The following is a 121,896-nucleotide window of genomic DNA, read 5'->3' as shown; positions in this document are numbered from 1 at the left end:
GACCAAAGGCACACTGGTGTGAAGGCAAAGACCGTTTGCACATTTTATTTCAAAGGAAATGCTGTAAGATAAAAGGGCATGTTTTCTTTATTGTAAAGGCAAAAAAGAAGTAATAAATATGTCATTAGGATTTTCTGTTTGTTTGTTAAAAAATACAACCCTCTGCTATTTGTGAGAAATCCCAAGAACTCACAAGGTACAAAAATCTGCCCCATAAGTGACAATACTCTTTGGAGCTGATGCTAGGCACAGGAAGGTTGCCATTACTTCAGGGATTTCAAGAGACCTTGGATGAGTCACTTGAGTGAAATTTTAGGGGTCCTCACTGATTTGCATAGGGTCAAATGACAGATATCCTTTGCTCAATATTACTACTTCTAAGAATTCTTTCATTCTTACAGTAGGTGTAGGAAAATGGCTGAAATGGGAAGAAAAGAATTGGGGGGGGGGGACGAGAAGGTGGGCATTGTTAGGGGCCAGGAGACAACAGTTGGAGCTAGTCCCCAGTTGGAGAGGGCATAGGTAATGACCCTCAAGTCCTACCATCACACTGGGATGGAAGACGGTGAAAAAGAAGTTAATGGACTCTGACTAAGGACAGGAAGAGGCACGCTGGCCAGGAAACACCACAAGGATCACCGGGAAAAAAAACACCCGAGAAGATGTCCTCTGAGGACCGTAGATGGACAGAACTTGCTGATGTAGAACTATGTAGGGGCAAGGATAGTTTCCAAGAAGAAACAAGTCTCGGCTGCAGATACCGGCAGAGGAGTGGCGGCTGGAAAGGATGAAAACAGTCGCTGGTTATCCAGAAGCGCTAAGAAACAGGCCTGGGGCCTTGAGGGGAAGGTCATTCAGGCAGAGCAGCCCTGGGGCCTTGAGGGGGAGGCCAGTCAGGCAGAGCAGCCCTGGGGCCTTGAGGGGTAGGTCATTCAGAGAGAGGGCAGCAGGGATAAAAATGTGAAAATCCCGGTCGTCTCCTCCAGCGCGGCAGGCGGTAAGGCACTGCTGTGGGCGTGGGTTGGTCAGGCAGCCCGCTATGCACTGAAAGCAGCCCTGAGCTCCCGGAAAGCTGCCTGGCGGAGCCTCCTGGCCTCCTCCTCTCGTTTTCGCTCATCTTGCTCAGCTTTTAACTCAGCTTCAAATTTACTGGAGCATGCCAAGGCCTGGGCCTAGTAGAGAAATAGCAAACAGATAAAACCGTGAGGGCAGGGAAGGGTAAGGGGATGCCTTTGCAGTGGCCATGCTGAGTAGGCTGGCTGGTTAGCTGGCTAGGGAGGCCAAGAATCTGTATACAACACTGTGCCTGAGTTCAGGGGACTGAACTCAGGTCTTCATGCTTGCAAGGCAAATGCTTTGCCAATTACACTCCAGCCCTACATACCACTTTCTATGGGGTTGGGGGGAGCAGGTAACATTTTTACGTCAGAGATTTCTGGAACCAACCCCCTTCATGTACACAAAAGGCCAACTACACCTTCAACTCCCCAGCTGTATTTCTGCCTGGTACACGAAGCACATCTGCCCACACCCCTCAGTAAGGCCTACCCTCGCTGACGTGATTCAGTAAGAAATCTCTTCGGTCTGGAGAGAAGCCTTGGTAGTTAAGAGCACTTGCAGAGGACCAAAGATCAGATCCCAGCACCCCCATGACAGCCTATAACCATCCAAACCTCTAGTTCCAAGAATTCTGGAAACCCTCTTCTGGACTCTGCAGGCATGTGGTACACATGTATGCAGGCAAAACACTCACACACATAAAAACAATTAAAAAAATATATAATTTTTTTAAAAACAAATTTTTATTTTTTTAATTAATTAATTTATTATATATACAATGTTTTGCCTGCATGTACACCTGAACATCAGAAGAGGGCATCAGACCTCATTATAGATATTTGTGAGCCACATGTGGTTGCTGGGAATTGAACTCAGGACCTCTGAAAGAGCAGTCAGTGGCCTTAACCTCTGAGCCATCTCTCCAGCCCAAAATATAATTCTTAAGAAACAAAAATCCCTCATAAGGATAGTTGCTAACACTCCTGGGACTTGGGATTTCTGACCAGAGCTGGGTCTTCAATGGCTTCCTTCCTCACCTCTCTCACGCTAGTCACTGGTCGCTCCCATCTCTGCCTCCTTCAACTGGAAGAAAACAGAAATGTCTTTCCCCTACCAACTGTTTCAGATTTTTAACTTGTCTGAATCTGTAACCAACTGCACCAAAAGCAAATGGTGAGTAGTGAAGGGGCCATCACCTTCTGCTTATCTCATTACATTTTGCTGTCATCTGCCAGGCCTGTGTCCTCAGTGTGGGAATACAGGGTAATGACATGATGACTGTGAACAGGTTCCTGGCTCCATGTGTGTCCGCTGTCCACTGGGAGCTTGAACTCAGTCTCAGTGTGAAAATTTAGACCACGTTAAAGAGCCGGCTTTACACATTTAGTCTACACGATCTTGTCAGAATGCACTAGGGAAAATGTTTAAAATGCAGGTAAGGCCTGGGGTGGGGGAGGCTGGGGGTAGGGGGAGTTGGGGGATAGAGGGATGGTTGCACACGCCTTTAATCCCAGCACTCAAGGAGGCAGAAACAGGCAGATCTCTGTGAGTTTGAGGCCAGCCTGGTCTACAAAGCTAGTGTAGGACAGCCAGGGAAACACAGAGAAACGCTGTCTTGAAAAAAACAAAAAAACAAAAATAAAGCAAATAAACAGGGCTGGAGAGATGGCTTAGAGTTAAGAGCACTGTTTGTTCTTCCAAAGGTCCTGAGTTCAATTTCCAGCAACCACATGGTGGCTCACAACCATCCATGAGATCTGGTGCCCTCTCCTGGCCTGCAGATGTACATTCAGGCAAACCACTAAATACATAATTAAAAAAAAAATAAACTTTATTATTTTCTTTTTTATAAATAAACTTTAAATAAACAAATAAAATCCTGCAGGTAAGGCCAGGCGTGGTGGTGCCCACCTTGAATCCCAGAGCTCAGGAGGCAGAGGCAGGTGGATCACTGTGAGTTCAAGGCCAGCCCGGTCTACAAAGTGAATCCAGGACAGCCAAGACTACACAGAGAAACCCTGTCTCGAAAAAACCAAACCAAACCAACCGAACAAACAAAAAACAAAACCTGCAGGTAAAACTTTAAATGTGTTGTCTGTTGCCTTTACACTATGAAGTGTCCCAAAACACTGAGAAGATGGCCTCTTGGTACTTGAAATCATCAGTAAGAAATTGCCCAGCAAGTCAAGCAATGAAGCTGAAGTTTTTCTCCTCCTCCCTCCCTCCTCTCTGTGTCTCTGCCTGTGTGTGCCTCTCTGCCTCACTTCTGCGGTGGTGCATGTGTGTGGAAGTCAGAGGGCAGCCTCAGGTGCTGGCCTTTGCCCTCACCTTGTTGGAGACAAAGTTTCTTTCTTGTTCACTTCTCTGTATCCAGGTTCCCTGGTTTGCTACTTTCTGGGGATTGCTTCTTTCCACCTTCCTGTCACAAGAGTACTGAGACTATAGATGTGTGCTAACATGGCCTGCTTGACAAGGCTTCTGGGTATCTGAACTCGGGCCCTCAGGCAGCAAACACTTTAACCACTGGGTTATCTCTTAAGCTTCCCCCCCCCCCCAAGGTAAAAGATCTGAGTGCACTTCCTGGTTTGAAAACCCACCAATCCCTGGGTTTGCCCCAAGTTCAGGACTTGAAATCCCACCAATCCTCACCCTGGAAAACACACACACACACACACACACACACACACACACACACACACACACACACACACACACACACACACACACCTCTATATAACCCTATCTTTTGCTCAGTTCCCTGAAATAAACCCTGTGTCCTTCCCAATAAATCTCTTGTGTGAGGTTTGTTGTGCTGGGCGACTTTGTGGTACTCCCTGGCGCCTGACTGCCAGTATGCCTTTGCCCTCAGAGCTGCAACACGTCCATCCAGGAAGCCCTTTCCCATAGAGGTGTATCTCTCTCTCTCTCTCTCTCTCTCTCTCTCTCTCTCTCTCTCTCACACACACACACACACACACACACACACACATCTTGAGACACAATCACTATGTAGCTTTGACAGACTTGGTACTTGCTATGTAACCTGGGATAGCCTCAAATTTGCAGCAAACCTCCTGCATCAGCTTCTTAAGAAAACAGGATTACAGGCATGCACCATCATACCCAGCCTGAGGTTTCGGCACTCATTCTTTCATTTTTTTTCTTTAAGAATTATCTTAAACTATGAATATTAAATATTAAAACTATTTTAAAATTATATTTGTATGTGTTTAAGCATTTTGCGTGCATGTAAGTCTGTGTGCCCACATGCACGCCTGCTACCTGCAGAGGCCAGGAGGAATTAAAGCTACAGGCTGTTGTAAATGGCTGTGTGGGTGCTAGGAATCAAACCCAGGCTCTCTGGAAGAGCAGCCAGTGCTCTTAACCACTGAGCCATCTTTCCGGACCTAAAAACTACTTTCACTTGTGCATTGTAACCACAAGCTGGCAAAAGTCCAGAAGAAAAAAAAAGTACCTCTCTGTGGAGAGGTGGAGTCTGTGGAGTCTGATGAACGCTGAAAAGCATTTATAGGCGGTATAACAAAGAAGGAGGAAGCAGTGGCTAAGAGCACTTGCTACTCTTCTTGAGGTCTTGTGTTCAATTCCCGGTACCCACATGGTAGCTCACAGCTGTCTGTAACTCCAGTTTTAGAGGATGCGACAAACATTCTCACAGACATACATGCAGGCAAAACACCAATGCAAATAAATACATTATTTTTTTTAAAGGAGTAAGCATATGTAGTGTGTGGCTTTAACACAGGGTATCCTGTAGCTTAGACAGATCCTGAGTCCCACACATAGTAGACAGGGGCCTTGAACTCTTGACCTTCCTACCTCAGCCTCCTGAATGCCAGGATTACTAGTATGGTAGTTTACCAAGGAACCACTGTCAAAGCTTCAACATCCTTATCTTCAAGATGGGACAATGGTTGGGTCTGCTGTCAAATGCCTGGACTCCCAGCACTAGGGTGGTGATAGTAGGAGAGTCAAAAGCTCAAGGTCAGCCCACACCACAAGGACTGTCTCTCAAGCCCAACACACACACACACACACACACACACACACACACACACACACGGGACTATATCAGGTACCTCCGGGTGTTGGTGTATGAAGCTGAAACATCTGAAGAGGGTCTGAGACAGCACACACACTCCCCCTCCCCACCATTCCTATCTAGGACAGCAGGAGAGGGAAATGTGCCATCTCTCCACCCAGGAATCTTTTATCTCCTCCACCACAAAGTTCATCTGCTCTCTGGGTTCTATAACCCACCCCTGACCCTAACCCCACTACCACCCCCACCACCCATGTCCTATCTTCTCAGCCATCTTGCTTTGTATTTCCACGTTTCCTAGACCGCCTCTCACTGATATACAAACATGCTGGCTTCTCTCAGAAGCTGCAAAGTTAAGAAAAAAAAAAATGTCCTTACTTGGCCCCAAGCTAACCCTCTCACCTGTCCAGGCATCTGCAATGGACACCTGGCTCCCAGGGTTCCTCCTACCAGGTCTGTTCTTGTCCAATCCCAGTGCAATCAGCTCACCGGGGGTGAATCTGATCCCTTAAACACCTCTGCTGAGGGCGTGCCAGATGGCTGGCTGCCAAATTTGGCATCCCGAGTTCAATCTGTAGGACCCACATGGTGGAAGCAGAGACCCACTAGGGCTGGAAACATGGTTCAGGGGTCGGGAGTACATACTACTCTTCCAGATGGACCTAAGTTCGATTCCCAGCACCCACATCAGGAGGCTCAAAACCACCTGGAAGTCCAGGAACACCTGATACCTCTTGCCTCTTTGGGCACCTGCATGCATGATCACACTGATGGGTACAGGTGAGTACAGGAAATAGAAGAATAGTTTCATGATCCATTCTTTTTTTTTTTTTTTTTAAGATTTGTTTATTTATTATGTATACAGTGCACATCAGATCATATTACAGATGGCTGTGAGCCACCATGTGGTTGCTGGGAATTGAACTCAGGACCTCTGGAAGAGCAGTCAGTGCTCTTAACCACTAAGCCATCTCTCCAGGCCCTCATGATCCATTCTTATAGCAAGACACACAGACCTCTAAGGAAGACAATTTCATAGCCTCCCCCTGGAAGCCCCTGGAGACCACCTTCGCGTGGCCATGACTGAAGGACCCTTTGCAGCCATTACCATAACTGTCAAATCCATGCATGCCATTACTGTGCCTGAAGTTATCTTGGACTTCACACCAAAGCCCAGTTCATCACTTTTCCTCCTCAATCTACTCGCACTCAGGTGAGAGGGGCTGTCTCAGTAGAAAAATCCCAGCTCCCCTCCTCAATGCATGCCTCATGTTGGTCTTCCCAAAACTCCCAATAAGGTGGGTCACAAACACTGTAGTTCTAAAGTTGTGTGTCTTTGTGTTGTCCCTGGTCCCACTGTCACAATGCTTGACAAACTGATATTCCTCCCCATGCACCTGTGGAACCCTCACCTGGTGCATCTGCCCTCCTACCATCAGACCCGCTCAATCACCTCTGAGTGCTTGCCAGCCTTGGCAGCTGTGCAAGCCTAGCCTGGCTGTACATGGCACCACCACCAGGGGTTCTGGATTGACCACTGTCTCCTGACAACTCCCCCTCCCCCTCACACACCCAAACAAGTTTTTAAAGAGCCCTGGGTTGGGCCTGGGAAGCCAGTCTATAGGTGTCCCTCAGCCTGGGGGTTATAGCCAGGGACCATGTCATCTCAGAGTCAGTACCTCATGACAAAGGGTAGGAACTGGTGGCCCACCCTACGTCTCCAGAATTGCATCTTGGCTTGCTTTCCAGCTGTGGCACCAGCCTTGCCCCCTCACTCACCCCCACGTCTTCCCTAGCCTCCAACCCCACTCCAGGCCTTGGAGCCTTCACTTGCAGTTTCCCATGACCAGAACACCTCCCATCCATGATTACAAGGTGAATCCCCATTCATCTTGGAACATCTGTCACCAGTGTCATCTCCTTTATGGCCTCTCCCAAATCCAAGCCAGGCTGCCCTGCATTCATCATTAATGCAAACCTTTATTGAGGGCCATTACACACCAGGCGCTGTAATTACAAAGATAGCACGCCTACTCTGCCTTTGAGTCTAGTTGGGGAGGCAGACATATAAACATAGCAAGTAGGAAAAAGTTTATTGGTTTTTTTTAAATTTGCGTTTCATCTTCTCTCCTTATAAAAATAACTCACACCAATTCTCCAACACTTTAGAAATATAAAAATGAGTCCCTTGACGTAACGATTACTAATACTTTGCTTTTTTACGCAATTATCTAGGCTGTTTTCAGTATTTACAATCAGGTGTCACATATTATTTTGCTTGATTTATTTTGGGCATCTGTCTACACATATTAAACAGCCTCATCTTAATCGTTGATGGCCACAAGGTGAGCAAACATATGGCCACACCATGATGGACACATCTCTGACGATGGAAGTTCAGGTTGTGCCCAGTTTCCTTCTACTCCAGCAGTGTTATAAGAAAATCCTTGCCAGAAAAAGAAAAGAAAAGAAAAATCCTTGCCAGGTATGCAAGTGCCTCAGAAAGGAGCCGTTCCTGAGGCAGAATATTAACTGCTCCACAGACAGACCAATCAGTACTCTCCTGCAAGTGTCCAAGAGCACTTGGAACAGACACAAAATGGTGCCACTTGTGCATGGAATGCAGGTACTAAGGAGAGGGGCCTTTCCAGGCCTGGTTAGCCAGGAATGGGCTGCCCTAGGAGGTAGGTCCAAAGGGAACAGAGTTTTCTTCCTCAAGCAGAGCTCTTCAGGGAGAGCTCTGGGCAAGAGGAGCTACAGGTTCTGAGAATTGGTTGTGAACATTTCCAGCAACATCTGAAAGACTGGATGAGGCTGGAGCAAGGAATCACATGCAAGTCATGACAGGTCCTGCAAGCACAGATGATACAGTCACAGAAGGACTCATGGGCTTTGCTTAGGGCACTTGGCCCAGTGCACCACTGCAGTGAACTGTCCTGCAGCTCTTAGGCCTCAACCCTAGGACCTCCCCAAGGAGTCTCAAGAGATTGCAAATGTGACAGTACTGATGGCTAAAAAGGCTAGATCATAGAAGAAGGAACCCCTTCTTCGTCTCTACCCTCTTGTGTCATGGAGTCACTGGCTTTCCGCCCCCCCATACTGTGTGGGCCACCTGAGGAGGGCAACTGTCCTGTTCCCTTCTTCCTGGGTTTCAGAAGTCAAAGCACTGGCTTGTCTTTGCTGACACAGCCTATCTCCAAACAGCATGATAGAGATAGTAAGAACAGAGTCCTGTTTAAGAGCTCTAAGGAGGCCAGGATGTCACCAAGGTCACGCTGGCCTTGGGTAAGCCCCTGGATGAAACTCAAAGTCTCCCAGAGGCTGGAAACTGCCTCAAGAAGCATGCAATCCTTGGCTAGCTCGGATGCCATGCTGACTGCTCCCCACAAGCGCAACTGCCTAACACTATACATGTAAACTCACTTAATCCTGTTGTTACCTCAGCTGTACAAATACAAACAGGGCCAGAGCAGCAAGCGATGGATGTAAGCGCAAGAGGCAGATCTACCCTTGGGTTATGTGGTGGGGAGGGTGTGCTCCCTTCACGGCACCCTGCTCTGCTGGGCAGCAAGGTGTGGAGGGCTCCCCTGTCTGAGTGTCTGCAGGTGTGCTCTGCAAGAGACAAGGATGCACAGCTAGCTTTGGAGAGGTATCTTGGTGTTCAATGTGAACTTCCAGGGCTGTGGGGCCTTCCCATACCTGGACCACTTTCAGTGATGCAGACATTGATGTGGGACAGGCTGTAGCACTGAGCCCTCTTCCCTGACTTTTTTTTTTTTTGGTAAGATTTGCAGAAATAGTTTATTTGTATTCCATGTACATTGGTGCTTTGCCTGCATGTATGTCTGGTGAATGTGTTGGGTCCCCTGGAACTGGTGTTATAGACAGTTGTGAGCTGCCATGTGGGTGCTGGGAATTGAACCTAGGTCCTCTGGAAGAGTAGTTAGTGTATTTTTTCTTTCTTTCTTTCTTTCTTTCTTTCTTTCTTTCTTTCTTTCTTTCTTCTTTTTTTTTTTTTTTTTTTGGTTTTTCGAGACAGCATGTAGTCAGTGCTTTTAACTGCTGAGCCATCTCTCTAGCCCCTAAGATTTGTTTTTACTGATATTCATTTTAAAGTGTATGTATGTGCTGGGCATGGTGGTGCATGCCTTTGATCCTAGCACTCTAGAGGCAGAGGCAGGTAGCCACTGTGAGCTGGAGGCCAGCCTGGTCTACAAAGTGAGTCCAGGACAGTCTGTACAGAGAAACCCTGTCTCAAAAAAAAAAAAAAAAGTGTGTGTGTGTGTGTGTGTGTCCATGTCCATCCAGAGGCCAGAAGAGGGTGTCAGATTCCCTGGAAATTAGAGGAGTTGTGAGCTGCCTAGCAATGGTGCTGGGAACCAAACTCCAGTCCTCTGCAAGACAGGCATCGCTCCAGCCCTCCAGGCCTAATGTGTATGCTGTAAGAAGAGGGGAGCTACAGAAACAACCCAACTGGTTATGGAGACAGAAAGGAACCCTTAGCAAAGTCTATATGGAGAGTATGTCTCAGGGCCTGGGACCAACAAACCCTCTGGAGTCTGTGAACAGGTGTCTTCTGTCCTGTGTCTATTTCCAGATAGTGTGAGGACACACCCTCACTTCCCAGTATATGTATAGACTATACAGCCTTGTCCTGAGGGAGCTAATGGGTCTTGGCCCAAGCAGCACCAGCCACAAGAGCAGGGTAAAAGAAGAGTGGTGACTGGGTAGGAAAGGAACAGGCTAAGTTTACCTTGGCTTCGAAGAAGTTCTTGGCACCTCTGACACCCTCCAGGGCAACATCGATCTCAGAAAGCTTGGCCAATGCCAACAGCCCACTGTCCTCCTGCAACTCACCAGCAGCGGCCTTGTGAAAGATGAGCAGGAACTACAGGCAGGAGAACGACAAAAGGGTTATTACTATTCTACCGTTCTGTTGCATTCCCGAGTCATCCATAACCCACCCTCTGGCCCCAGCCAAACGACATCTTGCCAAGCATTTGAAAAGGGTGGGATTTTGTCAGGTGGCTGTGGCGCACACCTTTAATCCCAGCACCAGGGAAGCAGAGGCAGGCAGATCTCTGTGAGTTCGAGACCAGCCTGGTCAACAAAAGTGAGTCCAGGATGGCCAAGGCTACACAGAGAAACTCTGCCTCAAAAAGCCAAAAAACACTTTTTGTAAAAACTTTTAATTAAGTGTATATGGGGGGAGGATGTACATGTGTGCATGTGTGAGTGCAGGTGTCCACAGATTTCAGAAGAAGGCGTTCGAGCTGGGCGTGGTGGCACATGCCTTTAATCCCAGCACCAGGGAGGCAGATGAGTTCGAGGGCAGCCTGGTCTACAAAGTGAGTATCGGACAGCCAAGACTACACAGAGAAACTCTGTCTGGGAGGGGGGGGCAGGAGAAGGAGGAGAAGGAGGAGGAGGAGGAGAAGAAGAAGGCGTTCGAGCCCGTTGAGCTAGAGTTATTGGCAGCTGTAAGCTGCCTGATATGGGTACTAGAAAACAAACTTGGATCCTCTGCAAGAGCAGCAAGCATTCTTAACCATCTCTCCAAGCTGGAAAAGGATGTTTATGTCTATGTGGAGACTTATTTTGTCCCTTACCAGATCATTAAAACCAAAAGCACAGGGTTAAGGGCACAGCTCAGCAGTAAAGCGCATGGTTGGTATGTATAAGGATGTGAGTCCAATCCCCAACACCAAATACATTAATCAAATTAAATATTGTTCTCTCTTCCATCTATTAACACCACTGTTGGGAATTTATCCCTCAGAAACCCCTCCAGTTGGGCTGCAGATTAGCCCAGTTCAAAGAAAGCCTTGTGTTCAGACCCTAGTAAGTACTGCATAAAATAGATATGGTGGGCGTAGGCCTGTAATCCTTACATTTATTAATTTATTTTCTTGCATTTTTCTCTTTTTTTGAAGATTTATTTATTATTATGTTCTGCCTACACATACTCAAGTGTGCCAGATCAGGGTACCAGAGCTCATGATAGGTGGTGCTGGGAACTGAACTCAGGACCTTTGGAAGAGCAGCCAGTGCTCTTAACCTCTGAGCCATCTCTCCAGCCCTGGCCTGTATTTCTTTCTTTGAGACAAGGTCGTGCTATGTAGCCTTGGCTGGACTAGACCAGGCTATGTAGGTCAGAAAGGCTTCAAACTCATAGAAATCCATCTGCCTCTGCCTCCTGAGTGTTGGGATTGAAGGCATATGGCTAGCTCACACTTATTTGTTTGTATGAGTATAGGCTTGCACATTCCACAGCATACATGTGGCAATCAGAGGTCAACTCTCAGGCATCAGTTCTTGCCTTCCACCTTATTGAGGCAGGGTGTGTCTTGTTTCTGCCACTGCTGTCTGCTTAAGACTAGCTGGCCCTCCAACTTCTCTGCCTCCCATCTCCCTGTAGGAGCGCTGGGATTACAGATATATGCAAATACACTCAGTTTTCTACACATGTTCTGGGCCTTAAACTTCAGCTGTCAGGCTTGCACGACTCATACAGCTAGAGCTCAGGTGGAGATCAGAGGACAGCCTGCCAGGGTCAGTTCTCGCCTTCCACCCTGTGGGTCCCTGGTTTTGAACTCAGGCTGGCAGGCTTGACATCAGCTGTCTTTACCCACGGAGCCACTTCATCGAGCCTGCTTATTATTTTTGTTTGCTGTTTTTTGAGACAAGGTTTCCCTGTGTAGCTTTGGCTGTCCTGGGGACTCACTCTGTAGACCTCAAACTCTCAGAGATCCACTTGCCTCTGCCTTCTGAGTGTTGGGATGAAGGGAATTCAAACCACATTGGCTCTGCTTATTAAATTTGAGATTTGAGGGTCTCACTATGTCACTGGTCTCAATTGATACTCCAGGTTGGCCTCCAGAGTAAATGGGACCACCGGTGCGAGCTGCTATTTCTGGCTTCTTTATAGCATTTTTAAATTAAAAAAAAAAATTTTTTTTTTGGACTGGGGGAAAATGTTACATAAAGTCTGTCAAATTCTTTCTTTCCTCTTACCAGAAGCAGGCTTAGGACAACCTTCCTCAACACCAAGGTTACATAAACAGTCAGGTATGTTTCTGCCTAGCATTTTTATGGCTTTCTTTTTTAAATCGTGTAAATATTTAATCTCTGAAATGTATTCTGTTCTATTGGGAGGGTAATCATTAACCTTATTTTCCTCCAAATAGTTAGTAAGACCCACATTTATTGTGTAATCCAGTGTCTTCTTCCACATTTAAAACGTGTGACCCGAACAAAGTAATCTTTGAGGGCAATTGTGTAAAGGCCTCCACAGAATAAATTCCTAAACACCAGTCACTCCTCTTCCTACCCTTCTCGCCCACGGTTACGTTCTGATTATTTAGTTCCCTTCTTTGTAATTTTTATAAAGCTAGCATGGCGGCTCATATGCATATGTGACGGGAGGCTGAGGTAGGAGGACTGCCCACAGTTACAGGCTAGCCTGGGCTATGGTGTGAGACTCTAGCCCCCAACAAATGGAAAAACCCTAGGAATTTTTTTAAAAGTTATATTAGCCTCCAACAAATAAAAAACCCCATGAATTAAAAAAAAAAAAGTTATTACATTTATTTTGTGTATGTGCACGCGGTGGTGCATGTGCGGAGGTCAGAGAAGAGCTCCGTTGGTTCTCTTTTACCACGTGAGCCCCAGGGATCGAATTCAGGTTGCTAGGTTTTGAAGGGGCAAAGGGGGAGGGGAGGGGAGACGTGCAGCTGTGATTAAGAGCACTTGTACTTTCCCAACACCAACACAGTGGCTCATCTATAGCTCCAGTTCCTGGCTCCAACAACCTCTTCTGGCCTCTGTGAGCACTGGGCATGCGTGTGGTACACATGCACACATGCGAAGCATTTATACACATAAAATAAAATAACTTTTTTAAAGTTACAAATTTATCTGCCTAAGACCCCGCTGGGCAATATCTATGAATACCACCATCCCTCACTTATAAACAGATGGACCCCAACCACCGAAAGGAGTTTCCCTAGGCTTTCAGCATTTACAGAAGGAAGATGTCACCTTTCCACCGCTTGTTTAACAGCCACCTTCCCTAAAGAATGCCTTATCTGAAAGACAGACACCATGACAACAGGCTCCCCGGGGTCCCAGCTCCCAAGGCTGGGACTCCAGGCCTCGGGGGCCTCGTGCTCCTCATCACTCTGCTGTGGGCACTGGTGAACGCTAATCCAAGAGAGGAAGTGAGATGTGCAGACGCTTGTGGCTTCTCTGAGGTCTCCAGGGGCTGTCTGGATTAACACAAGTGCCGTGCTCAGCCACCTGTAGCTCCCAACTCTCTCACTAGAGGCCGGCAAAGACTCGCCTTGCAGCCCTTCTTATAGCCAGCACATTGGCTGGAGTGAAAACAAGCCAGGCCCCCAGGCCAGGAGGGTGGGGACAATGGTGGCTGCTGAGGTTCTCAAGACTTTGGCACTGCAGATGTGAGCTATGGATGACATAAATGCCGTCCCCCTCAGTACCTGGCTCCTACGATGCTTCATCTCTAGGCCAAAAATGTTGAGAGGTGGTAGCCTTAGGAAGACAAATAGGGCCGGGCAGTGGTAACGCACACCTTTAATTCCAAGCACTAGGGAGGCAGAGGCAGGCGGATGGCTGTGAATTCGAGGCCAGCCTGGTCTACAAAGAGAGTCCAGGACAGCCAAGGCTACACATATAAACCCTGTCTCAGGAAAAAAACAAAACAAAACAAAACAAACCACAAACAGGCCCCTGAAAGGGAGGATACTTTTCAGGGTCTGCGTATCATGAAGGGAGCTTAGTTGTTCCCTGTTCTTCTCCCACCATGATGCTCTCTCCTACCCCCACCCCACCCCCATACTTTCTACCCTGAGTTCGAGCAGCACACAGCCTGCACCAGGAGCTAGGCAGAGGCCAGTGCCATGCCCTTGAACTGCAGGCCAGTTCTAAATAATCCAGGCTGGGACGTTCTGTTACTGCAGCAGACACCAGGCTGAACATCTAGCCAACCTTAAAGCACTTCATTTACTGGAGGTTCCCACGAGGAGCTGCCTTCCACAGCAGCACTTCTCAGCGACCCAAGGAGACCACTCAGGAAAGAGGGCGTGTCGTCCCAGCTCAGTATCCAGGGATTCTCCCTTCCCCAAGATTCAGTTTCCTCCCCTCTAAAGTAAGAGGGCTAGTGTCACCAAGCCCGACACACTGAGTTTGATACCCCACGGCCCACATGTTGGAAGTTGCCCTCTGACCGCCATAGGTGTGCTGTGGCACCCATGTACCCCTTTCCTCAGCAGAAAACAAATAAATACAACAGAGTTTTAAAAGTTGAAATGGAGGGGATGCCGTTGACAGACCCAGACGGGCATTATGAGCCTGAGGCATGAGTGAACTCCTTGGGCCTTTCCACGCACTGTTTGCTCTGAGCCTTGAGGTCCAAGACTGTACAAGCTCACTTTGCCAGTTCAAAAGATGACCGACAGCATCCCCCCTGACCCCCACCATAACTCAGGGTCTCCCAACCCCAGCCAGCCAAAAAGGAAATTAAAAAAAAAAAAAAAAAAGCCAGTTCAACTTGAACACACCCAGCATACCAGGCACTCCCATCTCACCCATTATACTTGCTACCCCTTCACTGCCCAACCTTGTTTGCTTTCGTATTTATAGTCCACAAAGACTGGCATGGTGTTGAGTTGGAAAACGTCCAAGCTCTGACTCTGGGGAAAGGGGAGGTGGTGGGTAAGGAGACGTTGAGAACAAAGAGAAGGCAGAGGGAGCTAGCACAGCTCAGAAGCTCCTCAAGTCACAAGCCCATCTCAGGCCATTTTGGGCTAAGACTGAGGGCTAGAGCTGTACAAATATTTCCTGTGTCAGAGCTCTTCATTTGTAAGTGACAGACGGAAAGTTCTTGTTTTAGAACAAACGAAGTAACTCGCTATAGGAAAAGGGTGTGCCAAGAACCCAAGGGTGGGCTGATGAGATGGCTCAACAGGTCAAGATGCTTGCTGCCAAGACTGACGACCTGAGTTCAAGGCCTGGACTGACATGGCATATATGTCCCCATACAATAAAGGTAAAAATTAAAAATTAAAAAAGAACTCCTTTAAAAAAAAAAAAAAAAAAAAAGAACTCCTGGGGCTGTGTGTGGTGGTGCACGCCTTTAATCCCAGGACTCGGGGAAGCAAAGGCAGGTGGATCTCCGTGAGTTTGAGGTCAGCACACACACACACACACACACACACACACACACAAAGCCCAAACAAACAAACAAACAAAAAAACCTACATAAGGCCAGGCATCGTGGGCACACATCTGTAATCCCAGCACTTGGGAGGCAAAGGCAGGTAAATCATTGTGAGTTCAAGACCAGCCTGGTCTAGAAAGCAAGTCCAGGATAGCCAATAGCCAAGGCTACACAGAGAAACTCTGCCTTGAAAAACAAAACAACAAAAACAAAAAAGCTTACATAAGAAGTCAGGCATAGAGCCTCATGGGCAGAGACTCATAGCAATCCTCTTACTCCGGCCATCATGTACTGGGATCACACACATAAGCTACCACAAAAGATTTTTTTTTTATTTATTTTTTGAGTCAGGGTCTTATGTAATTCACTATGTAGCTGAGGCTAGCCTTGAACTCATGACCCTCCTCTGTCTCTTGAGGGTTGAAATTATAGTAGCACGCCACCCACACAGCTTACAAAAGATATATTTAAAAGCTAAGCTGAAGATTAAATATCCAACCAAAGAGCATTCTCAGGAGGCAAACCCATTAGCACTCAGGGGCTGTGGGCCAGGGCGGTCCTCCCAGGCTCGGCAAGCCAGATACCTCCCGGAAGCTGAGCTTGCCATCGAAGTCTTCATCCACCTCCTTAATCATCCTCTTCAGGCCCAGGTGGGTCTGGGGGGCCCCCAGCTTCTCCATCATGAGCTTGAGCTCCATCAGGTCGATGAAGCCATCCCTGCCAGCATCATACCTGCATGGTCCAAGGAGGCAAGGTCAGGACAAAGTGAAACCTGTTAGTTTCCCAGTGTGACATTTTTAAAAAGAAGACTTTTTATTTATTACATATACAGTGTTCTCCCTATATATATATACCTGCACACCAGATCTCATTGTAGATGGCTGTCAGCCACCATGTGGTTGCTGGGAATTGAACTCAGGACCTGTGGAAGAGCAGCCAGTGCTCTTAACCTCTCAGCCACCCCACCCCCAGTATAACTCTTTTGGTTTCATCTACTAAAAAGGAACTCAACTGTCTCCCGCTTTGCAAGGCTCTTCAGGCTACTTCACCATAAGGGACCTCTCAAGGCTACCTCATCAGAAGAGGCTCCCTCTTTTAGTTTAAAAAACAACAACAGTCTGTCCTTGTGCTTTGCACACTCAAAATGGACTTCGTTCAAAATGTTGATTTTCATGTATTTTATCTCCTTCAATTTAGTCAACCAACATGGACCCACCCCTTGCAAATGCTGGACTCTGGGAATATATAGTGTCGCATGCTCTGAAACCTAACACATGCTACACCGAATGATGTACTGTTCTGGTGGTCACCCTCCTGGTGTCTCTGCCACACCCATTCCCGGCAACCCCCTCACCCTCCTACTCTTCTGTCTTGTTCGGTTGGTCTTTGAAAGCTGCGTTCTAGCCCAAGGTTGGCTGTGAAGTAGGCATGTTCTCGCCTCGGGGCTGTGTGCTTCTACTTCCAGGTCTGAGTAGTCACAGCTGTGTGAGTGGCTGCTCTCCCCGTGTGGCTGGCCCCTCTGCCCGCTGTCACTCTTCCCATGGACCCTTGCCTGGAAATAAGGCCAGTTTCACTAAGTGAGAGGTCTATCTTTGACCCCTTCTCCTTGGGCCAGCACTCAGGGAGGCAGAGGCAGGGGGATCACTGAGAGTTAGAGGCCAGCCTGGTCTACAAAGTGAGTCCAGAATAGCCAAGGCTACACAGAGAACCCTGTCTGGGGGTGGGGTGAGGGTGGGAGCAAAGAACATATCAGAGGTCCCTGCACTCTGGAGGCAGAGGCAGACATATCTCTATGAGTTCCAGGGACACCTAGGCCTATGTAGAGAGACCCTGTCTCAAAACACAAATAAAATGAATAAAAAAATAAAAAGAGGCTTGGGATGAAACTCCAGGAAGAAAACTTTCATGACGTTAGGCAGGAGGCCCCAGTTCCACAGCCCAGCACCACACAGGTACACAGAAACAAGCAGCAAGAGTCCAGGGACAGATGAGCTGGTAAACACAATGGACTCACCCATGTAGTGTAGTGTGGAATAAGCTCCAGCAATAAAAACAGAGGATGCGAAGCTGGGCGTGGTGGCGCACACCTTTAATCCCAGCACTCGGGAGGCAGAGGCAGGCAGATTGCTGTGAGTTCGAGGCCAGCCTGGTCTACAAAGTGAGTCGAGGACAATCAAGGCTAACACAGAGAGATCCTACCCTGTCTTGAAAACACGCCCCCCCAAAAAAACCAAAACAAAAAACAAAAACACCAAAAAACAAACAACAACAACAACAAAAAACGAAGGATGCATGCTGCAACCTGGGTGACCCTCAGGGATGCCACAGTCATCGATTCAAGTCAGCCCCAAAAGGAAAGTGGTCAAAAATCACATAGAAGGCTGAAGGGTTTTTTCTGGGGTTGGAGGGAATGGCTTAATGGATAAAGATTCAATCTGGGATAAGGAAAAGGCCAAGTTTCTGGTGTCACACTGTGTACACGCTTAATGTCCCTTATCTGTGTCTACATAAGCGGTTAAAATGCTCATTTTCCTTCCTTTGTCTTTTTATTTTTATTACTTTTAATTACGCGCACCCATACGGATCTGTGTGTGGGTATGTGCACGTGAGTGCAGAGGCCCCAGGGGCCAGGGAGTTCAGGAGGATGGAGTTACAAGAGGTTGTAAAATACCTGATGTGGGTGCTGAGAACCAAATTTGGGTCCTCTAAGAGTTCAGCACTCACTCTTAACCACTGAAGCATGCATAGGTCCAGCCCCTCTGTGTATCTTCCTCCTCTCCCTCCACTTCCCGCCACGTGTGAGCATATGCTCGCTCACATTTAGACTGGGTTCTACTCTGTGGCTCAGACAGCCCTCAAATTCACTCTGACCCTCCCAAGTGCTGGGTTACAGGTGTGTGCAACTATTCTACCTCCAAGTGGTCACTTTTGTTATGCACATTTTACCATATTTTTTGAAAAATTCTATTCAGTCTTTTTCACTGTCCATCTGGCCCCCCACCCCCATAAAGAAAAAGCACCTCTGTAGAGAACCACTACTATTCACTAAGAAATGTAGCCTGTGGGCAAATGGAAATCTAAGCCGTGGGCAGTGGCATTTAAAGTCCACACTGTCATGCTGAGGAAGGGCCCAGGACTCCCTGACACACTGACACACTCCATTCCAGCCACAGTGGCTGACTCAGGCTGTCCCACCCATTGCTGACACAGGCACCCCTCCCTCCTCGCCTCTGAGCCTTCCTGCTCCCCAATAGCATCCATTGTTATGTCCTCCTCTGGTGCCAAAATTTGCTGCCCTCTTCTATTGGCTATTTTTTCCTCAAGCCCTCTGAGCTCCCACTGGGCACAGCCTTGCTGCTGGAGGAGTTACTCTACAAAGGACACAGGCAAGATTTCTGTGTCACTGGTGGATGACCTCTGAGAACCCCGTAATATGAATGGCCCATGTCTGGAAATTAACAGGGTGCCTCCAGGTCTCCAGATGGTCCAGCCCAGGACCTTGAGGAATCAAAGGATGATGTGTGAGTGCTTAATAACGCAGGTCCCCAGGCAGCCAATGCCTGTAATCCCAAACACTCTAGAAGTAGGAATATCTCAATGAGTTTAAGACCAACCTGGGATACATAGCTTGAGACCCTATCTCAAAATAAGGAAATAAACAATGATTTCCATGGTTTTGCCAAAGCCCAGTGTAAGCCTCATTTGCCTAAAATCAAAGCTCTGGGGCTGGGAACGTAACTCCATGCATGTAACGGCCCTTGCCAGCACTGTGTGAGGAATTACCCTTCTAGAGCCAGAGCCATGAAAACAGATGTTTGAAGCTGGGAGCAGTGGCATACATCTTTAATCCCAGCATTCGGGGAGGCAGAGGCAGGAGGATCGCTATGAGTTTGAGGCCAGCTTGGTCTACAAAGTGAGTCCAGGACAGCCAAGGCTACACAGAGAAACCCTGTCTCAAAAAAACAAAAAAGAAAAAGAAAAACCAAGGAAAGAAAGAGATGTTTGAGCTATTACCCCACCTCTTTTTTTGTTATCACAAATGATGCCACTTAGGGGTGTGGCACAGTGGTTAAGGGCATGCATTGTTTTTGCAGAGGATCCAAGTTCCCAGCACCCACAGCAGAAGGCCTACATTCCACCTATAATTCCAGTTCTGGGCGACCCAGTACCTTCTTCTGGCCTCTATGGATATGAGCACATACGTGGCAGGCATGTACATACAAATAAATAAAAATAAGCTGTAAAAACATGAATCTTAAAACAGAAACTCTTCAGAAGTCTAACCCATTTCTTGGAAAATGATGCCATGCTGAAGATACCATATACTTGAGAACAGGGGGAGATCAGGCTGGTGCTAACCTGGAAGCTTCATCCCTTTCCCTACCAGCTAGCTTTCACTGTGCTGGAAGGTGCTACGGCCGCTAATGGGAGAAAAGGAATTATCCGTCTTACCCAACTGAGTTAAATGACCTTCCTGGCAAGACTTGCCCATTAGTGCAATAGTGGCACAAATGTATGGGAGTAACCAACCACCTTTTCATTGGACTTTTGGGCCCATTCCACAGGTTTAAACCTGTAGCTTAGCACCGTTATGTGGGCCAAGAACCTGTGGCTAAATAGTCCATGGGCCCTAGGGAGAATTTGCTATGATCTCTCTGCTAAATGTACATAATATTAAACTGACTCCTAGTGATGTATTGTTTTACCCCTATATTAGTGTTATCAGCAACTGTCATCAGGGAAGCTTCTTCTTGCAGCAGATGGTGGTTAACACAGAGACCTGCAACTGATCAAGGAACACAGTAAGAAACTACAGAATGCTCGGTCCTAAATGGGATCTCTGCATCACACCCCCTCCTCCCAAGGCTCAAGGATCATGGTGGAAGAGGGGGCAGAAAGATTGTAAGAGTTCTAGGGAATGGCTGACTATAAGGGAACAGTGGGTTGGGACACAGCAGCAGGGAAGCTGTGTGTGTGAACTAAGGGTATTTTAAGCATCATGAATAAGACCTATGCAGACTCAGGCCAGACAAAATTCCAGCACAAAGAGGAGAGGTGGCCATGAAATACCATCCCTAAGGAGGTGCTGGCAGTTGATAGTTGATAGTTTTCCTTAAGGGTGCGACCCCTGGTGGGTAGATGTGTCCCCAATATGAGCTACATATCCAAGACCGAGAGCATATGGGCAACATAAACTCTACTTGTACTTGACGGATTAAAAAAAAAAAAAAAAAAAAAAAAAGACACAAAGTTGGTTGGGTAGGGAAGTGGATCTGATGGAGTTAGGAGAGGAGTAAATATTATCAAATGTGCCAGGTGTGGTAGCACACACTTTTAATTCCAGCACTCAGGAAGGCAGAGGCAGGCAAATCTCCAAGTTCGAGGTCAGCCTGGTCTGCAAAATAGAGCCCAGGACAGTCAGAGCTCTGTTACACACAGAAACCTTGCCTCAAAAGACAAAACAAAACAAAAATCAGAATGCATTGTATGAATAAAAGTGATCCCACTTTGACTCTTGGCGTTCAAGTGTCCCTGTGTTCCAGTTTGCTTGGGTCTATGCCCCAAGGTGAACTGCTGGGATAGCATACACTCACCTACTTTTGAAACACAGATATCAAGCTGGTCCACTAGAAAACCATGGCCACCCTGAGGCCACTGCTCAGGTAAGCATGGCTCCCCATCAGGTGCTTGTGGGAGACTCAGGGGTGCATTTGCCTGAGTCATATCAAGGGAACTGTTTCTGAGCCATCCAGGGAAGGAGGTCTCAGGTCTTGCTGGGGCATATCTGTCAAGGAGAATCTAGGCCCAAAGCACCTCACTGAGTTGGTCCAGTTGAGATGGCTCAGTGGGTCAAGACCTTGTCATACAGCCTGACATCCCCAAAACTACATGAAGGTGGGGGAGAAAGCCGACTCTTCTAATTTATCTTGTGACCTCCACATGAGTGCCACACACATGCACACACATGTGCACACATGTACACACATGTGCACACACGGAACACTAATAAAAAAAAGATATAATTAGGAGGGAAAGGAAGGAATAACACACAGTGAGAGTCCAAAGTTCTAAACAGAGAGTCACCATATAACCCAGTCCAAAACAATTCCCTTTCTTTTTCATTTTTTTTCCTCTCTCAGTACTGCAGATCGAACCGAGGGCCTCACACTATACTTTCTGTGAACATAGAAGCACTGTTTTCATACCTTATCTAGATACTTGTGTTTGAAGGCACACCACAGCACTACCCACAACAGTTAAATGGTTGAGGGACCCCAAGTGTCCATCAGTCCATGAACGGATATGGAAAATGAGGTGGGGGTCCATGCAACAGGCTGAAAGGGAAGTTCTGACCTTGATGAACTTGAAGTAACTTTAAAAGTTATGTGAATTAACTCATGCTAAGTGAGACAAGGTGTAGGATACACACTGCAGGACTCCACCTCTATGAGGCAGCCAAGACAGAAGCCCTGTGGGGGTGGCCAGCATCTAGGGGAGAGGTGAGGAAACCGTCAGCGCATTGCCAGATAAAAAAGCTCACCATGTGTGGCAATGGCTACGCCACAGTGCACATGGACCTAACACCACTGAAGTGAGTGTTTGAAGCCAGGACGCTTACCTAGAGAGCACAAGGCCCTGAACTTGATCCCAAGTGGAGTGATGGGGGGAGGTTAAATTTCATATGTACCTATTGTGCAGGGTCAGCCTCTGAGCCAAAGTGCTCCTTGTTCATGAGTTCAGCCATGCCTGCTTGCAAACTATCATCCAGCTGGGCTTGTGGACTATCCCCTCATAGAAACAGGGTGGGAGGGTCGCGGCATATAGTGGTTTGAATAGGAATGGCCCCCATATATTTGAACACTTGGCCATTAGGGAGTGGCACTACTTGACAGGGATTAAGAGGTATGACCTTGTTGGAGTTAGGGGTGGCCTTGTTGGAGGAAGTGTGTCACTGGGTGGGGGGGGGAGGAGTTGGGCTTTGGGGATCTTAAATGCTCAAGCCAGGCCTAGTTCCCTCCCCCTCTCTCTTCCTGCTGCCTGTCTATCTGGAGGTAGAACTCTCAGCTACCTCTCCAGCACCATGTCTGCCTGCACGCTGCCATGATGATAATGGACTAAACCCTCTGACCTGTAAGCCAGCCCCAGTGAAATGCTTTCCTTTATAAGGGCTGGTGTGGTCATGATGTCTCTTCACAGCAATAGCACGTTGCCTAGGACATGAGACCTCACGTGGGATATCCCGCTACTCCTTTAACCAGTTGCGTGCTGTTATTCTGCCTGCCGAAAGGGGCTAGAATCCACAGAAGTGAAAGGAGTAAGGGACAGGGATCCGTCTACATAGCCACACAGAAGCCTCCATCCATTCTGACTGCAGATCTTTCAGTGGGTCACTCAAACTTGTGCCCAGACACCCTCACCCATGGGCAGCGAGTAACCCTAATAAACCCATTGGTCACCCATGATAAACTTTGGTCCTTTGGATACAGAGTGCTGTCCACAAGCCCAGCTGGGGTGATCTTTACATGCAAGCCTAGCTGAGCTCACGGAAATTCTCTTAGCTTTCTCTTACCACAGTTTTCAAAAGCCACCCTGGGGCTAGAGAGATGATGGCTCAGCGGTTAAGAATACCGCTACGCTACCCTTGCAGAGCCCTGGGGTTCTGTTCCTATCTCCCATACCGCAGTCCACAATCACTTCTAACTTGCTCTGCTAGCTTCTGAAGGCATCATACACGTAAGGTGCACAGATATAATACACCCATACATATACATTTTTAATAGAAAAAAAAAAAGGTCACCTGGGTGTGGTAGCGCATGCCTTTAATCCCAGCACTCCGGAGGCAGAGGCAGGCAGATTGCTGTAAATTCCAGGCCAGCCTGGTCTACAAAGTGAGCCCAGGATAGCCAAAGCTGCACAGAGAAACCCTGTCTGGAAAAACCAAACGGGGGGGGGGGGGCAAGATCCTCTCGTCCACTCCCAGACCAACTTTTTAAGCGTTGGCTTCAGACAGGGCAGAGTCCTGCAGTGTGACTTTGGATATCTGTTGCACAGCAGAGAGCCCAGGGGGCTTTGGCCACAGTCAACAGTGGCAAGGAAGGCTACAAAGTCCTAAAACCCCACAAAGGCAGCCACCCTCTCATCACTTCCATGATGCTCTGATTCCACCCTGTGCAGACCCTGAACTCCTGAGAGGCTGAGGCTAAAATCCCATTCAGACAGTGGTAGCTGGAACCTGTGGTGAGGGGTGGGGTGGCTAAAAGGGGGGTGGGGTGGGTATCTGACAGGGAAGCAAAGAGCTGTCTGCAGATGCTGCCCCAGAGCCCAAAGATGATAGGAGACAGCTTCAGATGCAGACAGGAGCTTCTCTGAGAGCTCTTGAGACTGACCCTGCAAACCTAATCTCTTACAAACAGGCTAGAATGCGATGTCTCTGTTACAAAGTGTCCTGGTCAAAAGCTTCTACAGTGTGGAACTTTCCTGAACCCCATCCATCAGGTGATGTGTCCAAAGCTTACAAGAGGGAACCAGATCACTCAGGTTTATCCCAAGCTCACAATCCTCCACATCTGGGGATTTTCCATGGGAGAAGGGTGGCAATACTGTACGAGCAGCGTTGGGCCTTAGGCTTGAGGTTGTGGTGTCAAGGCACCTGCTTCGAATGTACCTACCAAACCTTAAATTCCACCCCCAACTACACAGAAAAGGCGGGGGAAGTGGCCTAGTTAGGGCCCACTAAAGTGACTTTGATGCCGAGATGAAGAGAACTGTCCTCTGTTCACACTACCCATTCCAACATTTACAAAGAAGCCTGGAGCCACGGAGGATAGTGCGGTCACGGCACAGTCAGTCCGGACATTAACAGAGGGTCCAATGCTGGTTGAACAGAGGAGGGGGGAGGAGCAGCTGAAAGGAATAGGTGTAAGCAGAGGGGTACGCTGGAGGATGAGGGTGATAAGTAAAGGTCAACAGACAAGGCAGAGACTTGTCTTCAGCCACTGGCGGGGGTGGGGGGGCCTTCCCCATGCTCACCTAGAGAGAGCTGCCAATGAGGCCGGTCTGAGCAGGGGCTCCCCATTAGACACAGAGACTGGTTCAGTAAAACAGGCCTTCTGTCTCCTCTGGGATCCTGACCTGGAAAATCTTCTAACATCCCCGAAGTCCGAAGTGCCTTCTAGGTCTAACAGAGAGCTCACCTAGTTCACAGAGGACCCCAGGAAGCCCTAAGCTCAGGTTAACACAATACCAATTTATTTTATAATTGTACGCGCTTGCACATATGTGTGTGGGGGTGTGTGTATACATATCTGCATGTATGGTGTGTATGTTAGAAGACAGTATCGGGGGTTAGTCCTTGCTTTCCACCCTGTTTCAGGCGGTTGCTAACATTCGTCACTGTGTATGCCAAGCTAGCTGACTGTTTCTGGGGATACCCCTGTGTCTCCACCCCCCACCTCACAGTAGGAGTGAATGATTTATCCACTAGCCTCTAAATTATTTATTTTATTTTCTTTTTTAAAATTTTATTTAGGGCTGGAGAGACGGGTCAGTGGTTAAGACCATTGTCTGCTCTTCCAGAGGTCATGAGTTCAATTCTCAGCAACCACATGGTGGCTCACAACCATCTATAATGTGATCTGATGTCCTCCTCTGCCTGCAGATGTACATGCCGGCAGAGCACTGTATACATGATAATAAATAAATAAATATATAAAAAAACAAAAATAATAATAATAAAATAATTTTAAAAATTTATTTAATTTTGGCCAGGCATGGTGCACTGGTTAGGCAGAGGCAGGTGGATCGCTGTGAGTTTGAGGCCAGCCTGGTCTACAAAGTGAGTCCAGGACTGCCAGGGCTACACACAGAGAAACCCTGTCTCAAAAAAAAAACCAAAAAAAAAAAACAAACTAAAAATTATTTTTATTTTATATGCATTGGTGTGAGGTCACATCCCCTGGAACTCAAGTTAAGGCAGTTGTGAGCTGCCATGTGGGTGCTGGGAATTGAACTTAGGTCCTCTAGAAGAGCAGTCAGAGCTCTTAACCACTGAGCCACCTCTCTGGGACTTCTCCCCTCAGCATTCTTTTTAAATAAGAGAAGAGAGCAGAGCACAGGGATACAAATCTATAATCTATAACCCAACAGCTGGGAGGTAGAGGCAGAGAGATTAGGAATTCAAGGCTGAGGCTATATCAAGAGCTGGAGGCCAGACTGAACGTAACAGACTCGTCTCCAAACCAAAATGATGATTAAGAACTAAAACAGAAGGGGCGGGGGCTGAGATTAGAGACCCAGCCCCTTTGAAAAGTAAGTGCTGGGAAGCAGAAGGCCACCACCTCAGAGGGTTATCCCAGGCAGGAAAAGAAGCCGGTGAAGCAAGAGTGGCCAGACTCTGCTCTGTGGGAGGCCACCTGATTGACACCGGAATAAAGCACTCTGTAGATGTGAAGGGGTATCTCTGAAACCAAGACAGCAGGGAAGAAAAGAGGCAGCAGCCAGCTGCCCTTCCCCGCCCAGGTGGTCAGTCAGGGCTGCCCTCTTTGTTCCTCCTAGAAACATCGGCCTGGTGGCATCTACTGAAGTCCCGGCTATAAAGTGACCACATCAGTGACATCCTCTTCCCCTGTGGAGCTTCAAAGTGACCCTTCACAGGAGCCTGTCTGCAAGTCACTTCCTTCAGAGACGGGAGGTTTTCAAAGCAGGGACAACAAAACTTCACCAGGATGCTTTCATTTTTCCATTTTATCTGCTCCCTCAAAGTGGGAAGTGACTTAACGAAGCTTCGTGGTACCAAAAGGGGACTCGAGGCAGCAACTCCAACTGCTGTTTTGCATGTGTCATCTCAGTGAAAGCCGCCTGGTCTTTGGGCGACCCTGTAACAAATTAATAATGGCTGCTTGCCCTCCCTGTTAATTAAGAGTTCACTGAGGGCCTTACCTCACTGGGGGGAGGCAATTAGTGGCCTCACTCAATGGATGATGAAAACGGCCATGTGGATCTGAATTAAGCTAATGGGACTTCTCCTCCCTCCTCTATTATATTTTTGGTTGTGAGCCTCCTTTAGCGGCTGAGCCATCTCTCTAGCCCCTTCCCTCTTCTCTTTTTCCTCTCCCCTCTCTTCTTTTTTCTTCTCACCTTCCTCCTCATCTTTCTCCTTTACATTGTCTCACTACCTAGCCCAGGTCAGCCTCAAATTGGTGGGTGAGCCCCTTGTCTTAGCCTCCCAAGCACTGGCATTATAGGCCTAAAACCACCATGAACAATTTATTTATTTTTATATTACGTTCATTTATTCATGGGGTGGGGGCTCAGTGGTTAAGAGCAGTGGCTGCTCTTTGAGAGGACCCAGATTCAATTCCCAGCACCCACATGGAGGCTCACAACCAACCACAAGTCCAGTTCCAGGAGATCCAAGGCCCTCTTCTGCCGCCCACAGGTCCCTCGGGCATGTGGTACACAGAGCCATGTGCATGCAAGGCAAAACACTCACACATGTAAAAAGAAAATAAATCTTAGCAAGACTTAAAGGGCGAAAGGGAGGAAGAGGAAGAAGAAATCGGAACAGCCTCAAGCCCTTCTGCCGCTGTTTCTTGAAGCTTCCATCTAGATGCGTGATGTTTCCCATTTTCTCTGTCCCTTCCCTCTTCACAGTCTCTGGGATCTGATGGAGGTGGACTCTAAGCCCTCCAGACGGCTCTGAAGACCTGGGCACCAGCTCCACCCTACTAAGCACCTGAGAGATTTGACTGTCTCTGTGGAGAAGTGCAAAGGCACTATGACTGGTGCCTGGGGCTCTTTTTACGAAGGAGTCACTACCCACAGACAAGACAAGGCAGTAAATGGCTTCCAGGCTTCTGCCTCAAAGAGATGCCCATACTCATCTTGGTCCCAGTCTTCACCATCTCTGGCATTTGAAATAAAGGCAACCCACTGCCCTGGCCCCTGTTCTGGGTCTGAAGAGACTGTGCCAACCCACTGGGGACAAGGGCAGGGTCCCAGAGCCACCGGCAAAGGTTCTCTGCTGTTTGCTGCTTGTGCACCAATGTCGGCTAAGTGAGGGAGGCAGACAGTTGGTTCCTAGTGTCCGCCCAATTCTGGACACCTCCTCCTTGGCTCATGAATTGCTTATTCTTCTGGCCTGCATTGCACAGAGCCCCTGGGTTTTCTTGGTTTTCACCTCACCAGGATAACCCTGACATTAATGAAGAAAGAAAGAAGCCAGGTAACCTTTGTCCAGAGGCTCCGCCATCAGAAACTCCCCAGAGACCCCCCCCTTCTCAGGAGGGTGGTGGTGCCCAAAAAGTGCCTTGGGAGTGGGGGTGGGTGGGAGTGGGGGGGCCCTGTGTCTCAGCAAGGACAACCTTTTGACACTGCAACGTGATGTCATCTACAAAGTCATGCTTGAGAAGCTCGCAATCAAGTTACAAAAATAATTGCTCCCTCCCTGCAAAAAAAAAAAATATATATATATATATATATATATGTGTGTGTGTGTGTGTGTGTGTGTGTGTGTGTGTGTGTGTGTGTGTGTGTGTTTAAGTAATTTTATGATTTTTTTCTGTTGGGACACATTCATGGCTTCTCTTTGGGGTGCTTGTGGCGCACAGGCTGCACCTGCACACCTGCAGACGCACAAGCGCACCACACAGCCAGGCCTTGGTTGAAATGCGTGTCTTTTCAAAGGAACAGAGCCAGGAAGACAGGAGAACAAGAGCATTGTGGGATTGTCAGAATCGCTGTCTGTCCCAGTCCAGCTGGTGAAGAGCCTGCATGTCACCAGCTCCTGTGTGACCCCAAAGTCAGGGAGGGCACTGCAATTTCCACCCCCAGCAGGTGGTCATTCAGATGCCCAACCTGATGGCCCCAAATGGACCAGTCTAGATTAGCCTCAGGGACTTCCTGAGGCCACAGGCCCAGAGTCCATCTGTCCAGTTCTCTGGGTCTTCCCTAGCTATCCTATCACCCGTTCTTCCAGCCTTCCCAGCCGCAGCAGGATGGGCAACCAGATCTTCAGTGTGTTAACATGGCCTCCAAAGGCAAGGTGCTCAGGGTTAGGACAGCCCTGGCTCTCAGGGGGTGAGTGCAAGGACAGAATTAAGACATAAAACCTCAGATGTCCAGGCTGCTCAGGGTCCCATCTGTCCCACAGCTCTTGGCTTTTTTTGAGCTCCCAATACTCCCTCAATCACTAGGCTCAGATGTAGTGGGGCCTCTCCAGGGCAGAAGGGAAACACAAAGGCAGTCCCAGAAGGGACGAAGACACACGGAAGGTGGCGGTACAGAGAGTCACTTGCCGCACAGGACTTTGCAGAGAGGCAAATGTGCAGAGAGCCCAGTAAGGGGACTTCTGTTGCCACGTGGTCTTGGGGTACCAGAATATTCTGAAAAGGGAGAGGCAGGCCAACTCTGCACAAGGCATTCTGGAAGACCTGTGGTCTCCTCAGGGAAGGTGGCACCATCAGACGTCTGTCTCAGGAAGCCATTTCCTCTGGGTGCCAGCACAGGATAGACTTATGGAGGGCATGATCCAGCTCGTGAGGATATGCATTCCTAGCCAAGACTGGGGGAGTTAGGGAGGGTGGCCTGGATGCGACGTAGCACAAAGCAGTTTCACCTGCTCTCACACAGCCAGTGCCTCGGGGCTCCCTTCTGGCAAAGTCTGTTCCTTTTCTGGTCAAAGATCAAAATAAAAAAAAATTTTTTAAAGGCTGCAGAAGACCAGTGCAGGTTGGAAACCTTGCCCCTTAGTTAGCCACAGCACCCTGTGCTTCTGCATATTGTGTCTAGAAATCTACAAAGAAACGTAGGAGGCAGGAGGAGCTGGGGGACTACCCACATTATCCCTGGGTACTCACTGTGCGCTCATCACTCTGCAGGACTACTAGCAGTAGCTGGGCCTTCAATACTAACAGCCTCCAGCTCAGCTTTATCCAAGTGCATACAGTGACAGCGTACCCACCGCCCATGCTAGGAACTGTCCCACGGGGTTAAAGGGAGAGGGGCAGTGGGTGATCACACAGGATAGCCACTCGGTACACCAAAGTGCCCAAGCTTCCTGTCCCCAAACTCGCCTCTGGGGGCTGCCCTGACTCACACAGCAGAGAAACCTCCTGTGGGGAAGCTATGTGTGAATTCTCCCACTGATATCAGGTATACAGTGTGGAAACAAGGTACGGTGGCCTCTAGGGCCACCCTAGGGGAGCATGGCAAAGACCTAGCAAGTTAGCCACACGAACTGCTTCTCATGAAATGCCAAGGACCTGTCAGGATGGTGCAGAGGGAACTTCCTTGGGAAGCTAGCAATGCAAATGTGACTGGGCACAATTTGGCCTCAGTGCTCTTCCAAAGGAAGATATGGGTTCCTGGGGGTCACTGGCTCAAAGCCCAGACACCATCATGTGCTTGTTTCTCTAGTCATCCAATCCTTTCTTTTTCCAGATGTTGCCAAGATTACAGGGAGGGGAGCTAGAGACATAGCTTAGCAGTTAAGAGCACATCCTTCTCTTCCAAAAGACCCGAGTTTTGAGTCATAGAACCCCAAGCAGATGGCTTAGCAAGGCCTGTAACTCCAGCCCCCTCTTCTGGCTTCTGAGGGTATGTACACTCATGTACATACTCCCCTCCCCCCACATAATTAAAAATCACAATAAAAGCTCTTAAGGTGGCACACGTCTTTAATCCTAGCACTCAGGGAGGCAGAGGCAGGCGGATCGCTGTGAGTTCAAGGTCAGCCTAATCTACAAAGCAAGTCCAGGACAGCCAAGTCTACACAAAGAAACCCTGTCTCGAAAAACCAAAAGAGAGAGAGAGAGAGAGAGAGAGAGAGAGAGAGAGAGAGAGAGAGAGAGAGAAACTGCAGGAAAATAAGTGTGGACAGAGAAAAACAAACAAACAAACAAAAAGAGGAAAATAAGCGTGCTGCACCCAGCACACAGAAAGAACTCCCTTTGTTAGTGACCAGCTATTACTCCATGAGAAGGAAGACCCTGACCCCAGGTCCTTTTTGAAAGGGGTCTGAGCCGGCCCAGGCATGCTGGCCTGTGGTTTGGCACAGGGAACAGAAAACAAACAAACAAACAAACAAAAAACCCCAGAGGTTTAGAGTTCTAGGTGATTCGATCAGAAGAAAAGGCCTAGATGAAGAAGGCAGAGGCTCTGGTGGCCTGTAGGATGCCAACCTGGAGCAGCCCCAGACCGTGGGGTGGGAGGGTACAGAGGGAAAGCTTGGGGCTTTTTCTCTCTTTTTGTTGGTCACCAGCGGTTACCTCAGGGTCCCTCATGCAAGTTAGACAAGCGCGCTGTCACTGAGCTACATCTCCAGCTGGTCTTGAACTCAATTTGTAGCTCAAGCGGGCTCTGAACTTGAGAGCTTCTTTTTGTTGTTGTTGGTGGTGTGTTTGTTTGTTTGTTTTATCTTGAGACAGGGTTTCTCTGCGTAGCACTGGCTGTGTCCTGGAACTCTCTGTAGACCAGGCCGGTCTTTGACGTGAGAGATCTGCCTGCCTCTGCCTCAGGAGTGCTGTGATTAAAGGCGTACACCACCACACCCACCCGGCTACTAGAGAGCTCCTTGGCCTTTGGAGGAACTGGGCTTACAGGCCTGATCCACCACACTCGGTTCAGAGGGAGGGCTCTTCCAACCAGAGTGGCCGAAGGAGAGGGCTGTGCTTCAGCCTAGAGGCATCCAGAGGGGGTAGGCCCCAGGATAGGGGTGTCCTTGGGACTAGTCCTGTTGGAGACTAGGGGGATGATGCCCCTAAACACTAGAGGCTTTCCCATTAGGGTTCATCAGGCAGTGCCCACCCCTCCTGATTCCCAGGTCTTGAAATTCATCAGGAAGAAAAGAGCCTAGGGAGGTACTGGGTGAAAGATAGTACTGCAGCCAGCTGGAGATGGGGGGGGGGGGGGGTGGGGTAGGGCGGGGCTTGGAGACAGCCAAGGGCCACAGCCCAGCTTAGGTGTAAGGTGAGGACTAACTTATGGCTCCAAAAGGGAAGGGAGCAACACCCAGGCTGTCATCCTCCTGTCCTCAGCCTCAGTGACCATATCTGCTCCCCGCCTCCCTGCAACAAGGCCTCTTCCCGGGTCCCCTTCTAGGCTAGCACCACCTTAAACCCGGCAGCCTTCAGTGTCTAGAGCACCCGGCTAGAACCGGTGACCTAATTAAGGCCTCAGCTGCACACTCAGTGGTCACGCGATCTTGAGCACAACCTGAGAAGTGGTCATTTGCCTTTTTCCACGTCTCACTTACAGGTGTGTGCCTGAGTGGGTCAGTGGCTCTGCTGAAGGGAACTGCAGGACCCCGCACCACAGGGTCGAGTTACTTCCTAGCAGTGTATAGGGTCCTCATGCAGTTGTAGCTGACTGAGCCCAGAACCTCTCTGGAGGCGAGCAAGGCACCTGCTGCGTCTGTGCCCCCTGAGGCCGGCCAAGAAGACCACAGAGAAGTGTTGGTTACACTCAACTACAAAGAATTAAGTTGGTAGAATGCTTACCTAGCACGCACGACACCCTGGGTTCAGTCCCTAGCACCACATAAATATAGCACGGTGGCATCTACCTGTCTATAATCCCAATACCTCCACTTGGAGGGAGAGACAGGAGTATCAGTATCCTTGGCTACATACCAAAGTTTGAGGGCAGCCTGAAATGCATGGGACCCTGTCTTTTTTTTTTTTTTTTTTCTTTTAAAACTCTAGGCAGGCGGTGGTGGCACACACTTTTAATGCCAGCACTGAGGAGGCAGAGGCAGGAGGATCTCTGAGATCAAGGCCAGCCTGGTCTCTATAGTGAGTTCCAGACCAGACAGGAATACATAGAGAAACCCTGTTTCAAAGAGCAAACAAACAGATGAGTTATATATATGGCTGATTTCCCAGGAGAAGGAGGAGAAGGGGAGGGAAGAGACAATAACAGAAAGATCCAAGTATTGTTGGCTAGAAGCTGACTAGAGGTCACTACAGAGGCTGTGGGGAGATTAGCCCAGTAAAGGCAGGGACAGGCTACAAGAACTCCTGAGAGAAGGTCGGGGTGGGCCTTCATGGTTAGTGACGAGGAGTCTGGGCTTTGCTTCACAAATGTTCTACGCTGCCTCTAATCTGCAAGGACCTCTGAAAAGGGAAGCGAGTAATGAGATTGGAGTTCAGGCAAGGTCCCTGTGGCTACGACACGTAGGATGGATGGACGGGGCCAAGTATGACATGAGGTGGGTGGTCCAGTGGGACCTGGAGTTCAGGCAGTCTGCAGAGGCAAGACGTGCGGTGATCTGTGTCAAGGGTGGCTGTGGTTTAGAGCCTGGGGCCTGGAAGTGACATTAAAGGAGGCAGGTCTTGATACAGGGGACCATAACGCAAGCCATCTGGGTTTAAACTATGCCACTTATAGGGCCAGTCCTCTGGCTTCTCCGTGATTCCATTTCCTTGCGGCTGGCACCCAATTCAGAGCACCCAAAGGAAGGAGTGAATCCCCATGTGTGCGTGACCACAAACTGAGTCTGTATATGACTCCTATGCACAGAGCACCGCTGGGGCCCCCCAGCACTCAGTACCACTGGCTACTCTGCAAAGGGAAGCCTGAAGCACTTAGGGAGGGGCAGAGAAAGGCACTGCCAAGACCAAGCTGGGCAGAATCCAGGGCCAGCTTCCCCCAAGGGCATGACTGAACTCAGCAGGTCCCCATGGCCAAAGAGCTGGGGCTGTCAGCAGTGAGGTAGTTTTGGCAAGAACTGTCCCCAAGGCACAATGGGTACACTGTAAGCAGTGTGGCAGGGAGGAGGGAGGGGAGAGACTAAGGGAGGGCTGGGGGGGCTGTCCTGGTGTTTCACCATCAGGAAAGGTTGGAAGGACCAGCACACAACAGCCCGAAGGTCCCGAACATTGTTCTCCTGTTTCCTACAGTCCTAAGCCAAGTTGGCAGTAGGCTGAGGGTGGGTCTGTGACCTAACACTGGCCTTGGGTAGGGAGAGCAGGCGGCCACCACACCCACCAGAGATGAGGGTCACTAGATTGGAATCAGACCCTAGCACAGCTACAGAGAGCCCCCTGACACTCCAGTAGGTCTCCACCCTGTCTGCCACCCTGTCCCCAAGGCCCTGCTTAGCCTAAGACTAGAAGGAGGTCTGCTGCTATCACCAGCAACCAAGCCCTAGCTTTATCAAACAAACAAAAAACAACCCAGCCTTCATTCAGAAGCAAGGGACTGATTCCAGGCTCAAACAAACAAACAAGGCCGGTGTGATGCCTCAGCAGGTAAAATACATCTCATGCAAGTCTGAAGACCTGAATTCAATGCCCCCTGGACCCACATAAAAGTGAAAAGAGCAAACTGACTCCTTGTCTTTTGACCTCCACACGTGTGTGCCACACATGATAATTTGTTTTAGAAGTAATTAAAACAGCCCAGGAGTTGAGCGTCCCTCAGTGGTAAAAATACTTTCCTAGCACATACAAAGTCCTGGCCTCTATCTTCAGCACCCGGAAACAAGACACAGACAGGCAGGCAGGCAGGCAGGCAGGCAGACAGACAGACAGACAGACACACACACACACACACACACACACACACACACACACACACACACCCTTACACAAAGGCCTTTAAGCCTCCAAGCCAAGGGTTAGGGACCTTCCTAGGCGGCAAAACCACATGCCACTGCTCTTCAGTAGGACAAGTCCCATTGCTGGAGGTTGACTCCACACACTGCTGGCTTTCAGAGGGGGAGGAAGTCAGAGGCATGACCACCCGCCCCCAAGATGCGCTTGGTGACGAGAACAGAGGAGGCTGAGGGTGGAGGGAGGCAGGGAAAGGGAGGAGGCATCCCCAAAAGCAGTTCTCAAGGATAGGAGGCAGGCAGGAGTGGACGTGGTCCGTCACCCGGGCCCTTCGAAGCCAGAGGAGTGTGGTGGAGGGTCACCTGAAAGAAGGCTCAGGAGATGGTGGACATAACATCCTACACAGCCCCGCCCAGTAGTCCGTATTCTAGCCTGCCCCATGACCTATACCCACAGGCAAGCAGAACAGCCAGGAGACTGACATGGATTGCAGAGACAGACTTGGGTACCCCAGGAGAACAACAGACTCCCAGAGCCCCCCTTCCCCTTCATGATAGGATTCTCTATGACCGTTGCCCTTGCTGCGCATGCCCGCACTTCCCTCTCTGAAAGTCTCAGCCAATCTAGAAGAGCTGAGGCTGTAGCTTCACGGTACAGGGTATGCTTGACACGCACAGGCATGGAGCTCTAGCCCCAGAACCAAACTAAGAAAGAAAGAAAACCCAGTCATCTACACCCCGCATCCCCTTTCTTCCTCCTGCCCTGTCTCCTGCTAGACAGACTGAGGAGGAAGAAAATGAGGCAGGAGAGATGAAGGAAGTCTACATCTTTAGTGGCCAATGATGTCCTGGTGGTGGGGAATGTGGCCTTGGCAGGGCATCATGACATCAGCATTTCAGATTCTTCATAAAAACCGGCATCCTGCCGGCCAACACTCCAGTTCCCACCCTCTCTTTGGGGAGTTGAAACCCAAGCTCTCACTGCTGTGCTGGGCTGCATGTTAAGCTGCTGTGCTTGGGCCCTGCCTGCAAGCGGCTGAAGTGACTGTCCTCATTACCTCCCCATTGCCAGGGGCCTCTGGAACAGCCTGGGTAATTAAAGTTTCCTGTCTAACCTTGACTGCACAGCCAGCTCTGATCACATTTCAGCCGCGCACACACACTATAGGGTCAGTTTCTTCTGGGCGCTTCTCACCCTTCCTTTAAAATCAGGCCACTATTCCTCCGGCTCCAGCTATCCAGTGGCACATTTACACGCTTGGAAACAGAGAGGCAACTAGCTCTGGCCAGGCTGCTGATGCCTCTGGCTTCCCACACTCATTAGAAAGTTGTCTTTCTTCTCCGGTGCACCATTTAGGACTCAGGACACTTGACACCTACTCCAAAAACTGAGCAAGCTCCCCAGGGGGCGCGGGCGGGGAAACCACCCCCCTACCTCCCCATCCCCCCACACTCACCCCACCCCCCCACGCCAAGCTTTGAAAACGCAAGGAACCCTTATGCCAAGTCATTTAAAACAGGAAAATAAAATATAAAAGACCGGAGAATTTTATTTTCCTTCTGCGTCTGAGTGAATCTATCTAGCCTTGCTTCCTGACAAAGAGTGGTTGGGCTTTGTGTGTGCTGGACTAATCAGGTTACACCCTGCAAAGGGGCCTGGGGAGAGAAGGCGACATCAGAATGCACATCTAGAAACTACTGAAAAGTGAAATTCTGGCAGGCCGGTTGAAGCCAGAGCTCTCCTGGCACAGGTGAGGCTGGGCTCCGCTGGCTGGCTTTTCTACAGGACTATGGGTTTTGAGAAGGCTAGTCTGTGGGGATGGAGGTGGGCCACAGGGGCATAGCGCTGGCTTTAAGTAAGTCTGAGATTCCTGCCTTCCTAAAAAGCTCAGGTCCTCCTTGGAAGTCTCTCTCCAGAGTGTTTTGAGTACTGAGTGGCTTGTCTCCCTCAATCTCCTGCGTTAAGTAGTGCCCCTTCCCTCTCTTTCCATATCCACTCAGGAACGCCACAAAGTGACCTTGGTTGGAAACAGAGTCTTTGCAGAGGTAATAAGTTAAACTATGATGAAGTTGTTTTGGATTAGTCAGCGACTAGAAGCCTCTGAGCAGACAGACAGACAGGCAGATAGATGGATGGAGAGAGGGAGGGAGGGAGAGAGAAGGGGGACAGGAAGATTCCCTCTCACCTGGAGCCAGCAGCAGAGCAGGCATCATGCAGCCAACTCCTGTCCTGCAGGCTTTCAGAGCTATGAAGAATGAAGTGTGGCTGCCTTCGGCTACCTAGGGTACTGAACTGAGTTCTGTAGTCATATAAAGAAAACCTGTGAGTAAAGCCAGGTGTGGAGGCTCATTTCTGTAATCCCAGCACTTAGGCTGAGGCAGGAGCCTGGCTTTGAGTTCAAGGATTCAGAGTGAGACACTACTTGCAAAAGCCAAAATAATCATAAAAAACAATAAATAAATATTTGAAAGTCAGTGGCTGAAACCAACCCAGGAAGCCTTCCCAGCAAATGTCAGAGAACTGCTTCCCACATAACATAGGAGAAGACAGCCCCACAAAGGATTTTTAAACCAGTTGCCCAAAGGAACTCTCCTGGGATGGGAGTGGGGGAGGGAGGAGAGGGGAGGGGAGGTTTGAACCTCAGAAGTCCCACTATAATTTTCTATTTTCTTTTAAAAGTCATGCGGAAGGATGGGGGTATAGCTTGGTTGGTAAAGTACTCGCCTAGCATACACAAAGCCTTGGGTTTAAACCCGGTATTGCATAGATGGATATGGTGGTGTAAGTCTGCTATCCTGGCACTTGGGAGCTAGAGACAGGAGGATCAGAAGTTCAAAGTCACTGGGTGTGGTTGTGCACGCCTTTAATCCCAGCACTTGAGAGGCAGAGGCAGAGGATTGCTGTGAGTGCGAATCTGGGACAGCCAAGGCTACAAGAGAAACCCTGTATCGAAAAACAAAACAAAAAAGAAGAAGAAGGAGAAGGAGAAGTTGTTCAAAGTCAGCTTTGGCTACATCATGAGTTCAAGGCTAGCCTAAGATATATGAAATTCTCTCTCAAAGAGAAGAAAAAAGGGGGGCTGGAGAGATGGCTCAGAGGTTAAGAGCACTGACTGCTCTTCCAAAGGCCATGAGTTCAATTCCCAGGAACCACATGGTGCCTCACAACCATCTATAATGAGGTTTGGTCCCCTCTTTTGGCTTGCAGGCAGAATACTGTATACATAATAAATAAATCTCTAAACAAAGAAAGAAAGAAAGAAAGAAAGAAAGAAAAGAAAAAGGTAATACAGAGCCAAAGGGGCAGGCACACACATACTTCTCAACACGTGGAAGGCTGAAGCAGGAGCAATGCCACGAGTTCCAAACCAGCTTGGTTATTCTGTTAAAAAAAAGACAAAACAAACAAACAAAAACCTTATCTCAATAAATAAAATCAAGCAATACTGTAGGCAGAGGAAAGGAACCTTAACTGCCTATAAGACAGGTGACACGGCCAGGCCAGAGCAGATCTGCAAATCACCAAGCCCCAGTGGCTTTGACAGAAGGGTGGAAGGGGGCTCCGGGCCTGCGCTTGCCTGGGAAAGGGCAGTGGAGCTCAGGCACACACCTGTAAGTGCACACAAATACCAGCTGATGGAATAGACAGAGGGGAGGACTCCAACCAAGCCAGCTGGCCAGCCCGAGGCACCTCTGGACTCTTCAGAAAGTGAGGTTAGGGCTTCGTGTCCCCCTGGGACACCAGGCTGGATGAGTGCTAAAACCAGCGTATATTAGGAGAATCTAGACAGTGAAATCTCCTAGACGTGGAGGCCCTGACTGTGTGGGGTGGGGAGAGGATGAAGTTCCTGCTGCCTCAGGAATGGGAGACCCAGCAGAAGCACCTGATGAAAAAGAGAATTCAGCTGGGGATATCAGCTTTTATTACTGGGTCTCATGGATCCTGCCTGAGGAAGGTCTGAGCTGAGCAAGCCCTGTTTCTATTAGGCATGGGGAGCCTGAGGTAGGTAGGGAGAGCTGGGTGCAGATGTGGGAAAAACATGTGCATCCTTTGGAGAAAGGGAAGGCACCAGGCTCAGTCCTGGCCAATGAGAGCAAATGGATTCACCCTGAACAACTGGCTAAGAGCCCATTAAAAATAGTAATCTCTGTCTCTCTGTCTCTGTGTATCTCTGTGTCTCTCTGTATGTCTCTCTGTCTCTGTCTCTCTCTGTCTCTCTCTCACACACACACACACACACCTAAAAAGGGCACATACAAAGGCTGCTACTATGACCTTTTTTTTTTTTTTTTTTTTTTGAGCTTCTCTGGACCAACTGTGGCCACATCTTCTGCAACTGCAAGGAGCCATCTGAGAGTAAGAACAGAAAAGAAAGGACAGGAAGATGGCTTAGAAACCAAGAGCTGCGCTGGCCTTGTTGGTGTACACTAGTAATGTCAAGAGTTGGAGCCCAGTCTGGACTACAGAATGAGACCCTATCTTGGAAAGAAAGAGATGGCACCGTGGACCAGCCTCAGCTACATAGTGTATTCGAGGCTGGCTTGGGCTATATAAGATGCCATATAAATCAAGAAACAAAGAGGGAGGGAGAGAATGAGGAAGAGAAGACAAACGAAACACCGCTGACTACATCATCACCTGAGTCTCACAGATCCAGCCATACCTGAGGCAGGCGCTGGCTTCATTTTAGGAGCCAGATCACTTCCCTTTATTGTTTATGCTAAGTTTTATTGCAGGTGAAAAAAGATCTAACCTAGAATTCAGATGGACAGTACAGCTCTGTAGAAACACCCTGTACAGTTTGAGCTGTCAGCTCTCCCGGGACTCCTGGGTACATACACACTGCCTTCCCCTTAGCTTGACACTGGAGCAATGCCTGCTCTTTGCCAGGACCAACATTACTCAGTCCCACAAGATAAATGGACTTGAAGCCTCTTCGGCAGTGGACAAACTTAACCTTCCTAAGTGTGTTTCCCAGTAAAAACAAAATCTGGAGAGACCATAGAGCAAGGTGAGGAAGAATCTGCCAGGACTGGAGGCACTCATACACCGGGGAGCATCCAGGCTAAAGCAGCCATTCCCCTCAAATGTAAAACCCACAGAAAACATTCTGGGGGGGATTGGGGTGGGATGTTTGTCTCTGTCAAGCCAATGTGTCTTCCTTGGCTTTTCCGCCTTCGCCCCAGTCTCATTCTTTAGTCCCAACTCCACCTTCCTCAGTTGCCCAAATCCTGTTTGGAGACAGGGACTGAGAGAGGTGGTGAGTGTTGCAGGTGCCAGCTCTTCGGACCTGGAATCATGAGTAGCAGAGGCTGTAGCGCCTTTAAATAGAGCCTCCTTGCAGGAGGGCAAACACATTCCAAGCGCACTTAAAGACGCCCAAGCATGACCCGGCCAGTGGCCTTCGCTCCCCCAGCCATTTTTCCGGACCCGGCCCAATTCTGGAAATAATATTAATAGCTTAGTGAGGCATTTTTGGTGTACAGATTACTTTGTGGCCTTAGAAGGCAAAGGTGGGCCCCGGCGAGTTGGTAAGCATTTGCTACCAGGTCTGACCACCTGAGTTCCATCCCGACATATACAGGGTGAAGGGAGAGAACGGATTCTCACAACTTGTCCTCTGACTTCCATGAGTGTGCTGTAGCACTTCCTCACACATGCACACTCACAGTAAATATATAAATGTGATTTTTTTTTTTTTTTTTTTGAGCCTGGGTAGCCATGGCTGGCCTCAAATTCTCAGATAGCATTTGCCTGCCTCTACTTCCCAAATCCAAATGGGACTAAATGGGAGTGTCACCACTTAGAAAGAAAGCCTAAAACTAAAAACAAAACAAAGAAGAAGAGGAGGAGGAGGAGGAGGGGAGGAGGAGGAGAAAGAGGAAGAAAAGCAAGGGTCTTTACTGCTTCTTTCCCACTTCAAGTGGGAGAAATGAGGGGCCAGGGAAGAGACTTCTCACGCGCCAGACCACCTATTGGGTCTTTGCACTCCTCTTGCATCCCAGTGACTAGCAGGAGGCACCAGTCCCGAGGCAGCGGCATCTGCAACTCAACCGGCTGGAAGGGGTAATTGAATAGGCGATGCCCCTAGGAGGCTCCTGGCCCCGCATTGGTCTAGGGGACTTCCTCGTGTATTCCGACTTTAACGCAACCAAGTTCCCAGCCTTGGTTCATCTCTCAGACTCCGTGAGGAAGACAAGGGCCAACTTTCTCCTTTGTTTTAAAAGATAAAAGGACAATCCAGCTAATTTCTCCCTTGAGGCTTGATAAAGTTAAGGCTGGCAGCTGAGATGCACCTCGGGCTCGCTTCCTAGAAGTTGCTCAGAGCAAATCTCTGGAACTGTGAATGGAGGGGGACGGGGACGGGGGAGGGGCGCGGGAGGGCGCGGGGGCTAGGAGGAGCAGGGGGTAGGGGCGGGTTCCGCCCTGAGGAGCAGGGGACTCAAGGAAGGGGGCTTTTTAATGGGAACTTCTGAGCTCCGCCCAGGACAGAAGGCCCCTAATTCTCACATCCCCCAAAGCGCGTTATGAACTTGGTGCGCATGATCTCACTGCGCTGGGCCAGACTTTCAGTGCACCCAGGACGCCTGCACCTCCTTCCCGCAACTTCCCACCCGCGGCGCGGCAAGCCCCTGACTCTGTTCCCGATCTCCCGGTCCTCGGAGACGAAGGACCACCGCTCACATTTTGAACATGCTCTCCAGATCCTTGATTAGGCGGCGGCTGAACTCCGGGAACTCGGTGTAGGGGTTGAAGACCTTGGAGCGGCGGGACCGCGCTGCGCCTAGGTGGACGTCTAGCCTGCGGCTCAGCCGGGCGCTCAGCTCGGCGTCCGCGGTGGCCGCGGGCGGGTGGGCAAGCGGTACTGGCTCACCGTACCCTTCTGGGACAGCGCGGGGTGTGGGCTGGAAGCCGCCCAGGTCGGTCTCTGCCGGCGCCTCTAGTCTCAGCCGGCGCTGCAGCTTGCGGGCCAGTTCCTCGCCGGACATGGTGGCGGGCGGTGGTGGCGGAGCTGGGATGCGCGATTCGGCACGCGGACGCAGAGAGCTGTGCGCTCTTTACAGGCTCGTGGCTTTGTGACGCTTGGTGAAGACATTCGGGACCCGGCGGTTGGGTAGAACAGCAGGTAGGCGGGGCGGGGTGGAGCTGTGGGGTGGAGCGGCTTTAAGGAGGCGCGGGAGCAGTGGGACCGACCCCTTGCTGGACAGAGGACGAGCGAGTGTCTGCGCGTCCTAGGGGTCGTGTCTGCCTAGCCCTCCCAGAGGCTGGGGACTGGATCCTGCTCAGTCCCCCAGTCTAGTCTTGAACCCTGAAATTAACTGACCTTGCGGCCAGAATCCGCCGTCGGGGATCTGGGGAACCTTGCGGTCCCCTGGAGACCTGGAGCAAGGGAGTTAAGTTTGGCATCCTGGTGACATCTCTACCCCCCTACGTGTGTTAGCGACAGTCATCGCCTTGAGGCCCCGGATTAAGAGATGCCCCCGGCAGAGCAGAGCTACTTTTCTGTAGCATTGAAATGTTTCCACAACAAACTAAAAATATTAAACACAAATAAACAAATTGAGAAAAACCTCCTGATTCTTGATTCCCCAGAGGAAAGAGACCAATACAGCAGATATCTTGGCTTTTTCATCCTTTCCCTTTTTTTTTTCTTTCTTTCTTTTAGAACAAGCGATTGAAGTAAAAACAAGTAGAGCCTCCATCATTCTCCCTAAGGAAAGATGTGGTGCGAATGGGGGTTACATCAGCCAAACGTGGTGGAGAAGCAGCTTGTAAACACGATAGTGGCTACACTAGGGACCAGCTCTGCATTTGTGGGCTGAGGACTGGGGTGTGTCTGTGGTGTGTGCCTCAGAAATGGATGATCTGGTAGCTTGTGCATCTTAGGGGCCATAGGGGAGATTCAGAGCCTGCGTGTGCTCTGATGAAAGCATAATTTGATTAGCTAGGCGAGGGGCACATGCCTATAGCCCCAGCACTCAGGAGACAGAGACAAGAGAATGCCAGGGCCGGAAGCCAGCCTGGGGTTCCTATCAAGACCCTCTGTTTGGAAACAAAGCAAAAAAGAAATTAATGGAGGGGTGTGTGGCTCGAGGGCAGAGTGCCAGGGCTTAGCTTGAGAGAGGGCCTTTGTTTAATCCCTAGCATGCACAAAGTAAAATATGTGTTTCTTTTTTTAAAGCTGTTCAAGAAAATGTCATTAAATAAATGTACTTTTCGTGGGCATAGTGGCTCATGTGAGCCTGTGGTTCCAGCACTTGGAAGGCTGAGGCAGGAGGATCTTAGCAGCTTGGTTGGACTATATTTATACAGTAAGACCCTCTGCTTCAAAAACCAAACATGGAGCCAGGTGCTGTGGAGCACACCTGGAATCCCAGCACTTAGGGAGGCAAGAGGCAGGAGGATCTCTGTGAGTTTGAGGCCAGCCTGGTCTACAAAGTTAGTCCAGGACAGCCAAGGCTACACAGAGAGACCCTGTCTCAGAAGGAAAAAAAAAAAAAAATCAAACCAAAAACACTTATGTGGTGAACAGCCACGGTAGCAGATCTTCGCGCTTGCCATGAAGGAGAGCCTGGGTTCAAGATGGAGTGTGTATGTAATGGTTCAAAAGCCATTGGGTGCCTGGCAAGATGGGCTAGTAGGTAAAGGTATATTGTGTGACAAAACTTTTCCTGGGGAGACAAAACATGCTCATCTACTCATCCTAGACAGGGAACCCACCACAGACCAGATACCAGCAAGGTTCAATTTGGTGAATCAATGGGTTTTATTGGGGTTACTTACAAGAGCAGAAATGACTCAAAACCAACAGCATCACCGACGCCCACCTTAGCATGGGTGACACAAAGCTGGGGACCTGGAGCACACTACACAGCACAACAGGCTGGGCAGTGTCCTCTCCAGGTGCCTCTGTCGGTCTAAACCTCTCCCAGGCGGCTGTTCTGATCTGAGTCCTCTGCAGCTTTTCTCCTCTGAGAGTTTTCCTTGAAGCTCTGCTTGTCCGAGTCTTGGTAGCAAGGCTCATCTGAGAGCCTTCTTTGTAGCTGGGCTCTGTTGCCTCTGGCAGGGAGGGGCCTAGTGAATCCAGTCCATTTCAGGGAGTTCCTGAACCTATCTTCTTGTTGTTTACCTCTCCTGGCATGAGGAGCTCCTGTGGAGGATGAGATGTTTAGATCTTGAAGGAGACTGTCACACAAGGTGTTTGCTGCCAATCCTGACAGCCTGAGTTCCATCTCCAGGACCCACCTTGTGGAAGGAAAGAACTGACTGCAGAAAGCTGTCCTCAGACCCTCACACATATCCACCATGGCAAGCACCCACCCACCCACATACATACACAAAACAAAGGAATATAATTTTGTGTTTTGGAGGCTAGGTCTCACTATGTAGTTCTGATTTTTTCCCATAACTCACTATGTAGACCAGGCTGGCCTCAAACTCACCAAGAGCTCGCTGCCTCTGCCTCCTGAGCACTGGGATTTTTTGTTGTTTTGTTTGTTTGCTTGCTTGCTTTAACTATTAGGCAAAGCTGAAGAGCTAGCTCAGTGATTAAAAGCTCTAGCAGCTGAGGTCCCTGGTTCAGTTCCCAGCACCCACACTGAGTGGCTCACACCCACCTGCCACTCCAGTTCCGGGGGATCCAACATCCTCATCTGGCTCCTGTGAGCACCCCCCCCACACAACACACACATCTATATACATACATGCATGCACACACACACACACACACACACACACACACACACACACACAGATAAAAGTGAATCTAAAAAAGAAAACTAGAAATGCCATGAAGAAACATAGGGAGGGTTTAGTGTTTTGCCTAGAGCAGTTGTGACTTGATTATCTCATTCCATGATCTCATTTATTTTGCTAATATTCTTCTGGAGTGGCTGAGTAATTTCTCCATTTCATAGGAAAAATCAATTATGTTTCTTATTTGTTCTCTCTGTGTCTCTCTCTCTCTGTCTCTCTCTCTCATTTTTAGACAAGGTCTCATGTAGCCCAGGCTACTCTCAATCTTCTATGTAGCCAAGGATAGCCTTGACCTCCTCATCCTCCTGCCTCTACCTCACGAGCATTGTGATTACAGGCCTGCACCACCAAGCCCAATGTAAAGCTTGTTTTAACTCCAAGACTTCTGGCCCAGTTAAGTTTCTACGTAACAAGCCATCCCCAAACTCAATGGCTTCAGATGAGATGGTTACTTTGCTCACACATCTGCACTTAGGGCAGAGCTCTGTGGAGAAACCTCAGATCTATTTCAGTTAGTATATACTAAGACAAAGAATGGGGCTTGAGGGGTGGCTCCGCAGTTACAAGCACTGGCTACTCTTGCAGAGGACCTCAGTTGTGTTCTCAGCACCTTTGGGGGTGGCCCCCAACTGCCTGTGACTCCAGTTCCAAGGGATCTGACACCTCCTGGCCGCCTCAGGGACCCACGCCTCGGCTCCAACCTACATTCACAGTCATACACACTCTTAATTACTAAAAATAAGTTTAAATAAATAAAGGACCGAAGAAAACATCCTCTGGTACCTTGGAGATGACATTTGAGTAATGATCAGCAGGAAATGAGGGGGCCTAACAGGTGTGGGCTTGCCATACCAGTCATTTGGAAGTGGTTGGCATCAAAATTTTCCCTTTGCTGCCAGCACACTGTTCCTCACAGTTGTGTCCTGTTTCTAACAGCTAGACAGCCTTGCACCTGTGATACTCCTGGCCCAGCCCTTGAGGTCCAGAGCTGGCTCAGCTGCAGCAGAAGCCTCTGAAAACCAGACATTCAAATGTGGAAGCAAAAGTCTGGGGGCTCTATGCCTCAGACCTTCTGGGTCGGGTTATCAGGCTTCAGTCCCCAGAGATGCACATCTCCTGTAGATAGCTCTGGCTATCTACAGCTGCGATTTGGGGGACCGTCCAGAGCCTAGGGACCACAGGACATACCTAGGGCCTACTGCAGACCCAGGCTACCTGGGTGACAACAGCTATCTTAGAAAGCCAAGAGATTCTAGGATGATGCTAAAAGAAAAACATGGGTCAGGCAGCGGTGGCTCACACCTTTAAGCACAGCACTCAGGAGGCAGAGACAGGTGGATCTCTGAGTTCAAAGACTGCCTGGTCTACAGAGAGAGTTCCAGGACAGCCAGGGCTACACAGACAAATCCTGTCTTGAAAGAATGAATAAAAGAGAGAGAGAGAAAAGAACATGGAAAAATTCTTTTGAGGCATCCCTTGCTGTGAGGCACAGCCTCTTGGCTCAGTCTCCCAGATGTGGAGATTACAGACATCACCACCACAGCTGGCATCTTAGCTGGGTCTCTATTGCTGTGATAAAGACACCACTATCGGAAGCAATATGCCCTAGATGAATAGATGACAAGGACATCATCTTCATCTCTGTCCACCTGGACACAGCACTGATGGTCAGACCATCTAACAGAAGACTTTAAATTTTTTTTATTTTACTTTTGGTTTTTTGAAGTAAGCTATCATGTATGCCACGCTGGGCCTTGAACTTACTGTGTAGCTAAGGCTGGCCTTGAATTCTTCCTGCTTTGCCTTTACTTTCTAAGTGCCTGGATGACAGATGTTTTCCATCATCCTCTGCTGAGTATTTTAAACTTTCTAGTACCCAATGTAAAAGGAAGGTCTGAATGAAGTTCATAGCTTAGTGAACACTTAGCATGCATAGGTCCTGGGCAGACCTCCAAGGCCTCCAGCAACTAACTAACTATCTCTCTCTCTCTCTCTCTCTCTCTCTCTCTCTCTCTCTCTCTCTCTCTCTCTCTGTCTCTCTCTGTCTCTCTCCTCTCATACACACACACAGAGACACACACCCTGATGAAAGTAATTTTAATATATTTTATTTTATTTAACCCAGTATGTGCCCAATAGTATCATCCCAACATGTGGTTGTTAAGGAAGTTTTGGGTTCTCAGTTATGTAAACATGTTTTTGTTTTAATCCCAGGTGTGGGATATGAGGGCTGATCCAGACTGTCCAGTGCAGCAGACAACAGGCCTCGTGCTGGTTCTGAGAGGGGCTCTTTGCCAGCTGCAGATAGTCCACCAATTCTGAGGACTCTGGAGAGGGAATAAATGCCAGGTCCAGAGAAAGACTTGGGGTTCAGGAAGAAAGAATGCTGTTGTCCCTCCCTGCTGCTCCCCTGCCCCCTGCTGCTCCCCTCTGCTGCTCCCCTGCCCCCTGCTGCTCCCCTCTGCTGCTCCTGGTTGCTGTTGATGCAGTTTGATGAGAAGTTGGAGACGGCCTGAAATGAGGATCGGACTTACCCCAAGGAACCCGAGGACCCTAAATATCAGGAAATAGCCAAAAAGAACTACACCCCTTCTCCCTCTAGCCTTTTCCCCCCTGTCTTGTGTTGGAGTGTTGGAAGGGATTGGGGTGAAAAAGGGAGGAAGAGCTATTAAGAAACCACAACTGACCATGGCCAACTGACCATGGCCACAACCTCAGATGATTGTTTCATTGATGGAAAGATGATTAACATCGCACATAGAATCAGTGGCAGCCTTTCCTTGTGTGTGAGTCAGGCTAGGGCTTCAGGGATTGAGCTGATCCCAGCCCCTCCCTCCTTGCCTTCACTCCCCCCCCCCCTCTCTCTCTCTCTCTCTCTCTCTCAGAAACAAAACAATAAAACCAAACCCAACCAACAAAAACAGGGTCTCATGTCACCCACAGTGGCCACAAAATTACTATGTAGTTGAGAATGACTTAAATTTCTGATCATCCTGCCTCTATCTCCCTGCAGGAATTACAGGGATGTGCCACTTCAATTAGCCCCTTTCTTTCTTTCCTTCCTTCCTTTAAGTGGCATTTGACGCATTCACACCGTTGTGCAAATACCACTTCCTTGTAGTTCCAAAAGGTAGTCATCATCCAGAAAAATACTTGCATGCCTTAGGACATCATTTCACACGCCAGCCCTCTAGCTCCTATCTCTCTCATTCTGTTTCTATCTCCATAGATTTAGTTGGTCTATGTATTTCTTTCTTTCTTTTTTTTTTTTTTTTCCTTTTTTGGTCTACGTATTTCATTCAAAAAGATTCACGGCACATTTGAATAGGTGTTTGGCTTCTTTCACTTTCTAAAATCGTCTCCAGGGTTCACTGTCTGAAAACTACAGGAAAAGAAGACACAGGTCTTCAGGGGTTCTCTGTGTAGCCCTGGCTGTCCTGGAACTCTCTTTGTAAACCAGGCTGGCCTTGAACTCACATCCACCTGCCTGCTTCTGCCTCCTAAGTGCGTGGTGTGCACCACCATGACATGAGTCTTGTGATCTGTTTCTTCAACACATGGAACTATTCTTGGGCTGTGCCTGCACCCTCATCCCAGGTGTGGTGGATAGGGGTGAGTTTATTTCCAATTGCTTGTTATTGCTTACTGCTGTTGTTCGAGCAAGGGTTTATATGCCTCTGTGGAAAAGCATGTTTTTTTGTCACACGCAGCTTGTCCTTGTGATTGTAGACTTTACTCTTGTGATTCTTCTTAACCCTCAAAATGAATTGTCAGATGCTCTGAATAAAGCTGGCTATTGCATGAGACTTCCGTCCACCTCCTTTATTGGCTCCATTCTTCTAGGTCCCATCATGTCTAGGTGGTGACAGTTCACCTAGGTAGTGTATGCAATAGGTACTCATCTTTCTCTCTCTCTCTCTCTCTCTCTCTCTCTCTCTTTTTTTTTTTTTTTTTTTTTTTTTTTGGTGGCAGAATACTTTTCCATTGGATGAATGTAGCATCTTTTATTATTTGGTGGGATTTTGGTTTATTTTCACCTCCTAAATACAAAGAGTGAGGCTTCTGTGGAAGTTCATGTTCCATCTCCATGTGGACGTTCAGCTTTGATTCTCATGGATCTGTATGATTTGCTAGGTGAGACGATGTTCCTATACTCAGCCTTCTTAGGGACTGTTGAGTTGTTTCCCACAGCAGCTTCACGTGGTATTGTGGTGGGTCTCTAGAGGAACTGGGATGCACAGAGATGCTGAAGAGGAGGTTCCTATGGGAACTGGCTCCAGAGATCGTGGGGGCCGAGAGGTGGGCTGACCTGCTCCCTGGGAAATCAGGTACTGGGTGGGATTCTGTCCAGTGTGCTCCAACGTGAGGAGCAGGAGCACTGAGGATGCAAATCCCAGTGTGAAGGAGAGGAAGTGGCCCAGCTTACTGAGGCAGGAGCGAGTCATATTGCCACCTCCTTCAAAGGATGCCACCCATATTGGGGAGAGCAGTCCTAGTACAGTTAGGCATGAATATTTGAAAAACTTCACACACATTCACAAAGAGGAGAAGAAATGTTTAAAAATAATTAGAGCTGGGGCTAAAGAGATGGCTTAGTGGTTAAGAGCACTGCTTACTCTTTTTAAAGGGCCTAAGTTCAGCTCCCAGCTCCCAGCTCCCAGCTCCCAGCTCCCAGCTGTCTGCAACTCCAGTTTCAGGCACACACACACAGGCACATGCACACACACACACACACACTCACATAGACACAAATAAATTAAAATTAAGTATATATAACATGAATTTATATTCAGAGCTATAAGATTGTAAGAAAACATGAACATTAACTGAAATGAATGAGCTACAGGTAGTTTTAATTAACTGACAAAATCCTGCTGAGCATAAAACTTACAAAACAATAGGGCTAAAAACTTAAAAAAACAAGCCAGGTGTGGTGGCATTTGCCTTTAATCCCAACACTCTGGAGTTGTGGGCAGGCAGATCTCTGTGAGTTCAAGGCCAGCTTGGTCTACAAAGTGAGTTCAGGACACCTTGTCTCGGGGGAAAACAAAAACGTACAAAAATAATAGGACTAGTAAGGAGTAAGGGTGCAGTTTAGTAGCAGAGCATTGGCTTAACATTCAAAGTCCTGGGTCTGGCCCCAAGCAACCAAGCAACACACACACACACACACACACACACACACACACACACACACACACACGCACGCACGCGCGCGCGCGGTGTGGTGGGAGGAAGAGAGGAAAGAGGAGCAGAAGAAGGAGGCAGATTTCCCAGCATGCACCAAACAGAAAGGCGTGTACTGAAAGGCAGACACCAAACCAGAAACAATCCACATGCCTGTTAATGAATGGTAAAACTCATACAGTGTAATTCTATGCAGCTGTGAAAATGAACACATGGAAACATGAATAGTTCTCATAAACGTCATGAAGGCAGATAGAAAAGAGCCCAGAAAGGCATCCCGAATGTTCGTGTAAAGTTCATACCAAGAGAGAAATGCTAGAAGTTGGGGATAGCATGTGTTGAGAGATGTGCCTGGAAGCCGGCATAAAATAGGGATGTATGAGAGTCTAGCACTATGTTCTCTCCCTCCCTCCCTCCCTCCCTCCCCCCTTCCTCCTTCTCCTTCCTTCCTCCTTCTCCTTCCTTCCTTCCTTCCTTCCTTCCTTCCATCCTTCCTTCCTTCCTTCCTTCCTTCCTTCCTTCCTTCCTTCCTTCCTCCCTTCCATCCTTTTTGAATACAGACTCTCATTACTTAGCCCAGGGTGGCCTCAAACCTGTGATTCTCCTGCCTCAGCTTTCTGAGAACTGAGATTAGTTATGACTTCCATGCTAAGATTCTGTGTGGCTTTGAATGACAAAGTTACCATCTGAACCATCCAATGCAGGAGCCACCGTGGCTGGCGCCTACAACCCCCATACTTGGAAGGCTGAGACAGGAGGATCAGGAGGAGCTCAAGGTTATTTTGGGAGACACAAAACATTTGAAGCCAGCCTAGGCTCCGTGAACTGCCCCCCAAAATCACATGAAACCAGCAATTCTTGCCCTCTTCCCCTGCCCACATCAACTGATTTTCTATGCAGTCACTAGAAACTTGACTATTCTATGGTCCTCACATGGGTTACCAGACTCCAACAGCACCTGTCCTTCCAGAATTTACCTGGTTTCTCTGAGCTGAGGTCGTCATGGTTATCCCTTTTGTAGCCTTGTGTCAGGACTCCTTTCGCTCTAAGGTGGCGATAACGCCACTGTGTATGTGGACTGTGTTTTGTTGGTCCAGGCACCTGTCCACAGAGCACCGTCCTCCTGGTGGCTGCTGGGAAGGTGGTTCGCCACAGAGTTCTGAGTGTACACGTGTGTGTGTGTGTGTGTGTGTGTGTGTGTGTGTGTGTGTGAAGCCACAACAAATGCCTGGTATGATGCTGTGCTTTATTAAAAGAAAACGACCGTGCTATTAAAAGAAATTGTGTCATTCAGCAAAGCATTGCTTCAAAGAGTAGAGACATACAGACTATAAGAGAATACAGCCTCGTAACCTCTTCTCAGGAGGAACCCTTGCCCTCCCCACACCCACCCCCCACCCCCGTCGCTGTATAGCCTGACAGCACCACCCAGGGCCAAATCTAGACAAACAGGCCTGGGCATGGACAGACAGGCACAGGCAAGCTGCAGCAGGAGCCTCGATCTATTTAAATACAAAGCCTGAGCCTATGGTGGTCCATGGCTGCGGCTATGGGAGATTGCCTCAAACACACGCAGGCCAGCAAACACCCGCAAGGACTAAAGCAGGCGCACTGTGGTGAACACATGTGATGGCAGCCTTGGCCTGGATGTGCATCTGTTAAAAACGGCACATGGTGCTGCGTCTACTGCTTGTGTAACAGGATCCGCCCCTACATAGAGACTGGGCCATTAAGCTAGAGCTAAGAGCTTCCTTTCGATTGCAGGGAACCAATCAGCTGAACCACACAGAGTTAATTGTTTACTTGGAATAATTAAGACAACAAAGAAGAAAACAGAGATGGCTTAGCAGTTAAGAGCCCTTGCTGCTCTTGCAGAGGCCACGAGTTTGCTTCCCATCCTCCACATTAGGCGGCTCACAACTGCCTGTAACTCCAGTTCTGGAAATCCAAAGTCTCTGGCCTCTGTGTTTGTGTTCTCTCTCTCTCTCTCTCTCTCTCTCTCTCTCTCTCTCTCTCTCTCTCTCTCTCTCTCTCTCTCACACACACACACACACACACACACACACGGGAGACTCACTCTGCTGGGCCACAAGGGCACAAGGCAGGGCTTCCACGAAGAGGCCAGGGAAGCATTCCAAGGGGACCAGGACAGGCCTCAGAGGTCATAGTGTCCCTCGTGCTGACAGCTTGGCGAGAGCGAGCCTTCCACTCTTCTGTATAAGTAGAGTCACGGCAGCCGCACTTCTCCAACGTGGCTCCTCCCTCTCCCTGAGGAACAGCTTCCTGTTGGTGGATATACCACAGCTTGCTTCTTGCTTATTGTTCATGGTGAGCACTGGAGCTGCTTTTAGTCCGGACTGTTACTAGCAAGCTGCGATGGCAATCGCTGTCTGTGCCATTGTGTGTAGGTTCTGTTAGTTACTGAGAGGAGGGCAGCAAAGGTTCTAAATATTATGCTTCCATTTGGAAAAGTCCCACTTCCTCGTGTGTGACACTTGCAGAGGTTTGTGGCCCAGGGCTTTAGTACAAGGCAAGTGCACTCAGCCCTACACCTAGCCTCTTTTCCCCCTGTTAAAATACAGACTGCTAGCTGGGTTTGATGGCGCACGCCTGTGATCCCAGCACTCAGCGAGGCAGAGGCAGGTAGATCTCTGTGAGTTCAAGGCCAGCCTGGTCTACAAAGCAAGTCTAAGATAGCCAAGGCTACCAGGAAAACAAAACTAAAAAAAAAAAAAAAAGAAAGAAAGAAAGATACAAACTGTTTCATATATAAATTTTCATATCATCCTTTGCTCAGGGATCACGCTAATCTTTTCTGTGTTCTAATTTTAGTATTTGAGCTCCTGAAGAGCACTGCCTGGTAGTATCTTGCTATGTAGCCCAAGCTGGCCTTAAATTCTCCATTCTCCTTATAGCTCACTCTGTCTGTCTGTCTGTCTGTCTGTCTGTCTATCTATCATCTATCTATCCGTCCATCCACCCCCCTCTCTCTCTACCCCCACCTCTCTGATGGTCTCTGGTAACACAGGCTGGCCCTGCATTTCTGATCTTCCTGCCTCTACCTCTCAAGTGCTAGGATTACAGGTGGGTCATCTGTGGCCAGTTTATGTGGTGCTGGGGAACCGGAGCCAGGGCTTTGTTCATACTAGGCAAGTAATTGCTAACTGAGCCACACCTTCAGCCTCACTGTGGTTTTGAACAGCATTTCCCGGTGACCAGTGACACTTCATTTGTCTGTTAACCCTCTATGTATCTTCTCTGGTACCGTGTTTGTTCACGTTTTTTGGGCCCACTTCTGGTTGCATGGTCTCTTACCGAGACGTAAAAGTTCCTTATCTAATTCTGGCACAAACCCTTTGGCAGACATGTACTGTGGGCATTCGCTATTGGCCTGTAACTTCCCTTTGAATTTATTCTTAGTAACTTCTGAGGCTCACACTTGTTTTCATGTCAATAAAAAGTTCAAAGAGGAAGAAGCCAGGTACATGGGTACCTCAAGCCCAGCTGACTTAGAAACTTCAACAGAACAAAGCTGAGATGACGTAGACTCCATGATGTCATTACCAGCTGGTGTCACTGTGCCCAACTATTGACTGGGCTGGGCAGGTGAAGAGGTGGGAGTGGTTACCAGCAGGCTGGCATCAGATAGGCCCATGGGCTCTCCTCCAGAAAGGAAGCTGGATTGAGGAACCAGTACTAACCTGGGGGAACAGAGCCCCCAGGAGGTCTGACAGGTCTGACAGGAGGTCGATGGTGGCTGCTGTGGGGAACAAGCTGCCAGGAGGACCTCAGGCCATGCAGGCTCTCAGCTAGCCCAGTTCCTGAACGTACTAATAGGCTTCCTATTGGCAGTGCCTCAGTGCCTAGAACAGTCTTCACCTAAGGGATGTCAGCTTTAGCCCTGAGGTTGGGAGGAAATTGCCCCACCTGAGGTGGGGGAGGCTGAGGGGGCTGTGTCCTCTGGCTGCCTTAGGGCCCACAGCCGGGCTGAGTCTTCATTCTCTAGACAGCTGGAGCCCCTCGCTATGAGAGGGCTTAGCACAAAGGTAGTGTGGGTAAGGTGTGGGCGCACAATCCCCCTCTCAAGATCCAGGGGGACTAAAGCGTTGAGCTGTGGCCTTTCTTCCTCAGACTCACAAGGGACATCTCAGAAATTCCTCTTTACGCTCTTTCTCCTCCTCTTCATCTTCCTTTAGGCTTATTTATTTTCAAATTGTATGTTTGAGTGTTTTACCTGCATGTATGTCTGTGTACCAGGGATGTGTCTGTCTAGTCCCTGAGGCCAGAAGAGGGCATCAGATCCCCTAAAACTGGAGTCACAAATGTATGTGAGCTGCCATGTGGGTATTGGGGAACCGAACCTAGGTTCTCTGTAAGGGCAGCAAATGGCATCTCTCCAGCCTTGACACTGTTCTTTCCGGAGGCCTCAGGACCCACAGCAGGCAGGAGCAGGTTCCCAGCTGACCAGTGCCATCCTTGCTCTCTCAATTTCTTCCACCTGCTGGGCACCTGGAGCATCTCCACCTGCTGAGTCTGGCTGGGGCTTAACAACAGTACCCTACAAGCAGCTGGTGACTCATTAAGAAGCTGACAACAGCATAGGGGCCTTAACGTACCTGCTCTTTGGCCCTTGATGGTCTCTGGTGGCACCTACAGTCTCTTTCATTGAATGGGTCTGTATGAAAAATATTAATTTAAAAACAAAACCTGGCCGGGCATGGTGGTGCACACCTTTAATCCCAGTACTCAGGAGGAAGAGGCAGATGGACCACTGTGAGTTTGAGGCCAGCCTGGTCTACAAAGCGAGTCTAGGTCAGCCAAGGCTACAGAGAAATCCTGTCTTGAAAAACCAAAACCAAAACCAAAACCAAATCAAACCAAACCAAACCAAACCAAACCAAACAAACCAAAACAAAAAACAAAAAACCCAAACCACACAGGAGTATTACACACACACACACACACACACACACACACACACACACACACACACCCCTAAGCCCAGTCTACAACTCTACAACTGCCGGTCCTAGAAGGAGGTGAAGAAGAGAAAAGAAGCCATATAGGCCTGGCTGTCCAGAGCCTACTATGTCCTGGAACTCACAGAGAGCCTGCCTCGGCTTCCAAAGTGTGGGGGTTACAGGTGTGTGCACCATGCCCAGCTATACACATAATGTATATAAATATGATGCGGATGTAGCTCAGTTGGTAGGCTGCCTAGCACACAAGAAGCCCTAGGACTGCAGACTGAGCAAGGTGGTAGGCGTCTGTACTTCTAACATTAGGGAAGCAGAAGCCTCAGAAGCTCACGGTCATCTTTGGCTACATAGTGAGTTTGGGGCCAGCTTGGGCTACAACAGACCTGTTTCAAAACAAAGCACAGGAAACGGTGCCCCTTGCTATGTTTTTGCTTTGTTTTGCTTTTTCAAGACAATGTTTCCCTGTGTAGCCTTGGCTGTCCTGGACTCCCTTTGTAGACCAGGCTGGCCTCAAACTCACAGCGATCCACCTGGCATTAAAGGTGTGCACTACCCTGTTCAGCTCCCTTGTTATGTTTTGATGCCCTAAATCTGAGACTCAGAAATAACCCTTCGCACTCCAGCCTCTCCTGGCACGTATGTGGTGGATGGCTCTCTGCCTCGGCCCCACTCCTTCCTCTCTGGGCTTATTACTCTGTGTGGGGGTTGAGAGGTAGTCAGTGTTTTGAGCCCTGGTCTCTTATCCCACGGAGAGTTGAGTTGACGACATGTACGCCGCCACCACAGTGACCATGCCGATCACCCAAGACATATGTCTGCATGAAGCCCTTCCTTTGGGAGGCAGACCCAGGGGTTCACCTACCACCCACCTGCAGAGGCAACTACAGGTGCTTCAGGGGTCCATCTGAACTGTGAGCCTGCTGAAGAACCCTAGAACACCTAAAGGGGAGTGAGTGCTGTGTGCTGTGTCCGGCCCCTGCTGAGAATGACCGCCGGCCTCAGGCCCACGCCCATGGGTGAGTATTTCCATCCTGGGGATGACAAGCAGGTTTGCTATCAGGAGGGATGCATGGCCTGGAGGTGAAAGGGCAGTAGATGTGGGAAGTGGAAGGAGAAAGAAGCGCAAGACGTCTTCCCTGGTCCTCCCTGAGTGGCATAGCTGTCCCTCCTACTGGGGGGAAAACTTAGAGGGGCCTTCATGAAGTCACCTTGGATCCCTGATCCCGAGCATAGTACCTGGCACATGTGAGCACTAAAAAATAATCCAACAAAGGTGAAAAGTCAAGAATAGTTGAAGTGAAAATTTATTCTGGGTGGGCCTATAATCCCAGCACCTGGGAAACCGAGGCAAGGATTTTGAGTTTCAGGCCAGCCTGCATTATAACCTGTCTCAAAAAAAAAAAAAAAAAGTATATTTTATTCAATCTTAGCTCCCTTCTGAGCCCCTTACAGAGGCTGATGATATAACTTAGAGGTAGAGCACATTTTTAGTTTTTGGTTCAATGCCAAATAACAAAAAATCCAGAACATGTTTGCCTAATGGACGCTTAAGATTTAAAAGTAAATAGGAGGGGGCGTTGAAGAAATGGCTGATGGGTTAAGTGTGCTCTTCTAGAGGGCCTGGGCTCAGGTCCCAGCGCCCACATCGGGCTGCTCACAACCTCCTGTGGTGAACTTTAGGGACCCAGTGCCCTCTTCCAGCTTCCTTGGGTATCTGGACACACAGGGCATGTACACAAGGAACACACAGGTAAAAGTCAATCTCTACAGATAAATAATTTCTGATTACTTCTAAAGATCTATTTACTTTTATTGTATGTGCATTGGTGTTTTGCCTTGCATGTATGTCTGTGTGAGGGTGTTGGATTCCCTGGAACTGAAGTTATAGTGGGTACTGGGACTTGAACCCGGGTCCTTTGGAAGAACAGCCAATGCTCTTTACCACTGAGCCAGCTCTCCAGCCTGTAATTTTTGATTTTTAAAAAATATTTATTTATTGATTGATTGATTGATTGATTGATTTAATGTATATGATAATGCACACCAGAAGAAGGCATCAGATCACATTACAGATGGTTGTGAGCCACCACGTGGGTGCTGGGAATTGAACTCAGGACCTCTGGAAGAGCAGATAGTGCTCTTAACCGCTGAGCTCTCCAGCCCAATTTCTGATTTTTTAACATAAAAAAAGAGATTTATTTATTACATGTACAGTGTTTTGCTTGTGTGTACACCTGCATGCCAGAAAAGGGCACCAGATCTTATTATAGATGGCTGTGAGCCACCATGTGGTTGCTGGGAATTGAACTCAGAACCTCTGGAAGAACAGACAGTGCCCTTAACCTTGAGCCATTTCTCTAGCCCCTAACTTCTGATTTTTAATAGCAGATCTTCCGTCATGCTCGTGCATTAAAGGTCCAGTCAGTGTACCGTCCATCCATTTTCTAGTATATGATAATGAGATGTTTAAACATGTGCTTCTGCTTCCTGGTTTTTTGCTTTTTGGTTTTTTTTTTTCTAGTTACCCTGAAGTTCCCTCCATTCACTTTCCTTGTTGTTCCACTATCTGCAAAAGCACCCTCCCCCCTCTTTTCCTCCTCAGGTAATTGCAAAATTATTTTACTGTTTACTTTTATTTTAAAAAGCAAACAAATTAAATGAAACAAAAAACAGGGTGCTGGAGTGTCGTTTTGTAATAAAGTGCTTGCCTGCCATGAATGAAGTTCTGAGATTGTCTCAAAAGAAGACTGAACTACAGCCAAGTGCGGTGGCTTAAATCCCAGCACTCAGGGAGGCAGAGGCAGGTGGATCGCTGTGAGTTTGAGGCCAGCCTGGTCTATAAAGTGAGTCTAGGACAAGCCAAGGCTACACAGAGAAACCCTGTTTCGAAAGGCCAAAAAGATTGAACTAATGTTATTTTTTAATTAGCAAAGTCAAAAATGCCTTCATAAAGTGATGGCACACACCTGCCATTTTGGCACTTGGGAGGAGGCAGCACAATGACAGATTTCAAGGCCAGCCATCTTCTACCACTTAGTGAGTTAGACAGGAGCAAGACCCTACCCCAAAACAAGAGACAGGAAGGCAAGGATCGAAGGAGAGGGGAAGAGAGAACGTTTCTGACAGGGCCTGCTTCTGTGAAAATGGAGAGATCTGGTTCTCCTCTGATTTAAAGTCCAGGGTCAGAATGGATGTCCAGGGCTGCACCAGCCCTATCCCCCATTTCCCCAGGCGACCCCCGGCTTGGGGCGCAGAGGATTAAGGTTAGAAAGCCGCCCCATTCCTGGACAGGTAAGAGCCATTGCAGATTTCACTACACCGCCGGGAAGGTTGCAGGCTTTTCAGACTTCATGTTTTCAGATTCTCTCTCCAAGACGGGCCTGAGCAGACCCAGCCTTTAAAAACGGTTGCAAACTGGCTACCCCGCGGGAACTGGGGTCGCGGAGTGCCCTCTAGTGGACGCATCCGGGCATGACCGCGTGCTAGGTTGGGAACTGGACCAAAACCAACCTGGGCTGAGAAGGGGGCAGTGCAGACTTTGTCAAAGGTCTTTAAAGAGCACCGGCTGTACTTTGCATTTTGTGCCTCCGGACACCCGTCGAAGGCGATGCCCTCCGCGCCACAGTTCTTAACCTGAAGAGAGACGCGGAGAGCAGCAACTGAGCGATCTGTTCCCGCAGCCAGTGCGCTTCCCGAAGGCCGTACAGGAATACTTGATCTAAGACTGAACTAGGGGCTGCTTCCTCACGACTCAGTCGCACACTGCGCCTCAGTTTATAGTCTCTGAGGGAGATGATTTTACACTCACAAAAACTCAACATGCACTGCAAAAAAAGAAAAAAGAAAAAAGGAGAGAAATGGCAAGGAAAAAAAGACGGGGCAGCAAGAAGACATCGCAGGAGGCCAGAGAGGACTCTTTGGAGGAGGTGACATTGTCATTGGGCCTGGTGTGATAGCCTTGGTAATAAGGTCACACCGCAGAGCTGATCCATTGTTGGGGGGTCACTAGCAGCAGCTCACTGCTAGGTGGAAACAGGGAGCAGGCAGCGAGACAAGAGGATGGATTCTAGTTCCAATTTTCACTAAGGAATGTTAGTTGAAGATTCATTTTAAATGGAAATTTGGAAAATTTGCCCTTGTTGGCCTACTTATAGCGTCTGTTCTACAGACTAAGGCCATTTTCTGGTTCTTCCTCCTATGTCAAGGAATTTTTATTGGATACCAAACACTGTGAAGTTTATGGTTTTGGCAGGTGGACTATGCAGTGTGTCTTTAAAGAGCGTCGGGGCTTTTATGGCAAGCAGACCCTTCACTTCCAAATTGCTCTAGTCTTTTGAAGACTTGTTTTCAAACCTTTCAGGGGGGGTCAGGAACAGCCTTTACTTCTTGGGTAATGTCTCCTCACTTTCAAGGTGTGGCAGCAGGAACTGTCCTCTGCCACTGTGCACTGGCTGACTCTGGCTGTTGGGAAGGGAGCACTTCTCCCTCTTGTGAGCATTTCCGACCATCCTTCCTTGCCATTGGCCCTTGTTGGCAAGGTCTTCTCTCTTCCCAGCAGCTGTGAGGTTGAGGCAGGAGGACCACTGAGAGTTCAAGGACAGCCTGGTCTCCATAGTGTTCCAAGCTAGTCAGGGCTACAAAAGAGCCCCTGTCGATTAATAGTGACAATGGTGGTAATTAACCCTCTGCATACAGGCTCTATTATGTAGCTCTGGCTGTCCTGGAACCTGATATGAAGACCTGGCTGGCCTCGAACTCACAGAGAGCCACCTACCTCTGTCTTCTGGGTGCTAGGATTAAAGTAATGCCCTACCATACCCAACCTACAAATAAAATTTATTTATTTAGTTTTTTTGAGACATGGTTTCTCTGTGTAGCCCTGGCTGTCCTGGGACTTGCTGGCCTTGAACACAGGGAGATTCACCTGCTTCTGCCTTCCAAGTGCTGGGATTAAAGGAGTGTGCCATCACCACTTGGCTCAAATAAATATTTTTTTGCAAGTAAAAATCAAACTGCCTCAGAAAGAGAGCATGCAGAACAATCCCACTGTTGCCACTGATAAGTGTACAAAGCCGCCTATCTCTACCTTAATGTAGGCTTTAAACATCTCATGCGCACAGCTGCTCTTAGCTTGAGAAACAAGCACAGAAAGAAGGCATTTTTGTAGCACACTTTCTGAAGGGTTCCCTTCCACCTGTCCCTGTTAATTGTAGCCACAAGATTGGGGATCTGTGTTTTAGAGCACCTGACCTTTTGATGGGTCCACCTTGTTCACACAGAAAGAATTCATACTGGAGCCATGACAACTATGTGAAGAGCTGGCATGGTCCTTGGATTTAGTGAGACAAAGAATAAACACTAAAATCATCACCTATAATTATGCTATAGAATCAGTGAATAAGCATGTCAGACTGATGCCTACTGTAAGCAGGTGGTGGTCAGTTTGTATTGGGTGTTTGATACAAGTAGCTTAAGTCTTTCCTTGCAGGTGGGGAGGTTGAGACAGTCTCTGGGTAGCCCTGGCTGCCCTGGAACTTGCTCTGTAGACCAGGTTGGTCTTGAACTCAGAGATCCACCTGCCTCTGCCTTCCAAGTGCTAGAATTAAAGGTGTGTACCACAATTCCTGGTTAGCCATTTTAATACGGTAGTGAGGAGGTTATCAGTGTTCTTAATTCAGTAAAACAAAACAAAGCTACTGTACAGTATAAAAGAATAAACAATAATTTGTCACAAAGGAACCTTGTGACTTTATAATCATAGTTTAAAAAAAAATATTACAGCTGAGGGCTGGACAGACGCTCAGTGGTTAAGAGTACTCACTGTTCGTGTACCTTCTGCAATGTGTTGATGAATGTGAGCTGTCAGGAATCCATCACACCACGTCTGGAGTGCTCCAGCTATTCCCACCCCCTGCCAATGTCCAGCAACTACTCGTTTCCTTCCTGTGTCCATTGCATTTTCTTTTCCATAGTGTCATGGAGTTGTAATAGCATTCAAGGGACCGTGTCTTTTTATGGTTTGTTTGTTAGCACTTTTCTCTTTTTTGATGAATTGTATTTCATTATGTGGATCTATCAGTTTTCTCTAATTTGGGGACTTTGTTTTGCTTCAGAACGGTCTCACTGTGTAGCTGAAGCTATCCTTGCCTTTGTGATTCCCCTGCCTCGGCTTTCTGAGTTCTGGGATTAAAGAAAAACAAACAAAACACATCCTGCAGTTGGGCACAGTGGTTCATGCCTGGAATCACAGCACTTGGGAGGCTCAAACGAAAGGTAAGAGAGTCAAGGCCAGCCTGGGTTACAGCAATGCCCTGCCTCAAATGAAAAAACAAACTCTGGAAAGCCATTTAGAGAGGGGAGACAAACCTTGTTGAGGGTGGGTGGGGGGAGGACTGGTTGGGGGCCAGTCTGATGAGCAGGGATGCTTGCAGAGGGCGAACCGATCCTGTGGGTAGCTGGAGTAGGCAATGACCCGGCTTAGGAGGACGGGTCGGGGTGTAGCAGGTGCTGGAGCTTCTGACATCTGATATTGCTCCTTGTTGTCCTGACCCTTTGAGACTTCCTGCTGGGCTTTTAGGAGCCACACACCATCCCTTTTCTACCTCATCCTGGCAAGCAGTTAGGAAAAGCTGGCCAGAGAGTCATCCTTTCACCTGTCTGATACTACTGAACTTTCAAGTAGCAGGTCCATTCTAAAACCCTCAGATACCACAGCTGGATGAGGCTTCCAAAGCCATCTAGTTCACCTTTTTGACTGCTAATTGGGACCCCCTTGGCAGATCCCCAATAGGTGATCTTCTATCCTGTTGTTTCTCCCAGGCCCAGCTACCCTCTTCATTTTGTTTTGTTTTGCTTTTTGAGACAGGGTTTCTCTGTGGAGCCCTGGCTGTCCTGGACTCGCTTTGTAGAGCAGGCTGGCCTCGAACTCACAGAGATCCTTCTGCCTCTGCCTCCCAAGTGCTGGGATTAAAGGTGTGCACCACCATGCCCAGCTCACTTTCTTCATTTTTTAAAAGATTTATTTATTACATATATAGTGTTCTGCCTATATTACATATATGCGTGGACACCAGAAATGGGCACCAGATCCCATTAGAGATGGTTGTGAGCCATCGTGTGGTTGCTGGGAATTGAACTCAGGACCTCTGGAAGAGCAGACAGTGCTCTTAACCACTGAGCCATCTCTCCAAGCCCTGTCTTCATTTTTGACAGCTCAAATACTGAGGAAGTTTTTTTGGAACCTAAAGCCTTCCCTCCTCCCTGTAGAGTGCTGTTTCCCTACAGAGCCGCTCCCGTGAGCAGCTAGCTGCATAGCATGCTTTATTTTATTTGTGTTTTTCTTGCAGTTTTATTCTTGGTAATAAAAGTTATCCGTTAGAACCCCCCATCCCCAAGTAGTTTCTTCTCCGAGTCTCAACTTTTCGTATGAGCTAAGTTCACAATCTTAGTTAAAAGAAAGTCCCAGCCCTCGATGTGTCCTGATTCAGACGTCGCAAAACACTATCACAGGTCCACTTTTGTATCTAGACTCAGTCTCTTCGTCCTGGAAGCCGCCAGAATTTCCAGGTTCCAAGACTGAGCAGAGTTGGGGGCTCCAGCCCAGAACTCAGCTTCACAGACCTCCCCAAACTCCCGCCTCGCCAGGATTAAGGGAGTAAATTCTGCACAGGCATTTATAACCAGTGCTCTGGCACTGGTCCCCTTCTCCAGGCCAAGTGCAGGGGCCTCAGAGGCACTTAAATCTTCTCCTGGAGCACTAAACAGCCCTGCCCAGTTCAGCAGAGAGTATGTGCAAGCTTCCTAGTCTGCACGTAGGAACAACCCCATTCCTTCCGTATTTTTCTCTTTATTGATGAATCATATCTCTTGGGATCTATCATCTCCCAGGTTCTTTGAATGTCTTTCTGTCTTTACCCCAATATTTCTTATCCCCAGTTAAGGATAATTAACAGCATTTTTCTGATGTTAAGTATGTAATCAGAAGGTGGATACACCTCTAACCTCAGCAGTGAAGAGCCAGAGACATGAGATTCATGTAAATTCAGAATCAGTCAGCCTGGCCAATATGGTAAGATCCTGTCCAACAAACAGTAACGAAAATGTAAACTGAATTCTGGCAATGGCTAAAGCTAACTAGAGGGCTGGAGATGTGGCTTAGTTGGAAAACACTTGAGTAACACGCACGAAGCCTGGGTTCAGTCCCCAGCACGGCACAAACTGACCTAGAATGATAGCAGAGGCCTGTATTCCCAGCATTTAGAAACAGAGGCAGGAGACCCAGAAGCTCAAAGTCAACCTCTACTACATCTAAGTCTGAGGATACCCTAGGCTACATGGAACTGTTGAGACTCTTTCATACTGGAGCTGTCAGTGCTGTTCGCATTGTCTATAACCCCACACAGTCCTGGAATGCACTGCAAACAGAGACTAGGACAGAGCTGGTACCACCCTCCCACCAGTGTCCCAACTACCCTCGTAGTAACAAGACACAGCCTGCTCTTGTTGATACTTTCCATTTATTACTGCAGTAGACAATCCTCTCAAAGTGCAACGCTACACCACTGTCACAGCCCTGCTCCTTCCCCTCCAGCAAATACTTGGAAATTCATTCTTGGAGCACTGACAAGCTTTTCTCTGGTTGAAAAGTATCCCCACTGCCAGTGTCACAGGGAAACACACACACACACACACACACACACACACACACACACACACACACACACGGAGAAAGGCTCTTAAGAGGAGAGGGCCATGGAGGCAGAAGGGAGACCAGCACAAACCTGACTGTCCCTTCTCTAGCAGCAACCTGTCATGCTGGTCACATTGGTTCTGGCAGGCCTCAACCTGTTCCGAGAACAGCTGATACCATAACCATAGCCACGTGGTACCTCGGCCTACCAGAGGCCTGTGAAGTCAAAATAAGTGGAGATACTTCTCCAGCTAGTTTGGGAAAAAATGAGTGGTTTGAGTAAACTGACTAGTCAGTTTCCCCCTAAGCTGTTAGGCAGAGCACCTGGAAGAACACTGGGGTTGAGCTGCTGCCGGACTGTGAGAACTCCTCACTCTAATGGGAGCAGGGTCCACATACTTTAGATGCAAGGGAAAAAACCCAACTGTCAAATACTAAGAGGGTGGGGAAAGACAAGCAGCTCTAGAAAATTCAAATATCTAGGAGATTCAAATATCTGAACAAAAGATTTTTTTTCAAAAGCAAAACAAAATATCTAACCATTAGGCCTGACACAGGCCTCACTCTTAGACACTGTACACACACACACACACACACACACACACACACACACACACACACACACACACACACACACACACACACACACACACACACAAACCCCAGAGAGATGCCCAAAGGAAGGCAAGTCCAAATGTCTGCTCTTTGGAATTTTTGAGGCGACCTGCGCATAGGCCAATGTGAGGCCTCCTGTCTTAGTCAAGCCTCCAGAGGCAGCCTCTGCCTCCTTGACAGCCAGTGATGCTCTGGTGTTGCTGGAGCCCTTCACAACCACCCCAGAATACATTCTTCAGATTCCTGGAGTTCCATCACTGCTGGACTTTCTTCTCAGATGGCTTCACCCACAGCACAAACACCTTTCCTCTTGGCCCCTGCACTCTGTTCTTTCAAGGAAAGGCATCCCCAGACAGCAATGACTGGAGGAGGAGTTGGAAAGAAGGAAGAGTATGATGGATATAAGGAGATGCTGTTACCTTCAGAATTCCTGAGACCCGTGGCTGAGGAACCCCAGGCTTCAGGGATATGCTATAGAGGCCTTAATTTAAGGTACTGCCACCTTGGCTCACAAGAACCCAGTACACAGGGCTACTTGAAATTGCTGCAGCTGCCCATTTCTTCCTTGATCTTGGGTGCTTTTTTGATCTCTCTGGCCTCAGGCTCCCAAAGTCAGATCACTCAGCTTCTCTCATGAGGACATGCCTGCAGGAGCCTTTTGCATATGGAGGATCTGGACAATTTGCTTACATCCAGGTGTTGAGGACCAAAAGTCTTTTCCAACCACAGCTGACGGACACAGCCGTCAAGTAAAAGCATCCAGCAAGGCTGCCACTTCTTCAGATGTCCATTTCAGCATTGTGGGACCTACACACTAAGTGTTAATGTGGCACTAACCAGTGGCAGCTTCCTCTTCCATGAGGGACATGCAAGCCCCACAGACCATGCTCAGCACACAAGTCCCACTTGCATGTGAGGCTGGTTTCAGTCACTGCCCTCAGCCCCAACCCTACACACAGGACCTGCACTATAATCTATCTTCTGATTGAACTGCACTCTTCTCCACCTTTTTACAGGGCAGATACCTAGGTTTCATCAGCAAAACCTGTGCTGGCCAGGATCACAATTTAAGTGCCACAGTGCCTAAGAAGAGTCCCCACTAGAGGTGTAAGGCACAAAGGACACAGAATCCTAGGCTCTCATCATATCCTAACAGATGTTCAGAGTGGTGGGCTTGGGGGAGAGGAACACACAATAACTTAACAGAAGAGCTGGGAGAGGCATTTGGATCTCTTCAACTCTAAGCAGAGGCTGTGCCTAGATGTGCAAGCATTCATAATACTGATAACGCTCAGCTCAGACCCAACACAGGGCACATACACGTGGTCGGTCATCAAGTCCTTTGAACAGCAGGAGAGTACAGCAGGATGCCACGAGGCATCTGGACAGCACACACCAAGAAGACAGCTGCACTCCCACACAGAACCCCACTCAGAAGTGTTTGTCTATTACAAAGTCACATTTTCCCCATTCTTCCCGCTTTATAACGGTCAGCAATGCTGGAAGGTGTCTAGCGGAGTCCGTCTTCCAGGAACGAGTGCAGAAAGGGAGCACGTGGCTTAGGTACACCCCTTTAGTGAGCAGACAGGACTGCCTGAGCCTCACATCCATTTCAGACAAACACACAAACAGAAAAGGATTATTGCCAGCTTGTGTACTTTCACAATGTGATTTTTGTATTTCGAAAGCTTGAATTGTCCCTGAAAGAGAAAATGGGAGAAAATAGAGTATTCAATACATGGACCACCTAGGTATAAGCACACACATACGGGGCAGGGCCTGACCAGCTCTCCAGCTCTCCATGACCAGCCCTTCCCTGCCAATCTAAAGCCAAATGGCAGCCTGCAAATCCCTGTAAACATTTCCAGCCTGTTGCTTGGCAAGGCAAAAGGTTAGTAACTCCCCCAGTGCAGGTGAAGTAGTAATGCATGCATTCTCACAATGGGACACTGCAGCTTTAAGGAGAATAAAAGGAGAAGACTTCTGCTAATATGGAGACATCTCCAAGATCAATAGACAGTCTCTGGTACACAACAGCCATCTCCAATAAAGGTGGAGGAGAAAAGCTACATATGAATTCATTTGCCTGTATATAACACTTTAAGAAAGGCTGAAACTAACAGTTACATATGGTAGGACAAGGACCCAATGGCAGGTGGGCAGGTGAAATGGAGGAGAAGACACGATCAGACCATTCAGTAACAAATCCAACCTCACCCACAAGCCTTGTTTAAAACCAAACTGCATCTACACAGAGTGTACTCTGGTCTGAAGTTTTTTCCTGAAAGAGGAACATGGGAACATAAGGTGCTCCCAATATGTGTCTTATGTGCCTTCAGCTGGGTGCAAGCATCCCTGACCACCTTTCTCACACTAGTAATCCAGCCACAGCTTAGCGGGTTCTATCACCCAAATCTCAAAAATCTCATGGGTTTCCTTGATGGGACTTTAAGGTCCAATCAGCTACTGCCCTAGCCCAGGGCTTTGTGTTTACATGAAGCAAACTCTCATTACTCAGGCTTCTGAAGTCAATAACCTTTTCATTTTAAAGAGACACTGTAGTGCTGTGGCCTTAACTGATCTTCCCTAACACTGCTACATTTAACTGGGCAACTGGTCTAGAGTAAATAAACAATGAAGAGGGTGTTTGTTCAGGCTGCCATAGGGCAGTTCCCTCCTGCTACTGGCAGCTGGAAGCAAGCTGACAGTGACCATGAACTCCACAACTAGATATCAACTGTTCTGTACACCAAGAGATGGATGAGCTGCTCCAGAGAAACTTGCAAGAAACTAATGTTATTTCCAAAACTCACTGGCCCTTCTCTGACACACATGACCCTGTGGCTCATTTATCAACTGTTTTCATCTATGAAGCTGAACAAGGCTAACTGGGAGCCATCTTTTAAGTGGTATGCAAACCTTTCATAAGGACAAATTCCTCTGAGTTGTCGTCACAGAGGCCAACAAAAGATGCTAAGGATTCCTAACAGTACCAAAGAGGAAAGCAGGAGGAAGTGCTGTGTCACTAAGTCTGCGTTTCAGACCGTACCGCTTCTATACGTGCCACATGCTGAAGCAACCACACAGGACGTTTGCTGTGCTCCACCTCTTCTCTCTCAGTGCCACATCTGTACCCAGATAAGGCTCAACAGAAACAAGTCTGCTCTTGTGAGAAAGATGAACAGAAAGGTGGGCCAGTGGAAAGTGACAGGACTCTCCAACCCAGGAAGAGAGGCACAAGTCTGTCCTGGATACGGAGGTAGGTATCTGAGGCTCTGGACCCAACACAGCTGTGGGGCAGGAAGAGGAGCTCAGGAAAGTACTGACTGATGCTGTGCAGGCCCACTGCAGAGCTCAGCTCCACTTGCCTTCAGCAGTCAGGTATTGCTGGACTTCCCATCAGGCCTCGCCAGTCAGAAAGCCTAAGCAGTCCGTCCTATCACTTGAAGGTCCATTGGCAAGATGGAAAATAAAGAAGAGTAGAAGAGCCAGAAACCAGGAGACCCTTCCCAGTTATCTGAAACAAAGAGCAATGAAGGTAGGCAGCAGGCTCGGTCAGGGCAGGCTGAAGCGGGTGGAAGGAGGCAAGGGCCTATAGCTGTAGTCCAGTCTTTCTAAACACAGTAACAGTTTAGAACATTTAGTGCCAAATTTAGTCTGAGGCATCAGGCACAATGGCACACGCCTGTAATCCCAGCACTCAGGAGACAGAGGCCAGCCTGGTCTACAAAGTCAGTCTAAGATAGTCAAGATTACACAGAGAAACCATGTCTTGAAAAATGAAAAAAGAAAAAAAGTACTCTGAGGTGTGTTTTTCCCTAGACTAGCTAAGAACTACATTCAGTCAGATCCTAGCTACATAACAAGAAGTTAGGTAACAGGGAAAGAAGAGAGTGGACAGGAAGTGTCAGAGGCTGTCAGTGGCCTCTTCTCCCTAAATCAGCTTGTCCTTTTCTTTACCTTGAATTGAAACTTCCTATGTAGGCCTTGCTGGCCTCAAAACTTGTGATCCTCTTGCCTCAGTCCCTGAGTGCTAAGATTACAGGTGAGCACCATCACACTTATCTCTGTGCTTCTGCTCTTTTAAAACTAACCAGCCAACCAACCACATGAACAACAAACCAGCAGCTAGTTATGATGGGATATGCTCAGGGAACCTCTGAACATGTAGGGCACCTGAGGCCCCAGGCCCATAGCCCTAGGGGAAATCCTTCCGAATTGTTAAGTTATGCTGTTTTGAGATCTCAGAAACACCAGACCCCATTCAAACTGGTTCCTAAATTCCTATTCCCAGTGTGAAAACTGTTGCCTAAATACTCTCAAATGACTTTCTAATTTTCTTTGCTTCAAAATGGTCACTTTCAAACTCAAGTTCTAACTTTGGAAACAAGAGGCTAAGGCAGGGGCTAACTCCTTTGGATAGAGGGGCAAAATAGTTCCTCAGAAGGATGTCTTCCTCTGTGGGAGTGTCTGTCTTTACACCTGTCCTCAGTGGTGGCACCAAAGTGTCCCTGGGCCACCCAAGACTCTGCTCTGGAAAGCTGGCTTAGGAGAGGAGCTCATCATGGCCTACTACCCTGCTTGACCCTGGCCTCACCCCCAGAGTCTGCAGTCTACCTTGGTGGGTGGTTTTGGCTTCTTCTCTCCCTGAAGAACAGTTGTAAGATCTTTCTAGGTTCAATGGGAGTGACTTCTAAATCTCATCTCTTACTAACCCACCATGACAGCAGCACCGACCAACGTCACACCCCCTTGTTCTGTCCATGTTAGCCCAGTCATTAGGTAACCAGGATCCTCTCCTACTGACTTGGTGGTAATTTCACTAAAAGTCATGGCTCCATAATGAAAGTTAAATAAAATCCCTAGACTATGTAAACACACAAAATAGGTAATTTGGGTAAAACATTTGTGATTTAAGATGTATGCATGTATTGTTTTGAGACAAGGGCTCATGCAGCACAAGTTGGTTTTGAGCTTGCTATGTAAGAGACAATGACCCTGGACTCCTGATCATATTGCCTCTACCTCTCAAGCTCTATAGTTCTATATACGAGCTACTATCTTCATTTTTTTTCTTTTTCTTTTTTGCACAGGGCGTGGCAAGACACAACCCATACAAACCTTGAAATTCAGTACTCCTGCCTCTTTCGTATTAGGACTACAGGTGTGTGACACCGTGCCCAGGTAGAATTTTTTGTTGTTGTTGTTGGTTTTTCTGAGATAGGGTTTCTCTGTGTTATCTTGGCTGTCCTGGACTCGGTTTGTAGACCAGGCTGGCCTCGAGCTCACAGTGATCCACCTGCCTCTGTCTCCCAAGTGCTGGGATTAAAGGCTTGCACCATCATACCTGGCTCTGCCCAGATAGAATTATTTAAACAGCAGTTTTTCTATCAATTTTCTCTACAGAACATGATCTATTTGTATAAGGAAACAATAAAGCAAGAAAGGGACAGGAGGCCAGCTAAGGTGTTGTGCAGCAGGTGTCTGCATCCTAGGATGCCACTCTCACCTAAAGCAAGACCCAATTAGTAGAGGTGACATATGAGGTCCTTTCAAGCTGGGTCAGATAATGTGGTAGCCTTTTAGGTTTAAATTAGAATGTTCCTCAAAGCTCCTAAACCCATGGGCAGCAAGTGCTTGAGGAAGACCAGAAGAGCTACAGAGAAAATCTACCATGGTAATTATGCAGATATGACCTCTCCAAATAAGTCAAGGGTATTATTCTTGGAATAATTTAGTATGTGCTAAGGAAGGAGTCCTTTTAAATTTCTAGTTTAAAGACTTTTTGCAGGGCTGACAGCAAAGGAGGACATATAAGACTGCACCATAAACCAGGTGGGCCTTGAACTCACCGTGTCACTTGGGCTGATTGCAAATACTTAGCAATCCTCCTGCGTCGGCTTTCTCATTGCTGAGAGTACAGGTATAAATCACTACCCCTGGCCAAAATTTAAATTAAAGCAGAATCAAACTATAAAGTCAGGGTGGAGAGAGGGAGCTCAGTGTGGTAGCTCATGCCTATGATCCTACCCCTCAGGAGGTGGAGGCAGGAGGATCAGGATCAGGGGTTCAGGGTTATCTCAACTACACAGTGAGTTCAAGGCCAGCCTGGGCTACATGGACCCTGACTCAAAAAACAAAAACAAGGGCTGGAGAGATAGCTTAGTGGGCAAAGTGTTTGCTATGCAAGCGTAAGGACTTGAGTCTGAATTCTCAGAACCTATAAAAAGGCCAGCAGGATGGTGCAAGTCTGTAATCCCCATGCTCCTACCCGGGAGGCAGATACAGGGAAATCTCTGTAAGCTCTTGGACTAGCAAGCTTGGTATATGCAGTGCTGAACAACAAAAAGACCCTGACACACACACACCCACACACACACACCCACACCTCCCTACCCACCTCCTATTTAAAAAAAAAAACAAACAAAAAACAAAAAGGGAGTTGGGAACACCATCTTCTTTCAGGAACCCAACAGGTCACCCTAGATCACACTGGACCACAGAGCACCCAGATGTGCAGTCACCTGCTCCTATTCCTTAGAGTCACCTCATTTGACTCATCTGAGGGTGGCAGGTCCCCTTGTCTGGAAAACCTTCATTTCCTTCCTGGGGGAAGGGGCTTCTGAAGCAGCTATCACAGAGGCACATGGTGCTTGACATCTAGGAGGAGGCTCTCACTGAGGAAAATATTCCATTTCAGCTAAACTTACCGGGTCCCTCTGCTAGAGACAGACGTGAGCTGGACACTATCTTGACGAACTGCAAATACTCAGGCAGGCAGATGCTGGAGTTGGACCAGCCCTTCCCAACTTTGGGGCCCATCTCTTGTCATGTCATGCCATGGTCTCTTATAGTCCTCAAATCCATCCGTCTGTTGTCTTTCATTGTGGAAACCAATTTTACAATACTGTTTCCTCACAACTGACAGGCATCATCATCAGCGAGACATCTCTCTCACCTAACCCACACAGGGGTCTATGGAACTGTCCTTTGGCCACAGGAACGTTGGCAGATGGCTTAAAAATGGCTGTATCTGAACTAAACAGGAAGATATTTACTCTCATGAAATGTTAGCATCTAAAGAGATCTCAGATCTGTTGGTGCAGAGAGCCAAACAGGAACACAGAATCATAAGGGCTGGTGAGCTATACAGGGTTAATCTTGAGACACAGGGTCCAGGGAGGCAGAGTCTGGAACTCCATGTTTCCTTGAGATGCAATGCTGGCAGAACAAGGCTGGAGGCAAATGGGCATCCCCTTGGGCAGAGGGCTCCTATGGCTGAGAGGCATGTCATGGGGTTACAGAGAAGGTAGACAAGGCCCTACCCTGAGTGTGAGAGACAGAGGGGGAGCGTCCGATCAGCGGCCGCTGCTGTTCACCAGGCCATGAAACTCCTCCCAGGCCCTGGTAAACCAGAGACAAAAAACAACAGCACATTCAGATCAAACGCTTAGAATAGAGCAGACACCATCACCCCACCTCCCACTTTCTGATGCCCTCCATGCTGACTGGAGACACAGAAGCTGGGTAGAGTGAAGCTCCCAGCAGGCTTTCTTCTTAGATGGCAGGCAGCTGGCATTTTCAGTTTGCTGTACTTAGAAGTCTAGCCTTCACTACTCCCTTGAGGCCTTGTTAGTGTTCTTTCAACAGGGGTAAAGGGGGAGGCCACAGAGGTCAGAGTTGAAGTTCAGCCATGCCCACAAATGTTTGCATCTTTCTTCAGCAAAGGGCAACAGTTCTTGCCTTTGCTACCCTGGATCTGGGAACAGGTAGTAGAAACACGTCTTCATTGGGCCTGACCCTGGGGGAATCCAGGTCAAGGATTCATGAGCATTTTATGATGTCTAAAGACACAACCCAGTCACGTCATTTTCTCTGCTTTTACTTTTCCAACCTTCTAGCCTTTATAAACTTGAGATCAGTACTAAATATATCAGGCTCTATCTGCTTCTGAAAACACCCATAAGTCTTATCTTTAGATTTAAGATGTGTGGGTCATGGTAGCTAACATATCCTGTTAACAGAGCTCAATACAACTTCTGTTTTTTGATGAGCATAATTTAGGAATGTAATTAGGAAGGAATTAGAAGTGTGAGTGGTGGGAGTACGCACATTCAAAGCTCACAGCACAGCCACTGTTCCACAGATAGGCCCTCTGTGGCTGCTTTATGAAAAAGGATAAAATTAGATCCTCCAGTGTTCTGGAAGCTCTCATCGCCCCAAAGCTCTCACCTTTCTATCCTGTCCACTTTTCAGTTTGAAAGCAGTGATTTTCTTGGGCACTGTATATCAAACTTAATGCTGGCCTAGAACTTGCTATGTAGACCAGAATGGCCCCAAACCCACTGAGATCAGCCTGTATCTACCTCCCTAGTGCCAGGATTAAAGGCTTGTACTACCAGCCAGCCCAGGCAATTACTCTTTTCTTGGTTTAAGGTAGCAACAGCACTGAGTGACAAAACATCATGCCTCTCACTACACATTTAGTATTGTAAGTACTAAAATATATTTAATTACCAGGCATTCTAAACAGCCCCCCCCCCCCTTTTTTTAAAAGAAGGAACCGGGAACTGGGCAAGATGGCACACACCTTTAATCTTAGTACTTGGGAAACAGAGGAAAATGGACTTCTGTAAGTTTGAGGCCAATCTGGTCTACATAGTGAATCCTAGGACGGCCAAGACTACATTGTGAGAACATGTCTCAAAAATAAGTAAAATTACTAATTAAGGACTAGGCAACGTATACCCCAGTTTCATCAATATTTTCCCTCTATAGCATAGCAGCATTTATGTTTTCCAGAAAAACGACTAGCTTACGACAATGACTCCAAGAAAAACTAAAGACTGTTTAAGAAGTATGCTAGAACCTGTCAATTCCCAAGCTCTTTCTGGAGACAGTGATGAGTTGTATGCTAGTTCCTAAGGATGCTGGAGGCAGCTTCACTCTTCGCTCTCAATGAAGACAAAAGAAAACTCAGTGCTTGGACAATGACCTGGGGTGCTCTCTAACAGTAAGACTTAACTTCTACTTTAAGTGAGTTAAAAGTCAACAAGGTCACATAGCAGGGTTGAAGTTCATCTCATTTATCCTTGTTTCCAGAAGGGCCTTTCCCTACTATACTTGCCTAACAACAGTTCACTGGGTGAACACCTGGAAGGCTCCAGAGGTCTTCCTGGTGCACTCCAGAATAAACTAAGCTCAGACATGAAGACTCTGGCTTTGGAAACTTCCTTGTACAGATTCAGGGAAAATAAAGCATTTGGCCAGGGACTTTGGTGTGCTCACTCATAGTCTCAGAGGTCAGCCAGGTGTGAATTTCTGGTTACTTCCCTCCACCTGGCATTCCATGCACATTAGCTGACATCAGAACTTTCTCCTTTAAAGATGTTATCCTAACCATTGCTTTGGACCTGAGTGTCTAGAAACAACCCGGGGACTAACACAGCCTACTCAAGACTTCTGAGCAGATTCCAGTGACAGTGACAATGAGCTCTTTAAGGCCAACTGATCCCATCTTACCAGAAAGCAAATTCTCAGAACTGGGAATTCTCATTTGTGTGTAATTTCATCTTCTAGACTTCTATAGGCACATTAGTGCCTTGTTCTTAGTCAGCCTTCAACACTAGACAGGGGTTCAGCCAGATGAGCACAATCCAAGGTCAGATACTTATTAAGCTTAAAGTGGCCCAGCATCACAGAGTTTGACTGAACTAAGACAGTGACTGGGCGGGCCCTCATTTGTATGTCAAAGTTTAATGCTGAAATACAATGACAGTCAGACCAGGTGAAGAAAAGTCTCAATTTGGCCTGTATCTCTTCTTCTCCCTTATTCTCTGCAGAAAAACCTTACCAGTCTTATCCAGCACTGTGTTCCACTATGAGAAGAGGGCTCTTTTGCCATTCCAGACCTGGGCACAAGGAATACAGTGTGGCGGCTCCAAAAAGCAATTTGCTCACAAGACAGTGTTAACTGCCTTTGTGACAATACTACCCTGGTGGTCCTAGAATTCAGAATGTGTTATGAGGTTTCTCTTCAAGCAGAGGATGCAGTGAGCCATTTGATATAAGGCCCAAACCTATGAAAACTCAACTACAAATCTGCTTCATTAGAAGAAGCCATGGGCTGCATATGAGATGGGCATGGTGGCATACACCTCTAGTCCCAGGATTCTGCTGTGAAGTTGGGGGCCAGTGTGGACTACATGGCAAGTTCCAGATCTATGACTTGATACAAACACAAGTGAGTAGGCCTTATCTTTCTTAGGGATATAGCCAGTATCACAAAGACCAAGCTAAATGGCCTCTGTAGGGCAAGGGATACTTCATGGTTCACCCAGGTGTGCGGCAGGAAATAGCAACAGGCAGGGTGACCAGGGAAGGCTGGAAAGACAAGACAGGTAAAGGACACTAGAAACTGGCCAAAATACAAGCAAGCTGGAGGAATGCGGAATGCTTGAGTGAAGAAGCTGAGCAACTCCTAAAAACATGCCCCTCACTCATTAGCAGCCCTATCTCCAGAGTACTTGGGAGACAACCATTACTACTGGCTCTTTCTCAAGTTTCAGCAGATCTTGTTCACTGGCTCAAACAAAAGCCACAAGGAACAGGACAGGGCAGGAGGAGTCCTGACACCTCACATGTGGCTGGGATCTGAAGGGGGGTCTCAGCTCAGTCTGCTGCTGAGAGGCTCTAACTCTGCAAAGTGGCATCAAGTTTATTAGCTGATGCAGCCACAATGCACATGTACCTCACGGTGAAAGATAAGGCAAAAGGCCCAAGAAAGCCAATGTTTGACAAGTGCTCAACCCACAACAGGCTTTCTGCAGTCCAGCAAATCTCTTTTCCAGATATTTCAGTCAATTTAGAGAACGTGATAAAGCAGCCACAGCACGAGCACTCCCAGAATCCAAAGCCTAAGGTCTCACTGCGTTTGTGGACTTCAGGACCACACAAAGACTAGGGTGAAGTCAGCCAGCTGGTGTTAAGGAATGCGCTGCTGCCAGATTGGATGAGGCACTCTGGAAAACTCAACCTTGGAGGTACCTCCCATTCTGGCAACCCAGAGTTCATAAAAATGCTTTTTAACTTTTAGTTTTGGGGTTGTAGTTAGCAAAGCTTGCTGAAACTCTCCAAGCAGGTTAAGGGCCTGAAAGCCAAGCTGAATGCACACATAAGCCAAAGCCATAGTGTTACAATGCTGGTACATATACTTTCAGATCACCTCAAAGGCGAATCCCCCCAAGACGAAGGCACCTCTCACCCTAGACCCTGCACAGTAACCCTAGGCTGGAAGGAATGAAGGACTCTCACCAAGCAAGACTACCAAAGAGGAAGACAATCTACTCTGCAAGAAAGGGGGGAGGTTGCCAAGCAGCTTTGGCACCAGAGAGGATACCCCATTAGCACAAAGCAAAAAGTATGTATGTACAGCCACAGACAGACAGAAGCAGGGCTTTAGCTCCAAGCAAGAGATTTCTATGAACTAAAGGCAAATAGAAGTTAGCAAAGAAAAGGCAAGGATAACCCTTTCCAACCTTATGAGACTTTCAACTCTGGACCTGAACTCAGCAGCCACTCTGGGCCAGCTGTCAGTCTAACTGGACAGAAACTAGTACACTTGAGCACTAGGCAGTGGAGTCTTACTTTGAGAGCTAGACATCACCTTATTATGTTAGACCACAACAGTCCTGGAATAAAGTACCATATGACTACATAATGGGCTTGTGGGTATGAAGCTGTATTCCCTCAATGGCCCTGCATGGAGAAGTCTGTGTGCCATCCCTTGATAATGGTGACAGTCAATCCAAAGGCCACATCTTGATGCACCATAAAGAGCAAGAGCATGAGACAAGCTGGTTTAGCACCATTTATTTGTGATCTCAGCTGTTGTAGTAGTTGCTGCTGTCAGCCTGTTCTCAAAGGATAACATGCTCTTCCGTTCCTCTTGTCCAGGACAGAAGGGTCTTCCGGGTGGCACGCCAACAGAACAAGAGACTCCGATGACGCCAGCTTCAATGATGGTGCCATCCAGAGAGGGAGAGGGTCATGGCACATTCAATCGCGGCTTCCAGAGGTTTTGAAAAAGGAGCCTTTGGGGGCCCAGCCTGCCTGGCATTCTAGTGGAAGTGCAAAAGGTAGCTCAATGGGAGAGGAAAGAGAGTGGGGAGCAAGGGAAAGTGGCATCTGGGTCTTGAGGAGGGTGTTACAGCTGCAGGGCAGGAGTCCCAGAGGCTCCTAGGTCCTGGAAATATTGTTTATGGGATTTCACAAGTCAAGATGAACTGCCTCCAGGTATCAGAAAGGGGAGAACAGTGGGGAGTGAATGGAAACTACTCTTTCCCTTTCCTAACCAGGTTAGATGGGAACCTAACAAACAAGAATCCTAGGGAAAGATGTAACCTTTAGAGCTTTGACTACACCTAGCAGGAGGGCAGACACTACTTCTGTCCTGCAGCAGAGAGTTAAGACACACCTTCTCTAAGAAAAACAGTGCTGATACAGGATTGCTGAGACAAGCAACCAGGGCTACAGATGGCAAATGAGTGCTGGTGGCTCCAATGAGTCAGAGGCAACCATCTGATATTGGACCTGTTCCCATGGCAGTACCCCCAGTTAAAAACTGGCACCTAGCTGGTACAAGCGAACTCCACCTACAACATCGTATGTGAATGCATGGGAAAGTCTCACACAGTCTGCCTGCTGAGGAATACAACCACTGGGCTCACCATTAGTCTCGAATAGGAATGGCATGATGGTGATATTATACTAACGATGACAGCAGTAATACTTGGTCCTGTAAGAGGTGTCCTGCCCTGAGGACCTTCAGTTACAAAGTTACCACAACCACACTGTTTACTCCTGTACTCCCATCTTATAGCTGGAGAAACTGATGCAGAGTTGTAGAGACTTCCCAAAGGCACATACATACTAACTCAGGGCCACAGGAGACAATAAAGAGACCTGACTCCTGGCTGGCTGGCTTTCCTTACAACTTTGAGACAGCCTGGAAGCTCTTCCCACACCTAGTCATAATGACCTGAGCTCAGCTGTCACTGTCCCTGAAGGAGCAAGCCCTCATCAGTTATTCTCAATGTGGACAGTAGGATACAAGCTTCTTTCTCCTGTCCCCTCCCTTCTCCTCTCACAACCTGCGTAGTTCCTCTAGACTTCAGTTCTATACATAGAAAGTGGAGTCACCACTGCTGATAAGAAGTCAATCTCCCAAGACAAAGAAAACAGACTAAAGCTGACAGGTTAAACAGACATGCAGAGGTGGGGTCAGGGTGGGTGGGGAAGAGGATTTTATTGTTCAATGAAATTGTCTTTAAAAGCAGCCATGAAAAACCTCTGAAAGAGCTTTGGCTTTTGTTTTAAAATAGTGGTTAGTGTTAAGAAAGACAAGACAGCCTACAGAAGTGAAGCCAGCCCAGGCAGGGAAACTGGGTTCCTGCAGAAGGGCTCTCTGCTCCACAGCACCTCACAGTAGGCCCTTGGAGCCTCACGAACAAGAACTTCAACAAGTGGCCAAAGCCCTGGAGGGGGCTGGTGTGTCCCTACTTCACAAGTCAGTGTCAAGTATGACCACATGCATCTGGGCCCAACTATGGAGCTACTTCTGCTAAGCTCAGGGACCTGTACCCCCCACCCCTCCCAACACGTACTTGATGCTGTCGGTGTGGGTTTTGTATTCCATAATGGTGTTGGGAGGTAGGTTAAGCACGCGCCGAAGAGTATCCCGGATTCGGGCTGTGGTTGCTTGGTCGCTGGCGGTCTTATTCCATATAGAAATAATGTCCTCCTAAGGGAGGAACAGATGACTTATCAAACCAACCAGAAGCAACAATGAGAGCAGCGGCAACACAAGAACACTGGCCCAGGCTGACTCACCTGAAAGCGGACAGAGACCACAGCCCCACAGATCTCCTCCCCAACCATGAATTGCTCCCCCAGCATGGCCAGGATGAGATTCTCCCAGCAGCGGGAAGCTAAGCCCTTCCGAAGTCGAATGATCCACTTGCCACCATTTTTATTAGCATCGTCCTATAGAAAGATGGAAAGCATCAAGGTTAAAATACTGGTCCACAGTGTCATCTTTGAATACCCAAGGAATACCTTGGAAGACCAGGGAAGTATGGTCATTTTCCAGTTCAAAGGAGATAAAAAATAGGGAACAAAAGAAAAGCAAGGAGAAAAAAAAAAAAAAAAAAAAAAGACAGGCATCCTTGACCTAATTAATTTTTAAAACAGGTTAATAAATCTTTTAAAAAGAATCCACTTTTATCAGAACTATCTTACAAATCAAAGTGAAATGTCACATTTCAAACACAGATCAAAATCACCATTTGCTAAAAGCTGACTATCCCTAAGTACCAAGTACAAAAGCCAGAAGCTCAGATCATAACTCAGACACAATGTAGTAGAGACAGACAAATCAATTATAGTTATAGTCTACTGAGTACTACTGTAACCGTGCACACAGGACGGCGAGAGAGCATATGGCTAGAAACCTCAGAGGAACCAAATAAACCGGTCTTGAGGGAAACATTTAACTTGTGAAGCAGGTGAAGAATGCTAAGGGCCCCAGGAGGAACATGTCTACAGGGAAGGGAAGATTTTTCACATTTTCTACAACTTTTTTTCTTAGAAAAAAAAAAAAAAAATGCTCTGGCCATGGAGTAGAAGTGCTGCACAAGCACAGTCAAGTAACAGCTCTGCAAAGAGATCACAGAGCTCACTTCTGGGTCTCTTGTTACTATGAAGGTTTTTTTCTTATACTTTAATCCTCTAGGTACTAAGCAAATTCATTACATATACATGTACACACAGACATGAGTTCTATGGGAATAAGGACATTTAAAAAAATGTTTACTGCTATAATTATACCATTTGAATGACAGTACCGATGATGGTTTGAATAAGAGTAACCCCCATAGGCTCAGATATTTGAATTAATAGTCTCCAGGGAGTGGCACTATTTGAAATAATTAGAAAGATTAAGAGTGTGGCCTTGTGAGAGGAAGTGTGCCATTGTGGGTGGGTTTCGAGCTGTTAAAGCACATGCCAAGGCCAGAGTCTCTTTCTCTGCTTATGGACCAGGATATTCAGCTACTGTTCCAGTGCCTGCCTATATGTCATGATGCTCCCTACCATGACGATAATGGACTAAACCTCTAAAACTGTAAGCAAGCCCCAATTAAATGCTTTCTCTTATAACAGTTGCCTTGGTCATGGTGTCTCTTACTGCAATACAACAGTAGCTAACTAAGACAGCACCATCTTTAAAGCCGCTCTGCAGTCAGAACCAATGAACACATGCAACTGCATCAATGTCTTTCCTAGAGGTGCAGGTTCCCAAGACATCAAATAATGTTATGGCTTTGAGATAAAACTCCAAAACTCTTTTAACTTTGTCAGGGCTTAACAACAAAATCTGCTCACAAAAGTAGCTAGAAGCATTAGTCCTTACCTCCCACATAGGTTTAATTCCTTCTTTGAAGAGATGAAAGTCACTGTGGCCTGTCAGGTCCCCAGGACGTACCATATGGCTGTAAAACTTCCAGAACTGTTCCACCTGCAGAAAGAAGAGCCAAGAGTCCATGAATTTTATCTTTTCTTTGGATGCGCACAAGCTGTGTTACTGAGAAGAGAAACACAAGAGACACTGGGCCTCATCTGTCTTCTTTGGGGAACTCATTATGTAGAGCAGGGTAGAAAGAAGAGCATATTAGAACTACCTCCTGCCTCCACCTCCCAAGTGCTAGGATCATAAGCATGTACTTCTATACCTGGCTAATATAGACTAATCAAATGGGGGGAAAGTAAAACAAAATAGACAGCACACAACACTTTCAATAAAAGGAGACACTCTGGGGCCAGAGAGCTGGCTCAGGCACAAGCACTCTGGTTGACCTTCCGGAGAACCCAGATTCTCTTCCTAGCACTCATATGGCAGCTCATAACCATTTCTGATTCACAGACCCAGGAGCTCTAATACCCTCTTCAAATTTCTTTGGGCACTGTACACATGTGGTACACATATATGTATTTAGCTAAACACTAATACAGATAAAATCAAAATAAAATCTTAAAAAAAAATTGGTGAAAACTGCTGGCTGCCTTCAACAGCTTTGAGGAGGTAAATCCAGCCACACTCACATGTTCCTCCTCTCACCATGCAGTAACTCTTTGCACAACCGAGAACCTTCTGTCTTGAGGTATATGAGGCACCACAAGGCCTCACTTGCATATACTTGTAGAGCCAAACCTAGTAAGATTTTTCTTTTTGTTTAGACAGAGTCTCACACTATAGTCCAGGCTGGCCTATGACTAATGTTTCTACCGCTCCTCTCATCTGGAAATATGTTTCCTCCTAATTTGCCTTAAATTTCTGAAGAAAGCTAGATTTATATTTTTCTTTCAAATGTGTTTATACACTTGTAATTTCAGTATTCTCCCTAGGGAATGGGGATCACTCAGACAGAGCTACATAATGAGACCTGCCTCAAAAACAAATAAACAACAAAACCCCAGGAGCTGGAAACCTAGATGGCTCAGGGGTTAAGAGAAGTCATTGTTCTTCCTCCCAGAGGATCTGAGTTCAGTTCCCAGCACTCACACGGAATGGTTCACAAGAGCCTGTAACTACAGCATCAGAGAATCTAATGTCCACTTCTACCCTCTGTAGACACTTAGCAGACACACACACACACACACACACACACACACACACACACACACTCCTGTGATCTACAGAAGACAGGGTAGGAACTAGCAATAGGGAGGCACTTTAGGATGTAAAGACATGGAGAGTAACTACCCGTAACTCTCCACACCACACTCAACAAGACTGCATAGCAGGAAACAGCTGCTGGCAGATATTCAGGCCCTGTTAAATCTACATAACAAAAGAAACCGACCTCCTATGACATGAAATAGTTGTTCTCTCCAGCTGCCTCCCTGACAGAATATTTCACATTTCAAAGTCAGAACTAATGCCACCTATAGGATTCTAATGGACACCTCATCTCTGCAACTGCTGGGTCTATCTGTACATATGATAATTTGGAAGATAACAGTGAGCAGTAATCTAAACTTTTATCTATCCTAACAACTGAAAAAACTATGTAAGTTCATGAGTACCAAGGCTCACTGTGTATTAGGATGGAGGGGTGTGGTGGGGACAAAGTATATCAATTCTTTAGGCAAGAATCAGTTTGATGGTTCAATCTCTTCAGATCTTAGAGGCAAAATATACAAATCTGTACCTAAGCCAAGAGAGAGATAAAATAAACAACATAAGAAAGAGTGTTAAGGGAGCTAGAGAGGTGGCTCAGCAGTTAAGAGCTCTGTCTGCTCTTCGAAAGGTCCTGAGTTCAATTCTCAGCAACTACATGGTAGCTCACAACCGTCTATAATGAGATCTGGTGTCCTTTTCTGGCCTGCATGTGTACATGCAAATAGAACACTTTGTTTGTTTGTTTGTTTGTTTGTTTTTTGAGACAAGTTTTACTGTGTAGCCTTCTATTTTGTTGTTAAAGGTTTCTTTTCTTAGCCAGGTGGTGGTGCTGCACGCCTTTAATCCCAGGACTTGGGAGGCAGGGGCAGGCGGATCTCTTGTGTTCAAGGCCATTCTGGTCTACAGAGTGAGTTGCAGGCTAACCAAGACTACACAGAGAAATCCAATCTCAAAGAAAAAAAGTTTCTTTCCCTTTTCTCCCCTCCCTTTTTAGAGACAGAGTCTTACTATGCTGGCCTAAAAGTCACTATGTAGACCAGGCTGGCCTTTAACTCACCAAGCTCTTCCTGCTTCTGCCACTACATCTGGCCTACAGGTTTATTTTTCACTTTTGTTTATGTGTATGTATATATATATTCACACATGCTTGTGGGTACCCCCAGAGCCCAGAGGACATTGGATTCCCTAGAGCTGGAGCTACAAGTGGTTATGGATGCTGGGACTCAAAACTCCAGTTGTCTGGAAGCATAGGAAATGCTTTTAACCATTGAGTCATCTTTCCGGCCCCAAAAGATGTCTTTTCAAAAGTTCTACTTTAAGCCAAAAATACTTTTGACTGGCTCAGAGAAGAGGTGCAGAGAAGACCTGTAGGAGCCATTGCAGCTTCTTTCCTCACCATACACTCGAGGAAGAGCCTCCAGGAGTCATGCAGTACAGAGCCAGGGCAGCACACATGGCGATACTGTCTGTTTTGAGACAGGGTCTTGCTAGACCTCAGCCTGGCTTGGAACTTGGGATTCTTTTGCCTCAGCTTCCTGGGAAATCACAGCCATAAGCCACATTCCTAGCACTAGAATACTGCTCTTGCAGTTTCCAGCACCCAGGTCAGGTAGCCCACAACTTCCTGTAACACCAGCCCCCAGGAATCGGATACCTTCTGGCCTTGTGGGCATGTGCATATGTGCACAAATACACACAGATACATACACATAACTTAAAATGAGATAAACCTTAAAAAAAAAAAGACATCTTTCAAAAATTAGTGCTTTTTTATTAGTATGCACATGTGTGCCCACAGAGTCCAGAGGTGCGAGATGCCTCTGGAGCTGGGGTTACAGCTGCTTGATGTGGGTGCTGGGAATTGAACTCAGGTCCTCAGGAAGAGCAGTATGTGCTTTTGCTTTTAACAAATGAGATATTTCTCAAATCCATGTCCCCCTTTCTTTTGTTTTGTGTTTTGAGATAGGATTTCTCTGTGTAGCCCAGCTTCTCTAACTCCTTAATGTTATTTTATTTTTAAGATTTATTTCTTTTTTTATGTATAAGAATGTTCTATTTGGCTGAGTGTGGTGGCGCACACCTTTAATCCCAGCATTTGGGAGGCAGAGACAGGCAGATCACTGTGAGTTCGAGGCCAGACTGGTCTATAAAGTGAGTCCAGGATGGCCAAGGCTACAAAGAGAAACCTTGTCTCAAAAAACCAAATATAAGAAAAGAAAAAAGGAAAAAAAAAAAAAAAAACAAACACTAAAACTACTGCTTTGGGTTTGAAAACGGTTTCATGTTATCATTACTTCTTAGAAGGAATTTAGTGTCACAGACCCTTCCTTTTTATTTATTGCGTATACAGTATTCTGCCTGCATGTGAGCCAGCAGGCCAGAAGAGGGCACCAGATCTCATTAAATGGTTATGAACCGCCATGTGGTTGCTGGGAATTGAACTCATGACCTTTGGAAGAGCAATCAGTGCTCTTAACCTCTGAGCCATCTCTCCAGCCCCCCACAAGCCACTTCTTAGTGCTGTGATTTATGAAGCAGGCTTTAGGCTTTATCATTTGTCCAGGGAGTGCTGAGGGTGCTGATGACAAACTTAATACTAAAAGGGAAGAAGAGGGCATCAGATCACATTATAGATGGTTGTGAGCCACCATGTGGTTGCTGGGAATTGAGCTCAGGAATTTTGGAGGAGCAGTTAGTGCCCTTAAGCTCTGAACCATCTCTCCAACCTCCAAACTCACAATTCTTTTTCTATATTCTATATAAGAGAATAATTTAATGTCTTTTCCAGTTCCTTCTCTGATCCTAATGTTTAACCAGTTGTTCCTAACAGCGGCTGCCACTGTAGCTGGAAATTAGTCTAACATTCCCACACAACAGACTGATGGTTTCTGTGCTAGAAACCAATGGATAAGCTGGGTGTGGTAGATCACATCTGTAATCCCAATACTTAAGACAGGACTGTGGCAAGATCTCAACCAGCCTGGGGCTACCCAGCAAGACCTGCTCTTAGAAAACTGATTCTGCACAGAGACTGAACACAGAGCATACAGGGTATAGGAAAGCCTTTGTTGAACAAAAGAGCACTGGTGTTAAGTTGTAGTCAGGGTCTCCAAATATAGACATGTAGTAAAGAGCCAGGAGGGAGGTGAGGGTGGGCTGGGTGAGAAGGAGCCTGAGCACTCTGTACTGATGCCATCCACAGAAACAATTTTATCAGAATCCAATTTCTTTTTCTTTTTAAAAGATTATTTATTTATTCAATGTATATGAGTGCTCTGTTTGAATGTACACCTGGCATGCCAGAAGAAGGCATCAGATCCCAGGAGATGGTTGTGAGCCACCCTGTGGTTGCTGGGAATCGAACTCAGGACCTCTGGAAAAGCAGACAGTGCTCTTAACTGCGGTGCCATCTCTCCAGCCCCTCAGAATCCAATTTCATGAGGACAGATATGATATATAACAAACATTGTCCCTCTTATGACACTTTGTATATGAAGACTGAATAAGTATCTGCTGAAATAAAAAAAAACAAAACCCTCAAATCAAAACTCTGTATTCTGCCATTCTGATCAAAGCTGCCATTCCCACACTTATATTACCTACATGTTACCTATGGACAGCTAACAACGAACCTAAGAATAGAACAAACATGACCTTGGGAACACACCTTAGCCAAGTAAGGAAACCAGAATGTTTAACAGGTTATTAGGAAGGTAGATAAACTGCGGCAGAAATGCAGGTAGGAGTTCCATACCAAGGAATATTTCAAACAACTAAGTACTCACAGAGGCAAAGGTGCCAATCTGCTTGATGTTCTGCTCGTAGCTCTGTGAGCTGGTGGGACGGCCGGGGGTTCTTCTAGAGTACCAAAAGGTGTAGTTGTACTGCAGGGGATGCTCTGCTGGTCCAGGGACAACAGCCTGGCGAATACAGAAGGCAAGTTAATGCATGGCACGTGTCACAATGCTGAGAATGCAAACATTTTATTCTATTGTTCTTTTATTTTAGATTAATTTTTGTTACCCGCCCTCCCCTGCCCGTGTGTGTGTGTGTGTGTGTGTGTGTGTGTGTGTGTGTGTGTACACGTGTACATGTGCATGTATGTGTGTGGGTGCTTTCAGAGGCCAGAAGAGGGCTTGTTAGCTAGCTGGCATAAATGCTGAGACCAAAACTCTGGTCCCCTGTAAGAAAAGCAAGTGCTTTTAATCACTAAGTCACCTCTTTAGCGCCTTGTTTTGTTTTGTTTTAAATTGTGATTATTATTATCATGTATGTGTATGAAAGACAGAGTGTGGGAGCATGTATGTCATGGTGTATGTGTGGAGATCAGAGGACAACTTTCAGGATTAGTTCTTCCTTTCTTACTGTGGGACCCAAGGATTGAATTCATATCATCAGGCTTGTGTCTAATGGGCCATTTCTTTGATCCCTAATAAACATTTTATAGTGCCACTGCTACTAGATGTGGTGGCACAAATCTTTAATTTCAGGACTGGGAGGCAGAGGCAGGCAGATCTGTGAGTTTGAGAACACACTGGTTGACAGACTGAGTTCCTGGCTAGTCAGGGCTAAACAAGCAAACAGTGGTTTGTTTGTTTTTTTAAAGTGTAGTTTCTTACCACCTCCACAACTGAAAATAATACCATCATTTCAATTACTTGCAATGTTCTGGAGCCTGATTATACAGTGCATTTAGTGGTTAGATGATTCTAAGCTGCTATAACACAACTTTCTGCCTTTCTTATAAAACCACTGGCAAGCCAGGCGTGGTGGCGCGTGCCTTTAATCCCAGCACTCAGGCGGCAGAGGCAGGTGAATCACTGTGAGTTTGAGGCCATCCTAGACTACAAAGCAAGTCTATAAAAAATAAAAGCATTGGCATTTATTATCTCAACCTATGTTCACTCCAAGTACTACCCCTCAACATTCATTACTAAAGACTGGCAAATTGCTTAACCTGCTTGTGCCTCAGCTCCCTGTCTGCAAGACGGAGGAATTAACAATAGCCACCTCAATGGGTCACTGTTAAGAACAGCTGAACTAGCAGCATGAAGTGCTTGGGCACTGCCTAACAGAGTGCATGCTCAGTGAACACAGGTCTTTATTCACTGCTTCCTCGCCTTTGTGACTTTTCCTTCCTTCCTTCCTTTTTTGGAGACAGGTTTTCTCTGTGTAGTCCTAGCTGTCCTGGAATTTACTCTGTAAACCAAGTTGGCCTCAAACTCAGAGATCTGCCTGCCTGCCTCCCAAGTGCTGGGATTATCATCTCCTGACACCTTTGTGACTTCTTAACAACCTAGCAGAAAATGCTTATGTTTGGCAAGTATTTGGGATTATCAGATAAATAGTGCTATAATGCTGAAAAAAACTTGATTCATTTATCTTCCATTCCGTAAATTCTATCTGAAGCCACTTTCAATGTGTATTACTGTTGACTGAGAAGTCTAAAACAGTGATGTATATGATGTGAGTTACTGAGTAGCCTTTAAAGCAAGTCCCAGTTGAGAACCCTGACTCCTCCATCTCACACGAGGATACTGTAAAGCAAGGCAGCACCCTAAGACTTCACAAGAGGAAGTTCTAATTTCCAAAATAAATCTAGTCATTCTACCAGTTTTTAAATCTTGTAATTACAGATGCACACTAAGGATTTCATTGTGACATTTCCAACATGCATCCACCAGGCTTTGGCTACACCCAGTGACCCATGTCCTCTTTCTTACCATCTCCACACATTTCACTTCGTTTTTAGTGCTGGGGATTGAACCCAAAGCCTTATATCCTCCTGTAAAAGTAACTTTTATTCTCCTGGCTCAATTGTTGTCTGGGAGGCTAATTGCCCTTCTGCTAACCTAGGCCTAGTCCTGGAAGCTTCTAGCCTCTGTACAATCTAATCTAGGCCTAAAATGTTTTTGGCCTCTGAGACTTACTGCTTAATAAGCTCATTCTTATTTGTTTTTCTGAGCTCTGGGCTGGCTGGTTCAACTCAGCTGTTCTGGCCCAAACTCTTCTCCCAGCTGACTTATTTAATCTGGTTTCTCTCTCGGCCCAGAATTGTTCTGCTTGGCCTCAAACTAACTCAGCTCTAATCTGCTCTAATCTTCTGTCTTCTTCGCATTTTCTGTCTGCTTGTCTTCACCTGAGTTCTCTCTCTCTGCATCCATCTATTACTGTCCTGGTAAAAACTGCCTCCTCTCTCTGTAAAACTGTCTCTTAAGTATCTTCCCTTCCTTTTTCTTCTTGTGATAGTTGGGTGTATCCTATTCTGTCAAATCTTCTCTGATTTGTCACTTTTTCTGCCACTCAAACATGGGTGCTTCCTTCTACAAACTAACTTTACCTTTGTTTGGTATTAAAGGCAATGTACCACTACGCCTGGATCTAAGCTTTTCTTTACCTAACACTTGTTCTAAACCAGGCTGGCCTTGAACTCAAATCTGTCTGCCTCTGACTCCTGGATTAAAGGCATGTTTGTATTCCAGCCGGATCACACAGACCTAGATCTTTGGATATGGTCTCTTGCCAGCTGTATCACATAGACCTAGAAGCTCTTTGGATGTGATCTCTTGCCAGAACAGCCATTATTTGAATTAACATTCCTCTACACCCTCCCATAGAGTGATACTCCTAGTCCCACAATCTTTTTGTATATATGTGTTCATGTGTGCACAAGAGCACATGGAGGGAAGGCATCTCACTAGCCGCCCCATAACCTTGTTTTTAGAGCAAATCAAGAGATTCCAAAAGAGTGCTTGCAGTCAAGCTGATCTGCTATCTTCAGATAAACAGACTCCATGAGTTAACCAAGGCTCACATGCAAAAGCAACTACACCTGTATTATAACCGAAAACATACCTTCCTCTTGCCACTGCTCTGGCTCTTGTCCCGTTCCGTTTTTTCCTTCTCACCATCTTTCTGTGTGCTGTTTTCTTCATTCTGATCATGGTCTCCACTGTCATCATCTTTTAAGCTACATGGGAAAGCAAAATAATGTCATTCCATAACAAAAGTATTCTTGTACCTAACAAAACCACAAAGTCTTAGAACTACCATGTAACTAGCCCAAAGTCACCCAAATCACAGGCCAATGAGATGTATCTGTGAGAAAGGCAAAAGGGAAATCAAACCAAGAGAATTAAATAAAAACTATTAAATCATCTAACCTGTGAATTCCAGCAGGCTCTCAGTTTCCCAACAGCAGCATAAAAAAGCAGCTTTAAAGGGTAGCTTTTGTTGTCAAAAACAAGCCAGTTATGCCCTCTACTCCCCACCTCTCTTCTAGCTGTCCTCCAGCTATACCTTAGGTCAATCTATAAATGGGTCTGACACAAATCTCCCCTTTCCACTTTCTAAATGAGAATCCATTATTTAACCTGCATCCTTAAAACCCTCAACCGTTAGCTGGGCGTGGTGGCACATGCCTGTAATCCCAGCACTCAGGAGGCAGAAGCAGGATCATTGTGAGTTCGAGGCCAGCCTGGTCTACAAAGTGAGTCCAGGATAGCCAAGGCTACACAGAGAAACCCTGTCTCGAAAAACTTAAAAAAAAAAAAAAAAAAAAAAGACTCTCAACTGTAAACCTCTATGCTCTAGAGTAAAATACAGCACAAAGTGCTCTACAGAAGACTTTAGAGGTTGGGTCTTGTCCAGTGCCATACTCTTCTCCTCCCTAGCAACTCTTCCCACTGGCCTTCCACTGGGCCTCCAGCCCAAGGTGCCATTTCTGATTTTTCTTCAAGACAGAGACAGAGGGCTTCTTCAGAGCAATATCATACATCATCTCAGTATCACTGGCACCCAAAACAAAACGACACTAACTAAAGGTTAAATGAAAAGGAAAAATAAAAGGGATGTGGTGTCTAATAAGCAGAGTCAAATGTGAAACCTAAAACATACCAGATGCAGACAAAAACAAACACTTTAGTACACAAAGTGTGCCATTTGCTCAATCTGCTAAGGTGGCTCAGTGGATAAAGGTGCTGGGGGCCAAGCCTGCAGACCTGAGTTCAATCCCTGGACCCTACATACATACATGAGAACTTACTCCAGCTAAGTTGTCTTCTGACCCCCTATACACATACTTTAAAAGGGGGAAGGGGAGGGGAGAATGGCATTCACTCTAGAATTAGACCATTCACCCACAGGTTTTCCCCAGAATCATCTTTTGGTTTCTATGACAGTGTGTTTAGAATAGAGTCAGGCATTTTCAAGACAGGTGCTGAAAGCACCTCAGTTGTAACTCAGACATTATCCTATATAGACACAGAACTAAGGTATACAGTGTTTTGCATTTAGAAAGTTGTGGGGGTGTTTGTTTGTCTACAGATCTTTAATGCCTAACACATAAAATGCACCTATAAATATTAGGATGATTAAGCTCGTCATGTCTTGGGATGCCTGCTTTGCCTATGTGGCAGCCATATTGCAGGAGATACTCAGGTGACCATTCCCCATCCCCACCCTGGTCAAGACCCAACTAGATAAGGCACAGGAACAAAGAGCGTCCAGGCAGCCTAATAACCTATGCCTCAGACCCTTGTTCAAAATACAGATTCCTCTCTCCACAGTGATTTCAACCAGGAAAACAAAGACCAAGGATTTGGAAGCTGGAACAGCTTTAGAGTCCATGAAAGAATCAAGACTCAGGAAAGAAGGGGCAGACAGTCCAGAGGAGGAGAAAGAGAAAGAGAAGGGACTGATGAGCACAGCAAGTGAAGAGGAGGTGTGGGGATGCAGCCATCTGCCTGGTGTATCAGAGGCATCACCAGGGCTCATAAAACTCACTTCCCCTTGATTAAACTTGGATTGTTCAGTTTCCTTTTCAAAATGAGCCTGTCTTGAACATAAACTCCATGGATTAAAAATTACCAATGTTTAGCAAGCATCTCACTGGTTACCAGAGTGCCTGTCCCCAAAGAACTGAGGAGATACAATATACAAAGCCTCAACTTGGTGCAAAAGCCCATTCCTGACAAGCCTCTACTCCTGCCATGCCCACCAAAGTACAGTTCCCCAATCTCTGCCTACTCTACCATTTTCAGCATGTGGTCACGCCTCCACTCCTGGTTTACGGCTCTTCAGGACTGTCTCTTGGAAACAGTCCCTAATCTCTCCCAATATAGGTTAAACCAAACCTCCCTTCTGCTCTGAATAATACGAACATCTAGATTTCGTATACTGTTAAGGCTAGTTTTCATCTTCTGATCAAGAACATCTCATGGATTTTTCTACTGCTTTAGCCCCAGACAACTTCCCTGTGTATAGGACATGCTGTGGGGACACATGCCCTAGTCCTTACGACAGCCTCTGAGGTTCAAGAAGGACAGTCATCTAGGCTCTCTCATTTTTGCCCCAACAAAAATGTTGTGTTCCTTCTTTTCTAGTGGTTTTCTTTTAGTCACTACTAGGAAATAAAAAGAAAAAAGAATTAAGGCAGAGAAAAAAAAAAAAACAATGTTATTATCATTCAGAGGCCATCTTGGACCCCTTTCTAAGCCAGCAAATATGAATCTTACTGGACTTCATTTTGTGTCTTTATGATCTGGCCTTTGCTTTAGTTTTGGTGGCTTTGGTAATGGAACCCAGCACCTCCTTCATAGGAAGCACGGAGTTTACTAAACGACAACACCCATCCTCCCTCTCTCCCCCTCCCTCTCTTTCTGGCCTTATGAGAAAGGGTTTCTCTATGAAGCCCTGGCTGTCCTGGAACTCAAAGAGATCCACCTGCCTCTGCCTCTAGTGCTGGGATTAAGGCCACCGCACCTGGCTTGCTTTTACTTCTTGAAGACACTGCTCTCTGTACCTGCACCTAAGACAAGGGGTTTATAATGTGTTTTTCAGAAGCTGCTCTTCCCAGCTGGAAGCTAGATGTGACCGAGATACAGTCAACACTGAAGCAGGAGCACTCTATGACTCAAGCTGCTCAATTCACGTCGAGACTAAGTGACATGGGTCAGCTCTCCAAGCTTCTGTCCAGGTACTTCCCAACACTTTCTGAGATAAGCTAATTCTTTGCAGGTAGAAAATTGACCTAATTCTCCACTGTAGCTCAAGCACCAGGCACAAACATAAAATAAACATGTTTAATGAACAGATCTCAAAAACCAAAATGATACTAAATTAAGATAGTTTAGAAACACTTTAAATATAGGCCAAAAGCTAATGATAGAAAGGGACCCATATAAAACAGGGACTACATGAAGCCTGGCCTCCAAAAACCTAGGACCTGAAAACCAAGTTTACCATAGTTGGGGCTGCAGTTTTTGAGAGGGCATCTTAGGTTCCACGTGTTAGTAACACAAAAGGCAATGAGACCTAGCCGCTTGGTGAGTCTCATGACCACCCTTTAAAGCTATTACCAGCTCTGATTACACTCACAGAAGCAGAGTCCACATATTAAAGGAGGTTAGAGCTCCTTTTTCATCTGTGTCCATCAGATCACACTACTGCACTCACTGGAGGCTGAACTTTGAGAATGATTCTGGGAAATTTCGGGGAGACGTGATAAAGAGTGCAGATGGCAAATATGGAACAATACTACAAACTGCAGAGTTTTCATGTGACCAACCTAAAACTAGGGACAAAGGTATTATCTTTTAATTGCTAATTTAAAATAAAAGCGAGTTTTTTTTCCCCCTACAAAGTTAGAAGGCAGGTGTTAAAAGACCCTACTCCTTACAACAGCTAATAGTCACAAGTAATTAAAACCACCAGGCAAAATGTTGATAAAGAAACTCATGAACAAAGCTGAAGAGCACACCTGAGCTGGCCTTTTAGGCTATCTTGCAGTAGTTGTTTAGCTGTGGAACGCCTCATTTTCCTTAACTGTAAGATCTCTTTTGCACACACGTCTTTAATCCCAGCACTTGGGAGGCAGAGGCAGGTGCATCACTGTGAGTTCAAGGCCAGCCTGGTCTACAAAGTGAGTCCAGGACAGTCAAGGCTACACAGAGAAACCCTGTCTCAAGAAATCAACCAAACAAAAAAGAGATCTCTTTTGCAGAGTTATTATGAAGATGACAGTGGGAAAAGAGGGCAATATACACATAACAGGAACGCAGAAGTGGGAGCAACTAGAAGAAAGGACATCAGCCAGAGGACAGGTCCTGTGGGGGAATACAACGGGGGACAAACTTCATAAATACGAAGGTGTCACAATGGAACCTGTTACCTTCTATGCTAATCTAAAATAGTTTTTAAAAAATCCACAGAGATGCCTGTGGTGATCAGAATGAGACTGCCCCCACAGGCTCATAATTTGAATGTTTTATGACTAGGGAGTGGAACTGTTTGAAGGGATTACAAAGATTGGGGGGGGGGGGCTTGCTGAAGAATATGTGTGCCTTAAGAGCTGCCTTGGCCATGGTATCTCAAGGCCAATATGACTATCCTTACTCAAGACAGATGACTTAAAACTATCTTCTTGGGATGCAGTTTGATTTGTTCAAATAAGGAGAGAAAGGGTGGAAGGGCTGCAGGGTGGGAGCTAGGTACTGCAGGGCTTATGGTGGGAGATCAAGAGGGTCCCTATCCTGCTGGGCTCAGCAAAGCAGCAAGACGAAGAAGACATCAGCTTGTCTCAAGAACTAGAGCTCACTCGGCCACCATGAAAAACCCCAAAAGCTGCCCTGGCTGCTGGAATCTCAATTCTGGTACTTCCCGAGGACGCACTGTAGAACTTGCTGTATTGAAAAACCGCAGCGTTGCCATCTATCAGTGGTTGCACTTTACCTCCACACTTCGGTCTCAGCATTTTTATTACTTATTTTTTTTATTTATTATTTATACACATTCTGCTTGCATGTGTGCCTGCCTTCCAGAAGAGGGCACCAGATCTCATTGTAGATGGTTGTGAGCCACCATGTGGTTGCTGGGAATTGAACTCAGGACCTTTGGAAGGACAGATAGTGCTCTTAACCTCTGGGCCATCTCCGTAGCCCCCGGTCTCAGCATTTTACACAGTGCCTCGAGGCACTGTAGAGTGTGGACTGGTTCTCCCAGCCCAGTTCTAACCATTAGAGAGCTTAAGAGCAATAGCTCTGACTGGAGAACTTTGGTACTGCCAAACAGCTGGTGAGCTTAAAATTAAAACTGTAGGTCTTTCAATGAGAAGACTATAAAGAAAGGAAAGGAAGGAGTACTATAATCTATCGGAATATACAATTCTTGTGACATGCTAACTTAAGTGCTGTTAAATGAAACGAAAATTATTTTTAAATGCAAAGATATAATCGTTAAGAGGGGAGTGCCCCTCCCCCCCCAAAAACCCCACTTTTATTTCTCTGCACTTCCCAACTGTCGCTGCTGGAGTAAGGGATGAGAGTGGATACTTGGAAAGAAGGCAGGAGTGGGCAGCCACTAAGAGTTGGAAGACAGGAACGGGTAGGGAAAGGAAGCAGGAAGAATCTCAGATGAAAAGCATCCCGTACTCGAGAGGCCACAGTACTCATCGCGGCTGCCCCATTACCTCATCGCAGCTGCCCAACTCTACGACACGGGCTCTGTTACCGTCCCCGCTTGCAGAAGACAAAACCGAGGTTCAGAAGGGAGAGGTGACCTTCCCAGGACGCAGAGCGAGTGCGGGAGGGAAGCCGCGTTCAGAGGGAAGGCAGCAATGCTGCGGAAACACCCGAAGCGCCGAGGTCCCGCCCCTCCACGCCGCCGGCAGCCCGCACCCACCAGGGCGGGGCGTCCGAAAATCTCCTTCCGGGCGGCGCGGCCTCCCCTCCCCTGGCCCGCGCCGCGCCGGGGTCCAGAGGCTCAGGGGTCCCGGAGACCTCGGCCGCGCTCTCCCGGCCCCGTCGGGCCCGCGGGCGCAGGGACGCTCGGGCCACAGCGGCCCGGGAGCGAGCGGCTCGTCTGAGTGCGCGCCCGGCCCCGGCGGGAGCGGTCCCGGGGGACGGTTGGGGGAAGGGGCCCCGGGGGCGGCCACGCGCCACTCACGCGTCGAACTTGTTGTTCATCCTCTCGCCGCCGCTGTCGCCACTGCCTCACGGAGTGACTTCCGCTCTGCTCGGTCCTGTCGCCAAAGGCCCGGCTACTTCCGGTTGGCTAGGCGCTCAGCGGAACGTCGGCGCGCCGGCCCTACGCCGGGCCGTTTTCCCAGACGGGCGACCTGAACGGTCTGGGTCTAGTCCCTCACGGCCACCTTGTGGCGTCATGGCTCGCTGTTTATGCAGCCGGCCATCTGCTTTAACCTCACAGTGGCTTCCAGGAGAAATGTCAGGCACAGTAACCCTTAGTAAATGGTACCAAGTGGTCATCTCCGAGAGCCGATCCTTTGCTGTTGGTGTATTGAAAGGACGAGAAAGTCCAAACAAATTTGTAATCCTTACTCTTGGAAAGTGGAGGCAGTAAGATCCAGACCAGCCTGACCAACATAGTTCAAGGGCAGCCTGGGATACATTAGACCCTCCCTGCCTTGGTTGAAGCAGGGGGTGGGGTGGGTGGTGACGAACCAGGGAGACAAAAGGCATTTACTGAGAACTGAGATGGTCTCACCAAATTGCCTCCTCAACTAAAGTCTTTGCCCCCACATTCCTAAGAATTGTACAAAACATATCACATACACAGGAGTAAATAAATTCCCTGGTTGGTGTCATAAATCCAAAGCCACCAGCTGCACAATTTCCTGAACATGTTCCATCGTTAAAAATGTGTTTTGCATCAACAGTAAGGAGAGGTAGGAACTGATGTTCGTGCCTGTGTTTATAGGTAAGGAAACAGTCACCCTGGACTGGGCCATAGTGGCCCCCGGGTCACTCAGCAAGGCCATGTTTTTCTCCCCAGGGCCATCCTATTTCCTGATACACTACCACGGGAAGCTGGGGGAGCTCTCCCTTTGGTCTTAGCCCTTCAAATACTCTGCTTTTGACAAGAGAGGGAAAGAAAAGTGCACTTGCAGGGCTAGGAATCTTTCTTACAGTGTCTGAGATTGGGTCAGAGGTGGGACCCTAAAGGAGTGTTCTAGGGAGTTCTTATCCTGGATCCCAGCTTGCTCAAGTGAAACATGGGTCAGGTGAATAGTGACCCTTGCCTGTCCATAATGTGAAGACTTTCTAACAATGGACAAAAAGATAACACTCAAGAAATTTTTTGGTTTTTTGTTTTGTTTGTTTGGTTGTTGGTTGGTTGGTTTTTTGAGACAGGATTTGCCTGGCCTGGACTAGTTTTGTAGACCAGGCTGGCCTTGAACTCAAAGCAGTCCACCTGCCTCTGCCTCTCAAGTGCTTGGATTAAAGGCATGTTCTACCATGCCCACAGCTCTTTTTTTAATATTTAAAATTATTTATTATTTACATGTACACTGGTGTTTTGCTTGCATTTATGTCTGTGTGAGGGTGTCAGATCCCCTGGCACTGAAGTTACAGTTAGTGTGAGCTGCCATGTGGGTGCTGGGACTTGAATCTGGAAGAGCCGCAAGTGCTCCTATCCATCAAGCCATCTCTGTAGCCCCGAGTACACCTTGTTTTTAAGGTTTATTTTCATTTTATGTATATGAGTTTTCTGCCTGTGCTCATATCTACACTATCTACATGAGTGTATTGCAGAAGCCACAAAAGAGAGTTAGATCACCTGGAAGTGGAGTTACAGCTGGAGGTAAGCTGCCATGTGGGTGCTGGAAATCCAACTCAGATCCCTTGAAAAAAAGATATCCAGGGTCCTTAACCACTGAGCTATCTCTACACCCCACCCCTTCTCCTCCTCCTCCTCCTCCTCCTCCTCCTCCTCCTCCTCTTCTTCTTCTTCTTTTCTCTCTCTCTCTCTCTCTCTCTCTCTCTCTCTCTCTCTCTCTCTCTCTCTCATTCTAGCTGGCCTCAAACTCACAGAGATTGTCTTGTCTCTGCCTTCCTAGTGCTAAGACTAAAGGTGGGCTCCACCACACCCAGCTCTGGTTCTCTTCTTTTAAGAGAGTCCACATCTCTTACCAACCTTTTAGAGAAAGATCACAAGACAGAAGATGATAGTTGGAGAAATAGCTCAGTGGTTAACAGCACTTGATGCTTGTGTAGAGGACAAGAGTTCAGTTCCCAGCACCCACCCTCTGCTGCTCTCTAGCACCTATAACAGCAACTCTAGGCTTCTGATGCCCTCTGCTGGCCTCCAACAGGTACCCTCATCTGTGTGCACACAACCCACTCCCAATACATACATATATCTAGCTAAAAAGAATAAAAATAAATCTTACAAAAAGGCAGGAGGGAATTCTCAGGCCTCAAAGGGTAAGACCTTCCCCAGCCAATGGCAGCATGAAAAGCAGAGTTCTTGGGGCTTCAAAGTGGCTTATCAGTGGTGTTCTGCTGAAGTGAGAGGAACACAGGAAGTGGAAGACTGGTGTCAGCCATTGCCACAGGAATGTCGGTCCCAAAGTCATGCACGACCACACCCATCACCAACCACTCCAGAACTCCCTCTTTGTCTCTTTATTTCCCTTGTCTCCTCCCAGGAATGTTTGGGTACTTTCCAAGGAGCACTCCCAAATACATCTCCATCAACAGCAGGACACAGGAGTGATTGGTTGGCTCAGTCTGGCAAAGGCAGGTAGGGGCGGGGGTCTCCAGGGAATGGCAGGTCAGGCACACGATTGTAGTGGGCCATGAGGAAGATGCCAGCGGTGCCACAGATGAAGAGTGAGAGCATGGCTAGGAAACAGACGCGGTCCAGTACTCGGCCCACCAGGAACCACTCCTCATTCCCCTGAGGGCAACAACAGATTGTACAGTGGCGGGGGGGGGGGGGGGTGACAGGGGCAGCTGCTAGCCTGGCTCCTGCTTTCACTGTTGGGTCCCTAGCCGGCCTCCATTCTCTATTCTTCAGTCTTTCCCCCTCTGTCTAGGTACCAGCCAGTCTTCTTTCATGGCTTCTGTCCTGGTGGTCCCTCCACCTTCTGCTTCCCAGCTCTGCTTTTTTCCATCCATGAACCTAAACCGAGCACCCCATTCATCCTGTTCTCACATTACACTTGGGTCCTCTCCCATCCTGCCCTGCTTACACTATCAAAGTGACTCTGCTGCTGTCTGGCCCGGGCCATGAGGTTACAGGCTTCCACACAGGCTTGAATGGCTGGGGAAGCTTGCTTCAGGCTGCCACAGAACTCCTGGCTCTGCCTCAGTTCTGGACCATTCTCTGATGGGGAAACAGAGTCAGTGGAAAAGAGTAGCCAGGGGTGTGGCTTCTTTCCAGAGACCCAGCCCCCTCTCTCCAACTTGAACAGTTGCCCAGCACTTATCTGCTGTGCCCAGCTCCAGCTGCAGTCACTGGTCAGGATTGTTCCACTGACACTCCTTGGGCCTCACCTAGTTTCTCCAATACTGCCTGCACCAATCCGTTGCGCTGCCTCTGCCTAAAGAGGAATTCGCTTCGGGGCAGACAGGGCCCCCCTTCCTCCCCCTTCATGATGGGCCAGGAGGAGGAGCCATTCTGGAGCGGCAGCCGGGCATCCTGGACAGGGGCCAGTGGGCGCACATGCATCCGTAACAGCTGGGGCAGGAGCCTCAGGAATACCTGTAAAGGCGTGGCTCTGGTAGGGCTTGCTTGGGCAGCCAGACCATGCTTGGGAATACAAGCAGGAGATGGGCATGAAGGCAATGCCTTAGGGGCAGAACTGGGTCCTGGTACAGGTTGACTACTTTTTTTCTGGACACAGAACCTGGGGCCCCAAGCTTTTTGTGACCTTCAGAATCACCAAAGCACTTATTTCAAACAAATGGACTTTAACCCTCTGCTCCCTGCTAGAATAGCCTAGACTACCTGGCATATACCTAGGGAATCTACATTTGTAACAGCATTCTCAGCAGCCTGCTGCAGGCGGACTGCAGAGCACACAGACAGCTGGGACAGAATCCTCTCTCTGCTTTCTGGGAACTGGGTAACATTGGGTAAGCTGCTTAACCTCTTTGTTCTCTCTCTCTCTCTCTCTCTCTCTCTCTCTCTCTCTCTCTCTCTCTCTCTCTCTCTCTCTCTCTTAAATGGAGTCAATGCACACCAATGCCCGTTTATGGGGCTTTAAATAAGTTAGTACATGTAACATTCTCTGGGCACTGATATTTTCATTTGGCAGCCTTAGGCCTGAAGATACGTGTGTCATAGGTGTGCTGCTGAATTTGGGGATGGGGACAGAGATGTGGAGGGGTCACGTTATTGGGAAGGATAGATGGAATGCCTGAGTGGGCAGGGAAGTGTCTTGCCTTGCGGACCCCCCGGGCCATGGAGTGTGTGTGGGGGGATCTCAAGGACACGTTGAGCACGACCACAGAGTTCACGACGATGAGGATGGTCACCACCATGAGGAAGGTCAGGTACCTGTCCAGGGTCAGGCAGGCAGGAGGCTGAATGTCCCTTAAACACCTCAGACCCAGGTGCCACCCACCCTACTTCCCTTAGGTTCCCTGGTGGAAGGTCATATTAAAAGCCCCAGGAGTGGAAGGGGTGTGCTGGGGATATAGCCCACTGGCAGAAACTTTGCTTAGCAAGGCCATGGGCTCCATCCCCAGTAAAGACGATGGGGGGTGGGAAACAGGTGTGAGGACCAGCCTTACTTGCTGATGAGCGGCACAGCCTGGGAGGTCTCAGGCACCTTCTTGGCCACGAGGAAAAGGAAGACAGTCTGGGCGAGGAGCACGTTGATGGCCACTGTGCATTTCTGGCCGCCCGCTGCCCATGACCAAGATGCCCTCAGAACAGGCCCCCACCACATATACACACACACACGCACCCTGAGGAACCCCCTTACCCTACAGGAAGCCCATTGTCCTTGCCCTAGGATTGTGGTGCCACCTTGGGCCATGAGCAAGGCCTGCCCTGGCCTCCCATGGGCCTCTGTGCTGCTGCCCTTCCCCAGGCCCAGGTACCCTTGGCAGGAAGGAAGTAGATGAGGATGGCGACAGAGGAAATGAGCACACAGGGGGCGATGATGTTGATGACATAGAAGAGGGGCTTGCGCTGGATGAGCAGGTAGAACACCACCTTTTGATGGCCCGCTTCCTCTGCTGGTGCTACAGAGTCCAGTAGCATTTTGGCCGGTCGATGCCGGATGGCCCATTCTCCATTCTCTGTGGTGAGCACAGGGGATGTGACCTGAGGAAATGAATGGCCTGAACAACCAAGTCACAGGGGCAGCATGTGCTTTATTAAGGGGGTGAGCACCAGTATGCAGAGACACAGGTGGAATGGGAGACTGACTAGTGATCTCCATGCCCAAATTAGAGTAAATATTGTAGGAAAAGTCAGAACTTCCCTGGATTCTTTTTTTGTGATATATGAGTGCATATATGTGTGCACATGTATGTGTCTATAGATTCACATGTGTGGGGTGCATGTGTATGTGTAGATGCGTGTGTGTATAGACATGGAAGCCAGATGTTGTGTGTCTTCTTCGGTCACTCTTCACCTTTTATACTGAGGCAGGGTCTGTCACTGGGACTCTCTTGCTTCTGCCTGCCTTATGCTGGAGTTACAGGTAGGCTGCCATTCCTAACCAGTGTTTATGTGAGTTCTGGGGACCTGAATTGTGGTCTTCATATATGTGCAGTAAGTGCTTTATCCCATGGAGCCATCTCCCTAGCCCTCCTGCCTTTCTCTTTAAAGACCGTCTTACTGTGTAGCCCAAGCTAGCCTCAAACTTTCAATCCTCTGGAGGGCTAGGATCACATATGTGGGCCACCATGCCCGGATTTCCGTCGGGATCTTTTGGAAACCATATACTATAATCCACCATGGTTTTCATATTGGAGTGTATGGGAGAGCATGGCCCTGATCTGGCAGGGGCTCCCAGCTGGGGTTACCTGTGAAAGCCTCCGGGTCAATGAAGATCCACTCAATGGCTTGCCCATCTTCCTGGCTCAGCTGCAAGTTGATCTCACTGGTGCTGTAAGTCTGGGACCTGTGGGTCAGGAGTGGAAAGAGGCTAAAGTGAAGCCAGGGAGACCTGCTCATGAGGTCACAGACACAGTGGTCTGAGGCAGCTGTGGGCATTGGGCTTTGACATACACAGTGTGATGCTCTGAGTCTTCCATCAAGCCTTGGTAGGTGGTAGCATGCAGGGCATGGGGAACACAGGCTCTTTGGGGCCTCAGTGCTACTGCCTGGCCAAAGGCTTCAGGGCCACCCTGTCTCTCCTACTGCCACCAAAGACCATAGGGCAGAAAGACAAGCCTATCATAAGAGGACACTTGGGGTCCTGCCAGCTCCTCCCAAGACCTCCCGTCACTGCTTATGGATGAATAAACCGCGACCCAGAGGTGTCAGATGTGGCTCGGGTCACATGCTGGCTTAGGCCAGGCTTTTCTTTTCTAGGAGAGCCTGCCTGTGTACAGTTCTATGTGTATGCAGGCATGCCTCTGTGTTCTTACCCACATACTCTAGACATCGTGTCTCCCCTTGGGACACAGAAAGCTGGAGCAATGACGGAGGATGGGTGAGAGGACTTAGCAGGAGGACACGTTCAGGTGTCGCCATCAAAATAGGTACAGGTGATGGATCCAGGCCACTCGGCCTTGAGGTGCCTCCAATGCTGGTCTCCCGCCTCTATCCAGCTCTCCCCCCCCCCCCCCCACCCCAAGCCACTGGCTCCCTGAAGCTCCCCCCACTCCATCAGTAGTCTCACTGGAAGACGAGTGAGCAGTTCTGCCAGTCGAAGGGGAAGTAGGTGACAGAGACAGAGCAGGAGGAACGGAAGATGGCAGGTGGCAGCCAGTAGATACAACCGTTGGGGGACACAAGCACGTTGCAGTAGAGGGCCACCTCGAAGACACCGTCCACACTGTGTGCAGAGGGCAGAGTACAGAGCACAGAGCTGGAGGCAGAGGTACCACAGCCCCAAACTGTCTATCTGCTTTGCGTGGATGTAATCTGAGTGCTACCACACTCCTGATTAGCCAGCGTCTACTCTCACCCCAAACAACCTCCAGGGCATTTCCACTCCAGACCTGAGATGAGTACAGAAGTCTGGGGGAGACAGTGCCCCCACAACCACCTCATAATCTCTGCTTCTCTTTCTTCATATAAATAACTACAATTATGGCAAAAATAGCTAACACTATTAAGCTCTCATGGAGTGCCCGACTCTGAATGAACCATTTTTTTTGTGTCTGACCTGATGATTTCTAATCATTTCTTTAGCTGTTAAAATTGACTCCAGGTTACAGGGATGGGAAACTCCCCCCACCCCCACTCCCACCCGCGCCCAGGGGGCTAACATATTACAGGAGGCCAGGAGGACTAGACTCAAGTCTAGTGGTCCTAGGCTAGTGTCTGTACTTGGGTCCCACCCTCAGCCTGGCACCCTGCAGTACCCTGCTCTCCTGTTCTTTCTCTAACTTTCCTCGTCCTGCTGGACCCTGGCATCCTTCATTTCCTACCCAAACCCCCTCCTCACTTGTTCTCCAGCACGATATCAGGCCGCCAGACCATAGTGGACGGCACCCTCAGTATCCACAGGCCTTCATAGTCTTGCGGGTCCCAGCGCAGGCGATAGTCGCACCATTGCTGTTCATGAAGAGGCAGTTCCTTTCTGCCCTGAGCTACACAGGGCCAGCAGAGAGGGCCCAAGGGGTAGCAGCGAGGGGCAGCCGCAATAAGAAGGGAGATAAAGCAGGTGGCGGCTTACCATCTCTATCCAGACATTAGTCGTGAGGGCCTCCTCTCGCTCGTTCTGGCATGGGTACAGACGGGAGTTAGTCTTCCCTCCAGAGGTACCAATGTCTCCACCAGACACAGCTGGACCCACGAAGCTCTCAGCCTCCCACCTCATAGCCACAAGGATTTTGCGAGCCCTGTCCTCCCCACTGTAGGCCCTCTGCTGTTCTGAGTGCTAGAGTTAGATTCCATCTCCCCCCAATAAGTCTAGGGGCCTGATGATGCCCAACATTTCCCCACCAGGGAGATGAGGTTGGTCAGGGTAAGCTTCAGGCTGACGTTGACCACGTCTGAGTCTCGCTCGGCGGGCCGCAGATGGGGGTCGTAGTTTCGCATCAGGTCAGCAAGCAGGCGCTCCTCTTGGTTGCGGCTCCGGGCCCCTACAACAGACAGAGCGTGGGAGGCACAGAGGGACAAAGTGGAGACTCAGTAGGGCTGGGGCTAGGGAGAGCACAGATAGCTCCCAGATCCCTCACCCACTGTAGCCTTGCACTCCCGATCTGTCCCTTCTATGGCTCCCCACCCTAGGTCTCAAATCCCTAGTGCCTCACCCAGGCAGATAGCTAGCAGCTGCAGGAGCAGCCGAGATCCCTGGCCCCCATGCATGGTGCCTCAGTTCTGCCCGGTGATGGGTGAGACAGTAGATTTGCAGGTCCTGGGGTGGTGTGAGGGGGGTGGGCTGGAGTGTCATATGTCAGCCTACATTCCCATCCTAGCCATCCCTGCCAGCTCTAGCCGGCCCCACCAGCTGTCTGACCACAGCATTGTCAGCTGTTCCCAGGATGTGCACAATGCTGGGCTCAGATTACCTGGGCCAGCCATGGAATGAAGGACCCATTGAAGATGAAACACTTTCAAAACTGTCTCAACAGAGACAGCCCACTCTCAAACTTAGTCGCTTCAGACCTACACCTGTTTTTCCAGCTAGGAGACTCAGCAAATACCCAAGGACAGATGGGTATGGCACAGAGGTGGTGCTGAGGACGGTGGTGATTGATGAGGCACTTTCATTCTGTCTTGTGTGTGTGTGTGTGTGTGTGTGTGTGTGTGTGTGTGTGTGTGTGTGTGTGTTTTGTACCTGAGGCTCTCCGTGACTTTGACTCACTACCTCAAGCCTTTCCCATACAGCCTGGTACCTCTGTGGTCACTCTAGTGGACCAAGGCACAGGAAGCAAGCACCTACAGGGTGTCTAACTGTTGATAGTGTCATTTCCGGTTTTCATTTGCAAGTGGGTAGGGCTTCATCTTGGGAGGCATGTGACCTACAGGCCACAGGTTGAAGAAGGCTGCAAGTGTATTGAAAGTCTATGGCATTGACTATCCCTGGACCATGGCAGCTTTTCCTGTGGCCTGAGACAGGGGACACAGACCTAGTAAGCTTTAGGAGGGCGCTGAGAAGGATATGGAATTGGGGGCGGTGCTTGTGATCGGGCCAGCTGTGTATAGTAGCTTGTCAGTGGGGCTGCCGTTCATAAAATTATCAGACAGATAGCTGTAGGTCCTGTGTAGGGTTGGGGAGACCTAGGGATGTGCCCAGTTGCTTAGGAGGACTCATAGTCCACTGAGGCAGACAGGCTAGACTTCAGGATGTGTCCCCCAGAGCCAGAGGAGGAGAACAACAGGGGAAGGGAGGCCAGGGGAGTGAGCCCCATCTACTTATAGGCTTGTCACCATCAAAGGGCAGGGTTGAGACTGATCTGGGAACCGAGACTTGCTGCTGGCTCTGTCAATACTTGGGCCACCTGTCATGTGGCCAGCTATTCCAAGCAGTCTGCTCAGCCTGTGTGGCCCCTAAGTGCTACCACATGGGCAGCTGTCCCAGGCAGGGTAGGGTACTGGACACCTCTGAATGCCTAGGGAAATATAGCCCCAGCCCTAGCAGATGTCTGTGGTGTTGTAGTGTGTTTTAGAAACAGGAAGTCAGGCTCAGAATCTGGCCCCCAGAAGGGCCTCAAGTCCTTCACATCCCACGAGAACTCTATGGGTGGGGGCACGGAGTGGTGGCGGCACCCATTTTCTTTTATAATTCCTTGCATTGACCCCCCTTTCACTCAATTCCCTTGGGGGTGGCTTGTTCTTGGTATTAGATCTGCTCTGGGCCCCTGTCTCCTCTGAAAGCTCCTGTTTTTTGGCAAGGCTTCGCTAAGAACCTCGGGGACTCCCCTGTCCCTGGATGGCCCAAAGCCAGAAGTTCCTTTCTACCTCAGAAGTCTCTGGCCCTCCCATTTGCTCCCTGGTGTCCCCCAAATGCACTCCCCTTATTCTCCCCTTTGCATGTCTCTGACATCCAGTCTACCTTTGCCAAAGATCAGGCCTGGTCCCTATAGTGAGGAAGTGCTGTGAGCAGTAGCCATCCGCCATTCCTCTAGTCCCACCCATCCTTTCCTTGCCTCAAGTGTCTGGAAGAGAAAAGGGAGTGTGTGTGACCTTTTTCCCTTCCTGGCATGTTCTGTGATGCCCTCTCAGTTGCTGTGGTCACCAGCCTGGCTTTCACACAGTGCTGCTGGAGATCAAGCCCAGGGCTTCGTGCACACTAGATGGTTGCCCCACCAACGGAACTTACTGCTTAACAATAAAAGGCGTAATAAATGGCCAACCTTGTTCCTGGCAGAACATAGATGTAAGGCACAAGAACTGTAGCAGCTAGCTCCCAACCCGAGGCAGCAAACATGGGTAACAAGGCCAGGAAGATATGGGAGTCAGTCTAGGTGAGCAGCCAAGAATTTGGGTATCTAGTTGCTTCCCCCGCCCCCCAGCCCCCACCAACTGAACCAGTGTAACCATTTTCACATCTAAATTCTTCCTAGGTGAGGACACCAGCTCACTTAAGCTGTGGCTCCGGCTCATTGCATTTTGTCCTGGGAGGCTGGTCTACTCCTAATGAATGTGCTCCCCACTGAGAAGATTGGCAGCTCTGCTGACAGAGGGGTACAGGGTTATCTGACTGGGAAGCTGCTTAGGAATGTGATATCCTGGTCCAAAGGGAGATGGGGCTCCAAGTCAACCATAGAGAACTGGTCCTGACAACACCTCAGGGTGCTAATGAGCTGTGCAAAAGGTATTCTTGGTTGCGTGTGATATTTGGGGGGTTTGTCACCTCTGGAGCGTCCACAGTCTGCTTAGCTGGGACAAGGACGACCTTACAAGTTGCTGGACTTGCTGCATGCCAGCAGCATCACCACATGCCAGGGTTCCAACAGTGCCCTTGAGTGGCAGAGAGAAATGGCTAGCAAGGGCAGATGAGGACCTCTCCCAGCCCTTGTGTACAAAGATGACTGGGTAATTCTGGGGAGTCCTGGACTCCTTGCTTAGCTGGTAGGTGTTGGATGAAGAAGCTGTTTTTTCTGAACATTGTCTTGAATCTGTAGACAGTAACTAGGGTTAGTTTTGGCTTGACATGGGTTTTCCTTTTCCTCAGTCACATTTCAAGATCACTCACTGCTCTTGCGACCAAATGGCATCACCACTTCTCTCTGAGTAAATAGTTGGAGCTGTGAAGACTTTACATCTGTAAAATGATGAGGTGAACAATTGGGCCACTGGTCCCCCTGATCTTGACTCCTTTCTGTCACAGGACTAGGTTGGGATGCAGAAGTCCAGGACACAAACCCCTCTCACCCATGTCCTGTAGCCCAAGCCTGCAAATGCAGCCCTGGCTAAGAAATCACCCTTAGAGTTCCATAAACTTCCTAGAACACAGATAACTTTACCCCAACAAGCAAACTCAAAATTAGCAACAACCTGTGAGTGAGGCTTACTGCATACACCGTGCAGAGGAAGAGACTGAAGCTAAGGGTTGGGGTACAGCTAATTGATGGAAACACTTGCCTTCCACACACAGGCCTGTGGGGTCCATCCCAGCTATCATAAGAGAAGTAAAGTCAAGACTGCAGCAGGAGTGATGGGTCCTTGAAGAGCATACCATGAGTGGAAGCAAGTGCCACAAAATCTGTGCTCTCAAACACATTTATTATCCCCCACAATTCCTGAGGGTCCAGAACCTGGAAGCAGCTAAGCTCTCATCTGGAGGTCCCACCAGGGCAGAAAGGTCCTTTCTCTACCTACCCATGTGGCTGTTGTTAGGTGGACCCTTCTGCAGATCCTCAGCACCATAGCTGGCTTCCCAAAGAGAGTGGCAGAGTGGGAGGGAGAGGCCACTGTGTGTGTGTGTGTGTGTGTGTGTGTGTGTGTGTGTGTGTGTGTGTGTGTGTGTGTGTGTGAATATGTAACCCAGACTGGTTTCACACTTACAAAGATCTCTCTGCCTCTGCTTCCTAAGAGCTGGGGTTAAACGCATGCGCCACCATCACCCAGCAAGAGCAGCACCATCTCAGAAGCTGTTCTTTGAAGGACCATAGCATCATTTCTACCCTATTTTACTCTTACTGCCAAGTGCACAGTGCAGGGACTGTCTCAAGGTGTGAACTGAGAGGTGGGATTTGCAGGCTACACTCAAGCATGTTCTCGACAAGACCCGGGACAGGTCTGAATGGCCCTTCCTTTAGGATGGGGTCGATGGCTGTAGTCAATAAGAAAACCAAATACACATTTAAACTTGAACTTCAGGCGAACAACAGATAATTCTTTATCACAAGTGTGCTCAAATATTGTAAGGCAACCCTGGTTTAGGCAGTCCAGAGAGAAGAAGAAAAGAACTTGGGGGTACTTTACAGGGACTGGGTCCTGGATGTGTGTGACTCACGCTGATGGAACTTTAACTGATGGTCTCATGATCCTCCATGCTAGTCCCCAGCTTCTCAGAAGGACCCAGACAGAATGACCAAGGAATCGGGGCTGACAAGATGACAATCTGGACAGTCCAACACCGTAGAAGACCTCCTTCCCCTAGACAATGGAGAGGAGGCCTTGGATGGGACCTGGGAGCCTGAGTTTGAGTGGGTGGGTGAGGGAAGGAAGGCAAGGAAACAGGAGGTTCAGATTCTGACTGGAAGGGAGCAAGGCAGAGACGCAGCTCAGACTGAAGGACCCTCAAAGGGCTCTTCCCAGTCCTGGTGTCATTTCATTGGCCCTTGAGCAAGACCCTTGCCTCTCCCCACATCCCTGGGGCCTCCTTCCTACCACATCCACTCTCAGCCCATCTCAAGTGTCTCCCTCCTTTATTTAGAAAGGAATTGCTCCCGGGAGCCGGCCTCTCCCTACCATGACCTCAGCCCAGCCACACAGTGCCAGGCAGGCCCCAACTCGCGGACAGGAACTAATTGCTATTCTCAGACTGCTGTCTGCCTGGCTGTCCACTCATGCCTGACCTAGATGAAGCGCTTGTCTTTCTCGTCGTAGGAGAATGGGTCTCCAGGGAAAGGCTGGGGTGGAGGCTGGTTGTAGACACCCTGCAGGAAGATCCAGGCTGTGCCCACAACCATGACGGGTGTCACCACAAACAGGCAGAGACGGTCCACTGTGCGGGCCACCTGGTTCCAGTTGTCCTTCTCCTACAAGTAGGGTCAAGACACCATGGGGTGAGGGAGGTTCTCAGGATCACACCCCTAAGCTAGGGACCAGTAATGGAGGCACATAGGGTTGGTTTATATGTGTGTGTGGAGTCATCTCAGGCTTGCATCAGTGGGGGAGGGGGAGGTGGTCAGGACATGCTGCCATTACTCCTAGTAAGGGCCCACACCACTCAGGGGTGCCTCTAGCCACATGTGAACAGGAGGATACAATGGGGGACTGTTAGAAAGTTGCCTAAGAGTAGATAACCCAGTATGGCTGCCTTTGAAAGGCCTGATGCTCGGCTGGGGGTGGCACTCAGCTTTCCTAGTATACATAAAGCCCGAAGTCCAATCCCTCGGGCCACAAAAGTAATATAATAACAATAAATAATGATACTGTCTGGAGTATCTGAGGAGAAAGAATAGACCCTAAGAAAGACTTAGAATGTCTTGATCCGGTAGGGCTGTGTGTCTGTGTGTGACCCTGAGCTTGGCCCAGTGTGATGCTGTGAGACTTCATGAAGGAATTTTGCCTTCCTGGGAGAACACATGCCAAGGGACCCTTACCCATCATGCATCTCTTCATCTAAGCAGGCATGTATATATGAGGGGAAGACAGAATTCACTTGATCAGTAGAATACTTGCACATCTGGTTCCATGGGAAGCTCAGGTCACTCACCTCATTGTAACTGTTCTGGTCCCTCATATGGTTGACAATGAAGTTTGCCCCATCCACAGCTGGCTTCAGCTCATTGAAAAGTTCCTGTTGGACCTGCTCAGAGCTTGCTGGGGGCTTGCCTGTGGACATGGGCCAGAGGCAGGAGTGATGCCTATCCATGCTCACCTCCCACGTACGGGCCAAGCTCCAAGGCTACCACAACTCACGGGCTGTGGTGAGGCGCCGGGCCAGCCCGTGCCGCTCTGACTGCTTCTCAAACATGAGGTCACTGCGGGACTTGAGTGAAAAATACTCCTCCGCCTTGGAGATGTACCCCAGGGAGCTGCTCCTCCGGATGAGAGCCCTGGGGCCAGGGTCTTCCTCTCCCGGGCGGGACATGAGCAGGAGCTTGGGCAGGGTCTCCAGGAAGAACTTTGGCAGTCAAAGGGACACAAGAGAGGCCATTTCACAAATGTGGAGTCACCTCTATACATTATGATGACCCTGGTTGCCAGGGTCCCAAGGCTGACCCCATCATCTGTTTCCCAGATCCCCCCACTGACTGGCATAGAGGATGTTTTCAATGGTCCCTCATTACTCACAGTAATAGAAGAACTCAGTCACTGAAAATAAATCTTAAAAACAAAAAGGAGCTGAGGATGAGGTATGTGTCTGTAACCCCAGCATTCAGAAGGCAGGGGCAAGAGAATTAAGAGTTTGAGCATACACTTTATCACTGAGCCACAGCCCGGCCTCCTCCTCCCTCTTCCTCCTCCACGAGTCAGGGTCTCATGCATCCCAGGACAGCCTAGGTCTCACCAGGTAACTGAGGGATGACCTTGAATTCTGATCCTCCCACTAGGATTCTAGGGCTGTGCCACCAGGCTGGCTTCACATTTAGTACTGGGCCTTGGGCAAGCTAGCACTGTACCAACTAGCCATCACTCATGCCCCCCTCCTCTTTTTTATGAATTGTATAGTATGACCCTGTCTAGAGTAAGTAGAAGCCCAAATATTGAGCTCAGTCTTCAAACAATTAAAGACAAAAGCCATTAGAGACCTATAGAATCATCACTAAAGACCTATAGATTCTTTGTTGAAGATCTATAGAATTGTCGCCCAGAAGATGACTTGTTCCAGCAGAGCCTGTTGGCCCTCAGTGGCTCAGCTAAAAGATAGCCTCATCCCAAACACCCTGTCCCCTGTGTCCTCACCTGTTTACTTTTTAGTTTTAAAATTACATTTGTTTACATGCACGTGTATGTAGGCATATATGTGCTTGGGTGTGCACATGCCACAGTGCTCTTGTGGAGGTAGGGGACATGCTGCAAGAGTTGGTCCTCCGCCCCTTAAACCACATGGGTCCTGGGGGATCAAACTCAGGGGATCAAGCTTGGTGGAAAGTGCTCCAATCCACTGAGCCATCTATCTGGCCCCTTATTTTTTTTTAAAGCTTAGTGGGGCTAGGGATTGAACTCAGGTCTTCACTCTGTGAAGCAGGAGCAGCGGTTCTGCGCCTGATGCTTCTGAGCACACCTGTCGCTCTCATCGATCCCCCTGCCCAGGACTTGGTTTCCATCTTGGGTCGAAAGCTCACCTTCTTGACTCCCTCGGACAGCACATGGGTGCTGGGTGTTCGGAAGTGGATGTTGAGCACGATGACACAGATCACCACAACCATGGTAACCAGCACCATGCCAAAGAGCAGGAACCTGGGGGCACACACCGTGCCTGGAGTGGGGACCGAGGGCAGAGGCACGGGCAGGGCTGGGTGTGGGCAGGGCTGTACTCACTTGCCTACCAGAGGGATGGCCATGGATGTAGCAGGCAGCCTCTTGGAGATAAGCAACAGGAAGACAGATTGGGCCAGGAGCACTGAGATGGCCACTGAGGTCTTCTCTCCACCTGGAGAGTCAGATCTAGCTGGAAGCTCATGCTTAGAGTCCATGATGCCCGCCCCCCCCAATGGTGGGCCCTGCTGCCACTGTTCAAAATGCCATGACAGCATCATAGAGTATGGCATCACATGCCTGGGTTTAAATCCTGTCCCCATAGCTTATTAGCTGGGCAAGTAGCCTAACCCAAACTCCCTGCCTGTTTCTCGAAAACATTTAGAGCACAGCACTGGGTCAGCGATCAGCATTAACTGTTCTGTTTGCCAAATCCCTGTCACTCAAGAAAGCTCCCAGGGATCCTGGCAGAACCCCAACGTGCCATTCCTAAACCAAAGAGCAGCCAGGGCCGCCTGCCATTCCTGCCTGAGTTCTTATACACAATGCTATCCAGAGTCATTTCTCCCTACACCATGAAGAGAAGGGGGCAGACTGGAACACCTGTGCTAGGTGGCCTTGGGAGCCGGGGAGCCAGGGAATGGGGCATGGGGCTCACAGTCGCCCGGCAGGTAGAAGACCAGGTTGATCATGAAGGAGATGAGCACGCAGGGAACCAGGATGTTAATGATATAGAAGAGTGGCTTGCGGCGGATGATGAGGTAGAAGGTGATGTCTTGGTGGCCGGTGCTGTCCATCGGGACACTCGGGTCCACATTATTTTTGGCTGCCCGGTGTACTATTTCCCACTCACCATTCTCTGAGGGAGGCACAAGGACAGTTTGGGATTAAGCTGGAGGAGGGAGCCCATGGGACTAAGGAGCCTTGGGGCAGAGCGAGGCAGCAAAGCAGACCCTCTGCTGTCTGAGGGAGCTGAAGCATGGAGAAGTCTTGGGTGCTGTGGGGTCTGTCTCTGGGGGTTGGGCTAGCAGGTTCAGTCTCTGAGGAAGAAGTTTTTCTCTGACTTTTTGTGGTTCTTTTATGGTCTTTTTTGTTTTGTTTCTCTCTCTCCTTGGAAAAAAGCAGAAGCTGAAACTGTACATGGTTCAAACAAGGAATATGTTTTGGCTTAAAAGCTGTCACAAGGGGCTGGAGAGATGGCTCAGCAGTTAGAAGTGCTGGCTGCTCTTTCAGAAGTCCTGGGTTTAATTCCCAGCACTCACAACCATCTATAACTGTAGTCCCATGGGATCCAATGCCTTCTAGTACGGAGATGCAAATTCAGAAAAAACTCCCAGATAAGTAAAATAAATAGTAATTAAAAAAAAAAAAAAAAAAAAAAAAAAAAAAAAAAAAAAGAAGAAGAAGAAGAAAGAAAAAAGCGGGCCTGGAGAGATGGCTCAGTGGTTAAGAGCACTGCCTGCTCTTCCAGAGGTCCTGAGTTCAATTCCCAGCAACCACATGGTGGCTTACAACCATCTGTAATGTGATCTGATGTCCTCTTCTGGCATGCGGTATACATGCAAATAGAGCACTCATATACATGATGAAATAAATAAATAAATAAATAAATAAAATCTAGAAGAAGAAGAAGAAGAAGAAGAAGAAGAAGAAGAAGAAGAAGAAGAAGAAGAAGCAGCAGCAGCTATATTGGATCGCTATGAGTTCAAGGCCAGCCTGGTCTACAAAGCAAGTCCAGGACAGCCAAGACTAGACAGAGAAACCCTATCTTGAAAAACCAAAAACAAGACAAAACAAAACAACAACAAAAAAACAAAAACAAAACAAAACAAAGAAAAAAAAAGAAAGAAAAGAAAAAAGAAGCTATAGTAATTGGGTTGTGTGACAATTAAAGAGAGTTTTTTAAAATCACTGGCAGGAGCCAATGAGCTGACTCCATGAGTTGGAAGGTGTCTGTCAAGCTTGATGACCTGAGTTCAATTTCTGGGAAGGAGAGAACTGACTCATGCAAACTGCCCTCTGACCTTGACAGATGTGCTAGGGCATGCATGTGCGTGCTACACACACACACACACACACACACACACACACACACACACGTAGTACTTTGTTTTAACTAAAACATTCTTGGCCCTTGAGTTTGCAGTTCAAGCTGATATCACTATGCAGTCAAGGCTGTCTTTGAACTCCTGATCCTCTTACCTCAGCCTCTGAAGTGCTGCACAGTGAGGTGTGCACCATCACACTTTTCTTTTTGTTTTGTTAGGTGTGGGGGGGGGGTATGGGGTGTAGGTCAGAGGATAACTTGTAGGAGCTGATTTTCTCCTTCCACCATATGGGCTCCAGGAATTGAACCCATATTCTCAGCTTGAGCAGCAAGTGCCATTTACCTGCTGAGCGCCGTTTGTTTTTATTAGTTTTTGAAACAGGGTCTTGGTGTGTAGCCCTGGCTGGCCTGGAACTCCCTGTGTGGACTAGGCTGGCTTTGAAATTGGAGCAGTTCTTCTGTTTCTGCCTCCCAAGTGGCGAGATTACAGGGGTGTGTTACCACACCCTTTTGAGTTTGCCTTCTAAGTTAAAAACCAAAGCTCTAGTGTCAGCTCTTGGCTATCCCTCCCTGGCCTATATCTTAGGGAGAACCTTAGATGAGTATAAGACCCATCTAGGGTATCCCAGCCCTGAAACCAGAAGACATGGCTTCTTCTGCCATACAGGACTGAGCAGGGAGCCCACAGAGCCGAGCTACCCACAGATGGGGTTGGTGGTGACACACACCCATCCATGGGACGTCCTAACCACACCCCTAGGCTCTCCAGGTGCAGGAAGGCCTGTTTACACCTGCATCAGCCACATCTATCCTCAGGGGCCCTGCCATACTCACAAATATCGTGTGTGTGTGTGTGTGTGTGTGTGTGTTGGGTGTAGTGGTGTTTCTACTTTTGGAGTCTCTGTAGGTGTGCAGGCTGTGTCTGTGTGTGTGTGAGTGTGTGAGGTGCTTGTGTGACTGTGTACATCCAAGGATGTGTGCATCTTCAGGGCTCACCCACCATGGCTTCTGAAGTACCTGTGAAACCCTCAGGGTCAATGATGATCCATTCAATGGGGTAGCTACGGCCATCTTCCTCCTCCTCCTTCTTTAGGCTAAGTGTGATCTCCTTGGCTGTATACTTGAGTGAACTGGAGAGAGCAATGGGCAAAGAGTGAGTCTCTGGATGGGGCTTCTAGGGGCAGGAGGTTGTGGCGAAGGGGGAAGGGCTAGTTGGGAAAGGATATGGTCTGAGAAGATTTTGGTCAGCATGGGACCAAGGCCCTTGCCTGAGAACATTTCCCTCACTGCCTCCTGTCCCCTGGCTGGGTGCCCTGGACTAAGAGACATTCAGGTGGACGCACCTGAATTTAAGGGAGCAGTTCTGCCAATCAAAAGGGAAGTAGGTGACCGAGATGGGGCAGGAGGAGCGGAAGATGGTGGGCGGCAGCCAGGTCACGTAGCCCGAGTTGTAAACAAGCACATTGCAGGCGTATGAAATCTGGAAGGAGCCATCATTGCTGTGGGATGAGGGACCATAATCACTGTGTGCCCTGGCCAGCCAGGGACTGGCAGGACTGGAGGAGCCAGGAGAGGAAGGGCGGGCAGGCAAGGTTGGAGGTGCAGGCTGAGGGGATAAGGGAGGGAAGCAGGACAAAGCAGGGAGGTCTGGGAGGCTTCCTCTCAACTTGTTCTCCAGCACAATCTCTGGTAGCCACACCATGTCTGGGGGCAGGCGCAGGACAGTGATGTTCCCAAACTCATTGACATCCCATTGAAGCCGGCTGTCTGTCCAGGCCTATAAGTCCGGAAAGAACATCAGGAGTGGGCTCTGCCTCTGTCCACCCTCCCCAGTGGTCCTCACTTCTCTAGGGAAGACAAAACAAAGCCTGAGAGTTGGAACAGAGTGGCAGTTTTAGCACAGAGGAACCCTAGCCTTCAAGGACATGTCCTCAGTGCTAGCAGAGGCCTCGGTGGAAGAAGGCAGCTGGGATCCATGTAGTCAAGCTATCCCAATGAAGTGTCCACGGAGTTTGTGGATCCCCACCGGAAGTGAGCACAAAAGGGCCCCGGGGCCTTTGGCAGGGTGTCCTCACATAATCTATCCACACGTTGGTGGTGAGGGTCTCTTCCACTTCTTTCTGTAATCAAACAAGAGAATTGTCCCCCAAATGGTCCCAACGAAATCTCACCCAAACTCAGTCACCAGGCTCCAGGGGACCAGGGCCTACAAGAGCAACAAATTGAAGTGGGTCTGCAGACTACAGAAGCAGAGGGCAGGAGGCTGCTGAAGTGAGGCCCGGGAGGGCACAGGGACGAGCAGTGACAGTTGGAAGGCACAGCTAACGGCTTTGGGTAGCTGTAGCTCCATAGCGCCATCCGGTCTGGGGACTACTTAGGTAGGTCTCACGGGGAAGAAGAGCTGGTCAGGATGAGGAGGCCTTTGAGCAACTGTCCCTTCTTGCCGTCCTCTCCCCAGCCCAGGCCATCCCAGGAAGGTCCACTCACCAGGGAGATGAGGTTGGAGAGGGTGAGACTTAGTGCGACATCCACTCTGTCCTCCTTCCGAGCCACCGGCCGAAGTTCTCTGTTGTAGCCCTTCTCTTTGAACAGGTGCTGGATCAGCCGGTGCTCCTCATTCAGGCCCCAGCTGCCTGGGAGGGTTCAGGAGAGGAACAAGGTACTGGTCACCAGACCCAGGAGGGAAGCTTCCCTATGGTCCTGCTGGGTTAGCCCTGGGCTGGGCAGAGCAGAGGGAAGTCAGTTGCTTCCTGGGAGTGGGATACCTGGGGTTAAAAAGGGCAGAGTGGGAAGTAGGCATAATTGTAGGGAGGGAACCATGCAGTGGGGAGCCCAGGAGAGCACAGAAGGCCCCCAGGAAGGGAGTCATGTCCACCCTTACCACACACAGCAAGGGCAGCCAGCAGCCCCAGTGTGGGCAGAGGCCCCGCCATCCCCCACCTCTGACTGGGGCTTAGGTCTTCCCTTCAGCCAGTTGGCTATGGAGTGAGGCAGGCTAGGGGACAGGTGCCGCTGGCTTGGGGTGTTTGGAAAGAAGAGGCCGGAAGTGCAATCCGATACTTCAAGGCTGGTGATGAGGGGGTGGGGTTTGCCAGCTAGGGCAGGAGCCCAAAGCAGGGATAGTCAGGGATAGCTGGGAGGGTGGGGGCTGGGAGGGTGGCAGAGGACGGGGGACACATGGTGTGTGTGTGTGTGTGTGTGTGTGTGTGTGTGTGTGTGTGTGTGTGTGTTGGTAGCCTTGATAGTGTGGTGACACATAGGCCAGTTGCTGCCACTTGGGTAGTAAAAGACATGTTAGCAGCTGTCCTGCCTCTAGCTTCTCTTGTGTATATGGTATATGTGTATGGTGTGTGTACACGTGTCTAGTTATATGCATAGACATGCATGTATGTGCTTGTGTATAGGCCTGTGGAGATCAAAGTCTATAGTTCTCCATTTTGTCTGTTTTTTATTTTTATCATATTTAATGTGTGTGTGTACATGCCAGCGGGTGTGGTCAGAGGATAACTCACACAGAGAAACCCTGTCTCAAAAAAAAAAAAAACAAAACCAAAACCAAACCTGTCTGTCTGTCTATCTATGTGGGAAAGACTGTAAGCTTTGTCACAGGTGAAAGCAGTCTTGGCGGGCTTTGCTCTTGGACACACCACGGATACTCCCTGAGATTAGCCTTGAGATAAGACTGGGTGGGGCCATCCTGGGCCTAGAATTCAGGAAGCGGACCTGGGGACTTCACCCGGACTATTGTGTTTTTAATCGACCCTCAATGGGAGACGGAGACTGCCCCTTGCACGTGACAGACAGACAGATGGAGAGGACAGAGAGGAGCAGCAGGTTCAGACTGGGCTTGAGCACATGGATCATGAAGAGGATCAGCGAACAGGCCAGAGACACCTAGGGACCTGTTCTGTGGAACGGATACCGGAAGGTTCACTCTTGTTTCCCTTTAATCTTTTTTCCCTTTTGTGTAAGCTAGTTGGGTTGTATAATAAAATTTAATTGTTAAGAAAGAGAGCCAACATATCTATCTATCTATCTATTTATCTATCTACTATCTATTTATTCTGTGTGTTTGTGTGTGTGTATTCATTTCTTGGCACATGCCTGAGAGTCAGAGGACAACTTGAAGGAATTCTTTGGGGAAGGGGGTTCATTTTGTAGCCCAGGCTAGCCCAGAGCTCACTATGTAGTCCATGTTAGCTTCAAACTCTTGCTTCAGTCACCAGAGTGCTAAAACTGCAAGCAAGAGCCACCTTTCCTGCTTCTGTGTGGTCTCTGTTAACTGTTTCTGGAGGCTGGCCCCTGTCCCACCCTCACCTAATGACCACCCCTCCTCATCCCAATAAAGCTCCAGATTTTATGCAGATTATAAATAACATTTATTAAAGCAGCTGTGAGGGTCTGGTGACACATTTGAGAAGACATGTGAGGTCTGAGGTCCAGGACCCCCCCACTCTCTCCACACATTACAAGATCAACTGAAATAGTGAGAGCTTGTCATATCTCACTCACATAATCTCGTTAGCCTCACAGGATAAGCTGTGGTCGTGGTACCCCTTTCCTGGCCTCTGTCCCTGTTCCAAACCCATTCAGGGTCCCTGGGGCTCTCCTTCTGTCAGGAAAGCCGAACGGAAGGCCTTCAGGGCCTGCACTAGTAGCCGAGGGAGACTATGAGCCAGTGTAGAAGGCTCCAAGCCCACTAGGCCACTGAAGACCACATGCTGGTCCCCCAAGCCAGCCCTCACCCAAGCTTTGAAGAGCCCAGTCAGTGTCTTGGAGCCTAGATCCGCCAGCACCTGCAGAGGGAGGTCAGGATCCAAAATAACACTCCTGAGGGTTTTTGACCTGGGGGTCATTTCTTCCTCCCGAAGCCTAGGAACCCACTTAAATCCTTGCCCCGCCCTCTTCCTGTCATGGCAGTCCACCTAATTTCCTGATCATGTGAATGGCCACATGAACCCTTCCATTTTTTCGAGACAGGGTTTCTCTGTGTAGCCTTGGCTATCCTAGACTCGCTTTGTAGACCAGGCTGGCCTCGAACTCACAGCGATCTGCCTGCCTCTGCCTCCTGAGTGCTGGAGCCCTTCCATTCTTACCTCTCAACTTTCCCTCTTCCTATTCACCTCTTATCCCAGCTCCCCGTCCCGCCCCGCCCCCGCCCACCCCACGCAAAAGCTGAATCCCCCTGTCTGGTCCCTGCTGGCCTTCGGTCAGGTCAGCCTTCACATGCCGCAGTGAAGGAGCCTGGGCAGCCTGAGACCTACCTCGTGAAAGTTCATGGCCAAGTGCTCAGTCGGGATCTGTAGGATCCAGGCGTGTGCTCCCTGAATAGCTGCCAACTTCTGTTGCAGAGGCTCCAGGCCAGGGCAGCCTACAAGAAGGGGAATCCCCCCACAGGATCAGAAAACAGACAGTAGAGGGAGCTAACAGCAGATACCCCTGACATCCTCTGCGTGCTCCAGATGGGGAAACTGAGGGTGGCAGAGGTTCCGTGATCATTCAAGGTATAGTGACTCTATTTGACACCAACAAGAGCTCGGTGCCACAAGTCTCCCCAAAAAGCCATCTGTTTCCCAGGGAGAGAGACAGTGAGCAGGTTTTCTCTGTTGTCATTTGGAGTTTTCTAGCAGAAACCCATCTCAGCCTTTTGGCTGCTTCTCTCCAGAAGGCCGGCAGGGAGCGACATTACCCTTTGTTTCCTTGCGCCGCTCCGGCTTTGGCTTCTGGAACCACGTTCCGGCAACTCGCGATCCTGGGGTGGAGATCGTGGTGTTATGGGGCACGCCTGGGCAAGAGAACAGGACTCCGCGACCTTGGGACCAAGGCTTGGTTGGGGCACCTGGGATACCTGAGTACAACCGCTGTTCGCGGTCTTTGTGGCCAGGAGGCTCCCGGAGTGACGGAGCGGAGCGAGCAGGCGCGGGGACTCCACGCTGCAATCCTGGCCGAGGGCCCAGCAGCTCCTGCGCTCCCCGGAGCAGGCCGAGCAGCGTGTGCGCCAGTGACCGCAGCTCTGCGGGAGGGGACAAAGATGTAAACTGTCCGCCCGAGGGTGGGGTGGGGGGTGGGCCCGGCCCACTATTCAAGCCGAGGAGAACCAGACTGACCGCACCGTCGCCGGCGCTGCAGACACTGTTGGAGCGCCAGTTGGGCACAGGAGCGCTCCGACCTCCTGCACCGGCGCGCGTAAAAGGCGCAGAGCTCTTGGGCGTCCGCAGAGGGCTCTTCCTCACGCGGGTCCCAAGCTAGAAGTTCTCTGCAGCTAGGCTCGCGAGTGGAGGGGGCCGCTGCAAGCAGATGCCAGATCACTCCTTGTATGGGGGCTCACAAACTACCCATCCGCAGCGCTTCCATGGAGACCAGAGCAGCGGCATGGAAGCTGGCTTGCTCAGAACTGTCCGAGGGACCATTGGCAGGGGGATGCTCACCGTTCATCTGCTCCTGTAGCCAGTCTTTGAATACGGCCACACGGGTGTAAACCCCAGGCTTCCCTGGTTCCCCACAGCCATCTCCCCAAGAGGTGACTCCAAAGAGGACCTCTCTGGGGCGCGGGCCGGACTCGGAACAGGTTAAAGGGCCTCCAGAGTCACCCTAAGGGACCAGAGCCAATAGAGAACAATGCATTCACCATGCCTCTGTATTATACCTGCCTAGTGCCTGGTGGAGAAGGCGGCTCTGGCTGCTTCAGTGCTTACTACTTGTTTTCATTTTAATAAGGAAGATTTAGCGGTTGGTAGGAGCTGTCAGCTAGACTCCAAAGAGAAGGGGGCTATCTTGTCAAGGAGAGAGGGGCATCCAGGACCCCCCTGTCAGTTTGAGTTCATACCTGGCATGAGTCGATGCCCCCAGCCAGGTAACCAGCACAGAGCATGGTGCTGGGACGCAGCCCAGGCCCTAGGGCCTTTTGACAGGTGTCTGCACTGAGCAGAGGAACGCGGGCCTCCCTCACCGCCTGAGACTCAGGCCCATCTACAAGAAAGAGGGTAGGGGGTTAGGGGTTTGGAGGGTAGAGCCTTGAGCCTTGAAATCCCCTCCCTCTTTCCCTTTTTTGATTTCTTCCGGTTTGGTTTGTGAAATGGAAGATCATCTTAACCTCCCCAAACTCAATCTTTCACCTAGCCCCCAACCCCCACCCCCTGCCCCCACTGGTTCTTCCACTACCACTTGCAGCTTAGCCAGGCCTTAGCTGTTAGTACCTTCGAAGAGGGCTCCCCAGCCTGCGATGGCGCAAGGGGTGCCGGCCGGAGGTTCCCGAGAACCCTGGGGTAGGCAAACGGGGCGCGCCGGCCCCTCTGGGCTCACAGGCGTCCACAACTGTACCAAAGCCAGGTCATTGTGAAAGGTCTGCGGGTCAAACTAGAGAGAGGTGGCGGTCCAAGGTCAAGGAAGAAGGTTTGCTGTGCAGTTCCCAGCTCTGAGGACACAGGGCATATCTTCTCACCTTAGGGTGGGGCAAGATACGGTTCACCTGCACTTCCACCGCTTGCTCCCCCTGGGGCCCCTCGGCTAGCACCACAGTCCACAGAAGCTCATTCGAGGCACTGCAGCGCAAGCAGTGGGTGACACGCATCAGGGACAGAGGTGCTGCGAGGCCCCTTGGAGGCCCAGTCCCTCATGCACCCACACCGTCCTGTGAGCCTGCAAATGCTGTGATCCTAGGGACAGAGAGGGAGGCCTGGGAAGGGGTGGGTCCCCACAGGGGGAAAATCCACAGTGTGATGCCCTCCTGCTTTGGGATACTCTCCCCCCCCCCCCCCCCTTTACCTGCCCCCCCCCCCCCCCGCCAGCATTTTGAGGCTAGGAGCCACTTTCCCCTAGGGGGCAGCAGAGACCGGCTCTGCTGTCCTTTGGTCCGTGGGTGCGAGAGAGTCTCTCAGGACTGGGTAGCCCTGCTGTGCCTTTACGACGTACCGGGCGAAGCAGTGTGCAGCCGTGAGCACCCAGGACGAAGCCACCAGGACGCCGCCACAAAGAGGCAGACCCCCAAGTTGCAGCCTTACTAGCCAAGGCCAGGCCCCGGATGGAGCCGTGCTGCCTCCAACTATGCGGCCGTGAGCTCGAGTCACGTTGGCTACGCCCTGGCTCCTTTCGCCACATGGTCCTAGAATGGCAGAGACTGTGTCATGAAGGAAAAGTTTTAGCTGTCTTCACAGTGAAGCCTACTTCACCCTCAGCCCTGCTCCTTGGAGCCTTTTAGTCTCACCTGGCTCCGGTGGGTCCTGGAGGAGCGGGCCTTGAGGTCTTGAGCGCCCAGGTCCTGCTGGGAAACAAGTTTTAGATCCTCACTGCCGCCCTCTAGCGGATCCTCTTCCCATTTGCTGGGCCTGAGCCCGGGCTCGTCTCTCAACCACTCCCTCCCTTGGCTCACCTTCTAGCACACAGGAACTGTTTGAACAGCCAGGGACCTGCGACCACCTGAGCTCATACTGTCCCCCACCTTCCTGCTATGCCTGAAGTTTGCATTCCCCTTCCACTTGGACCTTCAAAAACAGTCGGACCCCAAGGAGGATGGAATCTTAAAAATAAGGGCTGGGCACGGACAAGAGAACGAATTCCGTGGAATAGTGTGAGCTTGCCGGGGCATGGGCAGGGCAGCCCTGTTGGTACAACCTTGGCAGTCATGCAGTCTGTGCCGGATCTCCATCAATACACGCTTTATGGCCCACTGGGCGCTCCTCTGGGCAGCCTGCAATGCCTGAGTCCCCTGGGCAGACAAAACTGCGTGGACATGGGACACAAAGTCACATCTCCTTGGCAGAGAGCCCCAGTCTACTCTCCCTGAAGCCTGTCTGAGGCGCGCGTAGCATGGTAGGAGGCTAGGTTACTAGGGTGGTAGAGAAAGTGAGGCCCAGCCCTCAGGGCAAGTGGTCCCACGCTCAATTGAATTGGGCTGGAGTCTCTCTGAAAGGTTTCTTTCTTAGACTTCAGAGGAAAACCGATGCCCACCGTCACCCAGTGAATGTGGCTGAGGTATCCATCTTCTGGCCTGCATTACCAAAGCCTACAGCCCCGAGTCTCCTAACTCTGTTAACGTAAAATCCCTTGACAATGAGCCCTTGCTATTTCTGCTTCCTGGGGGAGGACATTTGCCCCTCCTCTCCTTCCTATATCCCAGTTCCGGGCCCCCCCCCCCCCCCCCCAGCAGGTCTGCAAAAGGGACACAGGCCCTCATAAGTTCGAATGACAAACTCATTTTCCTTGCCCTTCCTTGACCTCATTTTCTCTATGCCCCTCCCATTCCAGTGGCTTCCTTAGACAAGCCCGGCTCACCTTGCAGGGTGCTGGGGGACAGGCGCATGTACAGTGGATGCCCATGGGCAGTCTGGGAGTCTGGGGACAGTAGCAGCAACAGCAGCAACATAGCCAGCAGCATGGTGACCTGGGGGCCAAGGCAGGAGACCCTGTCCTCTTTCTTCCTGAAGTCCACCCTCTCCTGTGATTCTTCCTGGGCACAGGATTTGTGTCCCTCCAGTGCTCTGACCCTGATGTCTTACACTAAATTATCCATTTCTAGTTAGGGGTCTGCACCTCACCTGGCCCTCACCCCTTGGGAGCCCTCAGGGAAATGGCGCTCAGGGGCTATATAGAGGACAGAGGGGGTGTTTTTGCATGGGAGGGCAGCCAGGGCTGGGGGGAGGGCGATGAGGTAGTGGGCTCGACCCTCACCTTTGAAGTCTCATCGTCCCAGCTTTGAGTCCCCCGCCTTCTGTCAAAGCAGCTCTTGTTCTGCGGCTGCTTCAAAGGGGCTTAGACGGGAAAGAAGGGCTGACGGTTGGGCTGGGGGCCAGGCAGAGAGAGACTGGTGGGCAGGGGCTGGGGGGGGGTTCCCCATCTGCTTCTGCCACCCTGGGGAGTTCACCGCTATGCTGGGGCAGGCACTCTTGCAGGGAGGAGAGCAAGAGGTAGGGGTGGGTGTCCTGGGCATTCTTACCCCCTAAGCAAGCCATTGAACTCCCAGCCCCTCTGCCCCTAATTGCTTGGCAGTGTCCCTCCTCCGTGTGGCCGTTTCTAAAGATGATCAAAGTATTCTAATTTGCTCTGTAATTGCCGCACTGGGGTAGTGGGAAGCGGCAAAATCGGGAGATGAAAGGCCCCACTGTGGCCCAGTTCGGGGAGCACAAGACCCAGCAGCTTCTGAGTCTCTCCCAGACCCCTGTTCCTGCCCGCTCAGTCTGTCCAGCATTGTTTTCAGTTGATGTGACCCTGATCTGGCAGGAGAGAGTTTTGAGGAAGGGCCATAAATAGGCAGCTGTCCTGATATTCAGTCGCCACCTGGGGTAGGGCTGGGCCTTTGGGTAAAAACAAAACAAAACTACCCCTTGGCACCTTGATTTATGCTGGTAACAAGGCCACTTTGGTTAAGGATTTAAGTACAGGAATTGGGACATACTGTGGCCAGGGGCTATGTTCTCTTCAAAAGGACTGCTTATCACAGTATTTATCCCTTCTTCCCCTCTCTGTTACCACTATGAGGCATTGGGGAAGCGGGGGCGGGCAGGGGGGGATGCTAGCCAGGGATTGGGGTTAGCTATGTATTTCATAGGGATAAATCTTATGTGGTCTCCAAGTTCTTAGCAGAGAGGTATGGCTCCCGCGTGCCTGTTGTAGCCTGGCCAGGCCAGAGTGGCCAGCATAGAACCATCTTTCCTCACTCTACCTCCCCATAGTCCAGTCTGATGGCAGGACCGGAGTAGACCTTTCTCTCACCCACACAGCACAGGGCAGGGCCTGGAAAAATCATATCATTTCCGATCTGGCCCCTACAAATTAAGAACTCTCCCCTCCCCACCCCTACCCCCCACCACCCCACCACCCCCGGCCCCCAGTCAGCACTATCTGATCTTCTGAGTTTGGTCATTTGCCACTTGTCTGTGTAAGGAGCAGTGCTTGTTTGCCATCCCAATGCTGTCCCCAACACCAGTACCGAACCTGACACATACTGTGATGAACAGGTGGGCTCCTTTGAAGAAGTCAGGGGCCACAGGTATCATTAAAGGTCCCTCTGGGTCCCTTCTGCACCCTGCACATCACTCCCAGCAATGAAGCAAATCAGGACATAACAGCAGGAAATGAGGAAAGCTATGTGCTCTGTGGCTTTCAGCTGCAATCCTGTCCTGTATCTGGCAGTGACTGCACAAGGAATGGTGTCTCCCAATCATAGGCCCTCAAAAAAAAAAAATTTCTCATGTGATGGTGCACACCTGTAGTTCCAGGAGGTGGAGGCAGGGTGATTGTGTGACCTCAGGACTTGGAAGCTAGCGTGGGCCACAAAGCAGGACCACATCTCTTTAATAAATAAAATAAAAGGTTGTTTCTCCTCCTCTGTTCCAAACTCAGAGGGAGAGTCTGCATTACTGAAGGCCTTAAAATTAAAAGACTAGGCTCTGATAGCCACATGTTAGGCTTAGACACTTGGTACCAATACACCAATTAAAGAGACAGACTAAGAGCTGGAAAGATGGCTCAGTGGTTAAGAGCACTGTCTGCTCTTCCAGAGGACCGGGG

At 48.8% G+C, this 121,896-nt stretch overlaps 5 protein-coding genes and 1 non-coding gene across 10 annotated transcripts; all 6 read right to left on the bottom strand.

The window, feature by feature from the left end:
* Window positions 1-665: 665 nt before the first annotated feature.
* On the bottom strand, window positions 666-41,007 carry Efhd1 (EF-hand domain family member D1). Of its 2 annotated transcripts, none has more exons than XM_051154262.1 (4): window positions 40,787-41,007; window positions 15,941-16,088; window positions 9,873-10,007; window positions 666-1,172 (listed from the first exon to the last, which is right to left on the bottom strand). In XM_051154262.1, exons 1-4 carry the CDS (start codon window positions 40,894-40,896, stop codon window positions 1,038-1,040), a joined length of 528 nt encoding a protein of 175 aa, XP_051010219.1. In that variant the 5' UTR covers window positions 40,897-41,007; the 3' UTR covers window positions 666-1,037. The 2 variants fall into 2 exon arrangements, with proteins under 2 accessions (XP_051010219.1, XP_051010218.1); XM_051154261.1 differs by having other exon boundaries at window positions 40,592-41,006.
* Window positions 41,008-51,597: 10,590 nt separating this feature from the next.
* On the bottom strand, window positions 51,598-51,704 carry LOC127196767 (U6 spliceosomal RNA). The gene has a single exon (XR_007831536.1). It is a non-coding gene; the product is annotated as a U6 spliceosomal RNA (small nuclear RNA).
* Window positions 51,705-62,330: 10,626 nt separating this feature from the next.
* On the bottom strand, window positions 62,331-92,950 carry Eif4e2 (eukaryotic translation initiation factor 4E family member 2). 4 transcript variants are annotated; one of them, XM_051154259.1, is made up of 8 exons: window positions 92,814-92,950; window positions 86,727-86,841; window positions 83,657-83,791; window positions 78,603-78,707; window positions 77,024-77,176; window positions 76,798-76,934; window positions 70,459-70,537; window positions 62,331-64,833 (listed from the first exon to the last, which is right to left on the bottom strand). In XM_051154259.1, the coding sequence occupies exons 1-7, from the start codon at window positions 92,831-92,833 to the stop codon at window positions 70,492-70,494; spliced, it is 711 nt and encodes a 236-aa protein (XP_051010216.1). In that variant the 5' UTR covers window positions 92,834-92,950; the 3' UTR covers window positions 62,331-64,833; window positions 70,459-70,491. The 4 variants fall into 4 exon arrangements, with proteins under 4 accessions (XP_051010216.1, XP_051010217.1, XP_051010214.1 ...); XM_051154260.1 differs by lacking the exon at window positions 70,459-70,537; XM_051154257.1 differs by lacking the exons at window positions 62,331-64,833; window positions 70,459-70,537 and adding an exon at window positions 74,093-75,252.
* A 2,415-nt stretch (window positions 92,951-95,365) lies between these two features.
* Chrng (cholinergic receptor nicotinic gamma subunit) lies at window positions 95,366-101,111 on the bottom strand. The gene is made up of 12 exons (XM_051153663.1): window positions 101,057-101,111; window positions 100,746-100,885; window positions 100,477-100,521; window positions 100,246-100,355; window positions 99,475-99,630; window positions 98,654-98,751; window positions 97,721-97,921; window positions 97,409-97,523; window positions 97,058-97,172; window positions 96,167-96,374; window positions 95,863-95,996; window positions 95,366-95,567 (listed from the first exon to the last, which is right to left on the bottom strand). The coding sequence occupies exons 1-12, from the start codon at window positions 101,109-101,111 to the stop codon at window positions 95,394-95,396; spliced, it is 1,551 nt and encodes a 516-aa protein (XP_051009620.1). The 3' UTR covers window positions 95,366-95,393.
* A 4,397-nt stretch (window positions 101,112-105,508) lies between these two features.
* On the bottom strand, window positions 105,509-113,414 carry Chrnd (cholinergic receptor nicotinic delta subunit). The gene is made up of 12 exons (XM_051154256.1): window positions 113,273-113,414; window positions 112,879-113,024; window positions 112,467-112,511; window positions 112,059-112,168; window positions 111,735-111,890; window positions 111,409-111,521; window positions 109,003-109,203; window positions 108,408-108,519; window positions 108,212-108,326; window positions 106,842-107,046; window positions 106,636-106,754; window positions 105,509-105,955 (listed from the first exon to the last, which is right to left on the bottom strand). Exons 1-12 carry the CDS (start codon window positions 113,322-113,324, stop codon window positions 105,773-105,775), a joined length of 1,557 nt encoding a protein of 518 aa, XP_051010213.1. The 5' UTR covers window positions 113,325-113,414; the 3' UTR covers window positions 105,509-105,772.
* Window positions 113,415-114,973: 1,559 nt separating this feature from the next.
* On the bottom strand, window positions 114,974-119,764 carry Prss56 (serine protease 56). The gene is made up of 13 exons (XM_051153662.1): window positions 119,662-119,764; window positions 119,002-119,109; window positions 118,595-118,651; window positions 118,303-118,492; window positions 117,833-117,932; window positions 117,588-117,747; window positions 117,218-117,360; window positions 116,820-116,982; window positions 116,499-116,678; window positions 116,240-116,404; window positions 116,081-116,143; window positions 115,656-115,762; window positions 114,974-115,187 (listed from the first exon to the last, which is right to left on the bottom strand). Exons 1-13 carry the CDS (start codon window positions 119,762-119,764, stop codon window positions 114,981-114,983), a joined length of 1,746 nt encoding a protein of 581 aa, XP_051009619.1. The 3' UTR covers window positions 114,974-114,980.
* Window positions 119,765-121,896: the final 2,132 nt, after the last annotated feature.

This window comes from Acomys russatus, chromosome 12 (genome assembly GCF_903995435.1).
Source record: "Acomys russatus chromosome 12, mAcoRus1.1, whole genome shotgun sequence".
Classification (NCBI taxonomy): Eukaryota; Metazoa; Chordata; class Mammalia; order Rodentia; family Muridae; genus Acomys; species Acomys russatus.
Note: the sequence above shows the minus strand (reverse complement) of the source record. Positions and strands in the feature narration are given on the sequence as shown.

Excerpts from the sequence above, each read along its gene's own strand:
- Eif4e2 (XM_051154257.1), bottom strand. The coding sequence starts at position 92,833 with ATGAACAACAAGTTCGACGC. Across the intron at positions 78,708-83,656 it reads AGATTGGCACCTTTGCCTCT|GTGGAACAGTTCTGGAAGTT; the intron begins GTGAGTACTTAG and ends TTCTTTCTGCAG. Across the intron at positions 76,935-77,023 it reads TGGTCTCTGTCCGCTTTCAG|GAGGACATTATTTCTATATG; the intron begins GTGAGTCAGCCT and ends TTCCTCCCTTAG.
- Chrnd (XM_051154256.1), bottom strand. The coding sequence starts at position 113,324 with ATGGCGGGGCCTCTGCCCACACTGGGGCTGCTGGCTGCCCTTGCTGTG. Across the intron at positions 111,522-111,734 it reads AACTGCTCCCTTAAATTCAG|TTCACTCAAGTATACAGCCA; the intron begins GTGCGTCCACCT and ends TGCTCTCTCCAG. Across the intron at positions 105,956-106,635 it reads ACCAGAACAGTTACAATGAG|GAGAAGGACAACTGGAACCA; the intron begins GTGAGTGACCTG and ends CCCTACTTGTAG.
- Chrng (XM_051153663.1), bottom strand. The coding sequence starts at position 101,111 with ATGCATGGGGGCCAGGGATCTCGGCTGCTCCTGCAGCTGCTAGCTATC. Across the intron at positions 100,356-100,476 it reads CTAATGTCTGGATAGAGATG|CAATGGTGCGACTATCGCCT; the intron begins GTAAGCCGCCAC and ends CTTCATGAACAG. Across the intron at positions 98,752-99,474 it reads AACTGCTCACTCGTCTTCCA|GTCCCAGACTTACAGCACCA; the intron begins GTGAGACTACTG and ends CCTGACCCACAG.
- Efhd1 (XM_051154261.1), bottom strand. The coding sequence starts at position 40,896 with ATGTCCGGCGAGGAACTGGCCCGCAAGCTGCAGCGCCGGCTGAGACTA. Across the intron at positions 16,089-40,591 it reads CTGGAGAGCATGTTCAAAAT|GTATGATGCTGGCAGGGATG; the intron begins GTGAGCGGTGGT and ends TGGACCATGCAG. Across the intron at positions 1,173-9,872 it reads AGAACTTCTTCGAAGCCAAG|GCCCAGGCCTTGGCATGCTC; the intron begins GTAAACTTAGCC and ends TTTCTCTACTAG.
- Prss56 (XM_051153662.1), bottom strand. The coding sequence starts at position 119,764 with ATGCTGCTGGCTATGTTGCTGCTGTTGCTGCTACTGTCCCCAGACTCC. Across the intron at positions 117,933-118,302 it reads GCTGCACACTGCTTCGCCCG|TGCCTCGAATGAGCTTCTGT; the intron begins GTACGTCGTAAA and ends CTTGCGCTGCAG. Across the intron at positions 117,361-117,587 it reads CTGGGGAGCCCTCTTCGAAG|ATGGGCCTGAGTCTCAGGCG; the intron begins GTACTAACAGCT and ends TCTTTCTTGTAG.